Source organism: Blennius ocellaris (assembly GCF_963422515.1).
Source record: "Blennius ocellaris genome assembly, chromosome: 23".
Taxonomy (NCBI): domain Eukaryota; kingdom Metazoa; phylum Chordata; class Actinopteri; order Blenniiformes; family Blenniidae; genus Blennius; species Blennius ocellaris.
In genome coordinates, this window is record NC_137672.1 from 13,980,430 (window position 1) to 14,106,851 (window position 126,422).

Below are 126,422 nucleotides of genomic sequence, written 5' to 3' on the forward strand. Positions count from 1 at the left end.
AGCCAATTTTTTATTTTTTTTTAAAACTCTGTTGTTTTACTGCAAACAGCACGCAGCCATGCAACGCGCCGATTAAAAGAGGACGTTATATATATGTATTTGTAAGTGAAAGGAGCGGCTTTATGAGTCTGTATAACCAGACCCGGATTCCTCCGAGTTTTGTTTAAAACATAGTTATTACACGGCTCAGTTAAACACGTCATGGCACTGTTTTCAAAAGAGCTCGCCGTTAAGGCCAGAAGCTAACAGCTTCCAGATAACATCCCTGCTTTTAGCAGCGCTCGCAGTTCCCCTGCTGACCCCGCTCCTGTCGATAACACGCACATTTAAATCGTCAACATTGCGGGGTTGCTTAAAGAAATCTGAAAATCCATATTTTTTTTCCCTTTCCTTTCCTTCCTTGTTTCCGGACATACTTTGAGGGCAAACGTGGGGCAGACAGCAGCTACTGTACCTAGTAGATTAGACTTCTCCTCTTCTTCCTGTTTCATTCCATCCAGGTGCATACTGGGAACGCTGCCATGTATATCCCTCGGTGCACAACAGTACAGCGCAGCTGTGGAAGCCACCTAAATTTGATTCCTCTCGTTGTAGCCTAGCAACGGTGGGTATTAACGCACACAGGCTGGATGGGTGCAGTTCTGGTGCCAGAGGCAGGATGGGCGCCTGGTTGCAGCTCATTGGCAGATGACATTGAGTGAAAGCTGGCATTCTGAGATTAGGGGATCAGATGCTCACAGCGCTCTATGCAGGAAGTAGTATGAAATGTAAAATCAATGCCAGGAGGGCTTGACAGGTCCTTTACACTTGACGTGCAGATGTACACAGACACACCATACATAATGTTGTTACACAGCACATAAACCCACATTACACCAACTCTCTTTTAATTTGTTGTGGGCTGTAATTTGCCTTTTTTGTGTGTACGTGTGTGTGTCTGTTGAAAGAATCTTCTATCTAGAGTGAAAGTGTAATATTTGCTGATGTAAAACAAACCAAAGGAGCATTTGAAGGATTCCTTATCAGATTCTGGCTCTTCCTGCCGATAAGAAAAGTGCAACATAGTTTGAAGAATTATCCTGGCACCTTTCCAGCATACACAAATTCCTAATGTCACCTTTAGCCGTTGATTCACTTTGTAAAGCTCGTTGTGTCAAAAACAGAGCAGATATGTCCTGGCAGCACCCCCTTCCCGCGTGCGTGCGATGTAAACATGACTCATTGGTCTGAATGCCCTTCGTCATTGCTACTTGCTAAAAAATCATCTCTAAAAACAAAACAAACCCCCCCCCCACCCAAAAAAAAAATCCCTCTCTTAGTTCAACCCAGGCAAAATCCTCACCTCTTGTGGATTTAAGAATAAGCCGGTAGCATTTCCACTGGCTTGAGGCGGCTGAGCGGGGGAGGCAGCTCTCCCCCGATAGCGTTGGCAGCTATGCTAGCTTCTGTTTGCTAGAATACCAGATGCCTCACACCACATGCTTCAACCACTTTGATTTCATCTCTGTGCAGTTGTTGATCAGATCTGTCTCTGTTTGACACAACCTGCCTCCCGTCACACCCCCACCACCGCCACCCCGTTTCCCCCACCCACAACTTTCATCTTTCTTCCCGTGCCGGGCAGGCAGGCAGGCGGCTTCGACTGTCTTGAGATGTCACCCGGTGACGTGCAGTGTCCATCTGGTATACGTTGTAATGGGCCTGGGCTGAATGAATGGCCAGCCACTCCACTGCCTCTTTTATGGTTCTCAGCAGTGGTGCTGTCCAACTTTGATTCCCCAGTTATTAGGGAATTGAATTCCCCACTGAGGCGACGCCCAGAGGAGAGGAAGAGAAAGAGACACACAAAAGGAGTGTGAAATCTGTGGCAGTGCAACAGAACATACTGCACAGCCCACCACTGCTCTCTTCCTGGAGCCTCTTCGCTCTTTGTGTGAGTCTGTAAACACAGTTACCCTGCAACCAGTGCTCTAAAATGGGACGGCTGGTAAAGATTTGCAGCAACGCAGCATTGTGAAGCATAAGCTTTTCAAACTGAGGGGTTAAAGTGTACGGATCTTGACTTTTTGCCTAAGGAGGGAGAATTTTACACGGTTTGAAGAGATGCATTTGAGGGAAAAGCAGTCTGAAGGTCATGTAATCAACCGAGCGCCCTACGACAGAGACAGACTACTCCGGGTGGATAACCCTCTGGGGATTCTTCCTTCATCTTAAAAACTATCGACTGTTTCCCGGCGAATTTAAAGGGCTCCTACTGGATCCCATCACAAGGGGATTAAAACGGAAAAGGGCAACTGGGATCACTTGGAGAGCAGACCCCTTCCACTTGAGCCAACACTCAAGCAGGGATGAAGTGGAGGCGCAGAGACGACCCAGAGGGAGAGAGCGCAGAGGGAAGGGCGAGACAGGGAGGTGGCATAGTTTGGATTCCCAATATGTGTCCGGGGAATCCGAAGTGAGGCCAGATGGCACAGGCCTGCCGGTCTTTGGGAATCACAGCATACGGCGGCGGGATGCATGGCAGAAGGTAGCGGGAAACAGTGCCGGGGTCAGCTCTTGATGTTGGACGCTCCCCGGAGCGGTTCCTTCCATCCCTTTGAACAAGAGAGCATCTCCACACAACTGTGCCGCTTCTCTGCTTAATGCGGCAGTTGACTTCAAACACAGCGCTATTCCCTCCTGCCCAAAGCCTCCTGAGTTCGAAACATATGTTATCAGACCTGATGAAAACGCCGTGCCAATAACGCGCCACTGAGCGCCGCGCGCGCGGACATATGTGTTCCGTTTTTCCACCGCAACTTTCATCTCGTTACAATTTCATTCGGCTCGCTCGCGAGAGCCGACACGTGGCGGCGGCGTCACCAAGCCGGAGTGATTCCTCTCGCTGCCTGTCACGCCGGTGCGCTTTACCGTAGAGTCGAGTACGATACGATGGCAGCCAATTATATCAGTCAGCTTTCTGAGACAGATGTCCAATATAACCTGGTTAGTGCTAATAGGCAGATTTTTTAAACAAGAGTAATTATTCATCGTTCACAGACCAGTAAAAGAGACGGATGCTAATATCTGATGCTGAATGTGTGTGACAGGTGTTACCACCAATTTCCCGCAGTCTCCTGTGGCAGCCCCCACTATGAAAACATCTTAAAACACGTCTGCATCCACATTGTAGTGATCTCACACATTTCTGACGGAACACTCTTTGACTCCGGCGGAGAAGCGGTTCTGCGCACGCATGCCGATTGTCGTCCTCTATTTCTGTCGAAATAACAGTTTTTTGGAAGCCAAGTGTGGTGTTATGCTTGTTGTTGCATCTCCATATCCGTGTATAGACTAAGATCCCCTCGTTATTCTCATTAATGGTCCATCTGTCATCTTGGCAGAAGCCCACTGGTATAGAGTTAGCAATGATTAACATTTAATCTATATGATTTTCTAATGAAAGCAGGGGTACCATTCTCAGAAATGATTGATTTGTTTGAGCTTTTTTTTTCTTTTTTAATAATGACTCGAGTTTGTTGAGGATGATGTTTAACAGTATGCTGATTGTGGTGCAATTGTTTTCACAATTTCACAAGGTGCTAACATCTCCTTGTTATACATTTCATTATTGTTGTTTCTGAAATTGTTATTGAGGTTGAATGTGTTGCTATATATATATATATATATATATATATATATATATATATATATATATATATATATATATATAAAAGAAAACGATGTCAATCAACCATTAATGATGCCACCTCGCCTGTAGTTCTTAGTTTGGCGATTGTTAGCTTTCTGCACAGGAATCAGTTCATTTCTGGTTTGGATGAAAAAGAAAAAAAAAAAAAGACGTGGGAACTCAAAAGAAAGAATTTCAAACAACCTTTTTTCATCGGCGTTGCTGGCTGTTAATCTATCAGATAGACATCTTATGATTTACAAATAGTTTCAAAACATTTGAACATTTCATACATGTATAATACGAGACGTTTCACAAAGGAATAGCATTGCTTGGGGAAAAAAAGAGGAAGACCCATTTACCCATTTGGAGTCGCATCTGATGTTGTTCAACTGTTTTGGCCAATTGCTGAGGTCAGCATCAACACATGGAAGACATTGTTGTTTCCCAATAAGTCGGGAATAATGTTTTATCGCAATTTTTATGGACCTCTGGCACGAACTGGCACGAACACATACTGCTTTTCTGCATGCATAATAAGCCTCGATGTGTTCTGTAAGCCGAGGACGAAGGCTTTATAGACAGCCGACATATTTTCTTTTCTATTTTTAGATTAGCTGCTACCTCATGAATTTGGGATCATCAGGTGCCGTTTCAAAAATAAGACAACTTTAATCTATTCGGACTGCAGCCCGAGGCGGTTTGACCCTCTGACCCATAATTGTTGGGTTTTGGGTCTATTTGTACTCTCATGTCTTCCGATTGAACACGATCAAAAGTCAAGTATATGTTCCTTTGAAGAGATCTGTGAGGGGGGGGTGGGGGGGTCTGCTTGATTTTCTTTCAGGCATGACAGGTGATAGCTATGGCGATGCCAGGGTTACATGAGTGACAAAGTAATGATATGAAAACACGTGACACTTCAACTCGTGAGCCAGGAGTCGTCAACCGTATGAAAACTGAGTATTGACAGAGTGAAATGCAAGCCTCTGATATTCAATATTATTGGTTTACTATGGTAGGAAATAGATTTGAACAGACATTAAAATATATGTCTGTTTATCTAAGTGTGTCTCAGCATTTGAAAGCCAGCAAAAACATCTTTTATTTTCAAATATCTTATTTTTCTACATCAAATTCTGCACTATAATCACACCTATTACATTTTGGAGAAAAAAAGAGGATATAGGTGAAATATTCGGAAGTCAATATCTCACATTGTCGCATCATGTTTTTTGTACTGGCCTCTAATTTTAGAACATACCCCGCGGGCTAGTCTTAAGGTCCCTGTGGGCTACCAGGTGCCCACCGGCCCCCATGTTGGCTACCCCCGTTGTAAACAGATTGTTGGCTCTGACTCACACTTGTGTCATTAAAAACACAGAAAAACAGCACTTCCGTCTTTACATTTCAAAATCTTCAGCTCCGTGATCACGTGAGGTCTATTTAAAAATTTGGGGGGATTTAAATCAAAAGGATGTAAAAAAATAAGTAGTTAATGATGTGAACGCACTGAATGTGCCTCCAAACGGGTGCAAATGAACAAAAAGCACACATTATGAGCAGAAATGTATGGATTTTGCTTCTATACTCCGACTAAATGGTGATTTAAAAAAAAAACCAAGAAAAAATAAAAATCTGAAAACATTGACGCTGCAAACAGAATGCCTCCACCTCTTTACATACGCGCAGATGCCTCAATACACCAGCCCATGTCGTGGTTGTCTATATGTGGAACATAGATGTGCGCCTTTCCATAGGCTCACCGAGACATCTGCCGTACACGGCAACATGAATAGAGCTGTTGGCTCGGGTTCAAGCTTCGGAGAGTGCCTTTTGTCGGCGAGCGGCACCATTGTGCAGGGATAGGAGCGCGGTGTTTACGGTTGCCGCTACCTCCGTGGCCCCCACAAGGAGGATAATGAGATACAGTTGTTATCAGTGACAGCCGAGGGCCGCGAGGAGTTGTATCGGCCCGGTGCCCCTACTCTGATCCTCCCCGAGTGGGAGAAGAGATCGGGACGATGCTAATGTTCCCTTAAAAGCCTCCCTAATAGCTTCGTAGCGGCAAAACGCGCATCTTTAACCGCGTCGTGTTTAAAAATGCTTCCAGACAGCGATGGGATGTGAGTTCAGACTGTAATCTGCGAGGTGAGAGACTCTCTGGGGTTGCTGCTTTTGACTTCTTTGCTCGTTAGTGAGATAGAGTGGGGAAAAAAAATAATATCTTCGCTAATTAGAAAACAACAATAATAGTTACTCATTGCATGACTTGTATAATTTTTTTTTTCCGCATCCTGTGCAGGTAAAGTAGTTCATATCAACTTGTGGACAGAGAGAACAGTCTGGCTGAATCACCTGGATGTAAGAAATTGTCGAGTCAGCGTGATGTGATGCCTGGATTTTCGCTCCGGTTTCTTCAACTGAGAGCTGCAACTTATAGAAGTTTGGATCTAAACAGCACCTTTGTTTGCACTTTGACATGTATATTATCCTCCCAACCTCCCCCCATCCGCATACATGCCATTCACTCTTATCTCAAAGCTCAGGCCAAACATAAAAGCAAATCAGCGGTGGCACACTTTACCCAATATCCTTGCTGGATGTGGCACAACATCTTAATTGATTTGTTCCAAAACCAGATGAAGTGACTCACGAAAATCTGCAGTATATGCCCCCAGATAAGTGCAAAGAAACACAATTTCAGCTTTGAAGAGTATCCAGCAATTATATGTGGTATTTGCGGACAAACGCTATTGTTCATGGAATTTAGGGTCGAAGCCGAGGCCCTTACAGATGATTTATGTATTCAGCTGGGGATGGGGGAGGATAAAATGGGCGAATTTCATCTGGCTGTAGAACGCTCCAGCCCAGCGGGCCTAGAGGAGGCTTAAACATAAGCAGGACGGGTGCCAGGTCCTCTCCTCGGCCATTGTGCTTTAATTAACCTACATAGGAGCTGACTGCTTAAATGTGCAGTGATAGATAAGGCCCCTTGGATGATTGATTTATTTACTGCACATGCTAGTGATTTCCATAACATTACTACCCCAATTACTAGCCATATGAGGCACAAAAGTCATTAATACTCAATGTATGTATGGCCATGAATGCAGCATAACATATAGGAGTTTGGCCAATCTGCCGTCAACCGCAATCTTGGATGGCAGATCTTCAAGATCGGCCACGGCCGCTGATGATCCAGTGGACGACACCGAGGGACGTTTTTCCAGGGTGTGATCAAGAGACGATGAACCGGCGATTTTGGGAGACATTGTTTTACAAAAGCACGCCAGGTCTGGCTTTGTCAAGTGAAGTCTGGCATGGGCCCAGCAGCAGTCTGAGGCTGTGATTGCAGCAGAACGTCTCCATCAGAGAGCACTAGAAGGTAACGGTGGGATTAAAATGGGCACTGCTGGCACATACAGGCGGGCAGGGTGTTTCTTCTTTTTTTTTTTTTTTTGCTGGGCCATTGTTCCATATGTGCTCCACCTGCGCCTCTCAGAGCCTCGCGCCAAACACACGGCCGGCAGGCTCTGCCATCCATGCTGATTGGAAGTTGCCATGGCGACGCTGGAAGCCGGCGCTGAAAATGGGGGGTGTGTGCTGTAAATCTCAACATGGTATTTTTTTAATTTAGGAAATTGGCAAAGGAAGTGTAGTAAATGAATCGTCGTTAATAATAATTCACATATGGGACAAAACACAATTAGGCTGTTTTTGGCTACAGGCAAAGGGAAGGCAGCTCCCTCTAAAATGTGATCTCATCTCATCAAAGGCACTTCAGCTTTCCCAGTAGTCCTGAGTGAGGAGATAGTGCAGCTCTGTCTGATAATGATGTTTATGGAAATAATATCACTGAAGATTATCATTGGACACAGAAAGCGGCGAGATGGAGACATCAATCATGTAATGATGACCCATAAATTGATTCCTTATCAGCTCATGCAAATGGATGGATGACTAACACAAAATAATTTCCTTCTCCCTCTGGGAAGCTTTAAACACAACACAACGCTGTTTTGTTTCATAACTTTTCTTTTTTTTTGGGGGGGGTGGGGGGGGTAAATTGTTTGGAGTGCAGAGGAAAGGCAAGCAGCAAAGCTCACCCGTAGCTTTTAATAACACGATGGCCACCATCCAGCTTCAGATGAGTGCTGGGATTGGCTGATCCCTTCACACCCTGGCACCTGGAACAGCCTGAAATACGTGCGCATGTGGATATACGTGTGCGAGTGTGTGCGTGTGTGTGTGTGTGTGTGTGTGGGTGAGTGAGAGGGAGGGAGAGGGTGAAAGAGGCTGTTATTGGTGGCTGCACTATTGGAGGCGTGACATGACGAGAATCAAAGGCCCTCACCTGCAACCAAGTGAGAAGAAAAATCATTAAAATGGTTTCAGGCCAAAAGCCTTTGCATAAAATCCACAAACTTTTAGTTAAAAAAAAAAAAGAAAAAACCCTCCGACGTTTTCTTCTTGTGGTTAAATTCAAAGTTCAACGTACGTTGAAGAAAATTCTTATTTTGGAGTATTTGGAGCCGGTGCGAGGGAGGAAAATGTGGCGTTTTGTGTGAGACGCACAAAGCCGCGGCGCTGTTCACAACTCGCCGTGGTGACCCGTGTATTTGTGCACGATCAGCAACCCCCTCCCGGAAAAGCGGCTGTGCAAATATGATATGTACATTTGCATGTTTGTTGTCATTCATTTCACCATTAATCCATAAACCAAACTAAAGTGGTGGTAAACAGCATTGTGTGGACGTGAGCCTGATTGTTCAGCTGTGGTTGTGGGATCATCCAATGGATTAGTATGTGCAAAATGGGGGGGGGGGCTCGGGTCAAAATCGCTGCATCGATAAAGATGGATTCAAGAATTTATTTCCATTCTTTTGAAAGGTAATCCCAGTTCAGCTTTGAGGGGGTGGGTGGGGATGCATTCGCCAAAAGTTGCTGCTGTTTGTGAGACTCCTGCGCTGGCTTATCCAGTGCGGATGTGACCTTTCCGAGTCATTGAAAATGCAGAGTAGCAACACACGGGCTGACCTGCAGAGGAATTAGCCGCTGCTTCTTTCGTCTCCTGCAAACCCAACAGCTTGAACACGCCTGGGCGCTGCCTCACAAAGGCGCTCTGCAGAGGAGGCCTATTAATCTTCCCAAAGCCTCCAAAAAAAAAAAAAAAAGCCAACGGAGCCAGTGTGGGCCCCCGAGTCTGGTGCCCAGGGCCCGCCGACAGGGGGTCCTTGGCAAGGCTCTGGTGGGGTCAATCCTGGCCCCCGATCAAATAGGCGGGGGCGCGACAAGGGCACAGGATGGCGTACCTGTGCCCTTTAGCAGATGCCAGGCCGAGGATGGCTCTGGGGAGAGGCGAGAGGATCAGTCCTGGTGCCGCTGGCCTTCGCCGACATCAATCAGAAGGGAGCCGCTGCTCCTCCGTCGTAAAAAGAGGAGATAGATGGAAAGTAATGTGAAAGCACTGCGGCTCTCCTCTCATGGGCCAGGGTGTAACTCAAGGAACTCCTCAATCACCTCTCCTCTCCCCCCCCCCTTCTTTTTTCTTATTTGAATCATTACACGGAGGTGTATTTCATTAGGTTTTGAAGTCCTGATGAAATAAAACTAGTTGATGGCTCAACATGTGACGATAAATCATTTGTTTGAAACAATTTAATGTTTATCTGCAAAAAAAACCCCAAAAACATGCAACATTACCATGTAATATTGCAAAAGTCACGGTTTGAACAATTTCTAAGGAGCGCAGGATGTGTTCTTTTTGTGTTCTTTTTTGTTGTGAGTACTTTCACACAGAAATGCACCTTTTGTTCAGATAAACTTTTGAGCTGAAAATAAATGCATCAGATAATCAAGGCGGTGGAAGAGGCGCCGTGTTACGGTATTTGTGTTCCCACATCTTCAGATCTGACTTGACCATACCTAGAGCAGTGTTAAAATATATATATATATATAAATATAAAAAAAAAAAATCCCATGAACATTCTAAATATGTTCAAAACCTGCATTGGTGATGCTTTGCCCTCTCCATGAGGCAGTTTCTTTTTTTATTTTGTGAAATAGGATGCACCCAAAACCTTGTCTTCTTTTGTCTAGTGAGGAGGAGGAGGAGGAGGAAGTGGAGGAGGAGGAGGAGGAGATATCTTCATCGGCCTATGTGGAAGTCTTGGTTTTTTTGGCTTTTTTTTTTTTGAAGAAGAGTAAGCTCCCACCAGTACGTTCTCACTGATGATTGAACACTTGCAAAATCACATTACTCTGGAGTTAATCTAGCCTAAATCATTTCGTGTGTCCGGGCTAATAGTCCAGCCCATGCCGGCCGTGAGTTAAGCCGTCCACACAACCACAGGGACAACATGCAGACTTTGCACAAAAAAAAAACCCTCCGCTGAAGTTCACTTGAAGGCGTCTTTAGCATTTTCTGAGATGTATTTTATACCTATGAGGGAATTTGGACTCGTCAATTGCCTTAAATGCACGTTTTTTTGGACTTTTGGCGAGAAATGGAGTGCGGCTACATAAGAGCCTTTAGTCCACTGAACCTGCAGGTCCTCCTGGTGTCAACACGTCGGATGAAAAGGCTCCGACACAACATTAAACTGAACTGACACCTATTGTCTGAAGCCTGCCACGACCTCTTTGTGCTCGATTCTTGCAAACCGTATTAAAAACGCATCCATATGCCACATGAGTGACGCGTCCTTTCATTGAGATGAACACATTGAGAAGTCAGCTCACAACAATCCAGGGCCTCATGATCAATTTCCCCGCTTCCCGCCCGGCGAGTGCGTGTGACTTTTAAATAAACTCCGGTCGTCCCACCTGCGTGTCAACCACACCTGCAGTCTCCTATTTTTGAGATGTTAAGATATGTAAACCCGCGCCATTTGGGTCGGCTGCTTGAGATAAACCAGCTCCTTTGTGCAAATTGTTACTCATCCAGTCACTCTGTGATACCGGACACTGGAGTTTGTTTACCCCACCCCGAAGAGAAAAGCTGAAAGTATTCCTTGACAAACACACTATTTACTTCCATTTGAGTCATGTTTGCTGAACATCAGAGTTTTTTTTAGAGGGGGGGGTTGAAGAAATCCTTCTTTAAAAGAACTGCACCTGCTGTTTAGAGGCTGAGAACCACAAAAAAAATAGACAATCAGTCCACTCTTTTATTTATTTATTTTTTTTAACTTTCACACTATCTGCTCAAGGAACAGCAACTCCATCTACTGTAGAAACCGTTCACAGCTTGTGTAACTCAATCAATTAATTTATTTCTACTTTGTGGGCCAGTATTGACACACGAGGATGTTTGAAAAGTTTATTTTCTCATTCCCAGCATCCTGTGTTTCAATGTCCTCATGAGACACCTCTGATTGAGAGCAGAAGTCCCCCCGGGGAGGGGGGGGGGGGGGGGTTAAATCTGACCTGTGAGGAGGAGGAGGATGTTGAGGTAAAGCCGAGTTTCACCCCCTCACATCAAAAAGGAAACTGTGTTGTTAGTATTATCTACACCCATTAACCATTTCAAAGCAGAGAGGTTAACGTTAAATTATTGGGCAGGGTGCTGCCCTCCTCGGAAGAAACGTTTCAGCTCGGCATAAATCAGATTTAAAAAGAGTTGGAGGACCATTACTATGTTTTCTCAGTAATTTATTAGCAGTGTTTGAGCAAAACTGTGGATCAAGGCTTCCTCATTTCTCACAATAATAGCTGTAGTCCTTTCATTTATAATTCTGGCACTATATCAGTGAAATATGAGTCGATGTTATTTCTAAAAACTGAAAGTTTGCGGTTGAGTTTCTTGAGTTTTGAAGAAAAAAAAAACAAATTAAACCAAAAAAAAAAAAAAACAAGAAGCGAGAATCATGTTTCCTGATCTGTTAATGCACAAACGGGAAACGTTTTCTGTCAGAAGCAAAGAGACCATAAAATGATCCCGTTACTGCCTTCAAGCTCCAGGATCCCTCAGCCTGGTCCGTTGCCTCTTAAACAAATAGACCTTGCTCGGGCTTTTTCAGCCTGTGTAAGGACTTGTCAGAATAGATGTACCCTGCTGGGGCTGTTGCTCTTTTCACCCCACGGCCCGCGAGAAGCGAACAGAGCTCTACTGTGCCTCGGCGGACATTGAAATTCCCCCGGCGTTTGTACAGTGAATTCCATTTCCGCGCCTTTTGATTCATACTTCTCTTTCCTCCTCATTTTCCCTCTGAAGTACCTTTTTGTCCCCTGTTTGAACTTGGGTGAAGAATCGCCCGGCAAATGGAGGTTGGGGTCAGACGAAATGGGCGAACCGAATGACTTGGAAAAAGGGGGGGGAGGGAGAGGGGGGGGCGACTTTGAAGAATGGTGCCATGCGGTGAAAATAGAAATGAATTAAATAAGGAAGACCATAAATGATGGCGTCTCTCGTCGAAGTGTGCGCGTGTCTTACCGGCATGACCGATGCAGTGATCTGAGGCAATTTCACCAAAAGTACAAACTCAACAGATTTTCAGTGCACTCCTTTTTTTTCTTCTTTTCTCTTTCCTTTCTTGCCTGTGTCCTCCAGTGAGGCTCGCTGCCCGCCGTGGCCAGTCGAAGGCGGCTGCCCGCCGTCCCTTATAGCCAATCGAAGATGTCCGCATTGACTGGTGAGGTCAGCTCGGAACAGCTTGTTCTCGTTGCGGCGAGGTTCATCTATAACTGTATGCGGTTTTGTGGATTAGGGGATGAAAGAATGCCACTGACTGTGAAATTGCCTGATTTTTATCGGGGATGTTGAGGGAGCAGCTGTGCACAATCCTCTGCCCTAATCTCAGGGCTGGAGAGGGGACTGGGCAAGGAGGGGTCGTGCACACATCCCCCCCTACTCCATCCCCTCCACACCCCCCCCCCCCCCCCCCCCCCCCCTGCACTACCTTGTGTGTATTGCGTGCACGTGGAGGCGCGTAACGGAGAGGTTCTGTTTATGTATGCTCCATCAGTAGGAGAGTTATCCCTGATAAGTTATCCCAGTGTTCTTGCAGCAGTATGGAACCACTGGTTAGCGCGGGGGGACGCGGGAGGAATCCGGCAGACGACTGAGGCGACAGCCTGGCTTTTCATGTTCCGATTGATAAAGGCCGTCGCCGGCTAAGAGCTGTGTCATAACAATATTATTGATGCAATGACTGTATAATCCTGCCTCTTTACTGTCCAACCGAGCCCGGTGCCGGAATGAAGGGGGAAGCTCAAATCCTGTCGAGAAGTTCAGGCTGCGAAATACGAGTAAACTCAACTACTTTCCACTCACTTTTTAAACACAGCTCAACGCGATATACTTATACCTACAGGGATGAATGTGATTAGCCGGGATGATGTCCCTGTTTTGGGCTTAAGGGCCTTTTTGTGCTGAGTTTGCATGTTCTCTCTGTACATGCGAGAGTCTAAAAATATGCGTTTGTGGGTTAATTGGTGACTCTGAATTGTGTGACAGTGTTTGACCTGATGGACTGGTGACCATTCAGTATTGGCTTCAGTGCACTGTGACCATGAGGTGGGGGAAGTGGAGTCGGAGGTGGATGGAAACGGATCTTTTATGTTGACAAACCCAAGACTTTTATCATTAATCTGGTCGGTTTTCCCTGAAGAGCAGTTTTGTGACTTTCAGCTGCTTTGGTTTATTCTGAACTACAGCAGCAATTATTGAATGCAGTAAAAGTAGCCACAGAAAATATATGTTTATGATATTTAAATAATTGTAAAATGTTCAAATTGCAGTTTCAATGTTATTATAAACCTGATTTTTTCCCCCCTCTTTAATGTGATTATATTTTATTGATTGACTTTAAGGCCTGGACAAAACGAGACATGTTAAATTGCACGGAAATATTTTTTTTCAATTAATTTAAAGCCCAAAGAAATATATCAAAAATAAATAAATGCAAACAAATAAAACCCTTGCAGCTACGGATGATCTTAAATTCTGCGACTGGGAGTCTCTCTGTGTACTTTGCATGTTTTCCCCATGCATGTCTGTTTCCTCCCGCCATCCAAAAAACTTGTGAATTACTTGAAATGGTATCCAGGATATACCCTGCCTTTGACTCCAGCCTCTCTCGATTTTAAAGAAGCCGGATGGATTCATTCAATTGCCAAAATCCCAATTTTTGAATTAATCAACGATTTATAAAGTGAGTTTACCGTGAGCTCCACCATCCAAGTAATGCATTTTGCAGTTGTTTCAATTTCTCTCGAGCATAAGAATACATTTTTAACTTTGACATCATTTGAAGCTCTCGTGTGAAATATGACTCGGTTGTTTACAATAAACTATGTTCTCTCTCTCTCCCCCCCAAACAGGAGTCATAAAACCTTTTTGTGACAAACGTCCCAGCTGCTTAAAAAATGACACTAGAAAACGTTTATTTGGCGAGTTGAACGCCGCCATTATTGGCGCCTAAACCATTAACGTCACTGACGCATTAGGAGGATTTCTTTTTTTGTCAAAGTGAATATACAGTGGAGCGATTTGAAATGCAGTCAGGCTTTTGATCCCTTGCCTTTGATGTGGCGCTGCCCACGAACACAAGCATGTTTGATGTGGGCGACACATGCCACTGAGGTTCTCCATCTCCTTGTCTCCCTGCGACGGGGGAATCGTCATTCCTTGTGGTGACGCCGAGATATTTGCATACGCGATGATCGGAAGGCCTATATCTCGGCGGCCGTGCCCGACGCGCCGACTGAAACTCACTCAGCAGGTGACAGGCAAACATATGCCTCAAATGCCATGGGGTCCTGAAGCCGGATCATCTCCAAAGGCTAACTGGCAGGTCTAAGTAGGGACGGCATTAATACATATTATTCACAAAGAGCATGATTGAACAGAAAAATGTGCCCGGCGTGTACCCAGCTGCTTTGTTGGCACACAGCTCAAGCCTCTGCCTGGGTTTCAAGACCGAGCTTGGATTTAGCCATGCATTCACTGAATTCCCCATGCAGCTCTTATTCATTCATTCAGGCGCAGGCACGACTGTACCAACAAACTGGTGTCTGTGTGTGTGAGAAACCAGGACGTGCATCCGTGCCAGTCCCCCCGAATACTTCCGTAAATCACAGCAAATTCACATTTTTGACAAGTATATACAGCAAACGCTCATTCCGCCCACAATCAGCGGCGGTGATTTAAAACAGGGGACCCCCCCACCCCCCTTGAGCTTTATTTAATGAATTAGACAATGTGCCTGCACCTGAACCAAATGAGATTCTATGCAAAAAAAAAAAGGCTTTGAGCTTTAATTTTTCTCACCTGCCTGTGTAAGCATTCCTCGTCATCAGAAAGGAGACTTGGAAGTGTTTACGGTTTAGATTTCCCCACGCTTCATTTGCAGATTAACTCTGACACCTAAACCGAGCTTCCACATGTGCTTCCTGTTTGGCCGGCGGGCAAACGTGAGAGGCACCTCATTGATGTTCTCACCTTCTGCGTGAGTGTTTTTCCTTTCCGTTTACATTCATAAACATGTATGGATGTATTTTCTTCCACGGCTTGCCTCGGAGCCAACAGGAGGTCAGCAGGTGCTTCTGTGCTCACCAGATGTCATGGCTGCTCCAGACTGTGGCCCTCCTGCCCGGGATGGTGGAGATATTTAGAGGTGTGGCGCCCTCTACAGGGCAACATTTGGGTGGAGCTGGAGAAAAAAAAATCATCCCTGGAACCAAAAGGCTTATGAGACCGAGCAGTGTTGGCTGACATCATGACACAATTACACTTCAGCATTTAGAAATAAAACAGCGTTTATTATAAGATTGTGTCCTTAAAAATATTAGAAATTAACCATCAGACACAGTGTACAAAAAAAAACAGGTCATAGTATGCAAAATATTGAAATAATTTAAAATAAAAGCAGGTTATTTTAAGAGAAAAGCCAAGCTGGGAGATGCAGGGGGAATTAGTTCAGTTATTGGTTTGTCATCTTCCATTCACTTCCCGTACAGGATGAATAAAGCAAATCCTACAAACACGACGAAGGCGTCTTAAAGCTGATCAGATCTGTTATAACTGTTGGACAAATAATGTCTTCGCTGTGACATGCAGCTGAAAAACACAACACAATAGATGAGTTTCTCTACAAATGAAGGTGTGGGTGGGAAAAAAAAAAGGATTCAAGCTTATATTATTTTCCACTCACCTTCAAATTCTTTAAGGTTTCTCAAAGATATTTGGCTGTAAAATAATGGAGCAAGATGTTTACAGTCAAGTTCAATGCAAGCAGCCATCCACATTCATTAACCGTGTCAAACATTAATCATATTTCTGAAACATGCAATCGGAGGGCTTTAGAACTTGCAGGATATAGTATTAGAACCTTGTTTGGAAGTGACAGGGGTGACCTGTCTTATTTAAACATTTGACATTTAAGCTTTGCTGCTGACTCTGATATTACATTGTGTGGTGTCATCGTGTCTGACGGCACTGAGCAGAGGACAAATCTGACTTGATCATATATGCAAGAAAAAGCTCAATATAATTCAATTGATTAAAGAACAAATAAAAAAAAAAGACTTGAAATGATCCAAATCATTTGAAATGAAAATAGAAGCATTTAAATCTCAAGGAAGAAGAATATCACAATTATCTGGAAGCATGTATTTAAAAAAAAAAAAAAAAAGTGAGTTTACTGTATAGGGAACCTTTTTTTTTTTTTTTTTACATGATTATACTGTATGTGTGCCGACGGCTGCCAGAACTCTTCACTTGGCAGTGGAGAGAAACATACCTGCTGTCCTTTAAGTGGCTTACTGTAAAAATGAGGCTCCTCCGGTGGGCTTCCTCCTCCACTTTCATTCCCCGTGAAGCCTGGGGGGGGGGAGAAATTATCCAATGTGCACAGCTCAACAGAGAATTGTTCAGTGAAAGGAAAATAAAGGAGTCTCATTTAGTGTTAGTGAAACTCACTAGATCAAAACACGGCACCGGGGATTTGATTAAATACTACTTCCCAAAGGATTAATTCCCCAACACTGCAAGTGCGACTGCAGGAACTACAGAGGCATGCAAACACAGGTTTCCCTCTCTGTGCACGCCGAGATAAGTTTTTAAACACTCACTTGGCGTGTGATGAACGACGCTGATTTTATCTGTGGGGAGAGAAGACTCACTTTACAGTATTCAGTCTGATACCACCATTTGTAACCTGCTTATTTGTTCCAGTATGTGTGTGTGTGTGTGTGTGTGTGTGTGTGTGTGTGTGTAGGTGTGGTATTTGTTCCTGGACAATATGCAGGATGGAGGAATGTTTACCGTAGACGCCATTGTCGTCCGCTCTGCTGCTGGTGCCGCTCGCCTGCGGATGACTCAGCTTCTCCTGTGCAGACAGATATTATTAGACAAATGATAGAACAGAGAGCATCCAGAAGCTTTACACACTGATTTATCTGTTCTGTGTTGACAATAATAGGCGACTGAGAGACGTACAGCTCATACATTAGTCCCAGAGGTCCAGTTAAATTAATTTTTAAAAAAAAAGCAAATGTATGTAACGGTTTCCCATTGGGTGGTCGTTCCTGCGACCTGGTACTTTATTAGTACTGACCCAGAGTAATGTGGAAAGGTCACCATAGGTCACTGGTGGTTCCTCATGTTTATGCCGGAAGAGCTTAACGACAGCCGGATTGAGTCAGTCACAAAAAGGCAAACTAGTTTTGAAGGAAGTTTTGAACCGCAGCTCCCCAGTGTGTTATTTGTGAAATATTCTTCATTTGACATGTTTCGGTCAGTCACTTACAATCTTCTTTTCACATTCCCAAACACACAACCGTTTTTGTCCGGGAAACCTCTCCTCTTTCCCCATGCTTTAGTCTGAGCTGACCTCTGTCGACTCTCCACACCACAAGGCCGGTCTCTTTCATAGGTGAATGCACACCTCACCTCAGCCAAGTAACTCTTCAACCCCCCCCCCCCCCCCCCCCCCCCCCCCCCCCCCCCCCCCCACACGACTCCACACATCACTTACCTCGGTGTCTTCCGCCATAAATTCAACTGAAGGTCGCCTGCTTGATGTCAGCAGCTCAGAATGTGCCATTACGGCTCATTAAATTTTCTTTATTGTTGTATTACAGTAGGAGAGGACCGGCACATTAACTGCACAGCACCGGGTTCGTCTCAAAATATCCAGGGAAGTCAGCCGTATGCGCCGGCGACAGGAGCTCATAACTTGTCCCAGTAGGTGAAGCACGAGTGTAACTAATAACACATGACAGTGTGACAGTGAGCCAGCTTGAAACCGAAGCAGGTAAATGGAATTCACCCATCATTTGCTTTATTATTTCCCACTGTGTCATGCCAAAATGTCTTCTGTGAAAGGGCCCGGTTAAGACAGATGGAGGCTCAGCACCTCGCTGTCAATTACCGCTCATATTAACCACCGCGGCACTCTGTCATCGCCTTGTTGGCTTCACCTTTTTCACATGGAGTTCCATGAGTCTCCTCAAACATTGTCCAGCCACACAATGCCTGCTATTCCCTCGGTGTCCAGCAGGGGTCCTCAGGTGTTCTTTTCCACACAAACCGCCTGCTCACCTGTTGCAATCGACACGCTTACTAACCAGGATGTTACTACGTGAGAGGAACAGGAAATATATCTAAAATGTCTTTCTCGATTATTTTCAAATGTTTATTATTATAAATGTTTGATTTTATTTTTTGGTCTCTGTTGGTCCTCTTGTATAGTTGCCATTTTTGTCATTTTGCTCTTTTCACTCTTAGTAATAATTCGGTTAAGCTCTATTCATGGTCTTGTAGCTTCAAAACGCTGGCAAATAATGTAAACCCGGTGTTACCCGTTAGCCACCTTCTGCTCAATATCTTATGTTCCTCTGTTACATGATGTTTGGACGGAATTTCTATCCTCTGTCACTTTATTAACTTATCGTTTGCCTGGCAGATTCTTTTCAATCCTAAATCTGACAAGGACTTATTATCACTTTGAAATTGAACTTAAAAAAGACCCAGCAATAATCCGATTATCCCTCCAACACTGGTTCTGGACTAAAAGAAGGACGTATTTCCCTTTGTTCAATCCAAGAACCAGGTAGATGCCAAAGGTTAGGAGGTCAATTGATGATTTGATTGTCCAGTCATCGATGCAGTAATATGAAGTTGTAGCATGTATGCAAGTTTTCCGGGCCATTATCAAGTATGATCAAGCCTCTGCAGTGCTTGATGATGATACATTTCTTAGAATAGTCTTCAGGATCATTGTTGGGGGAGCACTTAAGTTCACATTCAGTGGTGTTTTGTTTCATTCCCTCGTATCCCCTCCTCTGTGGGGCCTCCAGTGTGATAGATATGCTCTTTGCGCAGCACCTGCAGCACCCTAGCACATGGCACCAGTAACAGATGGTTGCAGATGTGTGCAGCTCTGGTCTGGGGGGAACTTATTTATTCAAGTTGGCTGGCGTGCGTGTGGTCCCGGCGTGCGCTCGCCCTACCTGCTGCTCGGCCTCCACGTCCCTCTGCACCTCCTGCCTGTCGTCCGCAGGGAGCGCGCCCGCCTTCAGCCTCTGAGGCACCTGCATCTGCCTCGGCACGAGGGTGTCATAGGTGGAAGGGACGCTGTGTCCCCGTCCCTGTGCTGCAACGAGCGACAAGTCCTTAAAAATACGAGAGAAACATCTGCGGCTTCCCCCGAGAAAACAACCTGCTGGGGACTGTCAAGTGTGTAGTCTAAAAAAATAAAATAAAATACCCCCAAAAATTGAAAACGCATTAACAGAGTGGACTTGATGAATAATGGCATAAATTAAATTGTTCATTCCTGCTGTGACGCCACTCCAGGTGGGATTCATCGCCAGTACTGGCCTGTATTGTGAGTTTGCCTCACACATCTGTGACGCTCAAAGTAATTTTCTGTGCGCCTGTGATCTAAAGACCTGTCACACAGTGTCGCCAGCAGAACAGAAATGCAGATAAATGGTTTTGTATCTCAGTGGGTTGCTCAATTCACCACTTCCCTCTCTCTCTCCCTTTCACACCAATTTTTTTATTCTAATCTTCTTGGCACCTGGCTGTGTTTAAACATGCTACCTGCTCATTTTAATCCCTTATTTAACTGCCTGCGTGCCCATTACTTAGCCTCTATAATGAATAATTTCCCCACGGTGATTACTAGCATTTTAATTAATTCAATAAAACAGAAGAGTGCCACGATGACCTGGAATATCAGGTAGTTTCAACAAGGAACAAAGAGAAAGGCGTTATAGCAACAGCCCCAAAGTTATATATATATATATATATATATATATATATATATATATATATATATATATATATATATATATTTCAAATGCTGTCAGTTCTATTAGAGGTCAAATGCTTTTCTCTATTTTATAGACCATTAATGCTAAAGATCACAAACGTTTTCATGCATTAGAGGAATGTTAAGGGCTTAACTTTCTGCGTGGAGTTTGTCACATTCTCCCTGCTCATGCCTGGATTGTTTTTGGGTGCTTCAGTTGAAAGAAATCTGTATTTGAGTCTAATTTATGACCCAGAAATTGCCTGTAGGTGTGAATGTGAGGCGACTGCCTTGTATTTGTCAAGTTTTGAAGACATTGTTAGTTGCTGTATGATGTAATTATATGGAGGAGAAGGGGTCTATTTAAATTAAATCAATATATCTGTATCACAAGGGATGATTTTAAGTGGATACTGGTATTTAATCTTGTCTGAGCTAAGAGCCTCACCTTGTTTAGTGGGGAGTGAGTAGAGATCAGCATCACGCTGTGCGGATGTCTTCTTCTTGAACACTGTGCACACAGGGCAGCTCGTCATCATCACCATCATCATCATCACAGTCATTATCTTCCAGTTTCCTACTGATAATGTAATGACGATTAAAAAAAAAAAAGAAAAAGAAAAAAAGCCTGCATTTTTGTTCTCTTGCCACATGATGGAGCCATAATCTCAATTCTCACACCACCTTCTACTCCGACACTGTACAGCCAAGTGTCACTCCCTCATGGAAACTGAGAAACGAACGCAAGTCTTCATCTGTCAGAAACACAATGAACGCTGAATGTGTTCAAAGAGAAGAGTGTATGAAAGCTCAGATTCTTGGCAGATATTCAGCAGTGGTTTCAATTAGACGCCCTGGACACATTTTGGTTTGGTTAAAGAAAAACAACCTAAAAAAAAAAAGTTCAGAATGAAAGAACACACTGTTTAGCTGTGCAAACCAATTCTGGATTGAAATTCAACATCCACACCCTGGAAGATAATCCCACCCCTGTCTGCTTCCTCCCTGACAGCATCCCTCTTTTCCACTTCATGTTCAGTTTTTCTCCTCGCCTTGCTCCTAATATATCCCAGCTTTATTTCTGGCACCATTCACGACGACTCAGAAGTGAAGGAGCGATCCTTGTGTGCAGTTTGCAGGTCCGGAGGAGTCTCCCCCCCCCCTTCGTTTGGACCGACCGTCGTTCAACATTTCCTCCCTCGGTCATGAGACATTGCTGGTAAACAAAAGAAGCCTCTTCATTATTTCCACCAGTGCAGTGTTCTCCAATAACTGGCTCGTCTCCTAATCCTCCACCGAGCCTCATCTCTCCTCTCGCGTCTCTCACTGCGGCAGTGGGAGTGAGGAGCAAAATGTGATCCTTGTGCGGCTTGAAGCTCCACTGTCTCAATAGATGGAAACCTCAAAACCCCTCTGCTTTCTCCTGCGCGCTCTGGGGACAAGGACGATGGAAAACATGTGTAATGACTTATTCTGGCTGACTTGGCCTTGGTCTGGCCAAGATTGGTTGCAGATGGCAGCCCAGTAGTTCCCTCTCTATTACTGCGGGGATGGATGGGGAAAGAGAGAATTCGGTGGTGCTCTCAGTTTCTTGTTTTGCTTTGGTAGTCCCATTTGGGAGGGGGGGGGGCTGGCGCACTAGAAACAGGCTGGCTCAATGAAACACTGCATAATAGCGAGATGTTTTAATCATTTCTGTGTGGACGGCCGGGTGTAATATTATCTCTGGGAATAACAATTAATTGCCAATGCATGTGTTCCTGTTTGCATTAGCAAGATGAAAAAGGGAATCACAGCTGTTTTAATGATTTATACGCTTTAATAACACCAGTCACTTTTGGATATTTCATCTTCATGAAATATTCACGTGGCTGAAATTGAACAGTTAGGGGACTGTGGCGGTGGATGGTTCTCTCTATATACCCTCGCTTTTTTTTGTTTGTTTTGCAACAGGGAGCGACTGTGTTCTCGTGGTTTATGGAATCAAAACAAAAGTGCATTGCAGAGAAACCCTCTTTGCTCCGTTCAGCAGCACATAACCAGGCCGCTTCTCCCTCCCAGATGAGCTCCCCTTCAAATACCGCACATTACTCAACGTTCTCACTCCCCAGAAACGTCTCTTTTATCAGACGGTGGGAAAGAGAGGAGTAACAAGTTGGAGCAGGTTACCTTGAGCGATGTAAGGGGTTCTGTCCTGCTTGGTTTGGGTGCTTTCAGGCCGAGGTGTGGGCGCTGGTGGGCGATTCACAATCATCACCGAGTTCAGGATGGCGCCGTATTCATCATTCACTCCCAGGGGTGCGTAGAGATCCTCCTCCTCCTCCTCCTCCTCTTCCTCTTCTTCATCCTCTCCTTGTTGCATGTACTGTGTATCTGCAAGGGAAAGGTTCCTTAAATACTTGGTTGCTTTGAGTTGATTTACCACTAGCATCATTACATTTTGTTTGTCATAAAACAAACACAGAAAAAGGAATCAAATTAAAGGTCCCATATTATGCCGTTTTGAAACAACTTCACACAGGTGTCAGAAGTCCATCAATATTGTATTCAAAGTTTATTGCCCCAAATCCAACCTTGATCTTGAATTTCAGCCAATCTAAAAGTCCCTCTTGTGAGCTCTACTGAGAACAGGTCGTTTCTGTGTCTGTCCATGACGACTCCATGTCTTTTTCCACGTCACATTTGCAATCACCAAAAAAGTGCTCATAATTTTAGAGGGTGGAGCTCATCGACCTGCAGGAGGGTCAAAGAGACTATCCACCACCAGAAGGAGGTGGTTATTTCCCCACATGACATCATGAAGGGAAGATGGGGACACATATTACTCTCAGACCTTTAAGTTTGAAATGTGTTGTTATCACAAAGAAGCGAACAATAACTTATTGACTTAAGTAAATAAAACCTCAAGCTGTCATTCTCTATCACAAATATATGTATAATTCAACGTGCCAAGTTTGAATAAATAGTTATTGTCTTGTTTAAAACTGCATTGATCTGCAGGTAACACTATCATTTGCTAAAACCAACACTAAATTAATAAATCTAGTGCTAAATACCAGGAATTCTTTCCAGATTTCAAAATAGCATTTGGAGTCCCTCGGACAAATTTTTATTTTCACAATAAAGGATCACAGTTGTGATAACATATAATATATAATATCATTTCTCTGCAGTGTGCAGTTGTTGTGTTAATTGATCAAAATCAACAACAATCAAACCTTTGCTGAATTTTCTGATTTACTGGGATTTCTTACCACTTGTATGCAGAAGACATTCAATTATATTATTCTTTTAATCCCAAGTGGAACGCTGTGGAATGTTCTTCCCCTTCAGCTGGGACCTGTCGACTCCTGTGGTACTTTTATGAAGCAGTTAATATAATTTGTATTCAGCCTTTGACCTGGAGCTGCTTAATTTGACTTTTTTTATATGACTATGTATGTTTTTCTTGCATCTATATGTTTAATAATCTTACCTCAGTTTTATTTCTTCTGTTTTTAGTGCTGTGATCCACGTCTGTGAACGATGCTATATAAATACAGTTCTATTCTATTCTATTGTGTCCATTCTGCATGCACTATATAATAATATAATATAACCATATAACACATTGCAAAAGCCATATTATGAACTGTTTCAGTTTGAACCACCACGTTTGTGTTTTTACAGTGCAGTGTCAGTGTCATAGTGAAGTCGCTGGTTTTGCTGCTGTCATTTCACAGCTGATCGGAAGCCGTACGACATGATGTCCCCATCAGCAAGGGGAAGCTATTCAGCAGTCGGAAATGAGCGGCAACCCGGCGTAATGAGACAGTGGAAAATAAAAAAATAAAAAAAACAACAACAACAACCTCCCAACAATTCCATTACTGGCTTCCTTTCGGCCAACCCGCTCTTCCCATCAGTCCCTCACCTGTCTTGCGCATATTCTCGTACACACTGGCATCAGCATTGTCCTCGCCTGAGGTGAACATCCTCTGAAAGGAAAAAGAGCACGAAAAGATGCATTTTATTCTTCCATCCAAATCACACAAACAGGCTGAAGGAAGGTAATTTCAAGGGAAAACAAGGTCTCATCTGTGGCGGTGGAGGCGGAAGTTTGTTATGAATCTTTCAGGGTTTTAAACAAATGTGGCCTTGTGTTTGTAGTAGAAATGTGAATTTCATTTTGACTCGCCCATGCGTCCTCGCTGTCAGCTAATTTTTCTCACCTTTGCGACCAAATATGATAAACGAAGCTCCAGATGACTATCGACCGCCCCGTCTCGAAGCGCTGCCACATTACAGGATGATATCTGCCTCCGTGCAACACTTTAATATTCAGTGTTTTCATGTGTGCGACAAACGTCCAGACTGTTAATGGAGGTTTTTCGTTGCAATCTGTTAGTTCAACCTCACTGCATGGAATAGGGAGGTGTGTTGTAACCCAGTCATAAAGTCCCCCCCCTTCACCCCCACCCCCCACCCAGCCACAACAAAAGCTGCTGCGGAGTCGCCTATTTGCCAGCCGCATGCTGAGGGACAGACAGGGCCATGATCAGGGTAATTATGAAATCAGACAATGTTCCCCTTTCAGTCCAAACATATCATTTAGTGAGCAATTCAAGACCCTCGGCTTGATATCAGACTGCATCCGTAATTAGATTGAGGATGATTTCAGCTTGTGATGGAGTTGCCTCAAAGAGAGAACAAATATATTTTTTAGAAAAAAAAGAGTGGTAAGGTTTTGTTTTTTTTTCTTTTAGAGACACATATTAAAACAAATACACACAATAACGTGTATACATCAGCAAACAAGTCTTCCACAAAAGAAAAAGCAAGGCTTACGTTTGACTCCTTCCTCAGTATAAGAAGAATTGAAGTGACTAATAACAGTGCCATCAATAACAGGAGTCTGCAGCATATATATGACATACAGCTCACCAAGATCAAAATATCCCCCATAGAACCTGCCCTGCTCGCTGTGCCGTTTCCAAGCAACACATCCAATCATGAGTCAATTACAATATTATACTGTTCCTCGCACTGTGAATTATGTACTGGGTGCCATGAAGGCATGACTTAATAGGGGAGGTTTATAAGAGGCCCAACAGGTAGCAAGGATGAGTTAATTACCTCTGTCGGAATATTGAATTCTAAAAAATCAAAAGCTCTGCTTGAACATAAAGCGGTATTTTTCTTTTTCCAGCTGTGATTTCTGGACAGGCAGGGGCATTGACTAATCCCGGATGCTAAATTATTTTACAGACGCGCGCGACTGCAGGGGGCTTCAGGCATACCCAGACAAATTCAGTTCCACCACTGCAGCGGTAACTCGGATGAATCGGGGAGCACATCTCCAGTACATTATAAGCAGTGAAAATCTCGTCTTCAGCAGCTTCAAATGGTCAATTCACAAGCCGGCTGGTCTCGGCTGGTCGCTCCGGCATGCTGGCTGTCTTTTAGCGTAGCACTGTTGTTCTGACCGGAGTGTTTGATTCATGGCTGACGCTTCAATGTAACGCTGGAGAACTACTCATTCAGCATCCATAACATTTCATTTTTTTGGATTTGGGGCGGTCAGTTCCTGGGATTTTAATCTTTCAAAGAGTAAGGCGATGTCGTGGTGAGCTCTCTTATCTCATAGCAAGGTATACCTGGTTTGAGTTCAGCTTGCTCCGTCTTCCCCATTTTTTTCAGGGTTAGAGAAAGAAGATAGATGGATAGATGAAAAATAGTAATTTCAATTGATTATTAGACCGGCTGCTAAAACAAGCTTGTAGCATGGAGTTGCTAGATCTGAACTTCAATCATGTGACACCTAAAAATAAATCGTGACTTCAGTCTATTAAAATATACTATTAAAGAAGAAGAATATGATAAAGATGAACTCACATTGCAACACATTCAAATTCAATGTGCTCAGCTGCGATGAATTGTGCACTGATGAGATGTTGGAACCCTCTTATGACAACATTTTGTTCATCTTCATTTTAAGATACACACTGACTCACTGTCTAAATGGGTAAAATCACAATAACCTAAATGATAGTGATATTTTTTGTATGTAAACGAGATAGCCTTGTGATTCCTGGTCTTAGATTTAACTGTTCTTTTTCCCCCTTTTTCTTATTTTTTTCCTTTGTCCCGTTTCTTTTTTTGTGATACCTGATCTTGTAATACCATTTTATACCACCAGATGGTGTGGTGAGTATTCAACATCAGGGAGGAAAGGGTTATCAGTTATTAGCGTGTTACATAGCACTTCCACCAAGAGAATTCTATAGTTTTATCACTCAAGCAAAGCAGTTCTGAAGAGGCAACAGTCGGATGATGTAAACCAGGATGCACCTCAGTACAGTAACACATGAAAACGGTTCACTGTTTGCGTTATTCAAATGATAAGCAAATCTGTGGAATTTGCCCACAGTGGCTGTGCAGTTACTGTCCAAACATTCGTGATATTCAAAGTAAAGTCTGAGGAATTAACAAATCATTGGGCGAGAGTGTAGGATGTCGGTGGATTTTGGCGTGGATGAATTTGAATAGGACTACAGTGTACACAAACACAGCGTGCGGCACATAAATAGCTCTTTGTAGGCTTTGGAGGAGCACAGTTGAAGGCTAATTTGTATTTATCGAGCTCTACTCTACATCTGAGAGCACACAGTGAAATCTAGTGGTAGGAGTGTGGACTCCAACGAAATGCCAAGTGACACTCAGCTAGATTTATGCCCCACTATTAAAATATTAAATAAGGACTAGGAACAGTCGTGTCGGTAATTAAGCTAGCACAATATTACAGTCTGAAGACATAAACATTGTAGATAACAGCCGAGCATTTTCTATATTTGTATTCTAGTTATGCGCTCCCTGAATAATTCAGCTTTTCCCCTCTGGAGCAGTTCACAGCTAATTAACAAAGAAGTGTGGTGCCAGGGCAGACGAGTGGATCTGACGCGGGGCCTGTGAGTGATTCAGCCTGTGCATGAAGCCGAGGACCGATCCATCTAGGATTTATTGACGGAGCGCTGCCATGCCGCACGGCGCTCAAATCACTGATGCATCATGAATTGATTAATTGGGGGAAACGCTCGGGACGAGTTAATGAAACTGCCATGCAAAAAGAAAAAAAAGAAAAAGAAAAAAGAACAAAACCTCACAATTGTGATTTTTAATAATTCCTCTAAAATGCCAAGCCTAAGTACTTTACCCACTTAGGTTTTAGCCGTCGAGATGAATTTAATTAGCCTCTCAAGCCGCAAAGAAATGTCAACTGCTTTTGCATGTTCCAACCTGGCTGTTCTGTTCGAGGCTATAGGCTTGTTGAGGTCCCTGTGGGGAGACCTGTGTTTGACTCTGCTGCCCCCCGTCAGCTCAGCCGACTCGCCGCAGGCTTCAGCGGGGACTCGCAAGAGCAATCAGATCAAACCTTGCTCACTCTGCCGTCACTCTCATTTAGCCGTGTTGCTAAGGGGATACATTTGCAACAGCTGCTGGAGTGTCTAAATTTCCCTGGAGGGGGGGGCGGGAATTCTCTATAGGTTGACCCGCGAGGCGTCGGAGAAACTTGAAAGCTGTCAGTATGAAGAGGAAAGACAAAGAAAGAAGACGGGGGGGGGGGGGGGGGGGAAAGAACACAGATGTTCACGTGAATGAGTGAATATTTGGTTGCTCGTTGCTACAAACTGATAAAACATGTCACAGACTCGAGAGGCGGCTTCAGTGTCATAAATCAAAATGACAGATTTGGGCTCTTCGCAGTTCTGAGCAAACATTTTCTGCAGTTGGTTAAATCAACTGTGGCTATTCACGCACACGATCATTTAACTGCCCTGCACCTGTTAACCACTAGTCGGAGCTACAGAGTCATCGGAAAGCAGCCCCTCCCCCTTGGCTGTGCTCGAGTTGACTGCAGTTTTTAAAAGGTTGGTGTAAAAATAGAGAAAAGTCCTGTGGCACCAGGCCTTCTCACTGTACAAGGTACAAACAAGTCCCTTGTTCACATATTGTTGATTGAACAAAGTAGCATGTGGGCTGAATCACATGCGCCTCAAGTATATTAGTTCGCAGCTGGCAGTGCTGGCCAGTCTCAAATTTAGTCAATTTGACATCGTTTACCCAGAGACACTGTGATCCCACCCAGTCCGAGGCCCCGTCTCCATGACAACATTTTAAAGTGAAAACAGAAAACTTTGGTTGCATCTTATCGCCAGCGAAAAGGAAATTTTTTTTGTACAAAACTGTGAATGTTGAACGTGAAAACCCTCCGTCTCCCTGGAGGAAATACGCAACGTTTTGAAAATCCTTCAAAGTTGGAGTAAAAAGTTCTTCTGCGTGACAAGATGGATGCTACATTTTGTTTTGACAAAGAAATTAGTGGCCAAGAACTTTGATAGTTGTGGGAAAAAATTCTGCTAAGGAAAGTCTACTGAAAATAAAAGTGATACCAGTTTATTCTTTACCAATGAGAGATGAACCAAGAACATTTTCAATGCTCTTTTCATGTCTTTTCTTTTTTTTAAGTTAAAACTGAATGAAAAGAAGAGAGAGATCAATACTTGCCAACCTTTTGCTTTTCAAGCAGCATTTTCTTTTTCAAAGTGGTGGACGGCAACGTAAACTCTGACAATTTAAACGAAAAAGAAAAGCCCTTCTTCAATGCTTGTCCCTTTATTTCGTGATTGTGGCTACCTTGTGACAAATAAAAGCTCCATATAAAGCGGGTAGGTTATTGAATGAATGTGAACGGTATTGAATGGAGTGTTGCAAAACTGAAACAAAACGCATATTAAAGTATGCTGGTGGCAGACAAAATAAGCAAGTTTTATTTTTAAGAGGGTATGACTATCCAAACACATGGTGTGTGCAAGCTTAATTAAATCAAATAGTTTATTCGTATTGGTTTAAGTCATCATTTTATTGGTGTTTCCAATCTTTTTTCCAGTAAAGAGTTCTGTGTGAATAGAAATAAATGAATATCTAACATACAGGCTAAATTCAAAGGTGGAAAACGTTCAAAGCCAGGTGTGGCTTTAAAACCTTGACAGAATAAATGATTTGTTAAATGTTATAGCTGCCCAATTAAAACATTCTTTACTCACAAAATCATGTCTGAAATGTCCTTTTCATTACAATTTTTGAAAGAAATTTTTTTTCAAGGTCTGGAAAAGAGAAATTTGGAGCATAGAAATTTCAAGGTTCTCATGCTTGAGTTTCTCTCCAATATAAAACTTTCTGTTTCACATTTGGGCTTTTTGTAGCGTCACTTCTTCAGATTTTAGACTGTTTTGTACTTCCACCCATCCACCCATCCGTCACCCACGATAAATTCAACAGTGCAAAAATTCGATTCACCAATTACACATATGCATGTCCTCAGATTGTAGGAGGGTGCAATGCTGAGCTTCACTTTGTATGCCTTGCCTTAAGGTAGTAACCTTGGTTAAAGACGTTTGCAGGTACACTGAGCACTTGTAGCCAAGGCCAAGCGCTGAATGATGGTTTCTTGTTTCAAAACAATAAGAGACTAAAAAACACCACAACGGCATTTTCAATCTGTCATGCCCCAAAGAAAAGACCATTTCTTTTGAAACATTGCTGAGGAGCGATGACACAGTCTCACCCATATTCACTTTTCTGCCGATTCACTTGCAAACACATACACACAGCATCTGTTGCAGCACATGTACTCTGATTTTACTCATTTCTTGTTTATCTTGCATGCTGAAAACGATGTCTATGCCGCTGACGCATTGTGTGCGTGTATTTGTGTGTGTGTGTGTGTGAATGATAATGCCCTTCGCGCCAAATGAAATTAGCATCGGAAAGAGCATTATGATGCCAGTGTCCTCCAGGTTTGTCGAATAAAGGGATGCACATGCATGCGGGGGATCTATTATATGTGGATTGCCTCTTATTAGCGGGCGAGTGGCGAACGTGCTGTTGCTGCGTTCGAGTAGCTCCGCGGCGAAATGGGTGGTTGAGCGAGGAGACGATCCCCATATTAACGGGAGAAAATGGCAGCCATTAGGCAAGAAAATCGCAACATTAGCTGCAGCATTAATTGTCTGAATGTATGCCGACGACCTGCGTTGCCATGAGCGATTGTGCATGCATGGGCACCCACGGCCTTTCTAGTCTCTGTGGGGGTGTTCCATTAGGACACACATTCAGGATGAGAGAGGAGCGACTATCCATCCTCCAACATGAGCTGGATGTAAATACAGCACTAGTTAGGCGGGAGTGAGGTCAGCCCTGACACATAGATCACTTTCGGTGCTTTCCACCTTTCCATTCTCTCCACTCTCTTCATTATTGATAAAGGGCCACTCGCGCTCAGTCTGTGCACTGCTGCTGTTCTGGTGTTTCTGAGAGCATCCCAGACTGGTGCAACTCAAAAGCGAAGACCTTGTTGTTTTCTCCCCTCGCTCGCCCGCAGGTAGCTGAAAAGCACAGATTTCCACTCCATCCAGACAGCTCTGGAACCACCAATAATGGCACAATGGGTAATTTTTAATTAGCTCACAAATCACTAAGAAATCAGCAGCTGTCAGGAGAATATTGACATTCTGATGAATGTCTTCATTGTATGAAACGGCATTGCAGAGCACAGTGTTCCCAAGCTCCTGGTTTTTAGACGTGTTTCAGATGTCTCCCTGCTCCAGAGTAAGTCATTTAAATGAATGATTCGTTATCAGGTTTCTGCAGGGCCTAATGACAACCCATTCGTCTGCATGGCTTGTGTGAGACCAGCCAGACAACTAAGATGCATGGGCACTTCAGGACAAGGGACTGATTTCAGATCTGCACGCAAAAAAACTGTGCAGACTGATGTGGCCAGATGTAGTTTGTCGTCTGAAGACAAAATCTTGAAACCTCCCATTACACTCTTTTGGAGAAGACGCGAATGCACTGAATTGTATTGGCCGTTACATTCCCGTTACATTGGGAGCATCCAAGATCATTAAAATTGTGCTACAAGAAATAATTTCCTGTTGAATCTGATGTTCTATTCAACAAAGTTGTATAATGACCCCATTGCCTTTTAATGTAGCGAATCAAACAAACCACTAAGTGGCATGGATTATCAAATTAAATGATGCGTAATGTGAGAACAGTGCGTGTAGTTCATTCCAGTCATTGAGCAAAAACTTAGCAAATGTAACACATGAACGATACTTTTAATTTATGTGTTTGGAAATTAGCTGTAAGCCTTTATTTAGTCTGTATTCCACAATAAGAAAAGCCCGATCTTGCCAGTGAAATTGATTGATTTAACTCTTTTGCTTACTGGCAGTGAAAGTTACATGCTGCAATGTTATATAGGCCGGTGGCCCCTGACTGCGAGTGTCGGACTTCTTTTAGGAGGCACCAGAGATCAGTCTGCCACCAATTACATACTTTGAAATATTAAATGCTGAGTTTAATGTTAGAAATGGCAACATGCGGCCAGATGGAACCATCGGCCTTGATGAAAAGTGTCTGTCACAGGAAAAAAAAGACACATTTTCTTCAAGAATACAGTCCATGCCAGTGATTGCCACCCATAGGTATGGACTATATTCGATGTCTGTATGCTGCAGTGAGCAGCCTTGGGTAGATCAGCTTTCTTAATATTCCAGCGAAACCCGATTCAACAAACTGGGACTTTGTAGAAAAGCCTGAAAAAGCTATTCAGCGAATTCACTTGAATTAGGTGTGTTGGAGCAGACTGTAGAACAGTGCCTCACCAGGGTCAGAGCTGTGGAGCTCTGCTTTAATACTCCACATGCATGACGGTTTTTAAGTCAAATAAAGTTAAAATCATTCCGGAAAATATATGGATGGACTACATAGTGTATATGCAGTATAGTTACCAGAGTTTCCTTCAGTAAGACATGAAGTTCTTTGTGGCCGTGACTCTTGGCGAGGTCAGTGGGCGTCTGTCCGTAGCGATTGGCCGTCTGCAGAGCTCGTCCGGCACCGGGACACTGCAGAAGCAGGCTGGAGAGGCTTCTGAATCCATACAGTGCGGCGAAGTGGAGGAGCGAGGGAACATCTGCGTGGCGGAGCTCTGCCGTGGACAGTCGCCCGTTTTGATTAGGTGTGAAAAGGAAAATCTATCAAGTGTAGTCGGGCCTCAAAATGAGCAGTCGCTTCATTCACACTCGCATAAATTGTCGGCAACAAACTCGCCAACCCCTGATATCACTTCCTTTCCAGGTGATAACTCAACGGTGTTTTGATGCAACGTGGGCAATCTAACACATCCAGGAGAGTGGAAGAAAGACAGCTCGCAGGCACTTATTGACCTGTTTGTCATGGCAACGTTTCCCTCTGCCCTTTTTAGCAAAGTTAAGGATCAATCTCAGGAGCTGATGAAGCCATCAATCTGCCACATAATGAGCCAAGAAATAATGGCGCACCCCCCCCCCCCACCACCACCTTTGTTGTGGATAATATGCTTCATGCTGGAGGAACCTATTTCTGCCTGCGAGCCGTACTCCATATCAGCGAATAGACACGCGGTGAGAATGAAAGATAACTTAAATGAAAAACTCTCTCGCTTCCTGTTAATCACCACACATAACACTCGATGAGCCTGCCGGCATAAGATCGGGGAGGTTAACTTCTATATTTTTAGGTGTCTGTAAAGTATTTCAGCCGTAATAAATGCAAACCATCTGCGATGACTTTTACAGTCACATAAAAGTTTTCAATATCTTTTGTTAAATAAGTCTGAAGGTTTGGATAAAACTTTTAATTGTGTGCCCTTTGTTGCTTTGGGTCTCGATCTGACTATTTTACAGACGTCTTCTCAATGCAAAGCAGCTCTACAGCATTGTACCTCCATCTGGGGTATTTTCACTCGGCAGTCCCTGAAAGCCTCCAGTGGGCAGTCCTTCCAACAGCATGGAAGATAGCGTCTCATCCAGCTTGTCCACAGATGAAACCTGAAGAGCCTGAAGTACCAGAGATAAAATGACATTACTTCATGTAGATAATCTTCCCTTTGTTGAATTTTGATTCCCGATGACCAAACAAAAGCAGTGGTTAAACACAGTGGTTGTGTCGGTGACAGGCTGCACATTGAGCCACAACACAAAACGTGAGATTGAATCGCATCCGAGTCCCAGTCCACATATTCAGTTTGAAACTCTCCTGGCAAAGCCATCTTTTGGCATCACTCAGGTTTGCCTGTTCAGCAAAAGAGACGTGATCTAATCAAATGCTCACGGCTGACCCCCGGCTGAAACCTGCTGTCCCTTCACTTTCTGTCAGGAGGCCATAAACAGTGGATCGCATAAACAGAATTATGCTGATTCAATTCATTTTCTGTTTCTCCACGTCTTTTCTGCTGGCTCGGTGCGGATCGATTTCTAAGCAGTTTTTCTGAGGCGGTGATTGACTAGTTTCTGTGACTGTGTTACATAATGATGAGTCACTAAGTAGCATAACACATTTAAAGCGCTCCTGAGGAGTTACTTTTATTGAGAACTGAGAAAGGACGGAACAGCATGCAAAATGTGCTTCCCACATTAGAAAAGCAGTGATTGACAGCTATTGAAATAAATTTCCACGTTATAAGGATTTGTTACCTGCCCTATTCGAGTTCTTTTCAAATCCATAATGATGTTATTTTATCCACTACTTTTCAGCACAGCCTGAGATAAATAAAAGAATCCTGAGAATACAATAGTATCTTAATGACCACGCGAATAACTGCAAGGACTGTTTTTACTTGGGCCCGAACCAGACTCTCCCTCCTTTCTTCTTAAAGGTCTTAGATGGTTGCATAAAAACAGAGTTTTTTTTTTTTTTTGACCATTCAGGAAAATAGCCTTGAAATTTGACACACAAGTTTTCAAAATTTTGTAAGACTGAAGTTGGAAAAAAAGATTTTAACCTCACCGCTGCTTACAGCTTGTGTTTAGATTCAGCATGCACACACATTCTTCTTGGGCCACTCAGTGTGAATCCAAAAATACTTCAGCTGTAGTTATGACAGTCTATAAAAGCGCAAGTTAGAAGGAGTTAGTTAGGTCCCGTCTCATTTCTCAATCTCATTCGACTCATTACTTAACTTGTCGCTGATGGATTTCATGTCGTTGAATAAAATATCACCAAAACTCAACAAATTTAGGACGTAAATCTATGAACTGGTATAGCAATGAAATGACCTCCTCAATTTCATTTGCAATTCTGATGGTGTGTGGAGCCTCAAGCTGCAGTACGTTTTATTTTTTGCTGTTAAGTGTTTTCCATTGATTCATAAAGCTGACACCAGTGTATGGCATGAGTCATTAACGGCGAGGTCCTCATATCAACTCTGTTCTCTATTATCATAGCAATGATACCTTAGTGACCACCGTTAAAAAAAAAAAAATCTAATAAGACACAATACTGTGTGATTTTAACCGAGTTTGTTGTGAATCGGTTTAGAACGGTAGGTCAACTCGCACCTCTTTCATGCGGTGCTCTGCTTTATTTACACATAAAAAGAAAGGTTAGTATTAGTTCAACAAGGAACCTACAAGCTCTGGTTCTTTCCATACCAATCAGAGACAGAATGCAGAGGGTTATAGGGTTGCCATGGCATCCTTCAAATCATCTGACTTCTATATCCACACTCGGGCTGCTGGGGGCTGGGATTTATGAGTCGTACTAAAGCGTACATTAAAGGGCTGACACAGAAGCAAATAATCATGCACACTTACATACTTAACGCAATTTAATATCACCCTCACTTCAGCAAGTAGAAATGTTTTTGGATTGTAAGAGGAAAAAAAAAAAAACTCCCATGTGGGTCACAGCAAAACAAAATGCAAACGCCACACAGAAAGCCCCCCCCCCCCCCCCCAAGAACCACACAGGTTTACCCCAGAAACATTCTTGTAGTGGCGCGACTTTGCTAACCGCTGTCACACAGTGTCGCCACTGGGTTCGTATATTTACGTCTTTAAAGGAGAAGGAAAAAGAAACTCATTTCACAGTTGTTTAAAAGAAGAAGAAAAATAATCATTCTAAGACTCTAAGATTCAAGCAACATTCAAACATATTGTGAATTTCCTGCAACACTTTATTACAAAGCAGCCTCCGTTTGAAATTTCACCTGTATAAAGTAATTGGACTCATGCCAAATATAGAATGGTCAGGTTTAAGCTGCAAAAGCTATTATTGTGTTCCTGATACCATTAATCCTCCACTTCCCATTATGCATACCTGTAGTATTTCTTGTTTAGACACCCTTGCCTGGTGAATACCAACATCTTCTATACTCTATTAGAAAAATATTTTGGTTCATGTCCAAATGAAAGGCGATCGTGGACACAGGTGGCTGAAATGGGTTTTCTCTCCACTCTTCGTAATGGAGTGAGGAGCTCCGCTATCCGGGAGGGACTCAAAGTTGAGCCGATACTCTTCCACATGGAGAGAAGCCAGTTGAGGTGGTTCATGTGATTAAGTTGCCCTAAGGAGGCCCTGAGTTTGGTCCAGGACCCTCTGAGGAGATTATAGGTCCCTCCTGTCTCCTTTCCTATCCACTTGAAGTCATCCACGGGGTTAAGGAAAGGTGTCAGCAGGCTTCCTAAAGGAGTTATGGAAAGGCGATCCCGTTGTTGTAAGAGTCGGACCGCACTTTTTCGAGGTGATATAATGATGATTCGCCATCGGGGCAGGTTAGTTATCTAACCATTGATATAATCTGAAATATCACAAGGTGTAAATTGAAATCAAAAGGAAAAGACGCTGCCAGACTAAGAGGAACTAAAGTCAAACTACTGCCAGGTAAAAATAAATAACCAATGCAAACTGAGAATAGTCTGCACAAAAACTTCATTTTATTGTGTTTGTTTTTCCAACATCTGCATAACATTCAAAATTAGGATGAGGGTTTTAGATTATTTAAAATTGTGCAAGGCACATCGTTGCTTTGGTAACTTAACATGATCTGCGTTGAGTCATTGCGAGTTTCCCTGAACGCTCGGCTGCGTGGGTCGCTTCAAATGTTGTCGCTGCAAGGAATTGTGGGGCAGTATTATCTTGTCTCCTTTGGTAAAGGATGCATCAGTGTTTCCGAGGCTAAATAAGGTTATAAAGGAAGCACTTAGCCTCCTTTCCTCAGCTTATTGAGAATTCGAACGTTCCTTACAATGGCCGCCTCTTGAACACTTCCGGGATTAAGGACAAGTTGATAGGAAAGGAGATAGGAGGGACTATTCGTACACACCCTATATGTCAGGTTTGGTTTGGGAGGAACTTCATGTTACCCCAGAAGAGCTGCAGGAAGTTGTCAGGGACAGAGATGATTCATTGCTCTCTATACTACCACTACGGATAATGGATGAATAGATAAATATTAAATGTATACTCTCAATTCCATGGTCAAATAACCTTCAATGCAAACACTCGCCGGCGTGTCAGATATTAAAAACCCCCTCATGAAAACAATGGTATTCCCTTTCATAAAACTTGGACCGGGTGCAATAACTACATATCAATGTTCTCTCTAATGGCTTTACCTGACACATGAAATCTACAGGGTCCGTTACCCTCAGCAGAAGGCGGGTGATTTCCTCCAAGCTGGTGTAGTATTGCAACTGCGTGTTGTTTAATAGCACGCCACCACTGGAGACATTCACGCTTACACTCCCTGGGGGGAAATCTGCAGGAGAAAAACACACGGGGTTATGGCCGAAAACCTCGAGTCTCATTCTTCATGCGTCGACGATTTGTTGGTTTTTAGTTCACCTGGTGCTCTGACACACAGGATCCTCTCGTTCCAACGGACGGGCTTCACGATCAGCTTCTGATTCACTCCGACGAACTCAACCTGGACGTCGCAGCCCGCCGCCTCGTTTTTCAAAAGAATGAACACCTCTGTGGAGCTCTGCCAAACAGGCAGCATGGCAGATGGTAGTAAACTCAGCATCACGGTCTGGTATTTATATAAAAGAAAGAAAAAAAAATAGGCTCTCTACTGACTAGATGAGAGTCTCACCCCACAGGGAACTCTGGGAGGAATGACCACAATGCTGGATGTGACATCATAAGCTCCAGTTGGCTGCATTTGCCCCACCTCCTCTTGTGGGGAGTTCTGCGTCACGGGCTTGACATTTGAGCGTGACACACCTGGAAAAGATGGACATTGAATGTCACACCGAATTAGGCACCGGGGATGTTTGCGAAATGTGTGCGGGAGACTTTTTAGCCACGCTCCAAGTGCAGTGCTGGAGATGGATGTCAGTTGGGCTCGTCCACCTTTCGGAGGCAAAACCATGAAACGGAGTACGACAAGGCGAAAGCAAGGTGTGATTGGAACACGGGCTGAAACGAGCTCACGCGAGGTTACAGAACACCGTCCATTGGTTCCACGTGCGCCAAATGCAAGGCACTCGATCTCCATTGGGTGGGATTTGAGTTTCATTGTCGTGCTCAAAGACTGCAAACCTTCAACCTCGCAACTGAAAGACGACTCGCTCAAACCGCCTGAGCCGACCGTGGGGGGATAAAAGATAGGACACACACACACACAAGGGAAAAGAACTTGTAAAGACTTAACAGGCAAAAACGCAGAGGCTGTGACAAAATGTTTGCTTTGGCTCGATGGGGTTTACAGAAAGCAGGGATGAAGTGTGCAGCCCATCTGTGTTCATTAAAAAATCACCTCTAACCACCCACATGTCTGTTGTATGTGCTAACAAAACAACCCCCCCCCCCCCCCCCCCCCCCCCAGCACCATCCTGTGTGAACACTGAGGGCACTTCTGGGCTTAAATATAACGGTCTATGGTATCGTGGCTGAAAGCTCTTCACTGTATCCGAGCAATGAAAAGATGCGGAGTGCTCTTAAATTTGCATGGCTCGCAGTCAGTAATCAGTCGTGGATGAATTTGCATCCAGTGTTCCTCCTGCTCGCACACCTGTTCAAATACGAGCCCACTCCTCCGCTTTATGATTTGGTACAAATAGTGCAATTAGGAAGAAGAAGACAAAACAGGAAGGGAGGCAGAGGAATAATTGACAGGGTGGAAGAGGACACGGCACAAATGCACACACTGTTTAACCAAAGAGGTCTCTGCAGCCGATGCCAAAACATGTCAAGTCTCAACGCACACAATTCTCAGAAATAAATGAAAATCTTTTTTCTTTCCTTTTATTTTCTTCCCCAAGCTGCTGCTCAGACATTTTCACAAATAATGAGCATTCTATTGCTTTTCAGATTTTATGTCAGGGACATCTCTAAATCTTTTTGTTTCCTTCTCAGGCAACAGTGTGTAAAAAAAAGGTGTGAAAGACAAGAATCATAATGAAAAGCCTTATTTTTTTCTTGTCATGCGAGAAGATGTGTTGTTTAAAAGATACTCAGTGAAGGTCATAGAACTTCCTATACTGTTATAGCATTCACTTGGTTGAGCTTCATGTGTATTCACTGCTTGTCTGAGCAAACATCGGCAAGATTTGACTTGGGATGACACTCCTATGAGTTAAAGATGTTGACGAGCTCAAAATAGCTGATGTTGCGGAGTTGTGGGGAAACTGAGGTTGGATTTCACGCGACTGGATCACTGAAATAACATTGGGGACGTCTGAGGGTCCATGAGGCTGTCCCCTGAAAAACTCCTGGCTTCAAACGCCAAATACACACATTATGGTTTGTTTACACTAGAAAACATAAAGTTCTCAACCGACTATCGGTGATTAACGGGGAGCTCGCCTGAAGCGTGAATGCCATACCTTTCTTCACAATGCCGGTCACGGCGGACACGTAGTCAGGCGCGTCTTGTTCGCTGGAGAGCTGCAGGCACTCGTCGGCGTTCAGGGGCACCAGCTCCAAGAGCGGCGCCAGGCTGTCCACCCCGCAGAGCAGCACCACCACATGGGCTGCCGGAGTCAAGACCTGGGCCAGGAAGAAGCACCGCCTCTGGCAGAGACCCTCCAACATCCCCTTTGAAAGGATGAGGAGCTTGCAGGTGAACCGGGCCAACCCAAGGAAGTCTTCTTCCCCGTGCGACACCTTAGTGATGTCACAGCAGCAGATACCAGCCTCTGAGATGGGACCAGTGAACACCGATTGTAGGTACGAGGCCCATCTGTTTGCCTCGGTCTCGTAGATGATCAGCAACTCCTTCGCTGTTCGAAAAACAATGTTGAACTCCACAGTATATGTGTGTGATAAAAATCTTCTCACGAATGTGAGCAGCAATTGTAAAGGCCACCAACCGTCGTGAAATACTCATAGAAAGTCAACTTCAAACCAACTCGTGGTTGTTGTTTCTTTATTTTCTCATTAAAACACACCCAAAAACAAGCACGTCTGAAGTTTTAGCACAAAAGAAGCACTTTGCCAACATTAACTATAAAGTACTGCTCTGAGCATTGCAGGGAATTGAGGCTCACTTATTAAAGCATTAATCATTTTCACGACAAATGAAAATGTATGTAATCACAAATTGATGAATAAATAGTGTCAAGAGAGAAGCTTACCTGTCTGACTCATTTCCACAGTGCTGCTCGTGTGCCGGACTCAGTTCACGGTAATAAACAGCGGGGCTATTGTCAGGAGGACGGCTGATAAGAGGGTGTTTCCTGATATGTCAAAGTAGTAAAAAAAACAAAAAAGGGGCCTTGACTTGTGATGATAAGGAACATGTTTGAAAGGATGCATTGTTTTTAAAGAATAAAATTAAATAATTTAATGAATGTTTTTAGCAAGTACACAAGTGCAGCTCACGATTGTTTGGCTTTACTGTAACATTTTAACATTATAACATTTTAACATGTAACATAATAAGATATTCACCCAACTTTAGCGTTGCTGTCAATATATCGGCCTCGTGCTCTGAAGGTGGCAGTTATAATTGTGCAGCTATAAAATATGAAGTTTATTGGCTGAAGCGGCTATCACTGATATGAAAAAGGTCATGAGGGTGTAGTTATTACTTCATCCGAAGGATTGTTGAGTCTTCGCATATATTTCCTTCATAATACTAGAATTTAATGACACTCCGATTATTCCTGCGGAGATACCAGCAACCCCATACCTGATCTGATTAATACAGTATTGGATTTCTAATAGGAGAAAGGACATTGACACCGTGTATTGAACAGAACACAGGAAAAACAAAAGCAAGATTGATTCACAAGGTGAAAACGAGACCTCTCAGAAAACATGTCTGTCTTAGTGGCTGGCTCTGTGGAGGATGTGGACGTTCTCCTCCTGGATACAGCTTGGCTGCTCTGCCTAGAATTTCCACATTATTCATTATCCGTTGAATCTTCCAGAATAATGACTTATGAGAAAACCAGCAAAACATGCTGCAAAAGCTTAAAACCTCACATGATTTGTTAGATCTTTCGTTTATCAGACAAGACTCATGAAACTGAAGAGACAAAAATATCCCACCTATAGTTGTGTATTTGCTGGGGTTTTTGTTTTTGCTTTATTTCTTATAAAGCCAAGGTAGATATGTATGGAAGCCCAATGAGAAAAACAGCAAATAGCAAAGGTCAGTGCCAAGCAGATGAGCGGGAGGTGAGAAGCTCGAGTCACAGACTTGACCGCAGTTTAATTAAGTCTGGGAGCAAAGCGGGGCACTAGAACTTGAGGTGTGTTAAAACTAATGATCTGGTGTGAATGTCTACAGTACATGCTGAGATGAAAAACCCTGCTCTGACCTACCATGGTCTCGGTCTTTGATTGGGAGAAATGTAAAACTTCGGGCTTCATTAACTGCCTCCACCTGCCAAACAACTGCCTCATACTGCACCGCTAATAGCAGTTTGCCTCCATTTATTTTATTTGAACGAGAGGAAGTGGGAGGGGGGGGGGCTCACTACAACCGTCGGGGGGAAAATGAACAGGTGAAAGTTGGACTCTTCTTTATGCAAATTGCCAGAGCTCTGTAAACGGTGACTCACTGGTGACAGATCATACTGTGCCCATGTACGCAGCTCCACTCTCTTTCAGTCGCTCACATTTTCTGCTTTGATATCGCCACTCAAACAGGATATAGAATTGTCTTCTTCTTCTGGGAGCTTCACCTTAATCAACCCACAGCGTGTAATAACTGATGACATGTGAACAACTGGTGGATAAGCCAATAACGATGGTTTAAATCACAATGGTTTATCTTCAACAATCAATAATTTACCTTTTTTTTTAACATTCCCACCAAAAAGCTACCGGTAATTGGAAATGATGTATTTTGCTTCACATTATTTGTTTGGGGAAAATAGAAATGTTTGAAAAACTATTTTCAAAAGGAGGCTTTCACCAACACATACTTATTGTACATTCATGTGGCTTGAAGTTGAATTGTCATCAGTTTGGATGGCCTCATTTCTCAGTATACAATGTTCGCATTATAGTAAAAGAAAAAAACAATGGTTGCTTCCAGCTGTGCTGCTTTATCACTGCTGTCAGAATCCAGAACAAGAGAGCTCATGATCACATAAATCAAGAGACATGATGAAATGAAGCTTACAATTTACTACGATTAGGCCCGTTTGTTATACTTTGTTTTATGTGGTTAACATATCTGGCAAGCATCATGATTGTTTCCCTAATGCTTCCTTGTTAGAAGTCTTATTTCACTATGTGTATTGTCATTTCCACTTCTGAGTATTAGTGCATTTTGGTTCTAATAAATTATTTGATAATATGTTCAATCAACAAGTAAATTTGTAAATTTCACCAATATTGGTGCCATATTGACTGACATCAGACCACCTGGGTTCAAATGTTTTTTTCCCCTCTAGGCACCGAGGACACACCTATTCTAATCCAATTTTAACTTTAAACCATCCAGCTCAGTGGTTGAGAAGCCTCAGGTAGGGCTTAAGGGATGTGTAATTAGATGAACTTATTCCAATTAAAAAGATGACTTTAAGTCAAATCAACGGTTCCATCTGTGGCTTATACACCTTGATATTATTCGTCTTTCATTCGCAAGGTTGTTGGTTTGAACCTGCTCCTCACATTGTGCACAGTTTCCTTGAGCAAGACACTGAACCCCAACATTGCTCCCACTGGAGGTCGATTGTCTTGCATGGCAGCCGTCACTTTTGGTGTAAGTATGTGTGAATGTGATTAACATTGTATGTCAATTTAAAGTAAATGAATTCACCATTTACACCCAGGGCAGGTCACCAGCTCATCACAGGACGTCGAGGTCACGAAAAGGTCAAAAACATGTTTTCATCCTAATGCGGTCAATTTTTATCCGATTGCTGTCAAACCAGTGCCAAAGATATGTTGATATTTTCACTTGAGATGCCGCAACGCCATCTTTGATTTTTGCAGAAAGCGATATGCGCAGTTTTCCAAAGATGATGTCAGTTACCGAAACATAAACATAGTTTGATGGTACAAATTCCAGTTTGTAAACATATCGACTTTGGTGTGATTGATTTAGGCAAGTGCGGGTTGGAAATTTGTGGAAATGAGTAGTAATGGTCTTGTTTCCACGCATTGGTTTATTCTCTGTGCAGAAGTGATACCTTTTATGGGAAGTATGTTTTGAAAGATTTTTTATTTTTCTGGTAGAGTAACTTTAATTACCCTAACCTGCCTGTATTACAAATAGGTTTATGAATACACATTCACACACAATTAATATTTTCATTGGTCACGAAGGCTTATCATTAAGTACAGTGTTATTACTGTCGGTAGTGTGTAAGTCGTTACTCATGCTGGTTATTAATGCAGGAGCGACACGGAGGCGGCGGCCCCGCCCCCTTTGATAAAAGTGAACCTCTCTCCACCAATCAGAAGAGGCGCTGCGCGGGAAGGGGGGCGGGCGCTGCGGAGGCAGCAGGTTAGCCTGCACACTGCGCTCAGACAACTTGGTAGAGAGTGAGAGCAAATCAGACCGAGCTCCTCCAGCTCCTCCACCTCCTCCAGCACCTCCAGCTCCTCCAGCTCAAATTTAACCCTGTTGCGAGTATTTTTGGCCGCTGATAGGACCCAGTGAGATCACTGCGGTTCCCCCCCCCCTTTTTTTTCCTCCTCGGATCGCCTCAAGAGTTCATCCGGCAAGGAGCAACCGCAAGGGACCGTTTTTCGTCTTCTTTTTCTTCTTCTTCTTCTCCTCCTCCTCCTCCTTCTTCTTCTTCTTCTTCTTCTTCTTCTGCTGCTGCTGCCCCTGAGCTCTCGTTTTCTTGCTATATCTTTAATTTTATACATCACACTGGAAATGTCCGAAAACAAGCCGAATGATGAGCCGAAGTTATCTACGACGGACAGGGTGGTGAAAAGTAAGTGTTTCGTTTCCTGTCACGCCAGTTTAAAAAAAACAAAAAAAACAACAACACACGAGCCTATGTCTTCTTCTGGTAAAGGCTGAAGCACACATGGAGGGATTGACGGTCGCAGCAGCAAAATGTAGCCGAGAAAGGGAATACGTTATCTGGCTGCGGAGGCAGAGGAGGGAGAAGGGTGTTAGCCGAGCTGTGACAGCAAACTAGGAAGTGGGGGTAACTCCAGTGTGGAGATTAAGGCAGAAATGTGTCAGTGTCGAGCGGCTCGCTGTGCAGCGTTTTCCCGGAGCCAGCGGTGTGACAGATGCCTGGTCATTTTTTTTTCTTTCTGATTCATGCATTCTGCACAGCCCTTACTGTGTGCATGCAGATTTTATTGCACAACAATTGCATGCAACCCTCCCAAGGGCGAGCCCTCCTCATTTTGCATAGTTTCACCATCAATGGCTCCTCTCTTGTTTATTTATTTATTCATTTTTTTTTTTTTTTGCAAAACGCCATACATTTTTTTTTTTTTTTTTGTAATCTGAATCGGTAACGTGGAGAGCGATCGTCTTCATCATGTGCTATTTTGTGTCCATGCCACATGGGGTGGCTCTTCCTGCCTTCTGGGTTTTACAGGTCTGACATTCCACCTTTGCAGTCTACCATAAGAATGCAATAAAGATCATAATCGAGTCGACCTGCCCTGGAGTAGGAGCAACGTTCCAGGCCACTTGACGTCTCATGCTTTACCCTGTTGCAGCATATACACACTTTATTAAAGATGGGGGGGGGAAAAGGACAGATTTTTGATCCATCACTGGTTGCAACCAGTGTCCTCTTCCTGCTCCACCATAACAGAGTGCACAAGCACATGAGTAAATTGTTGAGTGATTTTTTTCCCCTTCTACTTCTTTTCCTCCAAGGCTATGCTGCAGGAGTTCAACCAATTGCAATGATTTGATCCTCTTTGACCAGGAGGCATTAGGGTTTTGTACAGAGACAGGCAACAATCCAGTGTCCGGAAGAGCATGACTGGATTCTACACTTGCAACTGTTGCTGGCTAAGCTCTTTCATAAAAAAAAAGAAAAAAGATTTGACTTTGTTGAGGCTTATCTCGTGTCATTTGAAATGGAAAATAAGCTTCTCTAAAAAAAACAAAAACCCAAAACGTGTACCAAGCTAAGAACTACCCATTTCTTTTAAGGCCACATTTTGCTCAGAAAATGGGGCCGAGCGTTAGAAAGAGAGTCGCAGCATGTCTTGGGTGTGTTTGTGATGCATATTTCAAGAGATCATACCCCGAACAGTCTCCACAAACTTGAAGGGTAATGAAAAATAGATATGACAAGCATGGGGTTTTCAAGAGATTCGGCAATACGATTGAACCACTTGGTCGGTTGTGTTTTAAGGATATGAAGCAGCTTTTTCCACGTCTCATTGGTGTTTTCTACCAAAGCGCTGCCACTGAATTCCACATCTTAATACTGTGTTTTTTTTTTCTTCTTTTCTCTCTCTCCGCCTCTCTGCTTGGCTCAGTGAAGGTCCGCAATGGTCTTAATCAGGTTGAAATGTATTGATTACACATTAGGGTGGCTGTCAGGGAATTTGAGATCTCGGTTTATGGGGCTCACTTTTTAAAACCCGGTGCTGTGGCCGAAAAACGAAAAAAGTCATTTACCTCATTATCCATTCATCAACTTTTGAGAAGTCAGTGTTTTGGTAATGCGTCAAGTATTATGACAACACAGACGCTAGCTGTGTACAAAGCACCTCTCCAAAATAACTGCAGGCTATAGGTGTGAAGTAATTTGTTTCCAGCTGCCTACTTTGCCTCGCGACGAGGTGTCAGTCCAACTTATTCTAAGTGCTTTGCATCCACCTGTTTTCAAAATGCATTATCATAATGCTCCTGAAAGCTGCTGCCGCATAGTAATTACTCATAAGAGTTTAATCAGCGAGGGTTTGGAGGAATTGTGTAATATGGATGTTGTTTTTATCCTCTGGCAGAAACCAAAAAAAAAAAAACATGAGCGATTCCGAGGAACATATCAAATCAATGATCCTGATAGTTGCTGATGATTTCTGGAGTTCCTCCTCATGTTTGGCTGTTGCTGTTGGTTTTGTTTACATTAATTTAAGCATACCTGGCTTCGTTGCAGTTGAACAAGGATTATCCAGGCACTCATGATAATCCTGATTATTTTGTCTGAATTTTTTTCTTTTTTTTGTATATTTTATTTTTGTAAATGCTTCTATTACCAGGCACATGTGTCACAGTGTCATAGTGGTGAGATCGAGGCTCATTTGTGACTGAATTGAATGCGTGTGGTTGTGTGTCCTGGGAAGGACTGGTGACACCGAGTTCCACCAACACCGACAATGACAATTACTTGCTCAGTTTGTTTTTTTATTTGACTATTTCCATGTTAGGACAAATGATCTGTTACCGTTCATCCCGCGTCGGCTTGAGTTTTATCTTTCTGATACATTAGAACTTCCAATAACTGAAATGTTCAAACGAAACTCGGTTGCTATTTACTGTTGGAGTGCGTTTGCATGTTTTGACAGATGAAAGACCAGTTTCAGCTTGTCAGGTTAAATTAATTCTTTACTTTTTAGGATTTCTGATTGAAATGCATTTCCATGCTGATTTCTGTCTTTGGTTTTTTTTGTGCAAATGGAATTCAAGGCCATTTTTAAAACGCTCGTCCCAAATATAGGCCGAAGATATCAAAAACGATATCATTTTTTCAGGATGCGAGACGTCGCTGTCAATATTAGAACTGTTAAATACAAGCCACACATGAAATACGTAGTGGTATGGTTGTCATGGTGAGCTCGTCGCAGCCCCAGCGCTCCAAAAGCAAAATGAGCTCGGTAATGGTCTTTTTCCATCATCGGCGGAGAAGCAGGGCCTCCCAGCCCCCGACGGCGCACCGGGTCCCTCTCTGCGAGTGGGGATGGATAACATCTGACATTTGACTTTTGAGAAGAGGCCCCCATGCTCAGACATGCGTGGGCTGGAGAGACGGCGGCGGTGACAGCGGCGCAATGCCAGCCACTGATCCCAGCTGGATGGCCGAGTCATTTATAGAACAGAACATTAAGTAATACCACATACTTGGTCCTCGCCTTGCATGCGATCACCTGCGTATGGATCCGCGGCGTGTTCACGAGGCGGCACGTCCACCGTCTCCCGACTCGCCAGGTGCAAAAAAAAACGGCGTGTGGCGGGGATATTGCATTACCAGTCGTGAGGAGTCTCCTTTGTGGTGTTGTCATTTTGAGTAATATTTCCTCATTAGCGTTGCGAGCCCTTGTCATTGGCTGCAAGCAGCCGATGATGAGTTGAATCCTGCGGCGGCCTGGTGGGTCTGACATGAGCAAAGTTTGAGATTTCAGATAAAATAGCCTGCGGTGTTTTGGTCAAGACTGGCACCGCACGACACATTAATGACCATCAGGACAGTTTTGACGAACTTTAATCATCGGGGCATTGCCAAAACCTAGACAAATGTAACCAGATGACTCCAGACTGTCTCTATGCACGCCAGTGAATGTAATATCCATTCACATGGGTTTTTGTTTTTTCCCCCACTCACTTTTAATGGGGGAAAAAGAGTAAGTTTTCTTATGCAACTACAGATCGTTTTATGCTGATTAGCTGGGTTTTAGCATTTTGTCTGACAATAAAGTACGATATTTGTGCTTTAGGAGAATCTACGCTTGCGATTATCCACTTAACCACGACGTGCTGAATTGTATATAATAAGGTGGGAACTTAGATGGCGAATTGCTAATATTCAACCACCTAATCCAGTCAGGTTTATTTACATGCCTCGAGAAGTATTTGCTTTAAGTTATTGTCAATACTAGTACAGCTACAAATGGTTGTCCTTTTACTTTCCTGTTTGCTAATCCAGGTTTGATCTGGTGGCTTGCATTGATTTTTCTGTTTGCTCTCTGGCGTTGTCTCAAACAGCGTTTTATAGAGAATTAGCATTGCCGTTTGCAAATGTCTACTTTATTTGTTTTGAAAAAAATCAGAAAAAAAATCAAGTCAGCCTGCTAACTTTAGCATCGCTTTAGGCGTAACGCCTTCTGCTCAGTTGACACGTATCCTCCGCACGCAAAGACGGGGGGGGGGGGCTCCGTTGCAGCTTTTGACAGCAGTCCACTCCCACAGCTCAACCTGGAAATGTCGCCTATAGCAGACACTGTGAGTGACACGACGATAAGACGATCAAAGCCCATCATGGTTGCCCGATCTGCCGTGACACGAGAGATATCCCCTCCAGCGGGTTTATGATAACGCTGTATTGCGCCGCGGCGTAGAAAGGGAAGACCCGAGCTATCTCTGTTGTGATGCGATGCTCGGATATCCACCCTGAACCTGAGTACGTGCACCTTTGCTGCTCATTAGATTAGAGAGGTATTAGGCTCTGTTGTGGATTTGGGGCACGGCAAAGCGCTGGATTTGGACAGATTAAGCTCCATATAGGGGGATAAAGGCGGCTCTGCTCGGAGGATGTAATTTGACTCCATGCATTAGCTGCTGCTCTTGCTAATTCATGTGAACAAATGGATGTAGGGTCTTGATAAGGCAAAAGGCGGAGAAAAAAACTGTTTACCTACCTTTTGCATTTTCAGATTGTTGCTAAGCCTATGTGTACACTTTCGGGGATTTGGAAGCCTCTGAACTCGCACCGTCGGTACACGTGAACAATTTGTAAGCAACAGTCCCATTGCTTATATGTCGACGGAAGCCGTGTCGCTGCAGCTTTGCACGCTTGTTGCTCTTCTTCTTCTCTTCTTCGTCAGCCCCACATGCACCACATTTTCGTCTTCTCCACATGACCAAACACAGAAATTCCCCCTCCTGATTGCCTATACCCACAGTAGCGTCCAACAGCCATAGATCATGGTGGTGTGCTATTGTGTTTGGTGAAGAAGAAGAAGAAGAAAAAAAAAAAACAGCCTCCGTGTAAACAACCCGTCAGCATTTCCCATTTCATGGCTGGCAGACACCAACACTCGATGCTGCTGCGAGCCGCACAGGCGAACAAAAGCCATTTGGAGCAGTGGCGGGGAGTTGTGTGTCATTAGATACCTCTCTGGAGTTGGTCGCAGCGCAGTCACAAATCAATCAATGCGGAGTCTGCGACACATGTAACTACATGTTGAGCAGCCGGCGTAGTGAGCGCGGGGGGGGGGGGGGGGGAGGAGAGGCTAACCTAGTGAACTGGATGCAGTCGGGTGGCTGGGTTATGTTCGAGGCCAAGCGGGGATGGAGATGTGACACACAAGCGTTTGCAAAGGGACTCTCGATTTTTCAGGCGGCGGATTGAAAGTGCACTCGCCCCGTAGCGATGGTCACTTAATAAATCGAGGGAGCAGATTTTGGAAGGGTTCGGGTATAGAAAAGCATCTGCTATGGGGTCGGTGCCAAATGCTGTTGAGCAAATACTTTGTCAAGGACTGACTGATTGGCTTGACAGACTCAATTTAATTAACAGCTTGGTGCACGATGAGCTGATTCTGGAACAATGTGCATGCGCTTTGTATTATTTTGTGAGCTCCACTCTTTGATTTTGGTGAAATTGTGCATCTATTGAACCTATTAGTCTCTCCGCAGTTTAACAGATGAGTCTGCTGTTCACTTCCCAGCTGAGACCTAAGTGCTGCTTTTGTACGTATCCAAATGGAAAGTAAATATGTATTTTTTTCTTTCCCTGCAGGCTTTTGTGACGATATTCTAAATGGCGTTTGCGTGACAGACAATCCATAAAATATACAAACGGAGGTTATCAGTGTTTCTCAAAGGATCTTTGTGGCACCTTCTTGTCAAACGGGGACCATCCAAGTCTTTACTTATCGGTGGAAAGTGTGTGCAGCAGTCAGTGGGTGCACAAAGTCATCGTACGGCGGTAATGAAGAAATAAAATCCTCAATTCAGCATTTTGACTATAATATAAATCAGAAATTAATGCCAAAGTATCCGAAACGGGACACGTGAGCTAATGTTTTAAGCACTTCAGAGTGCATTTGAAGTGTGTGCTCAGCAGAATCCAGCCACAGTGTCAGAGTTTGGCCGCCCAAAATACTTTGTCATCCTTACAAATGGCTGTATGGATTTATGAATCTCTTTAAAGTGTGCAGCCCGCATTCGGCAAGCTGTCCCGCTCTATAAGTGTTGGAACACTATAAGTGGGGATCGCTCACTGAAGGCATCGCGTGTTTGCTTTGTTCATCTGCGCTGCGTCGTCACGAAATAATCGCAGATTGCAGTTCAGTATTGTGTTCTGTCCTGGCAAGATTCTCTCAGTATCATTAGAAAATTCTCTATGATGGAAACGCTCGGTAACAAATGGTCACACGTTTTCGTTTTTTAAACCCAGAATACATAAGATACCAACACATTTCTATTAGATTTTTAGGATTTGGCTAAATCTCATCCATGTTTTTCAGAGAAGTCAGTGAGACATGGCCAACCAGCTGCTGGTGGCTCATTAAAACTATGCAGATAGTTTTGAACCATCATTTATAAACACGTCATGTTCGATTACAAGATAATATACAATGTAATTAATATAACAATTTCTTAAATGTGTACACCGGCTTGGCAGAATAACAATTAATGTTAATTAATATGAAGTTGCTCTGAATTCAGTCTCAATGTTTATTAAAGGAACATTTTCATGCCGTTACAGCTCATATGTTTGACCTACTTCATCCTTTATGAAGTTGAAGCTTTCTGATTTATAATCAATGACTTTTTCTACTCTTAGCAACCAGCTAAGCTAACAGCAGTTTGTGTATTTTCTATTCATATTCTCAATTGGCTGATTATTTCTTCTAACACTGCAGGTATGTGCCTGCACAGCCGTCTCAAACCAGAAATTGCTTTGGGCAACGCTGAGGTTTTTTTTTTTTTTTTGTCGTTGTTTGTTTTTGTTATGCTAGTGTAAACAATCTACACAGTGACGTGATTAACTGACGATGTGTCTCCCGTGTGTGAACGCACACAGCATTTTAGCCTCGAGTCTTTTCTGCTGTGCTAATAGAAAATACCATACCTGCATGCTAAATGGGAGGCTTGTCTTGGTGGATTGGGACAAGCCTCCGCTTGCTGCTTTGTGACAGATATAAATGTAGATACACACACACACACACTCCCGTGTCGTGTCAGGCGGTCGCTCCTATTTAAATACGGGGGAAAATGAGCAAAGCTATCTGCGGGTCGCCTATAAATTGCAGATTAGTAAGCAGAGCTAACTCACCACAGGGGATGGGATGCTGTAGCTCTCATATCGGCTCATCAGCTCAATGCATGCACGGAGGGGGGGTTATGACATGACAATGATACACGGTATCTCAGGGTAGCCATCTCGCCGAGATTGCCTCTTCTCCGCGACACATGCTCTAAGCATGTGCAGTTGTTGACGCTCTACACACCCACACGCAGCCGTATATTGCGGCTGATGCAAATAACCTGTTCCTATGAACAAACTCATGAATATGTAAATTATTTTTCGTGCAGACGATGTGTCAAGAGATCACGAGGAGACATACATGTGCTTCAAGTGTCATATATTCTATTCAACATTATGGCTTAACAGGTGAAGTCAAGCCTTGAGCTGTTTGGAAGTTTGTCATCGTGACCTTTTTTTTTTCGTGTGTTTTTGTGTTTGCTCACTGCAAACAAGGATGCAATGACTCGTAAATGCAAATTTGCTTTTTATTCAAACCATTGCGCCGAAGCGAATCCTGGACCGGCCGACCAAACAAGGCCTCGCTTTCTCATTCAATTCATTGCGGTCCACTCATTACTATAATTCTTTCCCCGGGTTTGATAATGCGCCCTCGCTGTCACAGCAGAACAGGATTTCGCACAGAATTCGCAGATGCCTTGAGGGTGTAGCTCCACCGCATTCCACTGCAGGTTTGTTTTGGCGGGAGTTCGGTTTGGCCGATCACTGAAGCGCAGTCGGCAGCAAGAGCCAAGATGGCATCAGTACCCTGTGCCACAGTGGTCTCTGCATTGTCACGGGAGTCATCCTTTAATATGCAGTTTGACGTTTACCAGGAAGACAGGCAGAGCTTTTGACTGCGGACTCTTGTGGTCTCATTCGTGTGACGCCTTGTAGTAAATGTGCACCGCCTTGCTCGTTGTTCGCCGCACAGTGGAAGAACTCGACGTTGGCTTAACCCCACTTTGCAAGCGTTTCATTTAATACTTAATTCCAGGCTGCAGCTCGAGACGCAATATATCAGATGATAAAAGAAAGTTGGTTTTAATTAAGAGACCAATCAATACTTTTCATCTGCTGTTATGGATATGCTTTATTAAGGCCATAACTAACACTGGGGACAAGAACAATGAACCACTTTTACTTTTACTACTGCATGTCGGTTAATGCGATTTGGACTGTCTTGTAGGGATTTATACAAAGACACAAATATTCTTTTTCACCCCGTTGTGAATAACAAAGGCTCTGCGTCGAGCTTTGCACTGTTTTATTTTTTACAGCTATATCAAGGAAAGAAGTAAACCTTTGTGCTGATCACAGATGCGTAAAGAAGCATGTTCTGACTCATGGAGTTTCTCTCTCTCTCTCTCTCTCCGCATTCACTGTTGCTCCCGGTGCATGAAATTACAGTCCTGGCTGGACTTTTGCTGTCAGGTGTCGTCGGCTCACTCGCCGGAGCGCCCGGTGTGTGGACAAGAGAGAAACTCCAGCTATACAAATACAGCTGGAGGTGAGCAGAGGCCTCAAGGTTTATTTACACTCATTCGCACGCGTTAATTATAGACCACCTGGCTGAAAATTAACCCTTTTTTTCTCTGCCCCCCCCCCCTCCCATGTGCAGTCAATTTTTGGTGTCTGCTTATCTCGGCTTACTAATGGGATGAGATGTTTCATTTGAATGAGATTCATAATCGAGTTGACAGGATGTGGTCTTGGGAGATTGACGTTCTTATTACGAGGCATGGCAGCGTGGCCAGATGTCAGCCGACGTGCGGCTCTCCCGAATTTCTCCTCCAAAGTTTCATCCTCGTGACATATTGAGACTATTTTTCAATGGGATTTTTGGCTTCATTTTACACCCAGCTGTTGGGTTTCGCCCATGGCAAAAACAGTAAGGGACAAAGAGCTGTTAGGTTTGCCTCTGAGCTGATGATGGCAGGCCACTCAGTCCCCCCCCCCCCCCCCCCCGCCCCTCTCCTCCCACGTAGAGAGAGGAGGGTGAAGGACCATTGCCTGGCCCACTCACTCAAAACACACTCTGCAGAGGCTGACCAGAGCCCGAGTCGTGACTGTGCTCTGTGTGTGTGTGTGTGTGTGTGGAGAGATTGGGGGTTGACTAACCGCAGAGGAGGCGTGTATTTGTTTCCCTGCCCTTGCCGTTCTGTCCATAAAATTAGGCCCCAGAGGCGATTTCGTTAAAGGACCGATCAATTTCCACTGGGAATATTCTCGGGAGTAATCGCGGGGCCAGTTTATCTTGTTCAAATTTAGATTCAATTTCCACGGGGGCGCGTTTCCACGATAAGGCCGACGCCTGCCAGCAAACCCAAAAGGAGTCTCGGCCCTGAGGAAGTTGCCTCTGCCGTCGCCACGCCGAGTCCAGCGCAATCCCAGTGCAAACGGAGATCTCATCAGTCTGAGCGGACAGTGCCGCCTCTGTTAGGCAGATTGCAGAGGGGTTAGTGTGTCCCACGGCTCCGATTGATTTCGTGCCTGTCCAAACAGCGCCGGAGAGCCATACATTACAATGACCAATCATTTGAGCTTTAACGCCGACCCCACTCCCCCGTTGCACTGTTAAGGGCAGAGCGAAAGCTCGCGGACTCCGTGTCTCTTTTCGCCGCGAAGTGGACTGCCATTTATGAGCGCTCGCGGTTTTTTTTTTCTCGCCGTATCGATCGCACGCAGAGAGTTTCTCAGCGGAGCGTGGTTGATGTACTCGTCAGCCATCACCCCCGTGCATGTTCATGCATGCGCCCGTGTGTTTCTCGTATTCACGCAGCGTTGACTTGAAAGAATGTCACTCGCGGGGGGAACCTCCCTTTCCAGCGATTGTAAGGGAGGATTTTTGTTTGTGTCCCTGTTTGGCAAAACTGTGGGAGCTATGTTATTTCCACACGCTAATCTTTACCACCAACATGCGAATCGTTTGTAGAGAATTAATGCAAATGTCACGCCCACTGTGATGTGCCCATACGTACAAAGTCCCTTGCTGTCATGCATTTGGCAGCTCCTTTGTGGCTTTCCTATATCATGCCGGCCTTTAATGACGGCCTGCCGGCACATAAAAACTGGCAAGGTTGCTGAATGACGCAGCAGCTCACAGTCACAACAGCTCCCGCTGTGAACACAAGTTAGGGTATGTCCGCATCCGTGTCACAAAGTCTTGAGAATACTAAAGAGCACAATGTCTTTGACAGCTTTTCTACCGAGCCTCCAGCCTCCCGACAGTTGCTTCAGTCAGCCTTTCTTTATGTCTTGTAAAAATGTGAGACATGTGTATGAGGCCCATTATTTTCTTCTTTTTTTTTTTTAACTGGCTCAACAATTTTTCTGCCTCCCTGTCATGTATTACTGCCACCCCCCCCCCCCCCCCCCCCAAAAAAAAAAACACATTTAATATTTGTCTTCTGCCTCGATTCACTTTTAGCCAAAGTTCTGCTGTCCCCACTTTCTGCCAGGCCGTCGTCTCGCCATTCATTCAGCATTTTCTTTTCATTCCCTTTACCACGCTCGTGGCTCCGCCTGCTCCTCGACTGTGTCAGACCCGTGTCGTAAGACCAAAACACCCATAATGCTTCGGGCCCCGTCTCCCTGTATAGAACGTAATCCGATCCCCCCCCCCCCGGGAGGAATGTTGGCTAGCCTTGGGGACGGCCAAATCGAGGTACGCATCAGCCGCACGGCCCGGCAGATAATGGAGCTCCAAGTGAATTTAAGCCAAGCACTTCACCCGCAACCCGAAAGAATTAAATCGATGTAGTATTTACTCTCCAGTCGACCAAATTCACGGGTATTTTCAATCTCAAACGCTCCGTGACAGTAATGATGTCAGACATTAGTCGTAAGCTGCATTAAACATTTGTTGAGTACTGTCTGTTTTGTAGCCAGCAGTTAAGAGGGCAGGGACTTCTTTTCAGCCCAACAGATGGGAGTATACGATTCATAGCCATGCAGCGCTGATCACTGGCGTGCGTGTGATGTCCTTTTCAAGTCTATTTGCTTCTGACGACTGTGGACAAGAGGGTTTGAGGTAAAGCTGTAACGATTAGTGATCTGTCAGAAATGGAAAATAAAACATTTTGTTCAGCGTTTGTTTCGTGACGTTCATTTATTTATCTTTATAGTTTTCAAAAGCAAGACATTTTTGACATTAGGTTCCACAGATGTAATTATTGTATGATCTATTAAGATGCATAATATTCAATTAAACGTGTTGTGGATTGTTAATCAGGATGGAAGTAACACTCTTGGGCTGTCTCTCAAGCTTTGGGTATCAAAATGGGAATTTTATTTTCACTATTTACTGTTTCCAAAGACCAAACAACATTTTGCTCAAGGATGGGGGGGAAAAAAAAAATCAATAATGATGATCATTGATGCTCTCGCTTGACTGTCTAGCTTGGTGATTGGTGCTGATTGGTTCTGTTTTTAAGATTGAAATTTTAAGATTGAAATGACTTCTTGATTTATCGAAGCTGTGTCATTTACGTCTCAAGCAATCTTCTCTGGACGCCAGCCAGCAGCAGCGGCTTTCATCACGTAATACATCTGAAGAATTGTAAAGAAATGTACCTGATGCGAATAGTTTGGAAATCATCTAGGGACTCGCATGACTTTTCATGCACAGCACATGGAGAGCGTGATGGAGAGTCAAGACTCCCTCCAGGCGGTCAATCTGTCAAGTGAGCCGGAACGCGCTCACTGACCTGATCCTCAAGAACACATAACCCTTATAGCGCGCCTGTTTGTCCTGAATGGGTCAGGAGTCGCGGCCCAGGCGGCTCACTGCTGCTTGACCCCCGGAGCCAGGCAGTGCTTCAAACCGTCTAAAAAGGCCCCCCCGCTTCTTACGTCCACGCTCGCCTCCGATTGGACAGACACCGACTGTGGCAATGGTTTTTCCAATGCGATGCTTTAACTGCCTTTAATCTCACGGCTTCTAGTAAAGCCTGCACAGATGGCGCCTTCCGCATAATACTCCACTAGTGAATTTTGAAAGTGCTTTCTCTGCAATATGGAGGTCAGGCTGGCAGCAGAGAAGGATGATTTACTTTACAGTCAGGTTTAGCCCAGAGGGGTTGCGTAATAGCTGCTACTTCGGGGTCTCCGTCACAGCTTCTCCTGATATATAGAGCTCCTCTTTTGGGCGGGGGGGGGGGGGGGGGGGGCAAGATCTGTGTGTGTGTGTGTGGCTGTGGTTGGTGTGTAGCTATGTCCCTTGCTGACTCAGAATTCCTTTGGTCTTTAGAGAAGTAATGCCTTTGTTGACCGCCCTCCCTCCAACTCCAGCCCCGTGCTGTTTTTGCTTTTCTTTCTTGGCAGCGAGGTTTCCCTGCTGGCAGGAGTACCCGCCACACCCGCCCAGCCATTGGTCTCGAAACAGAGATGGGGGTTAGAGAGGTGGGCGTGGGCAAGGGGGAGCGAAGGCAAGCGGTGGCAAAGGAAGGGGACTCTTTGGGGTCGTGTTGTCTTGGCAAGAGGCGGGAGGAGGTGGCTGGCTGCGCCGTCCCATTGCCTCGCCACCTGTCCTCTGAAAAAAACCACAGTCAGTCTGCCAGGGATGATAACTCCAACATGGATCTTTTAGACCGAAACACTTGATAGCCGTAAGGTGGTTGGAATATTCAACATCTATGTACATTTTTATTTGCCTTTTTTTTCTCCATGCATTTATTCATGTTAGGTACTTTTCCTATCTTGTTCGCTCTTTCTGACCCATCCTTGTTCCTTTGACGCAGCGTGGAGGAATGCCATCTCACATATGTGATGTGGCTATTCTTGTACGGTTGGGAGGGCTTGCCTCAGTCCACAGATCATTGTGATAGTTGGCAGCACGCTATTCTTTTTTTCCTCCTTCTTCTTTTAAGTCATGCAGGTAACCTTCCCAGAACTAGAGTACGAGTGGGGGTGGGTGTAGGTTAATTAATGATGAGGAATGTTATCTACAGTTCAGTCTGTCTTTTATTTGGGTCAGTCTCGGGTCTGGTATGCTCCTTTAACTAAGTGTGGGAGCAAATATAGACTGGCCTCATCCCCTCTGTATGTGTCTAGTAATTGCATTCTAGAAATGCCAACATCGTGGCTGCCAACGAGCCCTCCTTGGGAGGTGCGATCACGCCTGTTGAGGCATATTATCTCAGAGGCAAGCTGTGAATGAGTGCACAAAACACTGAAGTCACTTCGAGTTTCAGCTTTTCTCTATTGATTTATATTCCTTATTGTGTCAGATTAATATTGCTTTCAGTTAAATTGCCTTTGGAGTCGTTCGTTTCGATTTCTAATTAGGGGCTTGAGATGTGATGATGCAACGTCGTTGCAATGTCAAATACAGATGAAGGAACTTTTTCTTTTTTTTTTTTAAACTAGAGATGTACAATGTTATGAAGGCTTGGCCATCATGAGCCTGCAGCTATACCCATGTTGATAAAATGGTAAAAGTGTTCAAATGCTCTGTAAATATACAAATGGTTTCTCTGAAACCATTTCATCAAGTTTATAACAAAATCCAGAATCGTACTATATTTAACCTCCACTTAATGCAAATGCAGTTTCACATTGTTCCTGTTTATTTAGGGTATTATTGTTTTTACTCAAATTGTAACAAGTACAACTTTTCTTATCCAACTCTAGGCTAGTATAATACAAAGAATAAAACGGCTTGTTCAAGATTAAACTAGATGCAAAGTAGCAAATAAAAACAAGAGCCGACCAAAACCAGCACAGTCAATGGCTGAAGAAGAACTAAAATGCTCGAAGGCTTTCATTATAAACAGCCTCTTTTAGGTTTCAACCTGATACACGAAGACTGCAGCTCCAACAGTCATTTTCCAGCTGCGTGCTCCACAGACAGATGACTGTCTTCAAATAATTTTTCCTCAGTGGTCTCATTGAGAATACAAATCCAAACTTTGAGCTCAACCCTCACAGAATAAAGGAACACCTTTAACCCTTGAGGTACTTATTGAAAATCTTTGAATATAAAAATTGGTAGAGATACTTTGCCAAAGCAAGAGGCAAAACATATGACTATCTTAGTGTTTGGCTATCTATAATAACTTGCATTTTGTGATCATCATAATGTTACTATTGAAAGTCGGGAAGAAATATGAAGATTTGCTCGATAAAGGTTTGAAATAAAGCTTCATTTTTTGTTTGTTGCCATTTTCCAATCATCTCAAGCAAAACCACAACATTCCTATCTTTAGTTTATGCCAATACGTTGCTGATCACTGGAGAAGTGTAATTGGAAGTGACACCAATAGCTATTAGAAATCGCTGTAAAATCATTTAGCTTCCAATTTCTGATTTGCTGTCTTGTTGAATTCAGCATTCTACTCCAATAACAAAACCCTCTATGTGTAACTACCGCATGAGCTCTGCAAGCTGACATTTCTTTGCAGTGTTCCCTCCTCGGGGATTACATATGTTGGTTCAAATATTTTAAGAGACTGGGAAGGCAGGCCCCTGACAGTTAAACGTAGCAGGCATGGAGATGGATCAAACCTTTACTTGCAGCATTAAGGGAAAATAAATGATCCCGGGTACAAAATTTCTGCCCAGGTTATAGCAGGTCTGACCAGTTAAATTTTTGGAAGCATACCACAATATATTTCTACTTTTCTGGCGTGTCATCATTAGAGCACAGTTTCTCCCGAGTCGTAAGGAAGCTTTTTGAAGTCTGACTTTTGGGTTTTGTGACAACTCCAGCTGAGCCGCGGCTCTGCATCACGTCCACCCACCGCCTGTGTGTCACCACGCACTCACAGAACAAGTCCCCAACAAGAACGCTTTGTAAAGTGGCTGCCGGCGCACTGGCAGAGCTCTCCAGGGTTAGTGGTGGGGGGGGGACATATGTTCTCCATAGACCTGTGTCGTCAGTCCTTCCCGATACAAGCGCCAGTTGACAGCATGATGGAGAGGGGTGGGAGCCTCGCACAAAGGTGGTTCTGTCAACGTTGCAGGGCCTCGGTTTTTTTTGTCCAGACTGGAATCCAAACATGCGCACCAATCTCTCCTCGGCTGCCTGACCTTTTTGTTTACCTTCCGAAGGAAATGTTGGAGCTGTAGCACCAGAAGGCCTGCAGGGAGAGGCAAAGATTCCGGTAGAAAAAGACGTTTTTTTTCCCCCCCCAAAGACTAACCAGATGAAAATCACGGATAAAACACATTGAACAGGATTAGACAAGACGCACTGGACTGTACCAGGGACTCTGCTGCCTCCAAAGTGCTCAGCAGGGGGTCAAGATTGGCTTGCTTGTTGTGTCAAGACAAGCCAAGCAATTAAAGGATTGAACTGACAGCACGGTGGCTATCGTTCAGACAATCGTATGTAACGCCTGACACTGGGGACTATACACGCCCAGTGTGACCGTGACACTATCTGACGCCGGTGTGCCACAGGTTCCGTCTGAGGAAATGGCTCACGTACAGCCGTGCATGCACCCATAGCACCCTGTCTTCCAGATCCTTTCAGCCTCCCTCCATTGTTCCCGTCTCTGTTATGCTCCAAAGCTGATTACAGCGCCTTCTCTAATGAAAGCTAATCCTGTGTCACGGCATTGTGGAGGAGGAGGAGGAGGGTGAGGAGGAGGAGGGTGAGGAGGAGTTGTGAGGAGAAGTGTATGTGTGTGTGTGTGTGGGGGGGGGGGCACAGGCCTCGGCACGGCAAAGCTAGCAGGGAATGTCTTCTTCAGGGCTTGTCAGAGTGGCTGTCAAGAGGAAATGCCGGAGTGTTAACGTCTCGGCAAACCTAAAAAAAAAAATCTGTGAGTTTATGTGAAACTTATTTTTAATATGACTTCTGTGTTGACCCTAAACTCCATTCACATGGCATACCTTTCGGCCAATTTTAACTTTTACACCCAACAATTTTTAACCAGTGTTTTCTTGCACCGAATTAAAACTTTCCATTTGAGAGACTGGCCAGTTCCCCCCCCCCCCCCCCCCCCCCCCCCCCGATAGCGTTATTACACCAAGACGTTGAGTCTCAGGAATTTCCTAATACAATGGAAGGAGATGATTCATTGAACAAGTGTCTTTAGGCTCAGGAGCGGCATAATAGCTGTCAAAGAAAGCTCTCCAAATATCAACTGCACTTACTTAATTGATTAGTTCCTTTTGGTTCTTTAAAAAAAAAAAAAATCCAAACTCATCCTCAATGGGATCACTTGCATTTTCTTCATTTATCTCCTGAATGTGTTGGCATGCCTGGTCTTAAGGTCTGTATCACATTTAGTGCGGCTCATTTTTTATTATTTTTCACTTTTAAATTGCTGACATGTAGACGTTGCAGTGGCTTTTACAGATGTTGCAACATCCCTATTACAGCTGAAAGCAGCAATACCGATTCAGAATGTCACGTTATTGCTCCCTTCCGACACTCTCAAATTGAAATTTGACCACCTTCGCTGCATAGAACATAAGGTCAGTGGTTGTGCCACGAGAAACTGAGTTTGGGTGTCTTCCAATACTGAGTGAATTAAACCGACGGCTGCATATTGAATTTTATGAGGAATTGACCAGGAAATAAGTTGCATCATTGCTGATACCAGAGTCCCGCACAAGGTCAGTTTCAGCGGAGTGATGGCGAGCTGTTGGGTTGAGCGACGCGAGCTCGGGATTGTCGGTAAGCCAAGAATATCTCTGCTGATAAACTCCTCTTGTTCGGTTAGGCAAAAGCAAACAAATCTCAAGTCGTATCGAGATCTTTGCTCAGCAATAAGCTGTAAAATGGGTTCAACAGTATGTCGAAGAGAGATTAGGAGGGAGAGAGCCGGGGTTAGGTCTTTTAAGAGCTGTAGCGAATATTTACTGTTTCTCTGTCTGCTGGACAGACACAGTGATATGCACTCTGCGTACTTTTTATTTATTGGTTTTTCTTATGGTCTGTAAACTCTGTGGAAAATCTTTGGATGATCATCAAATGTATCCAGTTGTGTATCCCTGTTGGATTGACATTTTCTGCAGCGGGACTGTCGCATGATAAAACTTTGACAAAAGAAATGTTGAGTATCTTTAAGCAAGTTTGATACTACTTGGTCATAGAACCCAACCTCCCCATGTTGCACAGTGTCACTATTTATCATGGCTTCAGTGTCGTTGACTTGTTGCTTTGTCAACAGGGTGTCATTTATAATTTGTATTAGAATGGAAAGTCTCCAAGGACATCCAATCAATAAACTGTGAGTCAGTGAGTTGTGAGTCTTCAATAGGTTGACAGAACCTCTCTTTAAAAAAAAAAAAAAAAAATCCATTTGGTTGCTTTTCTTTTTAATTTCATTGATGGATCTTTCACTTGTCCTGAATCATGCACTTCCCCCAGTCCAGCTCCAAATAACCAAAGTCATTTTGCCTGCCGTGATCCGGGTCCCTGGCGGCCTCTCACTATGTCATCGATCCGCCGTTCCATTGATGGCCCACCGCACACCAGGCCATCACCAGGGGGAAAAAAAAAGAAAAAAACGCCCACAGGCACACCCCTTTAAAAAAAACCTCCTCACAGCAGCCTATTCTGGCAGCTCCCTGCTATCCGTCCCTTCCTGCATATTTACATTCATCCATGCCTACATTCACCCACGTCAGCCTCCCACGCTCCAGCTCTTACCTCGCTAATTAATCAGCGGCTTATTCAGAGTGCCGTCTGAGCGGCGCTGCATTTTGATCACCTGCTACCCCGCACGTTTCCTACATTTCTCATCTCGAATCTCTCGACGCGACAGCAGGATTACCGCTCGCCTGTCACTCACCCTCGCCTGCGTCTCTAAAACACCGCTGTGGGCGATTTTCTGCCGGCGCTCGATGGGGCTTTGATAACCCTCGACGCCGGCCCGGCTGAATGGAGGCCGGTCTTTGGGTGTATTGTTGGCTTGTTTGGTGCGTGACCTGTCTATCTTAATAGCGAACTAACGGCCAGCGACGGGGCCCTCCGTGCAGACGGCCCGCGCGTGTTATCGCAGTGAATTGCAAGCCGTCGAACGCACCATCACCTCCGCCGTGTCGCACGTCACGCTTAAAGCACGCGTGAGGGGACGACGTACGATCGGGCTTTAAGCTCAGACTCCCAGCCTCGGGTCAGCCCGGCGCCAGAACGCAACGGTGCTGCCGGCAATTCATTTCTAAGCCAATATTTTGATGGATGAAAGATTAAGACTGAGACTCTACAGCACTGTTTCCCTGGCAACCCGTTTACTCACTTTTATCCAATATCTCTCCTGTTTGTTGATGTGATGTAAAAGCTTATATGCCTGCAGCAGATGACGACGGTCAGCAGATCTTTCAAGTGGCAGTAATCGTCCTCTGGTCGCATTAAATGAATGCGATGGTCATTAGAGCTCCAATTAAATACGGTATGGACCGCAGGCCATAATCCACAGCACAGAAACGAAAAAGAAAACTGTATAGTATTACTATGTAGGATGAAAGCGGTTCTATGGCTTTCGTGAACCACGGGCGTGCTTCAAGCTCATCTCTGTATCTGCTCTGCCGCATCATTGCAAACTATGAGGCTCAAGTGCTCCATTTAGATGAATACTTATCTGACAACTCTCACAGTTTATTTTTCAGTTGATTACACAGTGGCCTTTGTGCTCCATTTATCAGAAACTGACCGGTGAGCAGAGCACAAAGAGCTGAGGCGACATCCAGTTGCAGGTGTGTTCAGGAAAAAATGTCAACAAATGGAAGAGATGTCACAGGTTAATGCTGTAAAAAAGAAAAAAAAAAAAAGAAATCTCCTTTTATGCTAACACAATGTGGGTGCTGAATATAGAGCTTTTGTTCTTTCTCCTTCAATAAGTGTAGCAGGGTTGCTATTAATTTTAAAGGAACAAATTGAGTAACCTGAAGACACCGTTTGAGTCATTTTTCAATATGAATTATTAATTGCAGGGAACAAATTATTAATTCGGCGAAGCGATTGATATTTTGCGTGCACAAGTGATTAAACATGTTATCTTTCATTCCTGCTGGGCATGCCAGCATCACTCGTCTCCCTCCCCCCCCCACAAGAGTCTTTGTTGACGGCCCCTGCTCAGACCTCTTTTGCATTTTTATTTCCTCTGACGCAGCCACGACCCCCCCCCCCCAAACCCCACCCCTCCCTCTATCTTTGGAAAGGTGAGTCTTTTTTTTTTCTGCCTCAACCACAAAGGTAACCACTCCATTTCCCATAACGGCGCACTGATATAATCAGCAGACTCAAAGCACTGAGCTTCAAAGCTCCGCTCGGCTAAGCACTTCGTTCAGGGCCGGCTTCTATCCCCGCTAATGCATGGTAAAGAGGTTCACGCCAATTCCTGAGTGACCTTTTCACCGTAGGCCTTTCCAATCCCTGGGCTGCCCTCACGAAACAGATGGAAGTCCTATATGTTCTCTCGGTTCGCCTTCCTTCTAAATATATCTCCGCATGATGCAATGTTACGTGGTTTCCCTCTCGGTTTTCTGGGTCACGGTGCGAATACCCTGCGCCCGGCTGGAAAGTCTGCCAACTGTCGCCATTACAAAATGATCCAGTCGCCCATGATTTCAAATAATTGTCTCGTGTACACAAGTGATCGAATTGAAGGTGCATGGCTACGGGTCTGTAGTTTGCAAAGTGTTGACTTTTGAAAGGATCTATGTATGTTACCAGTTTTGTCATCTCTTCAATGACACTTTTGGTTAAAATCACCTTTTCGTGTGATTGTAATTTTAACCCACGTACACAAATATCCCATTTCAGTGTAAATAATACAAAATGACTATTAGTGTTGAGGCTCTGATCTCTGGGTGGAGCGTGGGTCGACTTTTTGTTCAAATGTAGTATGATTATAGCTCCATCCATCCATTCATTTATAATCCATATGAATTTGTCCAACTTAAGACCCATTTATGCTTTAGTGCTAGATACAGAGGCTATCCTCCGTATCCTCCGCTCATTATGTCCGCATTTCTTTCCGTCTCCTGAAAGCTTATGGATGAATATTGCAGTACCGTTGGAAGTTGTGTGGTCAGTGTTGTTAGTTATCTATTTTCCATTCCTTTTAAGAAAGAACTCCAATCGTCTTGGTATTTAGGCCAGTATGTTAATGCAGCACAATACCCTCCTGTGATATTTTTTTAAAGATTTGAAGCACATTTATCTGTTTTCGTGAGTCGTTGTGGGTCACGTAAGAAGTCAATGGCTGAAAGGCGTTCGTCTTCCTGAGGGGGAATCACCGGTATATATCTAAATACCTTCGACCCCTAAACGACACGATAGAATATTTTCCAAATCTTTTTGTTATTGTCGACTTCCATTTTCGTTGTCGTCCCTCCTGTCACTCTCAAAATGAAATCCATGTTGTTGTTAATTGAATTCACGAGAAGCGTCGTTTCTGAACAACGCTGGCTCGTGAATTATTGATTGGCAGTGTTATTGGCTTCCTCGGTGGCTTAGCGAGGCAGAGCTGTAAAAAAAAAAAAGAGAAAAATAATAATAAAAAGACGTGATGTCAATCTCACATCTTACTTGTAGACATCACACTGTGTCCTTTCTGCCTGATGCACAACGTCACAAATAATGCATCGCCTTGTGAATATAGCGCATTGTGTGGGTTCAGATGCCGGGGAAGAAAAGGGTCGCCATATGATCTCAATCTTCTACATTATGCATGTCAGGTAATCAGCTTCCAAACGGCGGAATAATGGAGCGATGAAGCCGCTGCTAAATGACATTTGAAGTCGAGGTGCTTTGTGTTGTTACAGTATGTGCTTTGTTTCCTACCGCCTACAGGAGCCCGAGCGTTCTGTTCGTCCCGGACTCCTATCCCACTCCTAACTCAGCCTCGTTTACGTAATTTAATTAACAAAACCCGGACTATCAGTGGAGAGTGAGTTGCACACTCTCGATGCCCTATTCAACGCTTGGCAGTCGTCTTCGGTCCATACAGCACACGCACTGGATTCTTCATCGCTAAAAGGCTTCCAGCTGGAAACGGGGCAGAGTGTGATTGAATTTCTTTTTTTTTTTTCTCTTCTTTTCTCATTTCTGCACTGTCAGTTGCAGATTCATCAATGACCCTCTGTTACTGTAACCACAAAATACTCTTAATCTCAATCATAATCTCTGCTGTTTCTCTGTGAAGCTTTATCGTTTTTTTTTTTTTTTCCTCCATAATCGCAAAGATTTGCTCATATGTGTGTGTCTTCAAAAGAAGCAATCACTGCGGGGCGTTACATTGAGATTAAATGGTCTGAACATTTCATTATGGCTGTGACTGATCACAGTGTCACGCTAATTGGTTCTGCACAAAGCAAATGTGAATCCGACAGACAGAATTAAGTTGATGTCAACATTTTCTACGTTTAAATAATGAATTGACTCATAATTACTTTTAAGGAATAACAAATGACCAGTTCAGAGTTCATAAATGCCTGCCTCTTGTTCTAGGCATAAGAGAGCAGCCGAACACACACAGTCGTAATAAATGATCTTAGGATAGGGCAAACTGTTTGCTTTTTACAATCGTCATGTACGTATGTTGTCTTGAAAATACAGATGCATTTAAAAAAAAAAAGATAAGATTGCACTTCAATAAAAGCAGGGAAGAGATAAAACTGCAGAAGGTGGACAAATACCCGAAGTGCAGGCGCACCTTCAGTGTTGTATACGATGACTGATTTCTGATTGCTGAATGTTTGACCATGAAATACATATTTCGGATCATTTGCTCCCCAGAGGTACCTTCTATTTCCCCCAAGTCCTTACCCGCGACTGTGTCGTCTCACCGAGCTCCCGAGTACTTCTGCACTATTTAATCAGATTTTGAGTTTCCACTTGATTCATTACCCAGAGATTGTGCTTGCGCTGCCAGCCACTTGCCTCGCCCCGGGATACAGAGCAGCGCATCGCCGTTCGGAAAAAGGCAGAAGGGAGCAGCGTTGCAGATTGGTTTCACACTTCTGATCGGCGAAGCTGCCTTTTGCGTGGCGAGCGTCTCCCCACCCCAAGCCACATTACTCCGTCTATTGTGTACTTGGTGTGAGCTGACCTTTGTTGCACCTGCACATAGCTGCCCCCCCCAGCCCTTTGTTCTGCCTCGCCTCCCCCGTCGGTCGTGCTGTGATTTCCACTGGTCATGCTGAGTCTGAGGGGAGGGAAATTGCTGGTGTGGTGGCCTGTCTGGTGGAAGGAGTCGGTGGGGGTGCAGTTGATGTGGGCAGTGACAACCCGAGTCTCGCCCACGCTCCTGGAGGGCCCCCACCGCATCGTGCAGCATCAGCCCTTTTTATTTATTTATTTATTTGTTTTGCCTTGGGTGTCATTTCTGCTTCCGATGGGAAGATTTCTGTGGCCCGAGATCCACAGCGACCTCGGGCTCAGATTTATGTCCTGGAATTGGAGGAATTCATCATCAGGGCGTTGCGTTCCTCACCTTATCTGTATGGTTTTAAAGGCCTTTCATTTGTTGGCCTCAATCCCAGACCAGCTCAGACAATGCAGGCTTAATATTTATTTTTTTTTCCAAACAGACGTAGTGCTTCTGGAGAGGCCTGGAGCTTGGGTAGGCATTGCTGTGCAGGCGATGTCACGCAGGTGACACTAGTTAGATATGGATTTACTGACTCTATTGCACAAGTTGAGCAATTTGTCGCAGGCCTTGTTTTTCCCGAGCGCTTTGAAAACTTTCTCCCGAATGTCACCGGACGCGATTCCGCTCCCGTCTCGCTAGGTTGAGCGCGCAACGATGTTCAGAGAGCCGGAGGTAGCCGATGTGCAGGAATTGTAGCCGCCTTCACTGGCAAGATAAGTCCAGGCTCATGGTTGCACTCTGTGTTCCTCGCTAAATGAAGGCCAGGGGGGGTTGGTGAGCTCAGCAACGGTCTCGTCTCGCTCTCTCCAATTAAGCTGATCTGTCCAGCGCCGTATGACTGCACACCTCCCGCCGTCTCGTTCCTCCGAGAGATCGCATTAGCTCTGAACCGCGCCAACCTCAACATTTCAAGCTGCCTGCTTTTTTTTCACCGCCTCTCACTTTAAGGTGTGCTGCGCTCGGCACTCAACGTCGGGCCGCTGGCAATCTGAAGTGTTAATTTGTCCGGATATCAAACGAGAATAACATTTAAAAAAGAATAAAAGATAAATACGAAGTGTTGTACTGGATGTGTGTTTTTGTGTTTTGCAAGATGTGCAGTGAGTTTTGGCGACATACATAGATTTGCCAGATATTTCAGGTTAAAAGCGTGTCCTTTGGATGCCAACTGCCGTTATCGATAAAATGATATAACTTGGGGAAAACAGCAAGAAGTCCATCGTTCAAGCCAAAATTTGGACGGAGCGCATTCGGCGTGACATTTTGGGAGCTGGGCGTTTTTGAACTATTTGCTTCCAGCACTTTGCCACACCAGGACAGTCCACTTTGATTGAATAACTCAAAGGTTTATTTAACACGCCCTCCAGGCATCCAGAGGTTTAGTCATCTCTCAGGCTTAAACCGTAATGGTTGATGGATGGCTCTAATTTGTAGCTTGGAAATTACAATGCTAATCGGAGACAAATTACCAGGAAAAGTTAAATCAGACCCTAGATTTTTTTTTGGTGGGGTGGGGGTGGGGGGGGTTTCCTTTTCTTTTCCACTCTCTCCGGCTCCCTCTTAGCACTTCTCTCGCATGTTAGATGTGAAGCGGCAGTGCAATTTCCCCAGTTATGTAACAGAAGAGAACAGACAAATGGTGAAATTAATGAAGGCAAAAGCGAGCGGCTAATGGAGGCAGTCTCTGAGTCATACTTGAGTGTCAGGCGGATCGCTGTGGGTCACTTTGTGCTCCGGTGGCTTTCAAGCCCCGCGTGAAAAGCGCGGATAGATGCACGGGGTTATTTACGACAATCGACTGTCTGGGAACGTCCTGATCCAGTCGATGAAGCCAGCGTTTGGCGGCGAAATGCCTTGAGTGGCTCACGACTAACAAAATCTTCCTCGATAATTACTTCAATAAAAGATTATATCATACTGTCAATTTTTAATAATTTAAAATACAACTAACTTCTAAGTGCCTCTTTGATATAGTTTCCTTGAAGGAGTCTTTAATCCGCGGTGATCTTTTTCCTCGGCCACGAGCCTTTTCATTTATTTATTTATTTTCTTCCCCACCCCCCTGGGAGCAACGCCTCTTTCTTTTGAGTGTAGATCCTACCATTACAATGTGACCGTGTAATGTTTTGGCAGAGTTGGGTGTTACTCTTGTTAATAAGGGGGGCTGTTAGAAATTCCACAAGGGGGAAAGTTCACAGTGTTTCCATTGTCACGACTATAGGAAATGGAGGGGTGATGTGTTGAGAGGCCGCCAAGCATGCCAACAACCACAGCTTTCTCACCACTACTTTCTATTAAAGAATAATGTTATTCTCTCTCTTTTTTTTTTTTTTTAGACTTGTCATGTTTTGCTTGCTTCGGTGGGAGCAGACGTGGCTCATGTAAAGCGGCCACGGTCGCTTGAATACTACCAACTGTTACGCCATTTGTGGGAACACCCGTCTTCTCCAGAATGGCTGTGAATACTTCTCACTGGTTGTCATTGTCATCCATCAGTCTGCTCAGATCCTCAAAGCCTCCTAAATTTAGCATTTTATATTCAAAGGCTGAGCAAGTGTCTTGAATTGTCGGGGGGGGGGGGGGGCTTAGAACTGCATGCAGGGACGAGCGAATGATTTGGTTTTGCCAATATTTTACAGCAATTAATAGCAGCTTTGTATTTGTACATTGTTAGATTGGTTATATTCTCGAGTGAATATTGACAAATTCTGACATATTCAATGTGAAGTATTTTCAAAATATTAGTGTAACCTATTATAATTCGTTTTTTTAAAAGACATCAAAAGTCATTGAATTAAAACTTTTGCTTATGTCCTGCCTGAAGTTCTATTTTAACCTTTTCAAGTGGAAACGGAAACCTTTCCTTATGTTTCGCGCGTCCGTTTGCACGACAGTGGCGCTCGGAGCCACTGAATGGGCAAGTTTTGAAAACGCGGTGCATGAGCACCACAACCTCAAGTCGTGAACATAAAGTACATGCATCTATACAGTAGATTGACCCAAAAAAAAAATTATGAAAATTGCTTGATTTTTCCATAACCAGGCTTTTAGCTCTGGTTGCAGATCTGGAGTGTTTGCCGACCATCGCACTTAAACATTTTTTGGCTAATAAAGCAGACTGAGAGAAATCCCGTCAAGACTTTAACCTCCACTCCTGTCTGACTGTTGCTTACAGTTGCTAAGTCTTTGTTCGGCCTGCCTACGGAAATCAATACACCGAATACTCAGTGATTCACAATAGTGCTCCTAAAAGTCCCCCTCCAACATTCAAATCTTTGCATCAAGCTTCACCGGGATTGAGCCGTCGTATAAAGAATATTGGATTTTGATACTTTTTGAAAGAGTTCATGGTGAAACTGTGCGTATTTTAGCAGATATATTCAATAAAAATGTGTATAAACCAAAAGTGTTTTGTTTTTTTTCTTTAGTCACCCTGCACTCGTAGACATGCTCCTAATAATTAATTTCTGGTATATATGCAACATTAAAACATGAAACCGTCGGCCTTGCCTTTCAGGATCGGCCCTCAAACGTGTTAAAAATAGTTTGTACACTACGTGTTCGACATCTCTCAGAAGTGCGGTTGTTTGCCGTCGCGGAGTCTAAAGCCCCCAAGGCCCTGGCCTCAGGCTAGTGTTGCGCAGCAGGTGCTCAAGGGGAGGCCAGCCCGGGGCCTGGGGGGGTAATTCTATCTCCGACGGGGATCTCCGAATGCCCCAGATACCTAAATGTGGAGCTATTAGTCTTATAACGTTGCAGAAGATTTAGAAGTTCTCTAACGAAGTTTGCGTTGACAATCCGTTTGAAGTATTTCGGTGGAAGGCACGCGCGTTTCGAAATAGTTCCAGGTTCAAAAGCCATTAAGCGAAGTGCTGCAGACTGTTGACCCACTGCTCCAGAGTGGCAACAACTGTCAGCTGATCTTTTGAAAGTTCCCAGTGTCTTCTACTGTATGGCTTCACTGGAATGTTTTGGACAGTGTCCTGACCCAATCCTAGAAGTAATCCGATTTATTCAATTTATTTTTTTGTTACAGGGGGCTAACCCCAACCCAAACACTTTATAAATGTTCCAAACTGTTGGCGTTATTCATCAACATAGGATCTTTTACAGTAGCAATTAAAGAAGAGCTAACAGCCGACCGGTGGTTCCCTATATCCATCACTGGTTGGGCTTTGTATGCATCTATTTGTCCAAATAATGCCATTTTAAATAGCAAATTGACCTTTTTATGAATAGGGGGAGAAAAAAATCCCAAAATATCACGATTCTCAAAAGCTATATACAACTTTGTCGATCTTGCCATTATCGCGTGTCCAAATTTCCAAACACAGGCCCACACTTAAGTGGGAGACGTTCAGAATGAGCCTCCGGTGCTTGAAGGGCAACGCTCTGCCACTTGGATTCGACGGACAGCTCGGCGCAAAGCGAAACTCACAACATGTGGGCACAAAAATTGAACACGCAAGTGTGGTGCTGCATTCTGCACATCATGTTTTCTCCACCTGTTTGTGCAGTTGGACACTGCAAGCGGAGGCGTCCTTCATCTGACGGCATTGGACTATTTTTTTTTTTTTTTTTTTTTCAGAGTGTGGGGCAGCTGTTCAGCCTGTCTCTACAGCTTAAGCAAAAAAAAAAAAAAAGAATTATAATCTCGAGATTTCCTTGGTTTATTAGAAGAGGAGTAGATATAGATGGAGCGCTTTGGTTTGGTCTCCTCCAGCCGCTGAGACGGAATATATAGGAAAATCCAATCCAATCCATTTGGGAGCACATTGGAATTTCTGTTCAGTTTGTGATTTTTACATTAAAGTCGTGAGTTCGGCTCGAGCTTTGGAGGGACATGTCGGCTGTCGTCAGTCTGATAGTGTCCCCTCTCTCGCTCCTTGGGGACTGGGACTGGTTACAGACATTGTGTGGTGGCGAAAGCTGTGCGCGTCCAGTAAAAAGTTTGAGCTTTCCACATCCACCCGTTAGAAAGCTTTTAACCACCGCAGCTGAGATCTCGCATATCGCCTTTCGCCGAGCGCACCGCGGCACAGATATAGTGCTGCTCTGATTACCTCTGACGTCACCTTGCGGAAGGGTGGATGTTGCCGTACACACACACACACACAGACACACACACACACAGACAAAAGCCAACAACTCAACAGTATTTATTACTTGCAAGGAGACGTGAATTAAGAGCGCGCCTCCCAATACAGGATGTAAAGAAACTGTACACATGCAGGCCTTTTGGTTAAGATGAAAAATACAAACTTTTTTTTTTAAGCTGCTAATTATGGAAATTGCCAGCCGGGAGAGTTTTGTTTTGGATTTGGTGAGCCTAATTTTAAGCATATTTTTCCCTGTCGGCAGTCGCTGACGGACATGTAAACACGACAGGACACGTTTAAATACCGTTGAGTTTGCACGTTTAACCTCAAATATAGTGCTATTAGATTTAGACCCGGTCCTCATAATGAAAGGCTCTTCAACGTCAATAAAACAACAGATGTCTCGGTTTTCTTCATCAAAAAAGTGTAACATCTTTTGCCAGGCAAACTCGAAAATTGTGTGGGTCTGTTATAAATATTGCAAATTGAATGACTCACGGATCACAGCAGCAATCTGGTAAATCGTCTCAGAGGGTGGGCCGGAGGAGTGAACACTCGCTCCCTTCCCAGTAGGGGGGGGGGGGGGAGGGGGCTCGATCCCCTGGAAGGTACAAAGACACCTGCTAATCAAACGGCTCAAATGTTGCCTGCTCAGTCGTGCGCGATTGGCGGCGTATCCTCAGAAGTCATTCGTCAATGAAAGCCGCGTCAAAGAACCGCAGGTACGTCGTGGAAAGTGTACGTCTTTTAATGACCGTGCTTCGTTTCTTGTCCCTGTCCCCCTGCAGCTGTCCCCTTCCCCCCCAGCCACCGGCTGACAGCTAAAGAGGTGTTTGACAGCGATGGGAAGCCCAAAGTGGACGTGCTGAAAGCCCACCTAACCAAGGAGGGCCGTGTGGAGGAGGCCGTGGCTCTGCGGCTCATCGGCGAGGGCGCCGCCATCCTGCGCGCGGAGAAGAACCTGCTGGACATCGAGGCCCCGGTGACAGGTCAGGAAGTGAAACTTTGATTTAGAGTCGTTTTTTTTTTTTTTTTTCAGTGCTTGCGAAAGTCTCGTCTGAGATCCGACCTAATTGAGAATTATTAGATGATTGCTAACAACATAATTAGTGGTTCCGTCTGTCTGCTTGAGGTCACATGTCTGGATGCCGCCGCCGAAGAACTAATGTGTTTCCACAAGGGGACACTCAGATGTGTGGCGCCAAAGACATTTCTGCATTTCAAAGTTGTTTTTGTGTGTGTGTGTGTGTGTGTGTGTGCTCTGCCTAATGCTGTCTGCTCTTATTGTTCCCTCACAAGCCATTAACAACAACAAAAAAAGAAAAATTAGACCAAAATCCAAATTATTGGCTGATATTTAGCATCTGTTCATTCCGTCTTGTCCCATCGCGGAGGAACTGGTTTCCTCAAACCACTTGTGCTTTGGGAGACGACGTAAACCCAACACAGAAATGACAAATGGATGTATTCATCCTCGCCCCGGAACAGTCATGGAACCATGATCTTCAAAACCGTGAAGACAAAAAAAGAAGAATTTTCCATGTTGCACGGTTTGGGAAAAAAACCTGGTTTGCATTTAATTGTGCAGAAGCTGTCATGTGACAGCTAGTCACTAGTTTCAAATCTATTTCACAATGTATGAGATCTGTTTGACGTGACTCTGTCCATGATTGAATATATATAATATATATATATTTTTAAATCATTTGAGTAGTGTTGATGTCATCAAAATGTCTCCGGAGTTAGTTTTTCTTTCTGTTCAACGACATGATGCTTGAAAATGTCTCAAGTTACCTTCATCATTTCCTCAATCCACTGTGGGGTTGGCCAATTGTGAGAAGAAGTGCATGTGATCCATCGTGAGCTTCTCATGGACCTACATGGAAGTTACTATCGCAATCTTTAATGAGAAACAACCGAATGTGCTATTTATTGAACTCTGGTCGGATATGAATATCAATTAGATAGGTGCAATTTAATCAGATTTCTTATGACCTCAAGTACCCCTTTTTTTTTAAGTGAAGTTCCCTCCTTGACTCAAGTGACAATCCAATTAAAACAGTTTCAAGAATGTGAAAGTCACTTTTACTTCTTCTGAACATGAAGCAAATGAATAACGATATATCAATTTTCTTTTGTCAACCCACTTTCCACAGTTGTGACTGTCACGCTCACTCAATTGAAGTGAACTGCATAGAAATTCCGCAGCCTTTTTTTTTTTTTATTACTATGTGTTTTTCCAAATTTCTCTGTCGCGGCCCACAAAAAAAAACTAGTAGCTCGCTTTTATGCTCTAGGAGGTTCAAACAACTTGCACTTGTTTTCAGAATGAAAACACATTGGGAAAGGAGGCCGACTGTTTACAGCTGTGCCCAAACTTAATTTTCCTAATTAACTGAGTCACTGCGCCTCGGGGGCCTCATGCGGGGCCTCGGTTCAGCTTATTTATGCCCGCGTCTGTGAAGGAGCACATTGTCGAGGGGTGGCCACTGATGCATATGCACAACTCTATTCTTTTTTTTTTTGGTCAAGTGTCCTGTTCCTCACATTAGACTTTCTGATGAGTCCCCTTTGATGTCGCTGTAATCAGAGGCAGAGGCCTCCTCGAGGTCTATGGCAACCCCCCTCACTTTCGAAAATTACGAGATCCTGCCCACAATAAAGTCCGCAGAGACCCGCGTCTTTATTTGGCAGGCGTCACGCTTCGCTTCAATTCATTGAACGTGTGGCCCTTGTTAAGCAGTGTGGGCCTCCGCCGGTCATTGGGGCCATTATGATAAGAGGATATCTTGTCTGGCTGTTTTGAGAGACTGAAGCTTTACAGAAACATGCAAACAAGTTGCATAATCACGAGCCCCTTTCTCGGCACACAGGAAATACTATTGAATACGTCTAAATTACTGATTATTTAGCAGCGCCACTGGCTCCCTCCAATATTATGTAGCGGTGCACCGTGACAAATGGCTGTGTGGCGCCGCAGAAGAGTAAAAACGTGTATTTGTTGCAGTGAATTATTGCATCCGAATCAAAGCGAAGCAAATTGTATTGATCTTTCCATATAAACACACTTTAAAGTCAGACAGAAAGCTATTTGTGAAAAAATGAAAGTAAGCTACTCTCTCAGGCCTATCTCTCTATTTGTGCTGGAGTTGAAAAAGAATTATCTTTAAAAAAAAGGGGGGGGGTTTAATTTGTGAAATATTAATTTCAATGCGCCAAAAATATCGCAGCGCTGGCTCGTAACGGTACTGCTCGTGTTGTGTTTACTTTAGTCTCAAAGACTGAGGCTGGTGTCAAATTACAAACATTGAATGCTCTTTTTACCGGGCTCAACGTTTGTTTTGTTTTTTTTTAAGTAAAAGATGATTAAAGGTACCAAATGTACAGTTGAGGTGATGACGCTTCTGTCCATTAAGCGGCAGTAGTGAGGCCACTTTGTCTTCCAGTTTTTAAACTGTATAAATTTGTTAACGAGCTTCAGTGCGGAGTTCGTTGAGGTTGTACATTTAAAAATGTTACATATTGCACCTTCAGAAGGGGTTTTTAAAGAGCGTGAATGGATCGGCCGCTAAACTATAAGTCCTGAATAGCTATTCTTGTGCATTTCTACAGCCCGACAAAGACCTGTACATTCGGAATAATGGCTGCCTTTTAAAGGCGCTCGGTTATCGGCCACACTGTCCTGATTTCACATTTTGAAGCGGCGGAAAATGATGGATCAGCCGGTAAATCTCCTCCCTTTGTTGTGCCACATGAAAACAGTGGACGGCTTCAGCTCTGTGAGCAGGCATTGGATCCTGAGGGGCTGTGTGTGTGTGTGTGTGTGTGTGTGTGTGCGTGTGCGTGTGTGTGTGTTCATGCACTTGTGTACAGGAGCGCAGCAAATGAAGCACTTCTTTCCCTCCCACTCAACACCCCTGTCTCAACCCCTCTCCCACTCGGTAGGCTTCTGCAACAAGGATTTCTCTGCGGCGCGTGCTCGTTCCTCCTGCTGTGGTTCCCTCTCGTGCGCGCTCCCAAACGCTCTCCGTGTAAACATCCCTTTGTTTCGCTCGGTCATTTTCCTTCTGTCTGCCATGTTTTAACTTTCTTGTGTGTGTCATGGTCAGTAGCTCTCTCTCTCCCTCTCCGTCACTCTCTCCCTCCTTCCGCCAGCAGCACACGTCCAATTCAAACACGACACACGGTCAGAAAATTAGTATGTAAATATTTATCGTCGACGCAAAGCACCATGACATGTCAGCTCTCTCTCCCTCTCCCTCCCAGCTCCTCACCACTTGCACAGTCACTTCCTTGTTGGGCCAGATGGCAGGTGGGGTTTTCATGGAGGGAGGTGTGTGTGAGTGTGTGTCTGTGGTGTGTGTGTGTGTGTGTGTGTGTGTGTGTCGTGTGGCGAGTGGAGCTGGCTTAGGCCGCTGAGTACAAGCTGCTCTCATGGCCTTCACACAAGCCACCCATCAATAGAGCGCTTACAGCCACATCACCAGGCAACAGCAAGGTTTTTACACTCTTAATACACATGTTTGCAGCGCCTGAGCCACGCTTTGAATCAAATATCTCTTTTATTGAAGCACGGTCGAACACGTTTTCCCTCAATCTGGGTAGGAAGTGTTGTTGTTTTTTTTCCGTTTTGATGTACTGAACTGAGACGTCACGCGTGTGACAACCTGGGCTGTGTACATATTTCCTCAGGTATGCGCTTTCTTTCTGAAAACGCGACGCATTGTAAGACCTCGGTTTCCTGCGTACACCTTTAAATGATCTCACTCAACCCTGTTGAGAATTTAAAGAGCTTAATGCGAAGTGTGTTTGCTCTGCAAGGCTGCACAAGCTTTCCAATGGGTTCTTATGCGACCTTCTCGCATATGAGAATTACACTTATATGGACGCAGCGTGGGTCAATTAGTCTCGGTTATCGTAAATAGAACCGGGTCTGTGTATGCAGTAACCTCTATATGTTGTGAGAAATTATGTTTGAAATCAAAGCTTTCAGAAAATGTGTTGAACATCAGAATGCAATACACAGATGTACAGTATATATAGCTACTACTACTTCTTCTTCGATGAAATCATCTATAAATTCACTAGCTGAGTTGGAGTGTCTCATCTGAAATTAAAGTTTTGCATAAGGCCAACCTTTGGCTAATTACCGATTAATCTCTGATGGCTAATGGATTAATCTGTCGAGCCGTAGCTCCAGTCGCAATGTTTGTTTTTTTTAATCATGTAGACGATACAAACCCCAGCTGAGTGCTACCTGCATTAGGAATTGTAATTAGAAAAAAAGCTGGATTGAGAATATTAGATCTGTATATAATCTGTATCTTGTAATACAATCAGTTGAACACTGTTAGCAATGACCAGTAAATAAATTCTAGTTTAGTCATTTGTTGCAATCGTATATGAGGTTGTCTTATATGCATACAGCAGTTGTTTTATCATCTTTTCAACGGTGACTTAAAAAAAAAAAAAAAAGGTTTTAATGAAGACTCTATGAATACATACATTGTGTATTCAGCCTGGGTAGGTGTATAAAAAGAAAAAAAACATCTTTAAAGCATTGCAATTTAGTAAACTGGTTGGGAAACGTTGATTTACATCCGCGACTCAGACGTCCAACAGTAAATCAAGACATCTTGAATATTTATTGGCGCAGCTGTACCGTGAGCAGCGTTTGAAAAATTGCATATAGATTGATGTTTAGAAGGCATTTCGAGCACCACCTCCACCTTTGCAGAACACTCGCTCTGCAGGGTGCACGCTCTCGCAGACTCTATCGTTAAACCGGGGGTTATAGTGGGGGGGGGGGGGGGGTGGTAATTCTTATCTCAATCAAAACACCATCGGGCAGCGGGCTCCATCTCTCTCTCCTCTGCTCAATGAGCCCGGCCTTTGGAGTGGCCTGTGTAGGTTCTGAAGCCAGGTTGTGTAATGCCCACCGCCCACTCGGTAGCTGCTGCCCGCTGATATGCTGCTACTCAGGGAGATCACTTTAGCGCACAGGCAGGAGATGGCCAGAACGAATTGTTTCTCACTCCAGATAATGTACTCCCACCTGCTCTTCTTATGTGGGCTTCGGTTCTCACCTCGTTTCTGTGTGTGACAAGAGGGAGGGAGGCAAAGCACGTCTGTAGGTGTACTGGAACAGAGTGATGGGGAGGATTGTGTTTTTGTTTTTTTGCTGTGATAAAGCAGAGAGAGCTGTCGCTGTGTTGTTTTTTTTTGTTTTTTTTGTTTGTTTTTTTCGTTTTTAAGCTGATCTGAATCGATCAGCCTCGTCCACGCTCGCCCAGACGAGGCCGTTCCCGGTGACCGGGCCCTTTCCCAGCCAGCGATTGAACTCTCGCCGTCGCCGTGTCACCCCCCCCCCCCCCCCCCCCCCCCCCCCCCCGCCGACTTCCTTCGCCACCAAGCGGACGGCTTTCCAAAAGGTCGGCTGGAGGCGCAGTCCTCCCACACGCGGCGTGTTTGATGTGCGCTTCAGGAGAGACCGCAGCCCAGGCTCGCGCTCCCCTCGCCGGACTTCTAAAGAAGATGAAAATATCATCGATACTCCTTTTAACACTTCTCTTCTTAACGTATTAGCAGTTTTAATGTCACGCCTACAATTCGGGGGAATTCACAGTTGGTGTGGATCTCTCTGCGCCGGCTACTCGCCGAGAAGATGGCTACCCACTCCATCCACCCCCTGTGTTTGTACACAATAGTTGTATTACACTGTTGCCACTGGTGATGCTCAGAGAGGACCTTTATCAGGTCATTTGCAGCTTTGATTGTTTTGTGTGTGTGTGTGTGTGTGTGTGTGTGTGTGTGTGTGTGTGTGTGTCCCTCCTCAGTGATACAAGCTGCTATTGTTTAAATGGTTTGAGCCGTTAAGATGTTTCCATAGCAATGAGCAGCCTCAACATCACACGTCTTGTTCTTTTAAAATATGTGCACACAAATCAACTTGAAGCGAATGGTCTCATTGGAAGACCAGTTCAATGTTCAGGTGGAAAAAAATTCAATAAAATGCCTATTTATTTGTCAAAGTTGGTTCCTTTAATTTAAGTTATACAAATCAGTAAGAGTGGATTTTTTTTTTTTTTTTTTTTTGCCCAATCCTTTCTTCATTGAGGCTTTCCAATGAAATAAACAAACTGTCTTTCTCTTCTGGCCAGACATGTGAAAACACTTAAGCTCAACTATTCATATTAGTTTCTGAATGCTACTGCAAACAGTTTATTTAAAACATCTTCTGCTGCTTTTTCCATCACTGCAACTTTTTCTTCTTCTTCTTCTGCTGCTGCTGCGTCTTCTTTTAACCATTTCGATTTTTAGCTGGCACAAGAGATTATTTCAACTTTTACTTAACAGTAATAAACTGATTACATCGTTCTGCCAGCTCTGAACCAATTAATTACAGTATCAGAGTAAATGGTGAAATTAGGAACTGAGGAGGTTACGTTTCCAAAAACTGTTTTGTGCATCTCTTAAATCATGAAGCAAAGAGTGCCAGTTTAAAAAAAAAAAAACAACCCAAAAAGAACTTTTGCTTTAATCTTTATTTATGAATTACTCGGTATCTGTGTTTGCGATCTCGATGAAACCAGCGGCACATTTGTAGTCGATGACGAGAGGGGACTGAGGACATCTTTAGAAACCGGACACGGCCAGCAGAGCATCTTTTTGAAGTCCGTCCCCGCTGTGGATTTAAACAGTTACACAGTGTGGGTTTAATAGAAGACAAATGCTAAAGCGGAGGTTACGATGCAGGCGAGGAGAGCCGGTTCTCAGAGCTGTCTCACGAGGCTCGTAACTTTAGATAATTGCTCTCCAACACTGTCCTCCAGCTCCCACTAATTGGGTATCTCTGTGAAAGACCCCTTTTTTTTTTTTCTTTTTTTCTTCTTCATGGGCTCTTATTGTATTTCTTGCTCCTAGATACAGTTCATGAAGCAACGGCCTCCCGAAAAGAAAGTGTGTGTCCTTTTCAAATTCGATTTAAATCTGTTCACCCTGGTGGTAATTACTTAATTATCCCCATTACTTGAAGAATAGATGAATTGAAGCGCGTTGACATCAGACATGGATGCCAGGCTTATCGGTGGATCCTGCTTGTTGTTATCTTTGTGTGTTTATTGCGCGAGGGACGACTTTTCTCAAGTGTTCACTGACCTGGAGAGGCTTCATATTAGAGGAAAGAAAAGCTGTCTGTCTATAGTAACCACTGTTTTGATCAGACTTGCGCCACAGGTTAGCTTCAATCTGTTAAAATTGCTTCTTTCTTTTTTTTTTTTATCTCATCCTCAACGACATGCCTGCCAATGCTTATCACTATCATTGTTCGATACCGTTTGACAGCCTTAAAGAGTACGCTCGGATTCCTTTGAACATTTCTTTTTCTCCCGCTAATGGGTTCCTTCCATTATATTGTCAGAATCAGAAGTTTCCATCAGGTAACGGTTCGCCCATTACGTCCTTCTCAACCCAACAAACCCGGGATTTCCTTTACTGTTGTAAACTTGGAATGAACAAGGTACATAAAAGTGGGATCAGCGCTATTAATGTATATATTATTATATTATATGTATATAAATATTAATGTTAAAAATGAGTTAAATTCTCAGTTAGTATCCTGAAATCTACCAGACTTCACGGTAAAACTGTTTGTAAAAAAGATTTAAAGGTTTCTGTTAAAAAAGACTGGCACGGTTTCTGGCAGATGTTCACAGGTTTTCGGGACCAAAGCTGTAGTTGGCAACTCTTCTCCTCAATCTGTCTCTCAGTTTGTCCTGCGAGGGACGGGTGACATGTCCTGGTCGTCATCTGCCCTCACTTATATACTTACCTGGATAAAAATGTACGCGAGCGTGAAGGATGGACCAAAACAGATTGATGGCAAGACTCATCGAAACCCGTAAATTGAATATGGAACTACAAAAATCTCACATTATATATTGCGTGCTGCTTCCCCTCCGTTTTAGGTTTTTCACCAGAAGTCCTAGTGGCTTCAACTGGCCAATTTGTCCAACATTTGTGTGCTTTTTGCCAAAAATCATCAACAAAAGTCACAACATACTGTTGCCGCATGCAGAACCCCCCCCCAAAAAAAAAAAACCCCACTGCATTATAGAATGTTATTGTCACCTTCCCTATCGACAAATAAAGTGTATAAACTGAAGTTTACAGTCTGTTATTGATGGGAAAATTTTGCTGAACATTTTCATAAAAAAATCAATATGAACTGCCAAAAGCTAATTCGGGGCTAAAAATAAACCGGCGGATAAGCAAGTGACTTTGGGCTTCGCCAACACGAATGTAACTTGATTTAAGGCGACTGGAACATTGCAATCGTCTGATTAATTCCATTAATCAAGCCCATTTCAAGTAGTCTCCTTTTAAAGCTGCTTAGGTACCTGACAGGTGGGCTGTTCAGCGGGGAGGATAACTAATGCGTCTCTTCATGTAATCCTAAACTGACACTGCGCCGCGGTGAGCTCAGTGCTCGGCGGGGGGGTCTCCAATCTGTCTTTGACAATTGTGCAAGTTGTTACCCAGACACATGTCTTTTGGAATGTGTAGGTGTGTGTGTGTGTGTGTGTGTGTGTGTGTGTGTGTGTGTGTGTGTGTGTGTGTGTGTGTGTGTGTGTGTGTGTGTGTGTGTGGTGGTGGGGGGCGGGGTCGTTGTCATGATGCAGAGGGACCGATCACATGTCGTACCGACGTGGTTCGTGACTCTTTGCATGCTACACGCATTTCTAAAAGAAAAATAGCATCAAAGTGCTCGCTTGTTTCCGCCGCTGCCGCCGCCGCCGCCGCACGGCGACGGCAAACCAAATCTCTAAATTCAGAGATGTGCTGAACACGCGACACAGTCGTGGCGGCTCGCATTAATTATTCAAATGCCTTCATCACACTGTCAGGACAAGTTGTCTAGTTAATGTTGGCTGTTTTTCTAAACAGCGGACCGATATGGTGTTACATGCGGAGTGTCTGTCCTCAGTTTGCCTCAGCTTACAGTACTTTAAAAATTTTTTTTATTATTGAACAATCAGTGTGTCTTCTGTTTTCTCTCTCACCTCAGTAATACTCCACGTTCAGCAGGAGCCGCAGTCCTCCCACACGGGCTAATGAATATGAAGCTCTCCTTTTTAAATAAACATCTGCATTTCTACACTGTATACATGCCGGCGGTAATTGCCTCACATTTGTTTATCGGGGACAAATGATCTCGGGAATCGAGTCCCCCAGCTGCAGTCGCACGATGAAGACATTCATCAGTGACGGAAGCCGCTCGGTGTGGAAATGACCACCGGGCGGACCTTTTACGATTCCCGCTAAATTGGAAGTCGTGGCTTTTAAAGCGTCAAGACCGTCGCGTGCATCCCATCTGTCAACGATGGCGAACGCCGCAAATCCCCCCCCCCCGGGACGAACGCGGCACGGGATCACACCGGTTGGATCATCCACAGTGGCTGGTTTTCTGACACAGACGCGTTCGTCTCCCGATGGCGTTTACGGCCGCGCCGTTAGTGACTCTGGGGGAAGCGATACGGCGGCGGATTAAAGCGGCGCAGTCGATGTAACCCAACCGCACGCGGCCGTATATTCCTGGGAATTGGGAAGCGCGGCGACGGGTTGTTTGTGCTATTAACGCGAGGCGCGCAATGTTCATCGTAATTAGATGCGAGTAATTGCTACAGCATGTCAGATTGTTAATCACCGCCGACGTGACGGGTTCTGAAAATGGATCCAAGCGAAAGCGTTTAATTTTCAGCTGGCGGAGTCGTCGTCTATCCTGCGAGATTCTGCGCTTCAGATTCTGTTGACTCAGTCGAAACGTTATTGAAATAGGATATCGAAGAGGGAACGCCACCTGGGGATTTCACTCCATATCGGATCAATGCTTTGAATAAACAGTCGCCCGTTCAGCCGTACACCTTCTATACCTCTTTAGTCTGACGGCTTGGCGGTAAATCACACATCATCTACAGGCACGTCGGAGTGACTGCTTAGATTCAAAGGTTTTCAGACTGAGGGAACCGGTTTTCTTTGGAAAAAAAAACCCATACACTCATAGGGAAAACATGTAAACCCCACCAGAAGGTTTGGATAAGAAACTGAAGTTATTACTGCACGATGGCTACTGCCAGAGATATGCACTTTAGCCTTGAAAGAATCTTGTTTGCGTGCTTCAACACACCAAGTGTTCAGTGGAGATATGCACTTTAGCCTTGAAAGAATCTTGTTTGCGTGCTTCAACACACCAAGTGTTCAGTGGTTTCATTGGTTTCAACGATACGTGGTGGAGTAAATACGACCGAATCGAATTTTATTGTGGGCGAGTTCAGGCTCGGCGAACCTTCCCATTTAGTTCGATGGAAGTCAACAATGGCGCGGCTGAAATCTAAGCCTCAGACTGGAGCTAAACATAAGTTGGCTTTTCAAAGCAGAGTTCACACTTCTTCTTTGGTTCCCTGGGAGGAAATAAAAAAAAACATGTCTGCACTCAGGATTGGTTTGCATGCTTGCCTTAAAGCGAATTATGACTGATGACAAACGGCTAATATAATAGTACTTGGTCGTATCTACATACTGGGCTCCTTCTGTGGGGTTTTCACATTAATCACTATTGAGTAGGCATCATATGACATTTCTATATACGTTTTAATTGCTGTATCAATACACTTTGATGATAACATGCTCGCCGTCGAGCTGCATCTTAAATCCCCAAAGTATTTTTAATTGACTCCAACTTGTCTGTGTGAATGTGTGAGAGCGACGATGTTGACGTGAACTGCGAACGTCAGATATTTGCATTAAGGAGTCCAGCCAACAGCTTCTCTTCCTCTTTCCTTGTCACTTTCTCAGCTGTTTCTCAGCTGTCAGGCCACAATCACCCTGACAAAAGTTTTGCTCTTCTCCCCCCCCCCCCCCCCCCAGTTTGTGGCGACATCCACGGCCAGTTCTTTGACCTGATGAAGCTGTTTGAAGTAGGAGGCTCACCAGCATCCACGCGCTACCTTTTCCTGGGGGACTACGTCGACAGAGGGTATTTCAGTATTGAAGTGAGTGTATATTTGTTGTTGTTCCCTCCCCTCTTGGGGACTTAATCAAATGTGACACACACCATGTGCCGTGTTTATTAATAACTTTCTCTGAGCGGAGATCAAATCAGGCTACAGATATTGGCGTGGTAATAGGCTTTTGTAATAACTTCAAAATGCAGCCGGGATGGCAAATGTCACAGCGTTGCTTAGGGTTTATGTAGAGAGAGGCTTTTAATATGAAGTATAATACGTGTATTTGATCTGGAATGGCAGGTTGGAATTTACTAAAATATATATATTTCCATCTTATCGCCTGAAACATGCTTTTATTAATAAAATATTTTAATGGAGCGTGCCGCAGCCCGTCCTCTGATAGCTCCTTTGAAGGTTTGTCATCTCCGCCTCTCTCGAGCAGACTTGAAAAACGTGAAAATGTACCACATGAATGTTTCATTATAAGTGGAGCGCCTTGTATTATGCCACTCTATGAAACTGGCAAAAAAAAACAAAAAATCTGACACCATGTCTCCTGCTTCCACACGACACTCTTAACCATTTCTTCTTCTCTTCTCCTTTGTCTCAGTGTGTGCTGTACTTGTGGGCCTTAAAGATCCTTTACCCCAAAACACTGTTTTTGCTGCGTGGGAATCACGAATGTCGACATTTAACAGAGTATTTCACATTTAAGCAGGAATGTAAGTAGTGCTTTTTTTTTTTTTTCTTTCTTTCTTTCTTTCTTTCTCTCTCCTACTTTACCTTTGATCTAAACTTAAGCACAGAGCGGGTGGAGAATTGAGTTATTCCCGTCTAAAAGCTGTTTATTATGTTCTCAGTTGAGCCGCTGACCTCAAACGCTCACTTAAAAGTCCCCTCTGGTCCGCTGTAGGATTCCGTCCCGATTATTGCCCGACTTGATATTTACACATGTCAGAAGTCTTTCTATTGGATTCAGACAGAAAAGTGGGGGAAAAAAAGACGAAAAAAAAACCTTAACATAAGCGTTAAGAGGCTTTTCTGTCCCAGACTCGCACACTGGCCCAATGTATGAGAGCGCCGTTGTTTTGACTTGGCCCTGTTTCCTCCCCCCCCCCCACATGACAGGTAGAATTAAGTATTCAGAGCGGGTGTATGACGCATGTATGGACGCCTTCGACTGCCTTCCCCTGGCTGCCCTTATGAACCAGCAGTTCCTGTGTGTACATGGCGGACTATCTCCAGAAATCACGAATCTGGACGACATCAGGAAAGTATGTGTCTCATTTGACGTCATTTCATAAAACTTGCTTGTGCGGGTGGGGCGGGGGGTGTCATTCGATCGGCCGATACTCTCGTGAAAATTGTCGCGTCCCCGTTTACTTCCAAGTATGTTCCGCATGCAAATGGAGCGGTGTAATCTTAGCATGATGCGCTGTGAAAATAGCCTCGCTCGCAATGCATGGAGAGCTTCTTCCCAGATCTCTGTCAGATTCTGCCCGGGGCTTGGACGTGTGTATGTGTGGGGTGGGGGGGTGGGGGGGGGGGCGCTCTCGTCCTCCCCCCCCTGATTACGACGACGTTGAAGAGTCGGATCCTGCTTTCAAACTAATTCAATGATTCCAAATGGATTTTGTGGCTGCAATCAGAGGGCACGCATAATAGAATTTACTCCATTGAAGTGTCCATCACGCTACCCATCCAGTAATCCCCGAGCTTTCGTTCGAGAAAGAACGATCCTCCACATTGCTTGAAAATATTTTATTTATTATTTCTCCCATGGCTTTCCAATTTAAAAAAAGAAAAAAATACTTGAAGGTAGTGAAAGATGGGCGCTGGTTCCAGCACGCCATCTATTATGCATGACTTTAAATAAGATTTAAAATCCTTTCAGCAGGCCTGTTAGCCGTAGCCTCGATTTAATTACGATCATTGCTGCGGCGGTTGGCATGGCGAAGGAGGAGAAGCGGAACGTTTTTTTTTTTCTCTGCAGCTGTGGGTTGAATGCGTCATTTTTCCGCTCAAAACTCGCCCGGCTGTGAGATCTCGCTTCTCCCCCCCCCCCCCCCCCCCCCTCCACAGCTAGACAGATTCAAGGAGCCCCCGGCTTATGGGCCAATGTGTGATCTGCTGTGGTCCGACCCTCTGGAGGACTTCGGGAATGAGAAGAGCCAGGAGCACTTCACACACAACACAGTGCGAGGCTGTTCCTACTTCTACAGGTGAGCGTTTTCACCACCGACACTGATACGTCTGATTAAATTTTATGTTTTTGGTTTAACTTGTACGTAACCACATGGAATTAAACAGCGGTCAAAGATAATGACACACACTTGTTTACCTGGGCGTCTTCACCAAACTTCTCCGGCGTTTCTTATACTTATTTACATTTATATACAGCGTCTTAACATCTTCAGCCGACCCGTCGCACAGAGCTCCTTCATCGCTCGCCTGCTCCTCCCAAAGTGCGTCATCCTGGCTCCCATCTAAAGCAATTGAGATGCAGCGTTCGACAACCTTTGATTGTCTTGTTAACAACCTCCTGCACCTGTAGCTGCTTCTCTTCCGCTCCGATAATCACCAAGTCACCGTTCGCTGAGCGCACCTCGGCACCCGGCTCAGTCAGGGGGCCCGCGGATAATGTGAATGTCATGAAAGAAGGATACAGGTTTCAACAACAAAAAACCCCCCAAAAAATCATCGTATATCAAGAATAATGTTGTTTTTAATGGAAAAATAGGTACCACCTTTTGGATTAATAAGTAGATATTATAAATCGGCAAAAGAAAATGTCGTTTTAAGCTCAAGTTTTCTGAATTATTGTGATAAAACAGTAAACCAGTGTATTCGACCTGTATTCTAAGAGCTTTACCTGGTCACAACCTTCCACCAATTTTGAACTGAAAAATTATTTTACAAAGAGATGAATGCAATATCTTTCTGTATGAACTCTGATCAGCGATGGGAAAAAAAGATAACAAAAAAAAACAACAACACATGTTTCCCCCTTTCCTTTTATTCCTGCTACGTCTCCACTGCGAGGAGGCGAGCGCCAAACATGGCGTCTCCAAAGGCTCCTCCTCAGACCGTCGCCAGTATTTATGTAACCCACATTACCTTCAATTGAGCTGAGTAACTGAACAAACGGAGGAAATGCTCGGAGCAAGCAGCTTGCACTGTCACAAAATGTAATGAACTGGCACATTACCACAAGGCACAGTCCTGTCTCTAAATGTGTTCAGCGCTCCCTCCGCTCATTACGGCCTGAGCGATGCTTACTTGGCCCGAGCCTGCCTGCAAGCAAGCCGGCCAAAATAGACAGAACGTCCTGCGGCTCCTGATATGCTTTTTTCTCTTATTTTTGTCCTAATAGCAGGTGCTTTACAACTATAGGGCTTAATAGTATTTTGATGTCGGCGCTTAGAAATTAACTCCCAGTGCCTCCATTGTTTTTTTGTGACGGCACGTTTTTACTAATACTGGTTTCCCTGCTATACAATGAAAAATAAACAAGCGCCTCAATGTTACATGTCCACTATTGTTACGTAGCCAAACGTTAGGTATGTAACCTTTCTCGACCCAGACGGCTGATTTGATTGTCACATGTTTGTGTTGTGCCAGCGTCCCATTTAACCCTCCCGCCTCCTGGTCAAAATTCCTCTGGAGTCTTGTTTTCATCAGTGTCCCTCCGCTTCATCCGCCCGGGGGACGGCTGCTAATTGGCATCACACTGGCTCTCAGGATTTATGAGAGAGTTTAAGCCAGACCAAGAGAGAGAGAGAGAGAGAGAGAGAGAGAGAGAGCCATTTATGGATGTCCCTCCCCTAAAAAAGAAGAAAAAACCCCACAAAAAACCCCAAAAACCATCAGCTTCTTTGTTGCTTCTGTCTCGCAGCAAACCAATATTTCCCCCCGAGCCGCAGGCGCGCTCGTAACACTTTTACAAACGTAATTCAGGCATGAAATTGCACATGTTTCGAATACGCTGGCTTTTATTACTGCCTCCATTCAGCGGCGTGGAAGGGGTCGGCCCGCAGTGATTTCTCCCGTGCCTCTCGTCGTCAGTCGCTCCTCTCACAATGAAGCACCTTCGAAGCGTCGTTTTTTTTTTCTGAGGCGCCGCGTGACACACGCGTTTCTCACGGAACTCTCCGCGGTGTCCAAGGAGCTCATTAACATCTGTGTCCTGTTGTTGGACAGATGGGAGATGATCTGAACTCCAAACCCCCCCCCAAAAAAAAATCCTCCAAACTAGGCCAAAAATGTATCTTGTCTACTGAGCACGGCCATATGGCTCGTTTCCGCATCTGCTGCAGGAAATCAAGTGAGAAAGAAAACATTTACTTCTAATTTCTTGCCTCTGATATAGAAAAACAAACTAAATTGCCTTTTTTTGAGTCGGCTTGAGCGTCTGGTTTCTTCTTTCCGAGACGGTTCAGCAACTTTTTCTAAAAAAAAAACCTCCAGGGTTGAGGATTCACCTCTGCGCTAAGCGTGGCATGCGATAAGCATGTGTACAGATACGGTCCATTAATTTGAAGTTAGTTTGCTCGCGCGGATCTGAAAAGAACTATGCATCAAGATATGCAATAACACTCGATGAGAAAGTTCCTCAATAGGTTGACACTTTAATTATTCAATCAATCAGTGGCTTATTATTGTATATATGGGGAAAAATGAGTTGTTTTTTTTAAATGAGCAGGTTGCGTTACCAAAGATGATGCAAACTTCAGTTTTTTTTTATTGCAGCGCGTGGGTGGAGTTCATTGCTGCGCCCCGATTCTGCAGAGGCGTGAAGCTGAGATTACAGAGCTCTCAGTATGAAATGAAATTACGAAAAAAAAAAAATCTCGAGCGAGTAAACTAAAATTCAAACTCGGACCAATTCTGCAAAAGACAAAGTCACAGAAAACGGTTCAAATTTAGCACCACGTATCCAGGCTCGCTAAATCCTTTTAACTTTCTAAAGTCGTTAATCTAAAAGATTATTGACATCTGATCGGACTGTCCTGTAGCCCCAACTAGTGGTGGAGTGCTGTATCACACGATCTGGCCTCGGAGAAGAACTAAACTATGTTTAATAGTAGAACCGGCTGAAGAGCTTCAGCACACCCCAGGGTTTTGACTGTTGTTGTGTGGGGGACGGTGTTCATGAATTCTAATTGTACTCCTTATTTTTAAACTCGCCGGCGATGAATGACAACAGAACAAAAAACGCATTGTGAGTGAGTGGGACCGGCTCAGAGGGAACCGGGATCCCTATCAGACTGACAGCGACAGATATTTACTAGCGATTGAAGCGACACAAGTTAGATATTACACACGATAATGGAGTTGCCCTCATTGATTTATCCCCTCGTCCGCCTCTCGACGCCCTTTGAAGTGCTCTAAATTTTCATTTGCATTGCCGCAGAAGCTGCTGCCTTAATAATCCCCAAATTCTAGAAATGAAACGGCAAGGAAAAAAAAAAAAAAATACAAAATTTAATTTAGCCCCTGTTATTACTGAAAGAGAGTCCTCCCACAGTCAAGTCTCTCAGCTGTGAGGGAACAGTGCCACTCTTTGTGAACCGTCAGTCACTTTGCTCATTACAAAGCATCCCACAATTCACAGCTCCCGACGTCCACCGGGGTTTTAATCATCTTTGGTTGACGCGCCTCTCAAAACGTGTGACGTTAATGGCGTTTTAATGGCGGAATACGTCAAAAATCAAGTTTTTTTTTTTTCTTTTTCTCTGAAGAAATCCTGTTTGCCAACGACTTGCCGGTGCCATTTCTCATCGCGAGTAAAGGAAATTTCCATTGGAAGCTGCTTAGAACGGAAAACTCTGACGGAAAGCCTGATTGTTGGCAGTGAGGTCTCAACGCTCACAGCCTGAATAGATCAGCATGAGCAGAAAGTGCACACGAGCACTTCCTATTGATAGCTTCTTTTTCCCTTTCTTCTTCCCCTATTTCTGTGTTGTTGTTTTTTTTAAAAGAAAAAACAAAAGCCATTTGCTCTGAATCGTGTCGCACTCGACATTTCTCAAGTCTCATTCTGAAATAAAGGCCCACACTTCAGCACGGTCACGCCCACTCATTTTCCAGCTTGAAAGCTCATTTAAAAGTGCAACATATTAGGGCTTAGAATTTTAACTCTTGATCAATCGTTCCGCGTTACTTTCGGGAGTTTACAGAACCTGCTTTGATTCTCGCGTTGAAATCCCCCGTCTTCACAGGCGATCTTTCACCGAAGCACATCTGTCGGTTTTAGAACAAATTTAGCCTGAACTCCGTGGTGTTTATCCACCGCTTCTCTGAGCACGATCAATAAGACCCATGACTTATTTAGTTATTTGTATTGATTGTCCTCCTTGGTCTTACGGGGATTTTTTTTTTTCCTTGATGTATGAGTAACCCAAAATGTCTCTTTGTTCAACAGCTACCCTGCAGTCTGTGACTTTCTACAACACAATAACTTATTATCTATCATCCGGGCCCATGAAGCGCAGGATGCTGGGTGAGTGTTGTGGCATTCTGTCTTTTCCCCCCATCGCGCCGTCGCACAGCGGAGTGACTCAGACCCGGGTATTAAATGACAAGCCTTCCTGGTGTCTGCCGCCCGTCTGGAGAGCGGGTCCGGCTCGGCCTGAACTTTCAGAGGCATCCTGTTAATCCAAGAAATGAAAATGAATCCCGTGTGGGGGATTGACTCGGCCAGATGTGACAAGTTTGAGTCATGCAGATCTGCTCGTCGGCTTTAGAAAAGCAGAGTTTGATGTGAATTTCACATTCCCCAAAATGAGTTGCATAATCGTCTCGTGACTCGTCGGTTAGAGATAAGAGAACCGAACGGGAGAATTTCTACCCAAAACCGTAGAAGTATAATTTATTTCCCCCCCTCCCTCCCGTGCGACATGTGTGGTTGCTCGGCAACAGCTGTTGTTCAGTCGTCTTTTGATAAGCAAAGTGCCCCGTCATGAGCCAAAGCTCGTTGGTTAGATCACTCAAAAGATGGATCCAGGCAGACAGGAACTGGAAGAGAGGGAGCCACACGATATTTAAATATTTATGCGAGACTTTGTTTCTTTACTCATTTCAATTTAGTTTTTATTTTTATCGCCCCCCCCATGTTGCATCATAGCAGTCTCATCACACATGAGCAAGCTCGGGCAACAACTTGCGGGGGGAAGAAAACACCAAGGAACAAACCAACATGTAGATAATTGACGGCAGGCGAATCCAGAACTTCAGAGTCGACTGTCAGAGATCCTGCAGGAAGGAACAGAGACGAGAGACGTAGAGAGACGTATGATATTTATCTCATGGTTTCATATGAATGAGAAAAGGAGAGAATTTCCTTCTTAGCATTCTAGACCGATAGCAGCTAGGACGAGAAGGGTTAGGGTTACCTGACCCTTCACCTCATTCAGTCATTTTATTCATTTACACATTCGACATTTGATCATAGATTTTTAATCGAGTACCCTCAAGCAGTTTTAAACAGATAGTAGTAAGTACATCACAACCTTTACGTTTTCCCCAGTACTATAATTAAAACTATGCATTATTTATGTGCAGCATCTACTTGAAGTGTTATAATCTAAATTATGGAATGTTTGGACTATTGAGTTTTTGAAGTCCGTGCTCTATTGATGCTTTGGATCCTCATGCAGGTTTCAACATAAGTAAACCACATAAACTGATTTTTTTTGCTGCTGTTAATTAAAAATACAACGAAACCAAACGGTAAATTGAAAAACTGTCTGTAGTTTTAGTACTAACCTACAGAAGAGGTGAGTTTACCTCAGGTACACTTCCGACCCCAGAAGGGGTGCCTTGAGCAAACCAAACAAAATTACCGTCGCATGCAGCCAGGAGACAAATAATCCTACTGCGAGGCTTTATTTACATGGAGCCACACATAACAGAGACCTCTCCCAGTCGGCTCATTGTGTTGACATCGAATTGTGTGTGTCTCACCTGTAACATAGGGATTAACTCTCCTGATGCTCAAGTGTCCCCTCACAGTCGGGTTCCACCTTGAGACAAACACACAAGTCGCAGTGAAAACAAGAGGCACTTAAAAACCGCTTGCTGCAACGCCAATCCCGAAAGGTTATTCTTCTATTATGTGTCCACCTGGGGGACTGCACTCACTACACAACCGCAAGAGAGACCATGCCGGCTGCACTCGGTCTGCAAGACGGAGGTATTTCACGTGGTGTGCTGGGATAGTGCTTTCAGTGGCAGAGAGGTGGGGGGGGGGGGGGAGCAACAAACAGATGAGGAACCGCAGGGAAAGAGGAGGATGAAGGCCGGGGCTATCTTCTATACTCTCACCCTCCTGCAGGCCTGAAGAGCTCCCGTGGACCGACAGACTGCTTCACCCTAAAAGTGTGTGAAAGGAACGCAATCGCAGATCCATCAGTCTGCGCAATCAAACGGAATATTTCAAGTATTCCACCATGTTGACTTTCCACTTGTCTTGTCCATCAGTCAGGGTCAGTAGGAGATCCAAGAGTGAAGGCGGGGTTACGTCCCGGACGGGTCACCGGGTCATTTAAACCACGTAGCACAATATTCATTTCATTCAGTATGTTGGCAGCAAATCCATTTTTCCCCCCTATATATATTCACAACCTAGCGGTAACTACAGTAATAAGAACATGCAAACTCTGCATAGAAATGCTCCCCACTGGATTTGAACTCGCCACTGCGCCACTCCCCCCCCCTCTAACTCCACCCGATCTCCCCCTTTGCCGTCCACTTCACTTGCTGTAACGCTGCTCGTTTCCTTCTGGCAGGAACCAATAAAGGACATTTTATCTAACGTGATATTAACGGACGCTTCTCCTTTGCACGTTTTCCCACCAGATATCGCATGTACAGAAAGAGCCAGACTACGGGCTTCCCGTCCCTTATCACCATCTTCTCCGCACCCAACTATCTAGACGTCTACAACAACAAAGGTAAGGGGGGGACGGAGCGTCGCGTTATCAGTCCGCCGTGCCTCGTAGCACGGATACCTCCGAGGCACCTGTCTGCGACACGGCGTTCGCCGGCAGGTGGTTCCAGGCTGAGGACGGCTGCTGGTCTCGCATTGTTGCAGATTTTAATGACAGCATTGGGGAAACACCCCCCCCACCCCCCTTCCACCCCAAGAAAAAAAACTAATTCCATTTTCATGCCGGTGCAGGAAAAAAATACACGGATGGAATCAGTACTATCATGAATGGCTTTATTTGTCTTGTGTGCATGCAAGCAGGAGTCGTTTACCGTGACGCCGTCGTAGCAGTAGTCTTTATCAAATCTTTGGTTTCATTCAGAACGTACTGTTTATATCTCTATTGGGGCCCGAGGCAACTTTCGCCTCTGTCTTTTTTTCTTCTTTTTTTTTGGGATGATTAATTCGGCTCAGAGGCCACATGAATAATACAGGAGGTTCTACCACATGTGTTTTCACAGAGCATGCTGTATTAGACTGGAGTTAATGTCATGTTTTGGTTCCAAAGGGGGTGAAAGATCATAAAATATGAGGCCAGGTTGTCAGGAGTCTTGACGGAGGTGAGGTGACCCAGTGCCTTGTCACTTGCCCCCCCCCGGTGACGCCCTATGCTGCGACACAGCCTGCCTATATGGTGTGAGTCAGCACCCCTTGCGATGGAACGCCATTAGGCTGCATTACGCTCGGGAAGCAAGGCAGGTGTGGTTTCTTTTGATCTGAGATTAGTTCATATTTATTTACTCCCCCCCCTCCTCCGAGCCGCCTCCACGCCTTCTTACGTGCACGACATAGACAGTGGAGAGAAGAGCGAGGCAGCGCTCCTGTCTGGGTCGTCGTTTATTATTAGGAACCTATTTGTTCCATGCCAACTAATCTTCCTATGGCTCACAGTCAACCCAAACGCGATACCAACAAACAAAACAAAGTGAAGTCGGGCGCGCGTTGTTTTTAGTTTTGGCAACCGGTCGCTTGGAAAATCCCTTGCACCTTCTTGAGCTCGATATGGAAGAGTCAGAGTCTCTCCGGTGCTGCTGCTTCACTCTACGTTGCGTCATTCAAGCTGAAAGTGAGATAATATGTTCAGACCTCTTAAAACTCCAGCAAATGACCAAGTTCCGTATTCAATTTCAACATTTACTTGACTCTGTTTGATGTATGTTACCCCCCTAACCCCCCCCCCCACACACACACATTACACAATCCAACAGAGCAGACACAGCTTGCCAATATAGTCCTATCAGTCGTGTTGATGCACCTCTGATCAGTCATGTGGGTGGGGTTCATTGGTGGGGGGGCAACTGAAGCCTGGGTAATGAATTGCCCCGCGCGCAGCTTCGTGGGCCCACAGAGCAGCGCCCATGTGATTGATGGCCAATCGAGGGGGCACATAAATCTTAAAGTGGATGGGGGGGCGTCAGCATTTCCCATCAGTCCTGCGCTGGGAGTTGGGGTGGGGTGGGGTGGGTGGGGGGCAACAACAAATGCACCTCCACTCGGAACACACTGAGGAGCATCAGCCTGAGTTAGAATAATCAACATGTTGCTGAGGATGTGATTCCTTACGCTCATCTACCCATTTTTTATTTTTTATTTTTTCCCCCCCGTGCAGTCAAACTGTTGGTTTTGCAGAAGTGTCTGGCTTTGACCAGCCGTCCGTCATGCCTCTGACCTCTAAACCCCCTCCAGTGCAATAAAAGCAGAGGAATGCGGGCACTTGTGCGCTGCAAAGGAGGCTGTGGTAAATGAAAGCGCAGCAGCAGTGATTTAGCAGTTTTCACTGTTTGATCCTTCACGGTTTGAGTCCTGAAGTGACTGCAGCGGAGCGGGAGAGATGGAGGAGGACGGAGGAGGAGGAGGAGGAGGAGGAGGAGGAGGAGGAGGGGTGCAGTTTGCAGTTGTACACTTTGGAGATTGCTTGCGGTTTTGTATTAATGGAATGTTTTCTGCTGCATCATTATTGACTGGACCCAGAAAGCGCGCAGCTGAATCCTTAATGGTTTTGTTGTCGGGCTGAAATAAAATCTAAAGCGACGGCGGTCTTGCCGGCGACGTTGACGCAAATCCCCTCCTTTGCCTCCAAGAAAGCAAAGAATTGCCTCATTTGATCCGTCTCGCGGCGTTTAAATCTTACATAACCAGATTAACGCTTGCATTTCTTTCATGCGGCGCTGTTTGGTGTGAGGCGGCGAAGAACGGGGACAAACCGATGGAGTGGAAACTCCCGGCAGATTTCATGAAAAGACAAAAATATGTGGCTGTGGAGCGAAAGGGAAAAGGACGTGGCTGCGGTTCACCCCCAGGTCAAACTGGACGGGATCGCCTCTGTTTTCGTTTTCTTTTTTTTCTTTTTTTACGCAGTTTCTTCCTGCAGGGTCGTCATGGAGGGGCATGACGGGCTCCTGGCCCCGCCACTGGAATAAATATCAGCGGGTGACGCGAGCACTGTGAGGGAGTGGGGGGGTGGAGGGGATGGATGGGGGGGGGGGGGGGGGGGGGGGGGTTGCAGATGCCCACCATCTGTTATCGCGCCGGTCATCGCCGGGCTTCCCTGCACTCCTCCGTAAACAGAACGCTGCAGATTGTGCTCACGCTCTCGATTTCCCGACGCAACAGGAAATTCCACATTATTGCCAAATGTATATGCTGAGCGGGTTTTTGATTTGTTTCGAGCCGAGGATTATTTAATTATAAGAGTCTGAATCCACTTCAGCTTATTGATTTCTTTTTCTTTTTTTTTTAAACTGCGGGCGCTTGACTTGTTTTTCTTTCCACAGAGCTCGTAGAAACACTTCAAACTGAGCGATCCCTGTACAGAAGAAGTTTTGCGTGCATGTTGAGAACCTCATAAAGCACAAAGATGTTATATTAAGCAACTTTCATGCTATAATAAATAAAAAGCATGTTATATTTCCTCACTGTCATTTTAGACGCATGAACACTGATACATCTTTTAAATATACATTAACCTCGCAGTTATGTCAGTTTCTTAACATAAAACAAAATGTAGTATGCAGCTTTTAATTTTTCAAACAAAAACTCCAATGAAGGAATAAAATTGGATCTTTGGAAATACTGTCATATTTTGAGACTCTTTTTTGATTTTCACCACTCAACAAAAAAGGCTCGGTCTTAATTGCAAATATACGAGTCACGTTTGAGCTTTTTCCCTGTCGAGTATGAAGATACAAAGAACATATCTTGAATGCAAAGATCATAAGTAAATAGCAAATAGGAGACAGCCCAGTAGAAGTTCAACCACAGAGGACTTGTACGTCGCTCTATTTTCCCAGTGGCCTCTTGCACCCGACAGTGGATTTGACCGGCGCTATTGTGCCGGGTGGAAACGAGCCTGTTCGGCGCTCCATCCTACGTCGGCCCCCGGAGGTGTTGCTGGAAAGCCGCTGCCTCATCTGGGCCGGTGGACTGGAGTGGAGCTGCAATTCACACCGCAACAAGCTGCAACACCTCCAGCCTTCACATGGTTTGGAGATTTATTGATTTCCTTTTCTTTTTTTTTTTTTTTGGTTTTCGTCCTCGTCTGCCTTTTTTTCTTTTTTTATTGAAGGAGCTTGTTTTGCTCCCTTTCTCGCAAATAATATTTCTCTAGAGCCATAAAACATGCTTAGCCTTTAAGATTAAGATACAATTTAGCCATTTGTCATCATTTTAGCAGATTTTTAGTTGTTATGCATTGAATCTCTTGAGCACTTGTTTTGAATTATTTGCTGCTTTACCAGTTTAGCCATTTTAGTGGCTTTTACCCTTTTTGAGCAGTCAAAACCGTTTTTTTGTTGTTGTTCTAGCAGTTCTTGCTATTTTAGCCATTTTAGCCACTTTAACAATTATATTTGCCATTTTAATGGTTTGAGTTATTTGTCAGTGTTTAGTGTTTAGTATCAGTGTTTAGTGTTTATAGGCAGTTTTCGCTGGTTTTGGCCAGTGTTGTCATTGTTTGGCACTTCCATCATAGATTTTAAATTAATTTTAAATTGTCTTTTGCGCTCAGTTTTTCTCCACATCTATGACAAGATGGACAACAACAACGTTTGCCCCCAGAGTGTCATGACTCCGGCGACTTGTTGACTTGTCACTGTAATCACAATCCGACTTTATCATCCGTCCATAAGAATGTCCGTGTACTCACCATTGATAATGTATATGTTGTATTTTCTGCGGGTGTGCTTTCATTACAGAAAACAAACAGCGCCCACTGCTGACGACATACATCGTTTTTTTTGGTGTGTTTCTGCAGGAGCAGGCAAAACTTTTCTGGAACCAAATAAAAAAGTGTTTTCACATGAAAGTTTGATGTAAAACTCAACATTCATCCAGCCTAACCATATTTTGGAACAAGATAAAAGTGTTTATTTACACATAAAGCAGCGGGGAAGCCACTGTGGGCTCCAGGCCTTGTTACCTCCCCGATGTAGGGTTAATAAAGTTAATCTTCTTTTGCATAATTTTAAGAATGAATCAATACTGCTGGTAGTATGGAGGGTCAGTACCAGTGATCCAATAATTAATTTATCATTTGAAAATGGAATTCGAGACCATCCGTGAGTTGTTGAGATGTACAAGGACGACATACCGTCCCTGCTGAGATCAAATGGGAGTGGAGCCGTGCATGTAATGAACCCAGAAGGCCTGAGCAGCTGGCGTGGAGCACTAACCCACTGCAACTTTATACAGGGGGTATTAGAGGCAGGTATGTAGTCGGCACTGAGCGTCAGGGAAGGACAGTGGGAATCTCCCCCTGGTCTCGGAGCGGGATTTAACAGTCCTTGTTACCGGGGAAACCGGCCGGAGGCACTCCCTTATAAATTATTAATGAGCAGGCGTAGCTGTGAAATATCCCCGGTTACCAACTGCAGCACGGTTTGGCCTCAGCTCCCCTGTTGCATCAGCACCGGGGCAGCAGTGACCCCCAGTGGCAGAACTCCCAGCTGGTCTCCACAAGTGGCTGGCCCGTCCCACAGTATCAGAAATCACTTCGCTGAGATTTTTTTCTTCACCATTCTGGTACTTGGGAGTTGAAAGTTCGCCCTGCGCCGTTTTGCTGGACTTCGATTGTTCTGCGGCCAGTCCCGGCGAACGCCTTTGTTTATCATTGCCGGCCGTCTCAGTTCCTTTAAAGGGAATCTGATTTTGAAGGCGCGACAGCAGGGGAGCTGACCTTCTCCCCCGCTCTGCCTTTTTTTTTTTTCTCCCCCCCCCCCCTTCCGGGCTTCCATGGCTGCATTCAATCAAGTGCCTGAACGATGTTTATGCAGAATGTGATGTTTATGCGACGGCTGCCCATGTGTGCGATTGCGCTCATGCACGCCGACGCGCGCAGATAAACACCCACAGCCCTGTCTTGAGCGGAGCGATACACTGCTTTTCTTATTAGACCGGCCAGCGTTGTGTTGATATTGATAATAATGCCACATTAATTCTACAAGTATATGGGCGCTCCCCTGTGAGAGAGGGCGCTCCGTGTCAGAGGATGTGCGTATTCATTTGTGGAACCTCGCACGATGCGGGCAGCGGGGATATAATGGTCCGCAGCACTAAAGCACCACTTTGGCTTGCGTTTAGTGCAGCGTATGCATTACAGTGCCTGACTGAGCCTCCCAACACACACACACTCCGACCGGGCGACATTTTAGCCGGCCGCATGCCAGCTTTCATGACTCGCTATTCCCGAGGCAGGAATGTCCCCCACAGTGACCCAACTACGGTGTCCGCTTCCCCTCCCCCCCCCCCCCCCCCCCCCCAAGATCTGGGCCACCGGACCAGCCGAGGCCTCTATATACAGCGCGGATATATTTATGTTTGGCAGCGCTCGTGCTCTCCTCTGCGCCCACGTTCCGCCCGGCTCCTTCATCACGGCAGAGGTCACACGGGGCACGCCGCGGTCAGTGTTTTGGGTGGTGGTTCCTCTGGCCACACAAACTTGTGATTAAAGTGAGCGGCTCCTGCAGCATACACTGAAACATATATAGAACATAATATAATGTGATGTACTGCACAGTGAGCATATTTGGACGCGGCCGCGTATAGGAAGGACAAATGTTATATGCGAGTTTCTCCTGCTGCGTGTACGTTTGAAATGGAAGATATTTTGATTTGTAATGGCAGTTTAATACCATTTCATGCAACATCATAGTGAAAACCAGCTAAACCACACCCCCTTTGAGTAACTTAAAGCTCGACATGTCTATTTTTATTTTTTTGTTGCTGTTGTATCTCCTTCTCAATAGCATGATGCAAATAATTTCGAGTTGATCTAAAATATAAACGTCACTGCAGAAGTAACTGTGTTTGACCGGGGGTTGTGTGTCGTTTTTTGTTTTTTTTCCTCCCTTTGTGCCTATGTGGCTTTTCTTTCTGCACTCCGAAGACGATCGCTCGGCGGACCGGTGCCTCTAAATTGGCTGATTATCCGTCTCTTTGCGTTAGCTGGAGGCCTCGACACAGTGTCCTCTGCCTCGGAGCTGCAGTCGGTCTGGATTGCACTCCTGCAAGTGCATTCCACCATTTGAGGAGTCTCATCGTGAAGCGAGTGATCACGCACCCGGGCTTCAGTATGCATGGAAAGCATGGGATTGGGGGGGGCCAAACCACCTTTCGGTTGCGGTTAACTGTTGAAGAAGTTTATAGAAAGTTTACATAAAACCTGTACAAACCTGGTTTGTGATGAACGTTATGAAGCAGTCTGAAGTCGGGCCTTTTTCTCTCGTGTGATTAATCTCATAACCACACCGAACGCTGTGACTTACATGTGCTGCAGATATTGCAGAAAATGCCGCGGCTCGGGAGGTAAAAACAGATTGTAAGCGTTCAATTCGATTCACCGGCTCAGCGTGTCGACGTGCTCTCCGTGTTATGAGACTCGACCCCGGTCGGCTTCCCGACGGAGGTTTGGCACTTCGTCATCTCGTCAACAAGAGAATTGAAAACTTTTTTTTTTTTTTGGGTATTGTAGGATTTTCTGCAGCATTAATAGTTGGACTACCTGGAAAACAAATTTATGCATACAGGTTAAACAGGAATGAAATGTTACACCTCAACGTCGGATGTCTTTCTTTATTTTTCTTTCTAAAAGCTTCCCACTTCAGCAGAAAACGCTCTTCTTCTCCTGTTAATTAATGAAAAGTGCTCAGGCTCACGGCGCCCAAAACGCTGAGCCAAGTGTTTCTGTGACGTTATTCATGTATCCAATCCTGTAAATGACAGACGCGTTTTCACCGACTGGGGGCGGTGATCAATACACAGAGGAAATGTTACAGAGGAGGGAAAACAGACCATTGATTTTTCTTTTTTTTTATTTAACTTCCCCTACCCAGAAACGTGCTCATTTTTAAGCCTGTGCGGTTTACAAACTGCATTTACACTATTTGAATTTGTCCTCCTGTCAGAGAGAAATTGACGAACGAGGACTGTGTAGCTTTCGTTTCAAAGTGGGGGGAAAAAAAAACCCAAAAAACAACCTTCCTTTTGAGTCTTTGTGTCGGTCGCCATTTACTTAGCTTTTTATTTCCTGCCACCGCCAGGTATTGACGGCGTTCGACAAATTCTTGAGTTACCTCCAGGCTCCACTCGTGATTTGCATGACGCCGTCGGCCATCTTTACTCTTCTTTCTCAGAAAACGGAGCTCTGTGCTCCGGCTCCGGCCGCCTTAAATAACACGAATAAGGCTCATTAATCAGTGCGTGTGCATTACTGTAGTAGCTTTCGCTTGGCTGGACTCGAACCGGGGGACCCCCTCTCGCCTAACGTCGGGATCGAACACACCGCAAAGAATATTTATTTTGGAAAAGCAGTTAGTAAAGGATATCTAATTTTTTTTAAATGTACTGTACTACTTTGACTGCCGCGGCGCGATATTAAAACGTCGTTAATGTCGCAATCCTCGGATTACGAAATCCTCGCTTGTTGTTTTATGGTTCCTGTTCGCTCTCCGGGTCGACGGCTTTCGGCTTCACCGAGCACTTCAGGGTTTCGCTCTCCTCAGACCAGAAACATGTTGGACCGGCGACTGTGGCTGAAGGTTTCTAAGTGGTGGTTTGGAGCAGGAAGGAAACTGGTAATGTGCAGAGACCTCAGTCGGAATCCAGGCTTTTATTGGGTCTGGAGCGTCGACGTAAATCTTCCTGCTTTTTCTTTTTTTAATTGATTTATGCAGACACAAACACGCCGTGATTAAGAATATGCACGTCGGCATGTCCAAGCATCTATATATTTACTCTTAATGTGACATCAAAGCGCCAGAAACTCATTTTAGCCGGTTGGTTTTAATCCATCGTGTGATTTTGCTGCACCGTGAAGTGGGGAAGATGCTGACGGACACTTCTGGGGAACAAAAGTAGTCGACGGGAAGGATTTTGGTCGCAGCTGTTCCTCCTCTGTGTCCAAGAATGGGAGAGTGAACAGAATTTACTGCTCCACATTTGGATGGGTGTTGTTTTTAGTTTTTTTTAAATGTATCTCCCTTTTAACCAAGCGCCTGTCTCTCCTCTCCGTCCTCAGCGGCAGTGCTGAAGTACGAGAACAACGTGATGAACATCCGACAGTTCAACTGCTCGCCCCACCCTTACTGGCTGCCCAACTTCATGGACGTCTTCACCTGGTCCCTGCCGTTCGTCGGCGAGAAAGGTGAGCGCACGCACTGCTTCCAGTCCGCCGCCGCCGTCACGACGGGTCGGAACAGTGAGTGAAAGCATTTTCTCCCCGACGTTGTTTCCGCCATCAACCTCGTAATGAGCCTCCCATTTCCCCCCGAGTCGCTCTCGCAAATGGCCTTCAGAAACGCAGCGCGGACACTTAGTGCGGCGTAATCACCCCCGCGGTTCGTAAATACAGTACTTACTGCGCATAATTTATGAGCCACATTTGGACTCTCTGCTCTGGGCTTTCTGAAGCCGGTCCTGCCCAACGCGATGACGGCACCTTTAAAAGCGAAAAAGCAAAGTTTCACTACTGCAACTTCAGAAGTATTTATGCGGACGCGACAGTTCTCGGGTTAGCCGCGGCTGGAAGTGACGACCAACAGGTTGCAGTGAAGCGTGAGTTCCTGCGGGCAGCTGGCGGGAGCTTCGTCTCCGTCACACGACGAAGGTCCAGCGTCTTCAGCCGTCTTTAATGAGTTTCAGTCGTCTGGTTTCAAGTCTACATGGGAATGTCTGCACACAGGGAATCACCAAGAAGTCAGATGGTTCTAATTTGATAAACCAGCAGAGGTTGAACCAGCTGTTTGTTTTTTTTGTTTTTTTTCTGTGTCGCATCTGTGTCAATTAATCAGACTGAGCGATGGCTGACACACCCTCTCTCAATTTAGGCATTGAAGAATGCACAGAGGCATTCCTGGCAGCGTTCGGAGGTCACTGCTGGTTAATATGGCAGTCTGTCTAAAGAAGGGAAACCGATCTTTACAGTTTGACGCCTCGACACCTGCAGATGGAGACGGGGTGTGAAAAACAACGTTTTTAAAAACACGTTCTGTTTTGTTTTCGCAGTGACGGAGATGTTGGTGAACGTATTGAGCATCTGCTCCAACGACGAGCTGACGACCGACGAGGAGCTGGACGGTGAGCGACGCGGCCTGTGGCTTCACCGGCAGTTCTACCCCGCCGCCACTAGAGGGAGACATAGCCTAACTGGAAAAGCAGATCTCCTCACTCGTTCAGTCATTTGTTCCAGACCTCATAACCACACTAACAGAAATGGTGTTTTTCGGCACATAGTTTTCAGAATCACTCATTTTTTGGCTTCAAATTTTGGAGACATGCAACATTTCCGTGTGCAGAGAAACTATAGGAAAACTGACGCGTTACATAAAGTGCTTGTTTGTTGTTGTTGTTGTTGTTGCTTTTAGCAGCTTGGAAAGGCTCCCGTGAAATAACTGGATATCGGCAAAACATATGCCAGGATGAAACCTGGTAAAACGCTTCGAATACAGTTGTTTGGAATGTTTTGTCACACTGCTGAAATAGTCTAGTTAGTCGTCGTGTAGTCGTGCTTTTTTTTTTTTTTTTTTTTTTTTAAACATCAGATAATAGTAGCCAGTCTTGAGTTGCCTGTTTGATCCCGAGTTCCAGCTTATCTACAGTGAGATGGCCAGCTTCTCTCTGCCTGCCCCACCGCTTACTGCCAAACAGGAAATGATCTCAGCAGTCCTTCACCCTCCTCCTCCTCCTCCTCCTCCTCCTCCTCCTCCTCCTCCTCCTCCTCCTCCTCCTCCTCCTCCTCCTTTTCTGTCTTTGTGTTTACTGATTGCACCAAGTCTCAAGTGTAACACGTGCTTGAAACAAAGCGAAAACAGGATTGTTAAACGTGTTGGACTGAATGTGAAGCCGCTTCCTCTATTCAAAACAAAGTTGAGATATCTTGCGAATAGACACTAGCTTCAGTCATTCTGTGGCGATCCATTGTCGAGGGCTGGTGTGACCCCGGTCAGCCACATGTGTGGGTGCCATCAGAAAAATTCTACGGTCACTTATATAGAGTATTTACCACCAGAGCTGCCTCTCGGCATGATGGGCTTTGGGAGAAGTCGGAGAACACCCAGAGCAAGATGACAATCCCACACACTCACATTCACGTTTCTGGGTAATCTTTAGCCACCGGTTGACCTTAACCCACGTTTCTGGACTGTGGGAGTTATTTAAAGAAAACTTCCATATGCTCAGGGAGAACATGAAGCTCCAAAGCCTGGACTTGAACCAGCAGCTTTCTCCGCACGAGAAATGATTTTCAGTCTCGTCAATCTCAGTCTCGTGGACGAATTGTCATAAAAATTCGTTTTTTGCTCAATATATATATATATATATATAAATAAAAACATTTGGAATTATTCTTATTTCTTCACAACTATGTCTCTTTTAGTTTCTCCAATCTCTCCTTGTTTTCTACCCACTCATCCATCCAGTGTTGTAGTGGAGCCTCTCACCGTCCCCACACTCCTCCTCACCCCTGCTCTCACTCACATTTCTCCCCCTCAGCTCTTTTCTTTTTCAGTTTTCGCAGCCATCTTCACTCACATTTTCTCCATTTTTTTTTTTTTTTTTTTTTTTACTGTGTTGACATTTGGATTGTTGCGCCCTTCACTCTTTCTCACTCATGTTCTACTTTTCTGCCGCTTCATAATTTCTGACAATCATCTCCATGCGCTGCTCTTGATTTGCTGTTGTTTTTTTTTCTCTCTTCATGGTTTCCAGTTGTTTGATTATCGTCCACCTCCTAACATTTTCCAGATCTTTCTCCATCTCTCTATCTTGCTGTGATTTTTGCCTCTCCCTGTGGTTTTTACTTCATCTAATTTTCTTTTCTTTTCTATGTTTTCCAGAGTTTTGTGCTCAAGGCATCGCTTTTCTTTTACACTTCGTTGTGCTGTTGTGCCTCCTCTTATCTTGCCACGCGCGCCGCCTTTCTTCCGCCTCCTCTTTCATCCTGCAGCCATCCACTGATCTCTCTCTCTCTCTCTGTCCTTTCTCTTCTCCTCTGGGGGTGTGTCATGAGAAGGACAGCTAATATATCCCCCCAAAAAAGGTACAACCTCCAGCCCTGCCGGTGTGTACAGCTAGAGATAATCCTGGGTCCGGTGCTTGCACTCTGCTTTTCCAGAAGTCTGTAAACTAACAGCTGTTTTAAAGCACTAACACTGTATCTCACTAATAAACAGGAACCTGTGTCAGTAGTTATAGATTCATATAGTCCTGGTTTAATTAAGGTGAGAAACACACACAAAAAACAAAATGCATTCTGGTGGGTCGTCGGTGATTTGTTCAACCTGAGCTGGACAGGAGCAGTTCTAAAGACGATTATGAAACCGGCAGCTCTTTTCTTTCTCTCTCTCTCTCTCCCAGGATCACATAAATATCATTTCCATCCTTCATGTGCATTCTTTCACTGTCGGCCCCTCGAGCCTCAAAATGGCTATATTATACAAGACAGCCTCCGTTTAGAGAAAAATTACAGTCAGGACCAAATCCATCCGGCCAGAGGCTCAAATCTCACATCATGACATCACATTTTCTCAATATTAGAGCATAAAAAAAGCACCAAGAGGCAAAACTGAACAAGAAATCGCAGTAACTAATAGAGAAGCATTCGTGAAAGTGATACAAGCCGTGGAAGTTCACAAAAATATAAACCTCTCGTTTAACCTTTTATCATATATGGTAAGTTCTGTTACGTCCTTTTTCTTCCCCGTTGTTAATGTAAAATAGACGACAAATTCAATACATTATGAAGTAATTGTGCTGAACCATTCGACAGATGTTACTTTTTTTCTTTTTTTTTTAAACAAACAAATGAAAATGCATGAATCTGCTTTTATAGACATGCTCAAACATCTTTACTGTGCACCTAAAACGTCACCAAGAGACCAGAAATGAAGACGTATAATATCGGATACACATTGTATTCGCTTTGGTCTTGAACCATTCTGGTGTGAGAGTTCACAGGCAGTAACAACTCGGCCTGGCAGCAGCATGAATGCACTGAATGCTGAGGGTCACTCAGATGTTGTGTCGTGTTTATGGACTCCAAACCAGTCTGTGTGACCTAAAACGTCAGACCGGAATAACCTTTAGTGTGTTTGTGTCCTGCACTTCTGGATCAAACTAATAGTCCCGAGTAAACCACGGCGTTGTCGTCGGCTGATTTTACAAAATGTTCTGCTGGGACTCGGGTCGGCGTCGAGACGCCATTACAGCGAGAGAAACAAAACGCGCGGCACTTAGGCCATGTGGAGGATGGTTGATTGCTTCAATGACGGGATGTGAAGTTCAAAGAAGCTTTATTTATCGCCTTCTGACTTTTCCAGGTGCTACAGCTTCCGCCCGTAAGGAGGTCATCCGCAACAAGATCCGCGCCATCGGGAAGATGGCCCGGGTATTCTCTGTGCTCAGGTACGCCAAAACGGCAAGGATCCGCGCAAGGCGGATCCGTCGGTGTCGCTTTAACTACCCAACGTCAAAGAATGAAGCATTTTGCCGCGTGTTTTTTTTTTTTTTTTGTGGTTTATCCTCCTGATAAGCTGTCATGTGCAGGACATAAAGTGTTCACTCTCACTCTTGTGTCGGCGCCACAGAGAGGAGAGCGAGAGCGTGCTGACGCTGAAGGGACTGACCCCGACAGGCATGCTACCGAGCGGAGTGCTGTCCGGTGGCAAAGAGAAGCTGCAGAATGGTAAGACCGTCACAAAGGCGCCCCCAGACCCCTACGCGTGGACCCCGGGGCGGATCGTCACACGTTACACAGCGCAGCCCATGAACAGAGTAGCTCAGTTTGTGTAGCTGCCCCCCCCCCCCCCCTTTATCTCAGAGTCAGACCGTAATTGTAGATAAATGTTTGCGGCAGCGTGAACGATTGTCTTTTCTCTACTCGGGAGACGAACGCCGCTTTAAGCGATTCCTCCTCTGATTTGTATTCACGAGATACGAAGTTAGAAAGTCCCTCCTTGCCACACAATGTCAACTACGTGCAGCAAGATTTCCCTCGTCCCCTTTTGTCTTCTGGAATGTGTCCCCCTCTTGATGTCAGGCTGTAACACCATGTCTTCCCGTCCCTGTCTTTTTCTGCATTTCCTCTGGTTTTAATCTCCAATATCACCTGTATCTTTTTCTTTCTCCTTTCTCCCTAGAAACCGCAGGTATAATCGGTTGTGCAAGTATTCTGTAGTGTTATTTTTTTTCTTTTCTTTCACCTTTTTTTCCTGTGAGACAAGTTTAGAGTTCAGTTCACCCTCTCATGCTGAATTCCAAACACTCCCTCAGTGAGTCTGACAAGCCGCCGCAGCAAGGAAGTAAAGAGGGTTTCATTTTCTTCTTGCAAACACTTCAAATTTTGGTCGAGCCACCTGACAGAGCTCGTGCACTTCAGCAACCAGATCCAAGCGCTGGCTGTGAATGTCTGCAGGCTCTCTTGTCAGGATGGACGCAGGTCTGTGAGATTCAGAGACTGAATTGGAATTGACTCAGAAACGGGCCGTGGGTGAAAGGGAGATAACAGTCGCTGCTGTCTGCCTTGTCATTCACAAAAGCCGAGCAGAAATCCGGACCACTTCCCTCTCCTCTCACAGGTTCTCCGACACATCAGCTCGTCCGATCAGCAGCACACGCCGCGCTAGGTTTCGTAAGACGGATGTAGTTAAATGCGCCGACATCCGGTACGCAAAAGTACAAAATACCCTTTAAACTTTACTTAAAAAGTAAAAATGTAAATCATGCACATTATAATTGTTGGTATTTACATACAAGCTTTATCGAGCAGCGATTCAGATCAGTACCTTTACATGATAAAGGAAGAACATGGATGGATCACAGGCAACGTAGCTCTTCAAAAAAACCTCACCGATGTCATTGCTGAAATTCCACCTTTGACATCAAACATCAGGATTATTTATTTTTTTGTACCCATCGACAAGAATAGAAATCAAAAGTTGAAACTGCGTCTCGTCACGAGATCTTTATTTAATTATATTTCATTGTTAAATATTACACACATTTTGGACGCAGTGCAGATGCAACCCAGTTCTGACCTAAAAAAAAAAACATCAACTGGGTTTATTAGAAGAGTCAAATGATCACTGTGTCTGAAACAAGTGTTCACACAGCCAGTAAAAGGATTATTGATCAGCTCAGGTCACCAAAGCTCTTAGAACGCTTTATTTATAGGGATTTAAAATGAGAAAACCCAGTGTTACTGTACCTCCTGAAGCGTGTTTAGATGCCCTGCGTGAGGGATTAGCATTTTGAGGAGTGCGGAGAGTATTTGTTTTTCCGAGCTATGTGGAGGCAGCTGACACTAAAGAGAACCCCAGTGAAGGTAGAGTGACGTTCAGAGATTCCTGTTGCAACATTAGTAGAATCACATTGCTCCCATCTCGTAGACACACACCAGTGTGCTTCTACTGTAATGTTGCCTCCATCAGCCATAACGCTCAAAGTCCCCGTGCCTCTCTCTCTCTGTAGTTTCTGCTCATCTCCATGGCGGTGTGTCCCGTAAACGTCACCACACTGTAGTCGCCATCTCCTCTCGCCTCCATCCGTGTCTTTGTGTCGAGCTGATTTTTTTTTAATTCCCCCTCTACACTTGTACTGTGTGTCGATTTATGATCTTTGAGGATGATTCGTTGGTAAGTGGCTGAAACACCAAAGGTTTTTAATTTCCCCCCCCTCCCCTCCCCACCCCCACCTCGCACTTCACTCGAGTCAGCCGCACTTTTGATATCTCGTAAATCAAAAGATGCCGCTCCGAACGCTGCTTCCTGCTGCTGCGCACCACACAGCAGTAACAGTGCTCCATGTGTCTCTGGTACTTTGGTCTGATGGTAACGGTTAACGACCACAAAGTCACACGGCACCCCGTCCCCCTTGTTGTCCATCTCCAGCCCCACCCCCCCTCCATTTACGCTCTTATTGGTGTCACGGAAACAATCAAACGTATCTCCGGCCTTCATCGTGTTGTATTTGATATCAATGTGGGTTTCCTTTTTAAACGTCCGTGTCCTCGTCAGACTCTTGTCAAAGTACCTCGAAAGACGCAAGAACGATGTTTCACCTTCCCTTCACAGACCTGGGAACTCATCATAAAGCAAAGGCTCATGCCCCCCATCCCCATCCCCATCCCCTCCCCCTCCCCCTCTTTGCCAACATCAAAAATGTGGAGATGACGTTTTAACCTTTGTTGTCGGCCTTGGCTGTCTCTGCTGCTCATTGACTTGTTCCTGGGACAAACTGAACTCCTCTGCTCACTTCTCTCATTCATTTTGCAACCCCCCTCTTCTTCTCTTCAGCTACTATTGAGGCTATTGAGGCTGACGAAGGTAAATGGGTCTGGCCGCCCTCTTCTGTTGCTTCTCGTGGCAATAGACAGGGGGCTCCGCTGGGTTTTCATCCATCTCGCTGGTGCTTGAATAGAGTGTGTTGGGTGTTTGGGCTAACAAAATGTGGCATAGTTATTAACAGAGGAAACAAAAAAAACAAAAAAGAAAAGAAAGAAGTAAGTAAGTTAGGAGAAATCCTGTGGTCACACGTTTTAAAGGGGAACGCGTTTCATAGCACAGACTTCATAATCGCAGAGGTCGCGCTGTGATTCTGCGTGAGTGCAAAAGCAAAGGCTGCTCGTGTTGTTTCGCAGGCCCCGGCACTCGTCATCGGCACAAATGAACATTAAATCCACGGATGTTGTTCTCCAAGTCGCTGCGAAATTTGCACGCACAGTTCATCCACTGGCGGCTTCCTTTGCACAACATCAGTGACACAGAAATGCCACCTTTCGTACCAGAGAGACTAATGAAACTCGCACATTCGCAGTCGCATAATGTAGGAGGTGTAAAAAACAACAAAACATGGATAGCATCAGGTCATCTGGGAGCTGCAGACACCACAGGCTCCGTTACAAGACTGTGTCCTTGAAGTCCCTCAAAGCCTGGTTTCACATTTTTAAAAATAATAAGCCCACCACACTCACATCAGTTCTTTTATCAAATGTATGTCGCTGTGTCTACAGCAATAAATCACTTTACCTTATTATAACTAAACTGTCGGGCTGTACAATAACAACACATGGAATGTAAATATTGCAGCAGATTCACTGATCTGCGGTAGATTGTGTTGATCGTGATGCATCTCAACATTACATTGATCCCGGTGGCAACAGAGTAGAAGTCAAAAGCACAGATAAGTATGAAAAATTAATAAAAACAACAAAGACACGGGCTGCTCCACTTCCGGAGTGTTCCCCGGTGGGAACCGCAGACACACATTTGATCAAAAGAACAAACGAAAGAAGAAAACGCATCTGAAGTAGAGCACTCACATCTTGTTACAGGTTATACAGTTATTTAGTACACGTAACAAATTAAAGAAAGACGAGGAAACTTCATGCTGTTATCGCAAATCATATCACAATACTTAATAAAAATGACCACACGTTTTTAAGCGATATTGTTTTTAATATAGCACAATACACTTTGGCATCCAGAACGTTTCACCTCTTGAATTTCTGGTTATTTGTAAAATAAAATTTTTTTTTTAACAATTTAATCTAAAGTAGTATAAAAGATGTCTTGTCACTCGTAATTACATTCGATCAGACCAGAGTTACCGTTTCGTGATATGCACAATATTAGCGGAAATTGAGGCCATTTTTCAAGAAGAACGACACAGAAGGACTCACCCATTGCACATTCTTTGACGATCTCAATAAACCCAGGTGACGTGGATATCATTTCACGGAAGAAGCCGCTGGCCGCCCTGCTGTGCCCTCACACAACCTCATGAAGTCTTGCTATGAAAGCTTCTCACGGTTTTTCCCCTTTGAAACACCTGAAGCAGTTGTGCATTGTTGTTGCCGTTGCATTCCCATAACTACACACCAGTTCTCTGCAGACTTGAATATGAATTGGTTTGAAATCCAAATTGGATGCCCCTCCCCCCCTTAAAAAAAAAAAAAACTGAACAAAAAAACCCAACAACAACGACCGAAAAAACCCCACAAACAATTTGCATTTACTTGCATCGCCTTTGGCGCAAGAACAACCTCAACTGCGAGTTAAATAGTAGTCTGCCAGCTGCTATTTACGTTGAAACTGTGCAGTACTTCCTCTTTCGCCCCACAGAGGACAGTCCATTGTAGTGTCGAGACACTCCTCTGCTTCTCTCTCCATGTGGATCCTCTGTGGCCCTGCTGTGTCGTGTTCTTTCCTGTGAGCTGCTAATAACCTGTGTCTGACCTGTGCTATGCAGCAACACAACTACGCTAGACCATCACGCCCCCCACCCCTCCGCCCCCACACCCTCTTTTTTTTTTACGCCACACAACTCCCCAATTTGCCCCCGCCGCGAAATAACGCCCCGCCCTTCCCCTCATTCTTTTGAAAGGGTCACCTTTGCAATCACGGCGTTTTATTTTACATCCAGATCCTCGGTCCGTATGAGAGGTGGAAGTAAACAACAGTCGCGAAGTTCAAATCAAGCTGAATATTGATTCTTTACAGGACGCTCAATAGCAAACATAGAATAATATCATCATTGTACGTTTGTACAGTTACTTTGTATTTTATAACCTTTTTTTATTTAAAATGAAAAAAAATATGAATATAATGTTAAATTGTAATAATAAGAAACTATAAATGTAACCTTAGATGCAGGTTTGGTAGATATGCCTAAACTTTATAAACAAGAAAAAGTGTATTGACTACACCATTAAACTTAATTTTAAAGCCTGTATTTCCCAGTATGAAATGTATATATTTTAATTAGAACTCTTTAAAATGACAAGCTGATACTAATAATTTGTTGCGTTACTTTTATTCTATTGGCGAGTATGAAATAGTCAATATTTCAAATAGTTCAACCATCAGTACATCTTCCGCTCATATTTTGTCATGAATTCAGTTTAAAGTTGCCAGTAAATTTTCAATATTTTATTTAAAGGAAACTAAACTAATATTTTCTGAGGCTGTTAATTAATGGTTGAAAAATAATTTGGTTATACTCGACACCGTTCAGCCTTTAAGTAATATTACATACTTAAATATTATTCTGTGTTATTCATGTTTTAAGTTGCATTTATTTTCTGTGTTCTATTTTGTGTGAAACAACGGTGCGAAGAATTTCCCTCTGGGATTATTAAAATATTTCTATTCTCATTATAGATATTTTGTATTTCAGTTTAATCAAACTGACTGTAATTACTATTTCAAGCTCATATCAGCCAGAACAAGTTTTTCTTTCTAAACCAATATTAGCTGATACTGTTAATTGACATTATTCACATTTCCACCCTCTTTATTCATCCATATTAATAAAAAAAAAATTTGTGTCTGTAAATCACACGATTGACAATAATCTTTGTGCATACTTACGATGCCGACACAAAACGATTTGATCCCAGAGGTACGTTTGTCACATTTGATATTTTATCCCCAATATTCAGTTCGGTTTAAATGGATTTGCTTCATGTTTCGTCCTGTTGTGACCTCCACCTCGCATCGTTTCTAGCAAAGCCCCTCTAATTGCTGCATGCTCCAAGCAGACTAAACAAGTGGTTAGCACCCCAAGTACCTCTGTAGTGTCTTTGTCCGTGAGCTCAGTCTCAACGTGGTTCTATTTTGTGGAAGTGAATGTCTCAGTGGGCTCCACTCCAGTGTTTTTCTGTATTTCTTTAACTCCCCTATTTTCTTGTTTTTCTTATTATTTCTTGTCTTTTGGATCATTCTCCTTCCTCCCCTCTTTATTTAAATTTTAATTTTTTATTTTGTCGTTCTAAGCTGTGATGTGACGGGGCCCATCTGGGCGTCCGGGGTCCTCGGGTGTTCTCCGATGTGCCTGTGTCGACGTACTGTTTCAAAATTTAACGGGACATGGCGATGCCGAGGTGTTTCCGACGCAGCATTGACTCGCGGCTGTTAAGCGGCCGCGAGTCGCGTGAGTTTTGGGCGGAGAACTTTTTAAAAAGCCTGGTTTGATTGACGGCACGGTGAAAACCTGGGGACCCTGACGCCAGCAGTGCTCTCGATATTTAGATTTAGAAGGATCACTGAATCCTTGTGTCTGTCCGGCTACAATACGTTGGAAAAGAAATTGTGTAAATGTGGTGTCATTCCTCGTAAATTGCATTATCGCAGCTGCTCATATGTTCAACATATGCTGCTGCCCAGTTGTAAAAGTTGGGAGTCAGAGCAGATTGTTGTCACATCATGCTTACACTTTGGGAAATTCACTTCTCTGGGTAGTGACATGAAAAGATTTACACCACTCAAGTTCGTCCAATGAGATCAAACAAAGTTAATGCGAATGTGGTGTTGTGCGGCCGAACGTGAGCAAGTGTGAGCCGACGTCCTTGTTTTTCCCGATCGCCTAAAGCGTCCTCTCTCTCCTCCCCCCCCCCCCCTCCCGGCCCCTTCTTCTCTTTCCGCGTGTCGACAGCCATTAAAGGCTTCTCGCCTCAGCACAAGATCACGAGCTTCGAGGAGGCCAAGGGCCTGGACCGCATCAACGAGCGGATGCCGCCGCGGCGGGACGCCCTGCCCTCCGACGCCAGCCTCAACTCGCTCAACAAGGCGCTGTCCTCGGAGACCAACGGCACGGATGCCAAGGGGAGCACCAGCGGGGGCAGCAGCAGCATCCAGTGAGGACCCGGCGGGATCCATGTCGAGCCCCCCCACCGCCCCACCCCCAACCCCCAACCCCCCGACTCGGCTGCTCCTACAGTGGCGTCATGTCCGAGTGGGGTAAAGGAGTTGAAAGGGGTGAGAGGAGGGGTGAGAGGTATCTGTGGCTCACACTGGGGAGGGGGGGAGGGGTGTGGGGGGGGGGGGGGGGGGGGGCATTGCAGTCGTTCGTGGTTGGGTATGACTCCAAAATATTAGTTCATAGTCAAATCTGCTAAGTTATTGCCACGATTCTGGAGAGTCGGGTCTGAAATGTGGTTGACTCCACACCACGGCATGACCCAGAGAGGAGGAGGGGGGGAGGGTGGGGGTGGGGGGGTCTTAAAGTCGACTCATTTTCCTTCTTTTATTTGTTTCTCGAACGACCCTTTGCTCATCTACGCCGAAAACGGAAAGTCGTGTAACTTCTTACTAACTATTGTACGTTTACAAAAATACAGCACTAAGAGAAAAAAGAAAAGGACAGAACATGAGGTCATGTTTTTAAACATATAAAGGGTGTACAAACTAAATAAGGACTATTTATTGATAACTTTTTTTTGTTTTGCTACTCTTATAAAAAAAAAAAATAGCTCTGATTAATTAGGCAGTCTTAAAAAGAATGTTGCAATGTTGTCGAAATGCCAAATAATGGAACGTTTTATGGTTTTGTACATATTCTGCTTACCTCAGGTTATTTTGGTGTGTGCTTTGACCTGATTTTTTTCTGTATAATGGCTAAATAACTCGGTAATGAATACCTATTTTCTTGAGTTTCATAACTGGAATTTACACTTACCTATCTATCATTTGCAAATATGTTTATTTTTTTGTCTCTTTTGGAAGGGGTTAGAGGGGGTTTAGATTTATTGTGGCTTGCTGGAATTGAGTGTTAATTTTTTTTTTTCTCTTTTTAAGTATTGCGAACAAAGTAAAAATAGAGAACCTATATTGTGTATAAAAAAAAAAAAAAGAAATACAATAAACTTAAAGTGTCTGCCTATGCATGTTTTATAAAAATCAAACGAAAGGAAATAGAAAATCTGAATACCGTGGCTGTGGAGGCCTGTTTTGAAATATATTGCGCTTTAGTGAACATATACTGGAAATGTATACCTGCATACTTTCAATTTACCACCATGATGCTCTATGCCTTCAACTTCTTTTGTAATTGAAGCATTTATTGATCTAAGACGGATGAGAAATCATATTTTTAACCTGCGCTTGTAAGTGCACACAGTCCAACTAAGCATGTTTGACAATTCTTGTGAGGTGTGTGGTTACATGTGGATCTCCAAAATGCATGATTAGCTGTTTGTGTCATATTACCCGGTGAATCGGTTTTGTTTTGTAAATGTGCCACAGAACGTGTAATTTGATTAATATTCTGACTTATTATTTGGAACTCTGCTTTGTATATCAGTTACAGGTTTGATACTTGCTCAATACTTTAAGATGAAACCAGAAAAAAAATATACTTAGATCTTTTTTAAGAACTGCTTAAGTGCCCAAGTAATTCACTACACGACATGAAGCCTTGCTTTTGTAATTTAACTTCAAAACTGTTGGCAGATGAGGCATGCACTTGCAACTATGAAAAGTATTTTATATAACTGTTCAATAAAAATGTGCATGAATTTCAACTTGAAAATGAAACTGCGTCTCTCGTGTGTGCGTGTGTGTGTGTGCGTGAGTGAGAGAATTTGTTTCTCTATGCTTTTGGGGACATGAGTGTGTCCAGGGTCACATCATGGGACTGCGAATATTACGGAGACCACAGGCAAACAACTTTGAAATTAAAGCCAGTATCCGTGTGTGTGTGTGTGTGTGTGTGTGTGTGTGTGTGTGTGTGTGTGTGTGTGTGTGTGTGTGTGTGTGTGTGTGTGTGTGTGTGTGTGTGTGTGTGTGTGTGTGTGTGTGTGTGTGTGTGTGTGTGTGTGAGCGCACTGATACGATCAAACCCAATACACACCGACTGTGATTTGAGCCAGTTCACAGGAAACAAACACTCCATAATTCAAAACTCTAAGGAACCCGAAGAGCCAAACTATAGAAACAACAAAGGCAACAATATTCCAGTCACAGCTCCGAGATCAGCAGAGGAAACTCAAAACAGACACATAACCACTCTTAAAACTTCTCAGTACATCTCCCATCTCTCCTGTGACTCCATACGTCTCTCTCTCTCTCTCTCTCTCTCTCTCTCTCTCTCTCTCTCTCTCTCTCTCTCTCTCTCTCTCTCTCTCTCTCTCTCTCTCTCTCTCTCTCTCTCTCTCTCTCTCTCTCTCTCTCTCTCTCTCTCTCTCCACAGTTTGATTTCTTTCCCCATGTTTACGCGTCTTTGTCTCCACTTTCTTGTAAGTGGAAATGTTGGCAGTGAAGATGGGAAATTGCTACTTGGCAGTTCTTCAGCAAAGGTGTTTCCTCTTTATCAACTTCAGTGACCTGGTTGATTAAACAGGAGGGAAAACCGAGCATGCACAAGGGACGTGCAGGATTACTCCTTATCCCCTTTAAACACTATATTTAACAATGAGAAAATCGCATTTTCCTTCAAATTCTTTATCTTCCATTGGCATGGCTGTGTTTCACCATTGAAGCAGGGATATGAACACTCACATTACTCTGATTATATGAGTGTTTGGGGGTACTTCCATTTAGTTACCGCCTGCTTGAGTACAACGTTTTAACATTTGTACTTATAAAAACTCAAGAAGTTCATCCAGGTGTGCATGTAGGTAGGTTTGTACAATTGAACTGCTTTGTATCTGAACTTTTTACAAAAGAAACAGCAGTAGTCTATTTTTGATTTACTTTATTGTTCATTTGAAATATTATATATTTATATATATATATTAATATAGTGCGGTTGAGATAGTAGGGCATTTTCATTCGTCATTGTTTGAATTTAAAAGATTTGTGTGGCACTATTTTACCAGTGGGCCCTTAACTAAAACTTAATTTACTATTTTTTTTGTTTGTTTGTTTTTGCTGATACTTAGCTTAACTAACTACAAGAGTACTTTTACTTGCAATCGACTACAACTGTGAGAAGACGCCAGTAGTCGCACTTCAGTACAAATTTTCAGTCGCCTTAAAAGCATTCGGCCATTTCTGTCCCAGCTGGAAACTGTTTCTCAGTGTTAGGACCTCTTCTTACAGACACAGTGCGCCTCCCAGTGGACAAACAAGGAAGGATAATTACTGTTATTGACAATATCATCCAGCAGGCCGGAGCGCCTCCTATTGCAGGTTGGACACACCTACTGTAGAGACTTTTGGAGCAGATTGTTCTCGAAACCACACTTTTTAAGAAGAACCTTGTGTTCTTCATAGAACAGCTGATCGAGGAGGAAAGAAAAATGTCAAAAATCAATTTCTCAAATGCTTTTTAGTGTTAGAAAAAGTGTTTTTCATCCTACAGCGTCAGTGTCATCCATTTCAAAATGAGCTTTTCTTTTCTTTTTTTTTTTTTAAAGAAAAACTTCATTCAAGAACTGCTTCATTATTTGATCTGAAGATTTTGTTTTGTTATCAGCTGGAATAAGAAGCAGAGCGTTTCTTGTCCTTGGGTCTCTAAGGTGTCTTTGTGGCTGGGCTGGAATCGAACACAATGCTCCAATGAGAGGAAGTAAACTCTGGCATCCTGTTTTTTTGGGAGGGTCAACAAAACAGGAGGTTTCGTACCTTCTCTGGTGGTTGATGTGAAGAAAAGAAAAGTGAAACGAGCCATAAAAGTGTTGAGAACAGCTAGTGACCTGCGATGAAGGGTTTCTTTTAGTGTCACATTCACTTGTGGTCATAATAAATTAATTGAAAGAATAAGAGGTTTCTCTCAGGCATCAGTAGAAGAGAAGCGCTTGAGGCTGCTGCTAACAGGTTCTATCTACACACTTTGTGAAGCCATTGTTAGGAAGGGAAGAAAAAAAAACGGTGTTGAGACGTCACAGCTGGTATTTGAGCGACTCCCTGGGGTTGTCAGGTCTTTGTCATCCAGTTCCAGTCATTATTTAGCAAAAAAAAGAAAAAAAAAGAAAGCTGCTTCACTATGACAGTGTCTCTCCTCCGTGGATGTGCTGGAGAGCTTCTTGAACGTCTCTCACTGGGCGAGGCTCCTGAAACAACAACCGTCACTTATCTCATTGTACTTGTTGATGTTATGTAATCACTTTTCTTGAAAACGTTCTTTTTTAAGGTTGTTTTTTTTTTTCTAACTTAATCAACCATGAATGAATCCTCCTGCCGAGCAGCATCGGTGTAATAAATCAGCGTAGGGAGTTAAAACTGCCCAGATTTGTACAGAGTGGCCTGGTCTGGTGTTAGTCTCCACGTCCACCCACTTTACGTCAGGAATGGGAAGCTTCGTGTATTCCACCCTCCACCCCCCTCTCCCCACGCCCACCTTCATCCTTTATCTAGAGGAAGTGCCAAAATAAGCACGAGCGGCCGGAGCTGCCCAAAGCTCGGACACCTTTTGTCCTCACGAGAAGCCAGAAGTAAATCCACGGCCGCACCGTCACCATGGAATCCGCCCGGCGGCTCGTCCTGCTCCTGCTCCTGCTCGCACCGCTGCACGTCCTCGCCTCAGGTAAGGAAGAGCCCGGGGGCGGGAGGGGGGATGGGGGTGAGGGGGGTCGGTCAATCAGGCCGGGCAAATGATCCATTCATTAGAATTTTCTTTATGGTTTATAAAACAAAACTTGAGCCGGCGTCTGAAACCACGGGTCTGAGCTGGATGCATCCACTGTGGAACGTCTCGCCGTGTGTTTGTCACAGTTGATCATGTACATTTTTTCCCCCCTCCATGTATTTTTTGATAATTTTTTTTTTTTTCTTTGGTTCGTGTTAAAGATTGGGATCGCTGTGCTTCAAAAGACGCTGACAGGTTACCTCAGGGACGAGTGTTTCCTATTCATCCGGGCTGAGATAAGCTACTTCGTTTGATCTCATTTAATGAAGAATCCCTATTTAATCACCATTGATATAATAAGATTCTGATTTATGTGCAAGAGAAACAAATATTTGTTGTTTAAAAAGGGGGGGGGGGGGGGGGGGGGATCAGCTTTGGTCTCGATTTTTTTGGAAACAACTTTTCAGTGACCTGTACTGACCAGATAGGTGATCCAACAGCAGATAGGTGGTGGGAACCAAACTGCCCCCCTCCCTCACAGGGACAACACATTATTGTCCTGAGACCCAAACATCCCAGTGGCTGACAAACGTCCCTCCTGCGTTGGACTGTAAACACGGAAACACCCAACAGCACAAACCTGCAGTTGGGTCACAATTAGTTGAAATTGAAAGCTACAGTGTTAAGTGTTCAGTATTCGTGCAATAGGGGGCGGTGAAGAGTTCTCTGTAGTCTTCGTTGTTTGTTTTCTGGTTCAACCTCAGCTGGTGTGTGTAGTTTCAAGTCTGAGGACAAATAGTGAGAAAAAGTCTTGTTGCAGCTTTATTTTGATTCAACGACATAGTTGAGTTAAAAAAACCCAAACAAAATAGAAACCTTTAAGTGAAGATGTCAGTACTTTGCTTCCTTTATGCGTGTTGCAATGACTTATAAAGTTCATTAAATGTTATTTGTGAGTACTTAACTCTTCGAAACGTAAATACCTGCAGAGTTTGTTTATGTAGAACAGCCGATTTTCAAAAAACTCCAAATATTTTTAATATCATCATGAAATTCGAGCAGAAGAGGCTATAAAAGCTTTTTTTGTGCGCTTTGAAGTTTCACTTAAATTGCTTTAAAAACTAAAGAAAATATAATAAAGATTTACTTATTGAAAATACTCGCTCAGGGTTAAACTCACCCAAACTACTTCAATGTCATTCAATGTTGCAGTGACCCACTCCACCCTCTAGTGGTGCAAACTGGTATTGCACAGCCGAGCTTGTTTCACTTTTGTGTGATTCTAACTTTTATTTCTATTTTTCTAACTTTTAGGGCAACAAATTCATACATTTGGTTGATGTCAAATGTTTTCTCCCTATTAAAGTGTGTTCCACGTCGTCATGTCATGTCAGGTCAGGGGTGTAGACTGATCAAATGTGCTGAGGTCAGATGAGCTCCTCCGACTTCCTGAAGAGACTTGTAAGTCCAGACGGGGCAGAAAGCGTCTGGTGTGAAACGCTTCGTCTGAAGTCAGGGAAGACAGGAAGCCTGGCGAGGGTCTTGGGGGGCAACAACAATTGTTTGTGTGGGACAGGATGCAGCTTCACACTCCGAGCAGAGGAAATCCAGCCTCACACGCCACGACCTCCACAAAACTTGACTTTTTTTTCCTTTTTTCCCCTCCTCCAGTTTGTCGCTGGCTTTTTGTCAGACAGGAATAATTCCACCCCCCCCCCCCCCCACCCCCCCAAAAAAGACCTAAAATAGTTGCCTTCAGTGCTCACGCTTGTTATTCACATTTCCAGATGAATCCGTCACTGGAGGTCAAACGGAGCCTCAACAAGCAACGGCGGCAACTGTGAAGTCAACAGGTGAGTGAACCTCACCTGTTTGGTTTCTATAACAACCACAGTGTGATCATTTGTTTATTTATTTATTTCCCTTCATGACAGTGGAAGCAGAATTCCTACAATAATGCACTTTTCAAATTAATTGTCAAATTAAACACTTCCAACGATTGGGAAAAAAATTTAAATATAAGGAGCAACAAGATTAAAACATGTCTTTTATTTATCCGCCCCTTCCTTGAAAAAGTAAACAGACAAACAAACCTATCAACAGAAGGATGATGAATCCTTGCAGGATAACCTGAAGTCACCTTGGATCGCTGGATAATTTTGCCAGAGTTTGATTTGCTGAAGTAAAAATGATCAATCATCCAGAAACGTTCATGATGATTACAAACTTTGCTCAGTAAAACTCCACTATTGTTATTTATTTAAGCGTATAAAGTTTCGCTGGAGACTAAAAGAAGATCCAAGCTTGATATTTTCGTCCCCACGTCTTCCAACTCGCCTGATTCCACAGACTAAATGCAAAAAAAAGAAGAATCCCCATGCGGGAAGGTTTTGAGTCAGAGTAGATGAATGCGAGTGGAAACACTGAAGAAGTCAATCAAAAGGCGTGAAATTTTCAAAACCTTCTAAAAAATTGCTTCATATTTTAGTGTAATTGGTACGACGAAGAGGAAACGTCTTTTCCTCTCCAGATGCAGTGCCAGATCCTGCAGCTCCTGCAGCTCCTGCAGCTCCTGCAACTCCTGCAGCTCCTGTAGATCCTGCAGCTCCTGCAACTCCTGCAGCTCCTGTAGATCCTGCAGCTCCTGCAACTCCTGCAGCTCCTGCAGATCCTGCAGCTCCTGCAGATTCTGCAACTCCTGCAGCCCCTGCAGCTCCTGCAGATCCTGTAACCCCTGCAGCCCCTGCAGCTCCTGCAGCTCCGACCTCACTTCACCCGACTCCGGCCGCTGCCCAGGACACCAAAGCGACTCCCGCTGTGGACAGTGAGTGCAAAGCACCTCGACTCTCCGGTGACGCGTCTGCTGTGGGGAAAACTTGTTTATTTGTTTTCCTTTTGTTTGCAGAACAAACTGCTCCTGCAGCCACGGCTGCGGTCACCGCTCCACCGCCTCAGGCCGCCACAGGGCCTCCGAGGAGAACCGCTCCTCCTCCAAATCCGACAGGAACGCCCACCAAAAGTGAGACTTTCAACTCGTGTCTGTGTGTATAAACAAAAGCCACTCGAGCTCTATTTTATTCATAATTTTCTTTTTTTTCTTTTTCTTTCGTATGAACAGGCGTCCTGGACCCGCGGGCTCATCGTCCGGGTTTCAACACGGCAAAGACTCCAGGTGAGCTCCGATTGGACTCGTGATGAACATCCATGCATGTTTGTAATGTTTATTTACAGCCGTTTCACCTCTGTTAGGACCCGGCGCGAGCACCGAAATACAGAATACAGGTTGGTACAGAATTTTTTTTTAAAAACACCCTAATTCCCCTAACCCTAACCCTAATAACTCCTCCCCCAACCGCTCATGAAGACCTTGACAACAGGCTGATCTTTCTCATTCGCAGGTGCAGCGACTCTCGCCTCAGGTAACACAATATCGTCTTTTTCTTGCTCCACTGATTGACTTCAGGCTTTGACTTGTGACTTTATTGCACTTTTTAGGATTACACCTCACACAGCCACCGCCGCCGCCGCCCCGGGGGACGTCGCCACCCAAGAAAGACCAGCCTGGAGACAAGGGAGTCGGTAGGTTATGACGTCATCCGGTTTTCACGCGTTCAGAAACTAAAGGTTGTGCTGTTGTTTGAAGGTTCCCAGCCTGGCAGCGAGGAGAAAACTCCCAACAAAGCAGGTAAAACGACGCCTCTGGAACCTCGTTGCCGTTGAGTTTTGTAAAACCGATAACATTAAAAACATCTACATTTACAGATTCAATTAAAACTCACGTCAGAAACAGCCGTCAGGATTTATTATTTATGTATTTCTATTCTATTCTGTTCTGTTCTGTTCTGTTCTATTCGGTTCTATTCGGTTCTGTTCTGTTCTGTTCCGTTCCGTTCCGTTCCGTTCCGTTCCGTTCTATTCTATTCTATTCTATCCTAAATTGTCAAAATCGCGGAAAAAATGCTGGACAAGGAGGCTGAAACCGCTAAAATCCGGTACAAAAACAGCACTAAATGTAATAAAATGTCAAATTTGACTTGAAATGTCATAAACACAACATAAGATACAGTTTGTGTTTCAACACTACTACACATTTTAAACTTTATGAGCTGTGCCAGCCTCATTTTAAAGGCTAAACGTGTTTCGCTGCGACATGTAAAACTAGATTTTTGGTGGAAATTTATTTATTTATTTATTTTTTGTAAATGAGATTCCTTCAATGTGATTTTGATTCCAGCCTCCGACAAAAGGCTGTGGTTGATCCTGCTGCCGATCCTCCTGGTGGGCGCCGCCGCCGCCATCATCCTCAAGTTCAAATCCAAGAAAGTCCACGACCACACAGGTGAGACGTTTCAAACCGCCATGACGGGCAACTTCACCTCGACCCCCACGCTCCTTCACACTCCCTCATTCCTCCTCTTTTTTCTCTTTTCGCAGAAACCCTCGACACCGGAACCGAGAAGTGAGTTTTGGAGTTTCCACTTTGAGTTTCTGGGGCTGTGTGAGCGAGTCGAGTCACGCGTTCCCCTGGTGTCTCTCCGCAGCGCGTCGTTCCAGAGCCGACCTGAAAGCACCAAGGACGGCGTCATGCTCCTCGGGGTCAAGTCATCGGGCGGAGAGGAAAATGGTGAGCCGGCCTTCTCTTCTATTTCCTGTGACGCTTCCTCTCAAAGCTCCTTCTTGTTTGTACATGCTGTCATGCACTGGTGAGACTGTTTCCACACACACACACACACTCTTTTAATATCTCATTGTACTGTACGGGCTTCGGGTTCTTCGCCGGGCAACTGAAGGTGTTTCCTGTGATTTGGTGCCCCCGCCCTCCTCCAAGCAGCCGGGCCGGAGAGATAGGGACTTCCTAACATAAACACCGATTATTTTGGACGGGCGCTATTGTGCAGGCTGGAAATGTCAGCCGCTGCCCAGACGCTCGGAGGCGGAGGCGTACGGCGGCATGCGCGCATGCGTCGTGGCGGCCGGGCCGAGGAAACGGGAGTCATGCTTCAGGAATTTCACTGCAGGCTTTTTAAAAAAAAAAAGAAGAAGAAGTGTTTACGTTGACACGGGCCGCCCCATTTCTTTGGGATTGAAATTTCTTATCTGACTGGGAAACACTTTGCTCACTGCCCCGAGAGGACGACGAAACAAATCGTCAGCCGGACTCACGCTTACGTAAGGTGACAGATGATGTGTTTTTTTTTAAGAACAAAAACAAGATTCTTCATGTATCGGCCGCTTGACCAGGTGGTTTCCTTGCAAAAAAAACAAAAAGAGAAAAAAGAAAACGACAGAAGAGTATTCAGGCCACTGAAGGAAAAGCAAAAATTTAGAAGTTAAAAAAAAAAATCTAATGCGCTTTAAAACAAAAGTTGAAAATCCAAGTTTTTACACAAAACAAAGAATAGTGTTATTTGTGAATAAAACATTAACTGAGACATTTGTGTGATATCCTACAATGTTTGGATTAAAAAAAATTAAATAAAAAATAAGCGTCCCAACACTAAGCCTTGTGGCACACCATTAACAATATTGAAAAGGCTTGTGGATGATAGACTGACAAACTCTTACTGTTTTTGGTGAGTAAATGCAAACACGTTTTCAATGAATGATGTCTCTAAATTTTCCTATTCAAGTCCTAATTGTAATATTAAACTCTATTTTCCACAGATGGTTTTATTGCTCTTTTTTTATTTGTATTTCAGCTGCTGCAAGATAAAAAAAACAAAAAAAAATCCAAAAACAAAATAAAAGCAGGAACGTGAAGAAATGGAGGAAGTCACAGCTGTCGCCCCCACGCTGATGGTTTGAAACAACTGAATACATTGTTATTTTTTATTAGGTGTTTTTTTTTTAATTTGGTGTCATTTTTTTGTTTGTTTGTTTTTAACGAGATAATGTTGAAAAGTTGTTTCGATGCATTTTCCCATCCCAGTTCAACTCGGTCTTCACAAAAAAATGACGGGTTAGAAACTTTTGCAAACTGTGGATTTGAACATTTCTGCAACTCAAAAACATGTAATTGACCCAAAACTCCCAATAGCGCCACGCGCTGGAGACAAACTGACATGTTTCCTGTTTAAGATGCTCAGAATGTTTCATTCGTCGGACGCAGAAACTGCCAACACGTCTTTGTTTTGTGTTTTGGAGAAAATTCATCAATCAACCATTGCTGTGTCTTTTAGAGGAGATTAGCCTCTTTGTTTGTGTATATAGGGATTTAAATATGTTCTGTCTCCTTGCTCAGACAGATTTCTATGCACTGGCCTCAGACTCAACCCATATTTGACGAAATCCACCACTGTTATCACTTTTGTCCAAGACCTGCACTCCTCAGTTATGTTTTTTTATTATTATTATTTAGTGCCACTTTGGAACATCAGCAGGTGTGATTTTGATGTAACGTTCAAATGGAGGCACAAAAAAAAAAAAAAAAGACAAAGATTGCTGTATTTAAAATCACTGGAGCTGCTTTATGTGTTGTGGCTGGAGTTTTTGTGTCGGTCAACCTCAGTTTCCTCAATAAATCACAAAAGAAACCTGCTTTGTTGTGCTTCTTTCTGTCAGACCAGAGCTCACGGTCCTCATGACGGATGACGGAGAGTTCATTTGATTTGAGCTGAAGCTTTGTTTTGTTGTTTTCTTTTTTTTAACAAACAAGTACAACATGAAGGGGGAACAGATCATTAAGATATGCTAAGATCAGACTTTACTAATCCAACATGGGGAAATGTTGTTTTGGAGGGATAATTAGTTAAACAGTTCAATACAACACACAGCAAAAGTTTCCAGACATCTGAACGAAAAGGAGCAGAAAGAAGAAAAGAAAACGTGTACCCAACTACTCACGTAGTTTAGTTTATTATCATTATTATTACTGGTAGTTGTAAGTTGTCAACCAGCAGTGAAGAAGGTTTTGTGTGTAGTGTCCTCCTGGCATAGGCTGCAGGTAGGACTATCAAAATAAGGCATGTGCACCTCTGTGGGTGTTAGAATCAGTGGAAAATGTAACTTAATGGCTTTGAGCTGTCAAGGTTGCCAACCACTGGTCTATTCCATGCGCCTTATAGGGCGGTGCGCCTTATATATGAACAAAGTTGTAAATTATGTCAATTAATGTAGATGCGCCTTATAGTCCGGTGCGCCTTATAGGGCAGAAAATACGGTATTTATACTGCCCTCTTGTGTCAAACAATTAGATTACAATAAGCATTAAAAAAAAGAAACAACAACAAAAATACATACCAATTCATTTATTCATATTTTAATAAATATACTGGTTTTATTAACATTTTGCAGTAATTTAGATAAAGACTCAAAAACACACTAGATTTTAAAAATACAAAAAATGATTAAAACCAGGTTATTATTGAAATACAACGAAACTATGTCGAAGGAAGTATCTATCTATCTATCTATCTATCTATCTATCTATCTATCTATCTATCTTATACAGGCATGGATCTGAATGAGTCAATATTTGATGTATTTCTGCATTTGGCCGCTAGAGGGAGTGAGGAGCCACCCTGGGACAGAGGCTCTGGCCTCTCGTTCTGAAGCTGGTGTTTATTGCAGTGGGTTTCATGAGGTTGTCAACAGAGCAGTGAGGCATTAGCCACCAGGGTAAAAATGTCCTCTGTTGTCTCTGCGGGAGCTTCACGGCACAACGTTCGACCTCACAGTCCGCCGCCGTCGGCGCGTCTGCAAATTGGGATTTAAAACGCCAGATTGATGGCGACTGTGCCCCCCCCCCAGCAGCGTTATTTGGACGGACTCTGTAAGATGAACCTGCACACCAGCTTTACAAGTGGCCACATTTCTCTCAAAGACACAGCGGGCCGCTTGGCGGGACGCCCGGCTCGCCACACACACACACTCACACACACACACACACACACACCCATAAAGGCTCACCAGCTGTGGCTGGAGGCCGAGTTACACTCGGGACGTCCTGGCAGGCCTTTTCCTCAGCTTCTCCAGCTACTCACAGTCTTTAGTATCATTCTTTGAGCCAAATATCTCCTCCGCTTTCAATTTTCACGTGGACGCCGGCCTCGGCCTGTAAAAGGTCAAAGCAAATGTCACGTCGAGTTTTCCCTTGTCGCCGTCGGGATCTCGCTGGGTATCACTTTTATCAGGTGACGGTCCTCTTGTTCCAAGAGTGATGAATCCTTCAGATTATTTTTACTGCACAGCATTTCAAAAAAAAAGAAAGAAAAAGAAAGTAATTTAATTAAATGCAAACACAGAAATGTTTGTTCATATATAATTGTTTTAAGAATTAATGGTCTTTCTTTTAAGGGCTTGATTGTGTAACTTTATTACCATAAATCCTCTTTAAACGAAAGACTTACCGCTAAGCTAATGTCATTTTTTTTTATGTAACGTCAGCCAACAGCTAAAGTTAGTATATGTTTGCATTAGGATTCTGATAATTGAGCCGATTGTATTCATTTGTATGATATGGTACATCAATATAATGGAAATTACAAGCTTGGAAAATCGTCGTGGCAACATCAACATGCAATACACACATTGCAAAAGACTGTTCTGTGATGTTTCCATTCACTATTCAACGTATGTAATATGTTTTAACTCAATTATTTCAACGTGACGTCACTCACAGTGGAAACTGATTCGGATGTAGGAAAGTGCAAACATTCAAAGAACTTTGTGAACTCAAGTGAGCTCTGACATTAACCTCCCACACTCCGGTGGACGAATTAATTGGAAAATATGTCATCTTAGTTCATTTCTGTTTGGATTTGAGTTGTTTCTAATTCCTTCAACCCTCAGATACTGTACACTGCATGTGCACATACAACCTGCTCTCTCCTACAGTTTATGGTATGCTACACTCTTGGATGGGGGGTTGGGGGGGGGGGGGGGGGGGGGATTGGGGTCGGGGGGGGGTCTGCACGTTTCCCTGCAACCAGAGCCAGTGCAGCAGGTGCCTCGACGGGGGATAACTGACAAGTTCATCTGAGCCACGGAGGATTAACGGCCTGAAACGCAATCCGTTTTATCTGTCACTTCCTTCACGGAAACCCAAGTTGCAGAACTTTGTCAGGCAGATTCAAACCAAATCCATTGTGCCTCCTTGACCTTCACACGGCAGATGTTTGACCCACGAAGTCGACTGGCACGTGGGATCCAACGGAGTGTTTCACGTCGTTCCCCGGGGCGGATCGAACCAACCTCCGAAGAGTGAAGCACAGACAGAATGCAAAAAGGAGGTGTCTCATGTGCTGACAGCAAGAAAGGCTTTTGTATTTTAATAACCAGTAGATATGTACAAACTGGTCAGAGCTTCCTCTGATTTGGACCCTCCGTCCGAACACAACATACAAATCTAAATGCTTACCAGAGGGATTTTATACCAAAGAAATAAACAGGTTTTGTTGCTTTTATTGCCTTTTATTCACAAAGTAACAGTGTCCATGCTGCCTGCAAGGCATTGCACACAGTTTTATCTTTAATTAGCCCATTGTTTGTAACGTTTTTGGAACTAGGGCAGTCGTTTTACCGGCTCCTCCACTCCTACTAAGCACCTAAGCACATTGCGAAGTCTTGCAACATCTGAAGATTACAGAACGACACCGTGGACACTGTCTGTTACCTTAAGAACACAGAACCCCACGACACAGCAAAAACGTAAAGGATTTAATGGAGTTCCCTTGCAATAATGCTGTTTACTAGCTTATAAAGTATTATCATTGTCGTTTTTAGACGCCCGACAAATCTCTTTCTGCTTGTAAAGAGTTAACGAGACGGAGCAAGATGCTGACTCCTGAGTCCAGACGACAACCCTGTCAGCAACTGGTGACCCTCACTAGAATAAATGTAGGTCACAACCTTATGTCACCCCGAGTCATGGCAGCGCTGCTTGTTCAAACTGTGGCTGGACAATAGTTTGGGGGCAAAATCCAGTCTTGTTATTCTGTTTTCTTTTTCTTAGCTTTTTGTACACACTTGTGTGTTGTTTGAATGTGCACATAAACCCGGACTTTCGCTCCCTGCATCCACAAAGGCAGCAACGGAATATAATTTTCTTCTGAAGGCAATCTGGTTCTTTCCCTGTGACCCGCTGGATTCCATTTCCCTTTGGCCAGCAGGCC

General features: G+C 44.2%; 3 protein-coding genes across 7 annotated transcripts; 2 read left to right on the forward strand and 1 right to left on the reverse strand.

Moving 5' to 3' along the window:
• Positions 1 to 8,927: 8,927 nt before the first annotated feature.
• On the reverse strand, positions 8,928 to 39,393 carry LOC308147293 (B-cell scaffold protein with ankyrin repeats-like; the record flags this gene model as incomplete). Its single annotated transcript, XM_080519400.1, has 14 exons — positions 8,928 to 9,021; positions 12,404 to 12,476; positions 16,941 to 17,004; positions 19,130 to 19,272; positions 20,384 to 20,446; positions 22,105 to 22,308; positions 23,849 to 23,912; positions 31,773 to 31,969; positions 32,744 to 32,858; positions 36,417 to 36,559; positions 36,646 to 36,784; positions 36,896 to 37,026; positions 38,631 to 39,026; positions 39,381 to 39,393. 14 exons carry the CDS (start codon positions 39,391 to 39,393, stop codon positions 8,928 to 8,930), a joined length of 1,839 nt encoding a protein of 612 aa, XP_080375526.1.
• Positions 39,394 to 42,752: 3,359 nt separating this feature from the next.
• On the forward strand, positions 42,753 to 111,806 carry LOC308147037 (protein phosphatase 3 catalytic subunit alpha). 4 transcript variants are annotated; one of them, XM_080519085.1, is made up of 15 exons: positions 42,753 to 43,151; positions 71,331 to 71,531; positions 82,468 to 82,592; positions 83,158 to 83,269; positions 83,676 to 83,821; positions 84,630 to 84,769; positions 88,972 to 89,049; positions 91,407 to 91,501; positions 100,049 to 100,174; positions 101,035 to 101,106; positions 103,040 to 103,066; positions 104,346 to 104,430; positions 104,613 to 104,710; positions 107,319 to 107,348; positions 111,457 to 111,806. In XM_080519085.1, exons 1-15 carry the CDS (start codon positions 43,091 to 43,093, stop codon positions 111,660 to 111,662), a joined length of 1,602 nt encoding a protein of 533 aa, XP_080375211.1. In that variant the 5' UTR covers positions 42,753 to 43,090; the 3' UTR covers positions 111,663 to 111,806. The 4 variants fall into 4 exon arrangements, with proteins under 4 accessions (XP_080375211.1, XP_080375213.1, XP_080375212.1 ...); XM_080519087.1 differs by lacking the exon at positions 107,319 to 107,348; XM_080519086.1 differs by lacking the exon at positions 103,040 to 103,066.
• Positions 111,807 to 116,112: 4,306 nt separating this feature from the next.
• Positions 116,113 to 122,847, forward strand: LOC308147100 (uncharacterized protein). Of its 2 annotated transcripts, XM_080519177.1 has the most exons (13): positions 116,113 to 116,268; positions 118,098 to 118,163; positions 118,841 to 119,134; positions 119,216 to 119,329; positions 119,429 to 119,482; positions 119,560 to 119,592; positions 119,709 to 119,729; positions 119,806 to 119,889; positions 119,954 to 119,995; positions 120,545 to 120,649; positions 120,745 to 120,769; positions 120,852 to 120,934; positions 122,010 to 122,847. In XM_080519177.1, the coding sequence occupies exons 1-13, from the start codon at positions 116,202 to 116,204 to the stop codon at positions 122,021 to 122,023; spliced, it is 1,002 nt and encodes a 333-aa protein (XP_080375303.1). In that variant the 5' UTR covers positions 116,113 to 116,201; the 3' UTR covers positions 122,024 to 122,847. The 2 variants fall into 2 exon arrangements, with proteins under 2 accessions (XP_080375303.1, XP_080375304.1); XM_080519178.1 differs by lacking the exon at positions 119,954 to 119,995.
• The last annotated feature ends 3,575 nt before the right edge of the window (positions 122,848 to 126,422 follow it).

What these genes read in the sequence shown, in the direction of transcription:
- LOC308147037 (XM_080519085.1), top strand. Translation starts at nt 43,091, where the DNA reads ATGTCCGAAAACAAGCCGAATGATGAGCCGAAGTTATCTACGACGGAC. An exon ending in GACGGACAGGGTGGTGAAAA is followed by an intron (nt 43,152 to 71,330) that starts GTAAGTGTTTCG and finishes GTCCCCCTGCAG; the next exon opens with CTGTCCCCTTCCCCCCCAGC. An exon ending in CATCGAGGCCCCGGTGACAG is followed by an intron (nt 71,532 to 82,467) that starts GTCAGGAAGTGA and finishes CCCCCCCCCCAG; the next exon opens with TTTGTGGCGACATCCACGGC.
- LOC308147100 (XM_080519177.1), top strand. Translation starts at nt 116,202, where the DNA reads ATGGAATCCGCCCGGCGGCTCGTCCTGCTCCTGCTCCTGCTCGCACCG. An exon ending in CAACACGGCAAAGACTCCAG is followed by an intron (nt 119,483 to 119,559) that starts GTGAGCTCCGAT and finishes CACCTCTGTTAG; the next exon opens with GACCCGGCGCGAGCACCGAA. An exon ending in TGCAGCGACTCTCGCCTCAG is followed by an intron (nt 119,730 to 119,805) that starts GTAACACAATAT and finishes TGCACTTTTTAG; the next exon opens with GATTACACCTCACACAGCCA.